Below are 144,179 nucleotides of genomic sequence, written 5' to 3'. Positions count from 1 at the left end.
CGACTCTTATAAATGCCAGCTGGTTTCTGTACAAATTGTAAACAGCCTTTCACTCCTTGTATTTGACCCCCGCCACATTCAGAATTTGAAAGAGAGTATTCCAGTCAACATAGTCAAAAGCTTTCGCGAAGCCTACAAATGCTATAAACGTAGGTTTGCCTTTCCTTAATCGATCTTCTAAGATAAGTCGTAGGGTCAGTATTGCCTTCTACGGAATACAAACTGTTCTTCCCCGAGGTCGGCTTCTATCAGTTTGTCCACTAGTCAGTAAAGAATTCGTGTTAGTGTTTTGCAGCCGTGACTTATTAAACTGATAGTTCGGTAATTTTCACACCTGTCAACACCTCCTTTCTTTGGAATTGGAATTATTATATTCCCCTTGAAGTCTGAGGGTATTTAGCCTGTCTCATCCATCTTGCTCACGAGATGGTAGAGTTTTGTCAGGACTGGCTCTCCCAAGGCTATCAATGGTCCTAATGCAATGGTGTCTACTCTCGGGGCTTTGTTTCGACTTAGGTCTTTCAGTGCTCTGTCAAATTCTTCACACAGTACCGTATCTCCCATTTCATATTCATCTACGTCCTCTTCCCCTTCCATAAGATTGCCGTCAAGTACATCTCCCCTGTGTAGACCATCTATATACTCCTGCCACCTTTCTACATTACCGAGTGAGGTGGCGCAGTGGTTAGCACACTGGACTCGCATTCGGGAGGACGACGGTTCAATCCCTCGTCTGGCCATCCTGATTTAGGTTTCCCGAGATTTCCCTAAATCTCTTCAGGCAAATGCCGGGAAGGTTCCCTTGAAAGGGCACGGCCGACTTGCTTCCCCATCCTTCCATAATCCAATGACACCGATGACCTCGCTGTCTGGTCTCCTCTCCAAAACAACCCAATCCTTTCTACTTTCCCTCATTTGCTTGGAACTGGTTTTCCATCTGAGCTCTTGATATTCATACAAGTGGTTCCCTTTTCTCCAAAGGTCTCTTTAATTTTCCTGTAGACGGTATCTACCTTAACCCTAGTGATATATGCCTCTATATCTTTATATTCGTCCTCTAGTCATCCCTGTGTAGCCACATGCGCTTCCTGTCGATCTCATTTTTGAGGCGTTTGTATTCCTTTTTGCTTGCTTCATTTACTGAATTTTTATGTTTTCTCCTTTCATCTTTTCTGTTACACAAGGATTTCTACTAGCCCTCGTCTTTTTATCTACTTGATCCCCTGCTGCCTTCACTATTTCATCTCCCAAAGCTACCCATTCTTCTTCTACTGTATTTCTTTCCCCCGTTCTTGTCATTTGTTCCCTAGTGCTATCTATGAAACTCTCTACTACCTCTGGTTGTTTCAGTTTATCCAGGTACCATCTCCTTATATTCCCAACCTTTTTGCAGTCTTTTTTTTCAGTTTTAGTCTACCGTTCATGATCACTTTATTGTGGTCAGAGTCCACATCAGCCCATGGAAACGTCTTACAGTTTCAAACCTGGTTCCTAAATCTCTGTCTTACCTTCCTGTGTCTCCATGCCTCTTCCACTTAAACCATCTTTTTCATGATTCTTAAACCAAGTGTTACCTATGATTAAGTTATGCTCTGTGCAAAATTCTACCAGGCGCTTCCTCTTTCATTCCTTACCCCCATTCCATATTCACCTACTACTTTGTTTCTCTTCCTTTTCCTGCTATCGAATTCCAGTTACCCAAGACTATTAAATTTTCGTTCCCCATCCCTATCTGAATAATTTGTTTTATCTCATCACACATTTCTTCAATATCTTCGTCATCTGCGGAGCTATTTGGTACACAAACTTGTACTACTGTGGTAGGCATAGGCTCCAAGTTTATCCGGTCTATAATTTTGCGTTCACTATGCTGTTCGCAGTAGCGTACCCACGCTCCTATTTTTTTTATTCATTATTAAACCTACTTCTACAATACTGCTATCTGATATTGTATTTATAATCCTGTATTCACCTGACCAGAAGTCTTGCTTCTCCTGCCACCACCGAGCGAGGTATCGCAGTAGTTAGCACACCGGACTTGCATTCGGAAGGACGACGGTTCAATCCCGCGTCCGGCCATCTTGATTTATATTTTCTGCGATTTCTTTAAATCTCTTCAGGCAAATGCCGGGATGGTTCCTTTGAAAGGGCACGGCCGATTACCTTTCCCGTCCTTCCTTAATCCAATGAAACCGATGACCTCGCAGTTTGGTCTCCTCCCCCAAATCAACCCAACCCTCCTGCCACCGAACTTCACTAATTCCCACTATATCAAACTTTAAGTTATCAATTTCCCTTTTTTTATCTACTAACCTACCTACCCGATTAAGGGATCTGACATTCCACGCTCCTATCCCTAGAATGACGTTTTTTTTTTCTCCCGATAACGACGTCCTCCTGAGTAGCCCCCGCCCGGAGATCCAAATGGGGGAGTATTTTACCTCCGGAGTATTTTACCCAAGAGGACAGCATAATCATTTAACCATACAGTAAAGCTGCATGCCCTCGGGAAAATTACGGCTGTATTTCCCCCTAGCCATTTGCAGTACCAGCACAGCAATGTCGTTTTGCTTAATGTTACAAGGCCAGATCGGTCAATCATCCAGATTGTTGCCCCTACAACTACTGAAAAAGCTGCTGCCCCTCTTCAGGAACTACACCTTTGTCTGGCCTCCCAACCTACGATACGGTTTATCTTTATCTAATTACAATTCCTTTTTTATCTTCTTGCACTGAATTTGGTTTCGTTATGTAGCCCTGCCATGTATTCCTTTCACCTCTTTAGCTTCCAGTCTTTTCTGAGTTCGTGGGTTATCGTCTGATCTATTTATATTGATAATGGTACATCTCTTGTCTTCAAATATCTCTTTAATTGTCCGTTGAACTACATATATCTTTCCTACTGATACAAGAGTTGCAGATTGAAGCGACCTGTCTTGATGTTGCCGTCATTACGGGAAAAGCGTAGTCTTCTGTTATACAAATCATCATCTGCCTAGGTACTCTGCATGCCACTACATGCTGTATGGTGGAGGGTAGCTTCTACCACTTCTAATCATTTCCTTTCCTATTCCACTTGCAAATGGAGCGATGGTGAAACAACTGTGTATATGTCACAGTACGAGCCCTAATTACTCCTACGTTGTCTCCGCGGTTCTTAGGGGAAACATACGTTGGCGGCAGGAGATCCGTTCTGCTGGAAAACGACGTTGTCTTTCTTAGAGGTACTCTCATTTGAGCTCACGGAGTATTTCCGTTATACTCCCTTGTTGACAGAATCTACTGGTAACAAACCCAACAGCATGCCTTTGAATTGCCTCTTTGTCCTTCCTTTGTTCGAGATGGCGGGGATCTCAATCACTTAAGAACTGGGCGCGCTACTGGTCTGTACGTGGTCTCCTTTATACATGGTGTGTCTCCTAAGAGTCGTTGGTTTTATTTTCTCTGGTGTTACGGCAGATATTTGAAATTTCTTTTCCGCTCTCTGTAGCTGGAGTGAGCCCAGACAAATAGTGCTCATCAAGTCTTTCATCCGAGACTCAGTGTCGACGAAAAGCGTGTGTTTGTTTTACGTTACCAGCGCAATGGTTTTTAAAGCGGAATTTTACGTGTGCTTCAATATAAAGGGTCCCAGGTTAGTCTAGTGCACCACTTGTATTATCGGTATATTTATTAATGTTGACATCAAAACTCAAAGAATAGCCTGTACTCCAGCTGCGAGAGCACTGCCGCGGCCCGCGCTGGCTGCTACGTCAAACAAGCAATGCGACTGACTCGCTGATGGATTGCTCTTTACTCCTCGTATTTTCTGTCCCCGTTAATACATATCGATAAAACGATTACACTGGTCAACAGTCATTTTGTTGACAATTAATTGAAGGTGAATTTAGGGTAACTTTATGGCTCTGAATTCGAATACGTCACTCGTTTTGCTAGATTGACTCTATTTACTGTGGTAACGTACAATATGTAGATAAACAAACCAAAATTCAAAATATTAATTGAGATACATTATGTAAACAGTCAAATGAAAATCATAAAAACATCTGAAGAGAATCACAAAAATGCAATTTTGATGTTGATTCAGCATGTAATAGGAGAAGAAAGGAAAAAAACAGATAGTGTCTTAAAAAATGATTCAAATGGCTCTGAGCACTATTGGACTTAACTTCTGAGGTCATCAGTCCCCTAGAACTTAAAACCTAACTAACCTAAGGACATCACACACATCCATTCCCGAGGCAGGACTGTAGCGCCTAGAACCGCTTGGCCACCACGGCCGGCAGACAGTGCTTTAAAAACATTACAATTAGCATATGAAAAAACTCCGCCCGTGTGATTTTCTCTTGTGCTGATCCTTAGGACGGTCGCGCTGAAGATTCCAGCAGTAGTCTGTCATCAAGTGCTTTTCCGAACTACCTTGATATCGTTCTTTCATCACTTGAAAATCTTGATGGAATCTTTCACCTTGTTCCTCGCTGTAGTCGCCAAGATTGTCCGGAAATCTATCAAGATGGCTGTGGAGGTAGTGAATCTTATTGCTCATATTAGCCTCCAGGCCTTGAAGTTTCTGAGCATGTTTTGCACCAGTTCCTCATAATTATGTGCCTTCTGGTTACCCAAGAAATTCTTGACAACGGTGATAAAACTGCTCAATACAGATGCTTCAACACAATTCATAACTTTGATGAATTTCAAATCACATATAAGCTTCTGAATTGGGGGACCATCAAATGTACCAGCTTTTGATTTTTCATTATTGAGTCCAGGGAATGATTTGCACATACATTTGAAACAGCCACTATTTTTTTCCAATGATTTCGCAAATTTATATGAAGTGGTGGAAGAATGATTTTGTCCCTATCAAGTAATGGTTCCTGTAGAATTTTAGCTGCTCCTACAGTAAAGCTATCTCTTAATGGCCGTGAAACTTTTTCCCAGTGATCATGCATCACTCCGCTTACCCACATTGAAATAAAGGAAAGGAATTTTGTGTATGCACTCTGCTGTCCAAGCAGAAAGTTAAAGATTTTTAAATCAACACAGATAGACCATCCGTGTTGACTATAACGATGTTTCTGGAGAATCACCTTGATATTTTCGTATTGCTCATGAAGTTCCTTGCAGTGGGCAATTGGAACGAATGTATAGCTGTTACCATTATGCAGCAACACACATTTGAGGCTTCTGGTTGAGCAATCGATAAAAGACCTTCAGTCTTGAGGTTGACATTTTGGTAGTTCCCATTTTAGTACAAACCAGGGATGTCACTGTAGTAAACAAGTGCATCATCTTAACTGACGTATGCAAATAGATCTTCTTCTCTTGTCTGGTAAGCTGTGATTTTAGTTCCTGGCTGTAGACAATTTTTCTTGTTTAGTCTAGATGTCAAGAGTTCAAAAGACTATTTAGAAAGACAGAGATCTCTTAAGATCTTGCTGACTGAAGAGCTGATGTTTTGTGGAAGTTCTCTCGTATTCAGATTCACTACTACTAGCGTTCAAGCCCTGCAAATCATCATCATCTGAAGGAAATAGTTTTGGGAGAATGGTGAACACTGATACAAAATGTCATCGCTATGTGCTACAGGGCGCCTTGCTGATTCGAAATGGGGATATTCCCACTTATGCTTCTTGTAGCGACTGAAACCTTTTACATTGACATTGCAAAAATAACAATCATTATGGTGGTTTTTGGCACTCGCCACACCATTGGCATTCCCAAGTTTAAACTCCTCCGTTTACCATTAGTCCACAGTCGTAAAGACTCGACACACCTTCTGCAAACTTTATGAGGCGCCCAATGTTTAACCTGGTCTCCCAGTTTAATCCCAAAATACGCAAGATAGACCTGTTTCACAGAGTCACTGATGTTCTTCCGTTGTTCCTGCAGAGCGTATTCTCCACAAATATAGCAGAACACATTAGAACAGTTGAAACAATCTCTACACGAAGAACTCATGTTTATCTATGAAAAGAATAAAATAAAAATGATATTTGCAAAAATATATTAATATAAATGTGGTAAGGTGGAATTAATAAGACCATTTATATTACAGTGTGATCTGTAGCTTACATTTAAATAACAGTGATGTAATAAATAATCATAACATACTTTTTTCTTGATGCAGTGAACGAGAAATTCTTCACTAACAAGAACTTTTAACAGCTGTTACAAAAATCGCGTCCTCTCAATCGCTCGTTCCTCGCTCGACTGCACTCTGAGCACAAACAAGGGGGAGGAGGCGCCGACCTTCAATGCAGCACTGTGACCAACTGAGTCTACCTGAAATTGTGAGATACAAGAGGGTGTCTCAAATTACTGAGAGGTCTCATAATCTCACCTTCTCCTCTATAACGTGTAACATATAAGATATTACGTTTGTACATGCACAAGCACAAAATATAAAATGAACAGGCATACCGATTTACTGATAATTTAACGATTGAACGCTACACGTGACAGATAGACTGTATATAGGAAACTAGAGCCAATTGGGGAAATAGCTTTTGAGGTTCATATTCAGCATACCAAATACACCCAGTACACGTTCAAATATACCCGGTAACAATTTTTTTTCTTTGTAGATCAGTGTTATCGGACTAGACTATTGTGGAAGATCTCCATCGAATGGGCCCGTAAATCCAGATTTAAAAATCATTTTGTTTCTAGTAGCAAACGAACCGACGCTTTGTGTTGTCACTGGGCGTAGCGTGAAAGACGTGACGTGCAGGAATTGTTTGGGCTAACTCCAGCTACACAGTGCGAAAACGAAATCACAAATATCTGGCGAAACACCGGAGCAAATGCGCCTGACGATGCTTAGAAGAGACACTCGATACATGAGCTGCACTTCTGCAAAACTTTCCTGATCGCAAGTCGACCATTCGGCTGTCTTATAACGACCTTAAGAGTTTGCTCTTTTGTTATGAAACGTTAAGCCCAGATATTTAACCGATGTGATGGTGTCAAGCACATTCCAACATTACAGGATTGTTTTTCCTCCTTATCTGCAATACGTTACATTTCTTTAATTTTAGACCGAGCTGCAATTCATACAACTAGTAGGAATTCTGCCTACGTCAGCCTTTTCCTCTGGCAGTCGACCAACGACGACACTTTCCCGCACACTTCTATGTTATCAGCAAACAGTCGCAGATTGCTACTCACCCGGTTCGTTAGATCAGGTATGTATACAGATAACAAGAGCAGTCCTGTCACACTCTCGTGGGCCAACCCTGTCTCTTATGAACATTAGCCGTCGAGAACAACATATTGGATTCTCTTACTTAAGAATTCTTCGAGTCATTCACATGTCTCGGGAGCCGGCCCGTACTCTCGGACCTTAGTTAACCGTCTGGGATGGGGCATAGTGTCAACCGCTCTCAGGAAGCCTTGGAATATGTAGTCCGTCTACTGCCCTTCATCCATACTTCACCAAATATCTTGTGAGAAAACAGTAAGCTGAGTTTTGCACGCGCGGTACTTTCTAAATTCGTGATGATCTGTGAACAAAAGCTTTTCTGTCTCGAGGAAACTTGCTGTATTGAAACTAGAACATGCTCAAGAATTCTGTATCAAACCGATGTTAAGGATACTCGTATGTTATTTTGCGGATTGTTTCTTTTATAGAGATATGAGATGTCGTTACTCCAGCTAACATTCTGTGGTTACACTGAAACGCTAATCGCATGCTATCCAAGCGTCTGGTATAATTCATGCCAGTTTAATTTTGTTGCATGCCGCCCTCGTGGTGTTGCAGCTGTAATGGTGAGCAGTCTGGTGTGCCGTCACTGTCTATCGGAAGCAGCCCCTCCAGCGCCTCTTGCAACACGACGTCGAGCAGCTGCGGCTCGGCGCGGCGACGCCGGATTAGCCCTTCGTCTGGTCGGACGGTGGCGGTGAGGAGATGCGACGCGGCGGCTGGCGTCCCGGCGTCTCCCTCGCGCGACTTCATCAGGCATTAGCAGGGAGCGCGCCCGCCGGCAGCTAAGCGGTCGCGACAGCGCCCATCGAGGGCAATCGCTGGTCTCTCACAGGCGCTGGCGTCCACCCACCGCATCTGCCGCGCCTTGCTGCCTCGCGCTATCCAGTTCCTTCAGCTCTTGCAAGATGGCAGCATATTTGTATCAGCGGTATGTCACAGGAACGAAATTGGCGGTAGGAAAACACCAAATATCCTCTACTCTTCTTAATCTGTACGAGGAGCGCTCAATAAGTAACGCAACACATTTTTTTCCTCGGCCAATCTAGCTGAAATATTGCAGAATTTGTATTGGAACATCGTGGAACGCTCCTACTTCCGCCACAATAGTTTCATGAAATTCAGATAGGTCGTGGAGCCATCAAAATGGCTTCTGTATCGGAGCTGCGTTCCTAACAGAGAGCTGCCATAGAATTTCTTTCGGCGGGGAAACAGAGCATCGCAGATATTCATATGCGCTTTTAGAGTGTCTACGGAGATCCAGCACGGCAGTGAACAAAAGCACGAAGAGTCGTTGGGCGAGGTGTCTGTCGTCATCGCAACAAGGCCACGCAAACGTGTCCAGTCTCCCGCCTGCCAGCAGGCCGCACACTGTTGCAACTCCTGCGCTATTTGAAGTGATCAACGGATCACAATCAAACACGTTGTTGCAAAACCGGACGCCTCTGTTGGTAGCAGTGGCACATTGGGACACGAGTTGGGGTACTCAAAGCCCTGTGCCCGCTGGGTTGGTCACCGCCTAACAGAAGCCCGTAAAAAGCAACGAAGGGCCATACTTGCTAAATTCGTTGTGCGTTACGAGGCTAATCGTGATAACTCTTGTCGGAAATCGTCACCAGCGATGGAACATGGGTTTATCACAAAGTGGTAGTTCATGGAGTGGCGCCGCACCTTCAGCCGGTAAACGCATGGGGACGGTCTTCTGGGGCTCTAAAAGGGTTACTGTATTTGATGTCCTCCCTCTTGGTGCAACGATCAACATTGAAGTGTACTGTGAGACCCTCAGCAGATTGAAGAACGTCGGCGTGTTCGTCTCCACAGAAGCGCAACAATCTTCTTCTTCCTCACGACAACGCAAGGTCCCACGCAAGTCTGCGCACCCGAGAGAGTTCACAGATCTTCATTGGACTGCTCTTCCTCATCTACCCTACAGCCCGGATCTCACACCTTCCGACTTCCGTCTGTTTGGCCCAATGAATCATGCACTCGGTGGAAAGCAGTACCAGGATGAAAATGAGGTTACTGATGCGCGAGACGTTGGCTCCGACGTCGACCAGTGGAGTGGTACGGTGGGTCCATGCAGGCCCTCCCAGTAACGTGGTGTAAGGCCGTCGCATTGAACGGAGATTATGTGGAGAAACTTGATTTTGTAGTCAAAAGCGTGTGGAATAATACGGTGTACTGGAATCCTGAATATGAACAATGAAATATTGTCTCAAGAAATAGTAGAAAACGCAAAGAGATTCTGGTCGTATTTAAAGTACACCAGTGGCAAAAAACAGTCAATACCGTCACTGCGCGATAGCGATGGAAATGTTACCGATGATGGTGCCACTAAAGCGAAGTTACTAAATACAGTTTTCCGTAATTCCTTCACGAAAGAAGACGAAGTAAATATTCCAGAATTCGAAACCAGAACAGCTGTTAGCATGAGTGACATAAAATTAGGTATCTTAGGTGTTGCGAAACAACTCAGATCACTTAAGAAAGGCAAGTTTTCCGGTCCAGATGGTATACCAATCGGGTTCCTTTCAGACTATGCAGATACAATAGCGCCTTTCTTAGCAATCATATGCAACCGCTCACTTGACGAAATGTGTGTTCCTAAAGAATGGAAACTAGCACAGGTCACACCAATATTCAAGAAAGCAAATAGGAGTAACCCGCTGAATTACAGCCCCATATCACTGACCTCAATTTGCTGTAGGATTTTGGTGTACATACTGTACACGAACATTATGAAACACCTTGAAGAAAATGACTTATTGATACATAACCAAAACGGATTCAGAAAATATCGTTCTTGTGCAACACAGATAGCTCTTCATTCCCATGAAGTAATGAGTGCTGTCGACAAGGGATCTCAGATCGATTTCATATTCCTAGATTTCCAGAAGGCTTTTGATACCGTTCTTGATAAGCGACTATTAATCAAATTGCGCGCATATGGAGTATCGTCTCAGTTGTGTGACTGGATTCGTGATTTCCTCTCATAGAGGTCACAGTTCGTAGTGACAGACGGTACATCATCGAGTAGAACAGAAGTGATATCTGGCGTTCCGCAAGGTAGTGTCATAGGCTCTCTGCTGTTCCTGATTTATATAAATGATCTAGATGATAACCTGAGCAGCCCCTTAGGTTGTTTCCAGATGACGCTGTAATTTACCGTCCAGTAATATCATCAGACGATCAATTCCAATTACAAAATAATCTAAAGAGAATTTCTGTATGGTGCGAAAAGTGGCAATTAGCACTAAACAAAGAAAAGTGCGAGGTCATCCACATGGGTACTAAAAGAAATCCGGTAAATTCTGGGTATACGATAAATCGCACAAATTTAAGGGTCGTCAATTTGACTAAATACCTAGGAATTACAATTACTACCGACTTAAATTGGAAAGACCATATAGATAATATTGTGGTGAAGGCGAAACCAAGACTGCGCTTTGTTGGCAGACCACTTAGAAGATGTGACAAACCCTCTAAAGAGACCGCGTACATTTCACTTGTCCGTCCTCAGCTGGAATATTGCTGCGCGGTATGGGATCCTTACCAGGTAGGATTGACGGAGGACATCGAAAACGTGCAAAGAAGGACAGCTCGTTTCGTGTTATCGCGTAATAGGGGTAAGAGTGTCACTGATATGATACGCGAGTTGGGATGGTAGTCGCTGAAACAAAGGCGGTTTTCTTTGCGGCGAGATCTATTTACGAAATTTCAATCACCAACTTTCTCTTCTGAATGCGTAAATATTTTGTTGAAATTCACCTACGTAGGGAGAAAAGATCATCATAATAAAATAAGAGAAATCAGAGCTCGAACGGAAAGATTTAGATGTTCGTTTTTTCCACGTGCCATTCGAGAGTGGAATGGTAGAGAAGTAGTATGAAAATGGTTCGATGAACCCTTTGCCAGGCACTTAAGTGTGAATTGCAGAGTTACCATGTAGATGTGTATGTAGATGTAGAAAATGAACCTGTTTTCACAAAAAAAGTGTTGCACTACTTCTTGAACGCCCCTCATATATACTATTTAGAAGTCAATCTGAGTAGCCTTCTGAAGTTTATTTTACGCAAGCTACTTTCTGGCCAGAATCGACTAGTCGTGGGTGCACGACAAGCGTGCGCGTAAATCAGATGCCAACCACATCGTGACTGGATCAGTGATGGCAATTATCAATTAACTGTGACAAGTGTAGACTTCTAAAATCTTCAGTAGGTTGCAAACTATGAATGCACAGAAACAAGAGACCTTGTCTCACGTCCCGGATTAAAGAAAAATTTCGATAATTAATTTTCATGTAAATCTGTTAAACGTCTTCGGAAAAATGCACGGACGAAAAAGGATCGCAGCACCAAAACATAATTAATGGGGAGTAATAAAATTTCGGGAATACATTTGTGTAGCTAATACAGTTAAGTGATTAACATTGTAAGACCACATGTTAATGTATGCTCTAGATAAGTCATTGCAAATGTGAACTGTTGGTACTTTAGTAACCGGTGTACCCGGCAGAATGTTGGATGCAAGCATGCAAACGTTGATGCATTGTATTGTATAAGGACTGGTTGTCAGCTAGTGGGATGGAGTACTATACCTGTTGCAATTAGTCGGTCAGTAAAGGGACGGTTAACGCTGGTTGTGGATAACGCTCGAATTGTCGTTCGATGATGTCCCGCATGTGCTTGATTGGAGACAGATATGGTGATCGAGCAGTCCAAGACAACAACTCGACACTCTGTAGAGCTTATTGCGTCAGAACAACTGTATATGAGCGAGTGTTATCCTGATGGAAAACACCGGCTGGAGTGCTGTACAAGAATGGCAGTACAATAGATCGAATCAACAGATTGACGTAACGACGAGAGAGCTCCTATTGTCATACGAAATCACGTAATTCCAAGTGTAGGTCCAGTGTGTCAAACACGTAGACCGGTTGATTCCACACCCTCAACTGGCGCCCTTCTAACCAACACATTACCATCACTAGCACGAAGGCAGAACCAATTTCCATTAGCCTGCCGTTGTGGCCGAGCGGTTCTAAGCGCTTCAGTCCGGAACCGCGCTTCTGCTAGGGTCGCAGGTTAGAATCCTGCCTCGGGCATGGATGTATGTGATGTCCTTAGGTTAGTTAGGTTTAAGTACTTCCAAGACTAGGGGACTGATGACCTCGGATGTTGAGTCCCATAGTACTCAGAGCCATTTGAACCACTTGAACCAATTTCCTTTACAAAACAACAGATCTCCACCCTGCCCTCCAATGGCCTCGCACTTGACCCCACGGAAGTCCCAAATGGCGGTCGCTTTGTGGTCAGAAGAATACACGCTACAGGGCCGCTGCCTCGAAGCTGTCCTTGAAGTAACCGATTTGTAACAGTTCGTGGTGTGACGGTGGTGTCAACTGTTCCTCAAACTGATGCTGCAGACGCAGTACGATGCGCCAGACGCATACGCCGAAAACGACATACTTCCCTCTCACAAGGGAACCTCACCATCGCACCCCCCTCAGATTTAGTTATAAGTTGGCACAGTGGATAGGTCTTGAAAAACTGAACACAGATCAATTGAGAAAACAGGAAGAAGTTGTGTGGTACTGTGAAAAAATAAGCAAAATATACAAACTGAGTAGTTCATGGGAAGATATGCAACATCAAGGACACTGGGACCGCAGGAGCGCCGTGGTCTCGTGGTAATGTGAGCAGCTGCGGAACGAAATGTCCTTGGTTCATATCTTCCATCGAGTAAAAACTTTAATTTTTTATTTTCAGTTTATGTGACAAACTCTTATGTTTTCATCACTTTTTTGGGAGTGATTATCACATCCACAAGAAAACCTAAATCGGGCAAGGTAGAAGAATCTTTTTACCGATTCGCAAAGTGTACAAGTTAGGTGGGTCGACAACATATTCCTGTCATGTGACGCCCATGCCGTCACCAGTGTCGTATAGAATATATCAGATGTGTTTTCCTGTGGAGAAATCGGTTGACCTATGACCCTGCGATCAAATGTTTTCGGTTCCGATTGGAGAGGCACGTCCTTTCGTCTACTAATCGCACGGTTTTGCGATGCGGTCGCAAAACACAGTACTAAACTTATTACAGTGAACAGAGACGTCAATGAACGGACGGACAGATAATAACTACGCAAAAATAAAGAAAGTAAAATTTTCACTCGTGGGAAAACTTGAACCAAGAACCTCTCCATCTGCAGCTGCTCACGCTACCACGGGACCACGGCGCTCCTGAGCTCACGTTCTCCTTGATATTGCCTATATAGCACATGGACTACTCAGTTTGTATATTTTGCTTATTTTTTCACAGTTCCACACAACTTCTTCCTGTTTTCTCAATTGTCTGTGTTCAGTTTATCAAGGCCTATCCACTGTGCCAACTTATAACTAAATTTGAGGGGGGTGCGTTGGGGAGGTTCCCTTGTCAGCAGCGGTGGCCGGCCGGGACCTGGTCTTCTTGCGACCGTACATTCTCATCACCACCGCTGCCAGCAGTCATGTACAGTGGTTACATTCCTGCCAAGTCTGTCTGCGGTATCGCAGAGGGAACATCCAGCACCTCGTAACTCTATTACACGACTTCGTTCAAACGCTGAGAGGTGCTGATAATGGCGTCTTTGTCGCTTTAGAGGCGTTTTTGACGGACGTCAGCTAGCGCCACTCTTACACGAATGGCTAGAAATTTGAATGGACTTTACCTGTCAGATGTATAGAAGCGTTATCTACTTTGGTTTATATGGCACAACTCCTTGGGGGTTATGACTGATTTTCTGTCAGTATCTTAAACATTCTATAGTCAATATCAGGTGAGTCAGTTGCAAATATATTTAAAGCTGTTCAGTTTACTTTAAAGTTATAAATAATTGAAGATAGTACAGTGTTGTAGGCACGTTTACGATTCCAACAATGCAGTCTGCGAGTGATAAAAACACCAAGCTCTATATGTTGCCGGTTCATTCTCGCAGATCCATAATGCATTGGATCGCGAGGTACCACAGCTTAATCAGTTACACTTGAACAGAAAGATATTATTTAGCAGTGAAATAAGTATACTGCTTGTTACAAGTGAATAACTCAAAAATTGAGCTTCACCACTCCCTCTAAATAGACTTTTGAATTTGGCATATTCGCTTTGGCCATATACAAGTTACAATACGAAATAAGTCAGAACTGCGTGATACAGTCTAATTCTAAGGACTGACAACATAAGAAGAACAATTGTTCTGTAAGAGTTCTAATGTTCTGCACTAGACAAAAGGTGCATAAAAGTGATTCATCGAGTTTAACTCTCTAATTATATTTCAGAAAACTACCGTTCTGTTTAAAGATTGTCATTGATAGTTACATAAAGTATAATTTGAGTTTTGACATCACGTGTGACGTCCTCTGCTAACATCAGAAGTTAATCTATTCTCGGGGGTTACTTATTTTATCGATTGCGCTGTCGTGTCTTAATTTTTATTCTGTTGTTTGCCTTGTTTTCGTGACGCCTTGAAAAGGTTTTTCGACGTCCTGTTAATGTTTCCTCCTGGATGTCTCCTACAAGGGAGGCGGGATATCTGAACTCGAAAAGATATTTACGTTTTATAATACCCGGAAAGTAAAAGGCTACACTATCTATAAATAAGAATGTAAATAAGACCACGATTTAATTAAAATTATTTCAACAATAAGAAGACCTGAATAAGTTGACGAGAAAAATAATTTTCAATGTCTTTGGCCCTTAGCAAGAAAACAAGATACGGAGTATTAAATAAAAAGACGCTATTTACTGCTTTCTAAATATTGTTTGATGTGCAATAGGGAAATGTGGTTCTCCCTTGAGCATACACATTTTTTCTTGTTTTACTACCCACAAATGTTCATTGTGCATAAAACCTTTGTACAGTGTTCAGCCAATAATAAATAAAAGCTACTGAAGATGGAGAAATGTCTTTGTTACATACTAGGAAGCAAACGGGGGTAAGGAAAGAGCTTCTACCACAAAATGATTTTTTTATGTGTTTGCAAGAATATATTTCCTCGAGCAAAGAAATGCATAAGTTCTGAAATGTTTGGGCGACGCTTTTCCTAGTATTTCAGGTCTCAGGAGTGTAGAGAACTTACCATACTACCTTCGAAAAGAATATGCCAACCAGTTTTGCTTTGGTCGACAGCAGACTATATTATCATTGCTTGTTCCTACATTTTGTTACTATATTTCGATTTTTTCGCAAAATGCGTTGTCCTTTATAACCTTAGATTAACGATTCAGGTGCCAAACTGTAAATACGTTCATAAACTGAAAACACGAACTAACTTGACATCTGTTACTATACTATGGGCGTTCAATAAGTAATCCAACACATTTTTCCGACATTAGGCTGGTTTTATTCAGGATTCCAATACACAGCATTATTCCTCGCTTTTTTGGCTAGAGAACCCTATTTTTCAACATAATCTCCGCTCAACGATACGGCCTTATGCCACCGATCTGGGAGTATCTGTTTGCCCGCATGGTCGCACTCGAATGGTTGACGTCGGAGCCAACGTCTTGCTGCATCAATATCCTCGCCATCCTCGTACTGCTTCCCGCGGACTGCATCCTTCATTGAGGCAAACAGGTGGAAGCTGGAGGGTGCGAGATCCAGGCTGTAGCGTGGGTAAGGAAGAACAGTCCAGCGAAGTTACGTGAGTGCCTCTCGGGTGCTCGGACTAGTGTGAGGTCTTACGTTTTCGTGGAGAAACAACCTACTGATTGATGGGCTCTGTAATCTATAAATCACATCACAGTCGCTGAGTGCACCCACCTTCCCAATGGAAGGTAACCTGACGAAGGAGAAGTTCGTTTGCATTTTTGTGGCGACGAACACGCTGAAGTTGTTTCCTCAGTTTCCTTATTGTGGCACATACACTTCAGAGTTGATCGTTGCATCATGAGGGAGGACACCAGACAGAATTACCCTTCGAGTGCCAAAGGCCGGTCGCCATAAGCGTACTGGCTGATGGTGCAGTTTTGAACGTTTTCTTCGGAGGAGAGGTTGTGTGGCGGCACTCCATGGATTGCAGTTTTGTTTCCGCATCGAAGTAATCGACTGACGTAGCATCGCCTGTGACGCTGTTCGACAAAATATGGTCACGATCAGCCTCGCAACGCGCAAGCAGTTCCGCACAGTTGGTCCTTCGTTCCTCTTTATGGTCTTCAGTCAGGTGGCGAGGAACCCAGCGGACACATACCTCTGAGTACCCCAACTGGTGGACGAATGTGTCAGCACTACCAACAGGGACGTCCACTCGAGCAGCGGGGTGTTTGATTGTGATCCGTCGTTTACCAGAAATGAGAGAATCCGCACGCTCCCTGCACTGCAAGAGTCACAGCTGTGTGCGGGCGGTCTGTACGTGGGCGGTCGGCTAGACTTCAGCGACCTTGTTGCGATGATGAGAGACGCTTCGCCCAACGACACACCGTGCTTTTGTTCACTTCCAGATCTCCGTAGAAATTCTGCAAGCGCCCATGAATATCTGCGATGCGCTGGTTTTCCGCCAAAAGAAACTCAGTGAGAGCTCTCTGCTTGGAATACACCTCCGCTACAGACGCCATTTTGAAAGGTACACATAGCGCCGCCATCTATCGGAACTTCATGAAACTATAGAGGATGAAGCCGGAATATTACACCATGTCGTACAAGAAATTTCGCAATATTTCAGTCCGAACTGGCAGAGAAAGAAACTGTGTTGCATTACTTATAGAACGCCCCTCGTACTAAGAGGTTTAATGAAAACGCTGACCAATATGACAAACTGTCAGCTCTGACTGCAAAACATGGCTGTGTAAGAGCCTGTTACAAGCCGATGTATTCAATGGCATCGTTAGTGTTCCACCCTGGGTGACATTGCCCGGAGCTGCGGAACTTACCCTGCCTTTAGTGCCGTAGCGGCAATCCTTCCCAGTCCACTTCCTGCCGCTATCGGCCCTAGGGGTCACCGACTCACATCCATTCTGACAGGTAGCATCTACAGAGCTGCGAACATGCCCTCTTACATTCAGTTCGTATGCGATACGACACAACATGAGAATATAAAAAAGATCCATTAAATTTCTGTTACACAGTAAGCCGCACCAATATATTGATGGTAAAAGAAATAACAAGAGATTGAAATTACGAACAACTTCAAGTGAAACCATTAAACAGAAAACGTCGTGCAGAAGATGAATCAGAGCTGAGATTTATCGATAGAACATTTAGAAGATGCTGCAAATCTATTAAAATGACTGCCTACATTACACTTGTCCATCCTATCCTTGGGGGTACTGCTGTTTGGGTGTGGTGTCCGTATGAGATGGGAGTGACCAAGGACAACGGAAACGTTCAGAGAAAGGCAGCTTGTCTTGTATTATCGCTGAACAGGGAAGTGTCTTGAATATGATAACCAAATTGGGGCGGTATTTAATTACCAATTTTATCCTCCGATTACCAAACATTTTGTTGACTCCCACTTACATAAGAAGAAATGACTACCGTAATAAAATGAAAGAAACCTGAGCTCGCGCTGCCACATTTATGTGTTCACTTTTCGGAAGCGTCATTAGAGAGTAGTTCGGAAAAGCAACGCCCTGAGAGTGGTTCTATGAACCTACTGCCTAGAACTGCCAAATGAAAACTGCCAAGCTGAAAAGTAATGAAACAGCTGTGGAATACTGAACCAAGCAGTAAGTAGAAACCTGCGACCACACTCAGATAAGAAGGAACATAGTGCAGAAGTTGGTGTTGCTTTGAGAGGAATTATTCCTCAGTAATGTTTAATGACACTTTGACATTCCGATTTGTATGGAAAACCAAATTACATACTGAGGGTGCTAAAAGGAATCGAAAAGTTCTGCTCTATTTTTCACCCACACGAAAATTTACTGATCTATCGATACTTGTTCGTAGCCAACAAACAAGTCATAAGAATCTGAAACTAATTCGTAGGTAAAATGATCACGTGATCGTGGAGCTGATTCGTTCTAACGAGCACGTCTGCCGCAAAATGCGTGTAAAGTTTCAGTTCAGTAGTCTCTTAACGTGAGCCCTGTCGTTCGGTGTCCGATACTTTTCATGATATGACACATTTATTTTATTTTAATTTTGTGGCCCGATGCCCTGTCTTTCGCCCCAGTCGCCAGTTAAGACAGTAAGTCGTGTGTGCAATCTTGTTAACTTTCATGTATAATATAGGGAAGTGTCAAGGGTATGAAGAACCAGCTGGGTAGTTTCTGGTGCGGAGGTTGGGGACCAGTACAACATTTGCCTGAACAAACATGGAAAATCGCCTAAACTGACGCTCATCCAGGCTCGTGTACTAGACCACCAATATCTGTGAGTGGTCTAGCTCACTTCAAGGTAGCGTGCCGTGTGTTGAACTATAGAAAGAAATGTAAAGAGCAGGTTTCAGGTGTGAAAGAAACAAAAAAAAGAGAGTCGTAATTTTAAAAATACAGTACTTCCATCTGGTTGGGCGCTCTGCTTGAGTACTGACGTCTAGCGAATATGACACAGTTTTCCTCGCACATTTCCGCCATGTATTGTCAATACGAACAAATTTTCACATCAGTGCACACTCCATTGCAGACTGAAAAGTGATAATCCCGCAAAGTATGTGGGTGAACTTGGGTGGCGTTTGTATGATACGAAATGAGATACTGGCGGGAATAGAGCTGTGAGGGCGGGTCGTTAGTTATCTTTGGCTACCTCAGTAGGTATAAAACTTCTTAAAATTTATACTTTTAGAAGGTAGGTTTTTGTGCCAAAATGTTTCGCTAACGTTGTGAAAGCAAGTACTTTTAAATTCCGATTACAGTGTCTGATCCAGGAACGCCTTTGCTCCCCTACTTTTGAGCATGGGCATATTTATGTTAATTACTTCCTATGTATGTGATTTTAATTAATCTGAAACGTGTCTGACTGTCTATAAATGAAACTGAAAATGAAGGATAGTTATCAATAGCACTCAGAATGGCTTTGTCACAAAACAATCCCACACATAGGCTAACTGTTGCATAGCGATAATACGCCCTTTTAGAAAAATGCATCAATTGAGTTTACATGGCATTTTGGTAATGCAAGCTCATCACAGTTTTCTCTCAAAGGTTCGCTTAGGCCCTGCAACAGATTCTTACCATGCAATGAATACTCGGCTGCATTAAAAAAAATCATGAATTGGATGATGGGAACTAATAAATCACTGCCAGCAATTTGCCTTCACATATTGTTAATTAAGCTTCTGTAGCAAATGACTTATTTGTCCTCTTTCAAAAATACTCATCACTTTTCACATGGTAGTGCAAGGCCTGAAGGTGGGACTTTTTAACAAATACATTTTTCATTTGAAAAGCGACGAAATATTTATAAATGAACACGAAAATATTCCGAAATTATTTTCACCCTTTTAATGACTCAAAACAAAATTCCAACTAACATGAACAATTATTCTTTCTCAACTTTGTCCTCCTCAGCATCGTCATATACCACAAATTTTGCTTCTACGCAATATTTAGATTATGTAAGATTTACTCCTTACATTCCTCAAAAAATACCTTTTAACTACTCATGGTGAGAGAAAGCTAATTCGAATACTGAACATACAGATGATAATTTTCGCTGTATACCAAAACGTAGATATTGTTAAACAAAATGAAATCTTTATTCTGCAGTAATTATTCAACCAGCGCTTGTAGCAAAATAAACTCAATGCAAATTAGCTTTTTTCTCAAATGAGTCGTCTCTCTATACAACCGTATCAAATCAAAACTGTCAAATGTACAAAAAAAAAACAGGACGTTTTTCATGATATACGCATCTCCCATAACCATTTCCCCTAATATTTAACCTTTCGTAACTATTTTTCCTAATAAGTACCCTTCATACCTTTTCTCCTACTATGTACACCTTTCAGGTAACGCACTTGCCTGTGAACTGATAAGGTCCCAATGTCGATTCCCGGAGCAGAACACAGTTTTACTCTACCAGGAAGTTTCATGAACCAAGAAAACTCTAGAATGACTGTTATTTATGGTATCCTCACTTGGATGTTCCGGCATAGGAAGTTTCTGAAGGCTTCTGAGATGACCAAAAATCTGTGTTAATTATGGGCTAACCGCCTTCTGGGGAAAATAAGTATAACAGGAATTTCTTCTTATCAGTCGTCCGTTCTTTCTGCAGGTGAAGTTTCCATATTTGTCCAAATACCACTCTTTATTAGACTATGAATATATATTTCTGCGTGTCCGATTTTGATAGATTTAATGCAAGTCACGTTTTTGTTATTGTTCTTTCATAATGAGTTTCAGGATGCGTCTCAAGTCCTCACGTCCTTAAACGTCGCGCTGGAGCCATTAACTTCTTCAAACTTTATTTATTGCTCCAGTGAGATGAAGCTATTAATAAAGTAGCTGAATACTGTTAGTCATAAAGTTTACTTTCTGTCTTTTAAATTTCCTTCCGCAGTCATCTCAATGCCTCCAAGCGCAAACCTTCTATACATACTATTCCAGATATCCAAGCGAGGAGATTCCATAGCTACGTAACTGTTCACTCAGAAGAAAGATTCATGGAACTTCAGACAGACTGGATACCTCTCCCGTAATCGTTACTTGCATTCCGGTTTCAGGAACGGTCCTCCATTCCAAAGGAAATTACCGACTTTCTCAATGTGAAGATTAGCTTCCTTTCCGACAAGTCTCGACGCGGAATTTTGCAAAGCGAGAGTAACAAAATTTTCAGCTTAGCACAGAGCTGTGCTGATTTCAATGAAACTTTAGGTTGACAGTTGCATGTTGTAATGTGCAGTTCATTCCATGGACTAGTTTGTTCATAGGATTTTTTAAATCAATCATTTGTGCTTTCTTAAAATAAATAAACGCAATACCAGGCTACCATAAAGTGATTTGTGCTCTATGGTTGTGTAAAGTTGCTGTGCTCCTTCAGTCGCAGTAAGTTGCGAAGTGTTATGTGGGTCAATCTTCACTGAAGAGTATGTGAGGGAAAGGGGTTCAAAGCTACAACCACAAATGAAATCATAGGTAAAGTGAGCGATATTCCGTTGTACAATCAGTGAATGAAGATGAAAGAAATAGTTTGTATCGTAGGCATATCAGAAGGGAGAGTGTGCTACAATTTGCTTGAGGACTCAATTAAAGGAACGCAGTATAAGCATGGCGTCGCTTTTGTTGTGTTTAAACACACACAGAAGCCTAAATGCATTTTTCAGCTATGTTTTGGTAAGATGTAATGGTACTCTTGCGATTTTTTGAGTGCATTTGTTACTGAGGGCGAGATGTCACTTCACGTTAAAGAGGAACCAGGAATCAAAAAAGGGGGTTATTGACTATGCACTAACAGGAACAATGTCTAGTTCATTTGCTCACAGATCTAGGGTCAGTGGTTTCTTTAGGGAAAGACATTATTCTTCCTGATTAAAAAAATAGCTTTTGGGCCTGCTTATCCTTTATGTATTTTTCACTGACTGCTGAATGAAGACTATTTCTGTATTCGATAGACCTGACTGGTTGTGGTTATTTGTATTTTCAATTCACATGTTTTCATTGTTAGAGCATTGAGGAATTAGAACTAAGAATATTTGGAAAATGTCCTGTTTTATTAAATTGGCGTTTCGGACTTATTCCCACAGGCAATTTGTACAGGAAAGCACTTTGAACTCACTGAAGAAATTATGTTAATGTAAACTGTATTTTGAGGTCTCGTTCCAGTCAAACAATTTCGCTCTGAATTGGACGTTTGAAGTGCACGATATAATTGTGTCAGTTCCTCTGGTTCCAGTACAGTGTGTGACTATCAGAGTTGGAATATACGATAATTTACAGCAAAAAGTAATGCTTCTGTAAGATCCGCCGGTAGTGAATACATTTTTATTGAAAAGCTGCAGTCATCGCGGGATGTTATGGTAGATCGCGAGCAGCAACATTACAAATACCATCTACAGTACTTAGACTGGGGCGGTAGGGAAATCAGAGCGTTAAAAATATTTGCGGTAGAATGTTGAGTTCTCATAATATGAAATCACGAACTATTATAATGACAAGATGATGAATCCGCTGCAGATCTGCCCAGTCACAGTTCTTGGAGGATTGTGCTTCCGCATAACAATTGTTCACACGGGGGTACTAATGTGCAATGGATAATAACACGAACAACTTCTCGCCAGGCCAGTACGTGATTGCTGATAATATTTGAGGTTAACCTGAGCATTATCTGTGAACAAGAAGATCCTTTATTAATTTGCAGTCAGAGGAAATTATGGCAATATGACTGCAAACATATCTGCTGCGATAACAAGTGGTCGGCAACGCGTATGTGGCTGGTTCCAGAATGAGATTTTCACCTGCAGTGAAGTGTACTCTGTTATTAAACTTCCTGGCAGATTAAAACTGTGTGCCAGACCGAGATTCCATCTCGGAGTCTTTTTCTTTCGCTGGCAAGTGCTCTTTTTGAGAAGAGCGTTGAAGGTAGCAGACGACATACTGGCGGAAGTAAATCTGTGAGGAAGGGCCGTGAGTTGTGTTTGGGTAGCTCGGTTGGTGGAGCACTTTCCTGCGAAAGACAAATGTCCTGCTTTTGAGTTTCGGTCCGGCACACAGTTTTAATCTTCCAGGAAAGTTTCATGTGGATGGTTGCTTCGCATACACGTAACGGTCATTAATCTTCTAACTAGTTCGATACGACCCAACTAAACTTCTTCTTCTGTGTTAACCAGTTCATCTCGGAGTATCATTTACATCCAATTTCCTCAGTTATCTGTTGCATATATTCGAATCTCTGTTTTGCCAAGAGTTTCTGCCCTCGGTATCTCTCCAACACCATGACATTTATTCCCTGAAATCATAACACGTGTACTCTCAACCTCTTCCTTCAGCTGGTTTCTACATATTCCTTTCCTCGCTGATTCTGTAGAGGGCCTTTTCATTTCTTATAATGTCAAAGCATTTAATTACTGACATTCTTCTGTAACACCAAATCTCAACACTTCGATTCTCTTCTCCCGATTTCCCACAGTCCATTATTCACTTCTATACATTGCTGTGTCCAAACATACATTCTTAGAAATTTTTTCCACAAATTAAGTCCTACCTCTGACGCAAGTAGTCTTCTCTTAGGAATGCCCTATTTTCCTCCTCTATTCTGCTTCTTATATCCTCCTAACCTCTTCCTTCCAAGATAACAACCCATTCTCTTCTTCTGCCATATGGTCCCAAATATTGATGTTAAATTAGTTGCTAATCTTATTTCTGCTACACTTCGTTACTTTCGTCTTTCTGTGGTTTCCTCGCAGTCCATATTCTGTGTTCATCAGACTGCTCATTCCATGAATCAGGTCTTGTTATTGCCGGCCGGTGTGGCAGAGCGGTTCTAGGCGCTACAGCCCGGAAACGCGCGACCGCTACGGTCGCAGGTTCGAATCCTGCCTCGGGCATGGATGTGTGTGATGTCCTTAGGTTAGTTAGATTTAAGTAGTTCTAAGTTCTAGGGGACTTATGACCTCAGCTGTTAAGTCCCATAGTCCTCAGAGCCATTTGAACCAGGTCTTGTTATTCTTTCTCACTTTCACCGAGGACAGCAATGTCATAATCGAATCTTATCATCGATATCTTTTCATCTTTAGTTTTAAGCCTGTTACTAAACCTTTATTTTATTTTCGCCATTGCTTCTTCGACCTACAAGCTGAATCGAAGGAAAGGACGACTGCAGCCTCATCTTACGCCTCTTTTAATCAGGAAACATCTCTCTTGATCTTACATTATTACTATTCTCAATTGGTTCTTGTACATATTGTATATTACCTTCTTTCTCTGTATTTTACACTTACGCTAACTGAAAAGGAAACTGTCACACTATGTACATCTTGACCGAACGCAACCAGATACTATAACAGTGTTTATGCCTGTGTGGTATGTTAGTAAGAATTTCATCTTTATACAAGCTTATTTTCAGTATTTTCATGAGACGAAACACCTATTCCTATAGATGAAGAACAGCATGTGTCGATGATGGCTGTAATGTGTCTAACGTCACTGAAAATTCTCAAGAGGAGATCGCAACACACCCCCAGTCGACGTGAACCAGAGCTTATAGCCATATTTCGGGCACTGATTAAGGTCGAATGATTGGCATAAGTTACACGGAAGTACCATTGACGACAGAATACGCAGACAGTTCACTGTTGTGGAATGACAACACAACGACTGTTTTGTCTCCAGAATAGTAGGCACGGATCGTTACAGAATGTCTGCATCACGGTTAGATATATTAGGATACTATGCTACGTTGCCTCTGTTGTTAACAAGAACAATGCTATGTGCTTTACGGTGGATACGGTCGGTATCAAATATGTTAACACATGAAATGTATTCACAGTTGCCAATACAAAGAACCATCAGCTGCATAAGGGATCGACGGAACCGAAATTTTGTGCCAGACCGGAACTCGAACTAGGATTCACAGCTTTACGCTGGAAGCCGCCTCAACCGCTTTGGCTATCCGTGCACGACTCACATCCAGACCCAGACTTCCGTACGTCGTCGTTCCTACGTCACAACCAGTACTCGTACACACATTATGTAACTCCCGTCTGGGGGAGGACACTTTTAATTGAAAGTCGCTGCCTTGTAAGGGTGGATAAATTATATGCACGCATGCCCGAAGCAGCATTGCATCGATTTCTTAACAACAAAAGCACCGCTATATCGAAGTTATCTGCCTATGCTAGGCAGTCACTTTCAATTAAAAGTATCCTTCCCCGTAGGGGAATTATATGTGTCTACGTGTAGAGATTGTGATGCAGGACTGACGACGTATGGAAGTCGGGCTGTGGCTGGGATTCATGCTCGGATAGCCACGGCGATTAAGGCCACCGCTCCCGTTAAGGGGCTCCGGAAAGGCTGAAAATCATGAAAAGTTCAATTTTTACTTTTTTGCGTTTTCTGAATCTGCAGACTATTACCTTTTAATAGATATATAATTTATTCAATTCCGAAGACTACAACTATTTTTAAATTTTTTTTGAAATGTGTTCTACATGGGCATGATCCACTGTGGCGCTGTTAAACTGCTGTCAAATGGTGTTATTATTAACGTCCGTGTTCATCAGGTACATTTTAGTGATGTGAGATAAAGTATGTGTTGTGGCTAACCTGTGATGGTTCAATATATATCGCTGGTGTGATTGTCGATTGTTTCATGTTTATTCACTCTGTCGTTATCTCGAAAATATTCGTAATTGATTCTGTTTCTTGAGTCTCTGTTTTGTTGAAGTATAATAATGAGTAAAAGTAAAGTTATTAGAAATCCTCTGAAGGCTTTTAAGAAAAGGAGAAATGTTGGAAAGCCAAAGGTATGTGTTATTACTGTAAACAATAAAGACGATAACCAAGTGAGTGAACCTAACCTCTCAAGTACACCTGCCCATAGCAGTCAAAGTGGGAAAGAAAATACTTCACAGAAGAAGCTTGGTTCAATGAGTGAAAACTATGAATGTTTTATGGGCGAATCGGATGTGAATGAAATATTTGATATGTCGGTTCTCAAAGGAATTTTTTTCAAACTGTGTAAGATGTATTCATTGTAGTGAAGTTGGTCTGGAACTCTCCATAATAAAGCACGTAGGACTTGCTAGCGAAATACAACTGAAATGTGATAAGTGTTCATACATGACCACCTTTTGGAACAGTTTTGCAGTAACTGCAACTGAAGAAAATGGTAGCAAAATCTACGAACACAACAACGAGCGATGCTTGCTTTAGACAAGGAACACCTTCGGGCTGCAGACAGGGCTGTAAAGAGTCTAGAAATACAAGCAAGAGTAAACAGGAGGAGGAACAAGAGGAAGCTGGAGGAGGAATTTGCAGAGGATGAAGATAATCCATCCTATGGCCCTGGAATGCACTAAAAAGTTAATCCAATCTTTGTCGCTCGATTACCAAAACTTTTATTTTCTCATACTAATTATATGTTTTCTAAGGATCTTCCAAACATTTTTTTTTCTAACTTTCAGTAAATGTTACACAGTACCTTCTGCATAATTTAACACAGCCTTTTTCCAAAAAAACTGTATATTTTTGAATATATAAATAAAAAATTGCAAAAAAATGTTGTGAATTTTCATTACAATTGAAAAAAAAATCATCTTTAATAACTGTACTAAAATTTTGTAAAATCCCTGTGTTAAGTTGTAGCCCATATTCCAATAAATAATCTGTAAAAAGTTCAACTTCCTACCTCAAATACTTTGTGAGGAAAGATGTAATTTATAAGCGTTATTTTAACATTGCAAGTATAGGGCGTTCCGGAGCCCCTTAAGCGGGAAATACGAGCTCGAGTCCCGCTCCGTCAAAGATTTTCACTGTCGTCATCCCTTTAGACAGCTGACAGTTGTTAGTTTTCGCAACTGCGAATACATTTCGCGTGGATTGTGGGATTGTGCGCGTCGCTCTGACGTTTACACGAATGACAACAGCAGGAATCTGGACAGAGGTTATAGGCAAAGTATCACCACAAACCGCCGGGAAGTCATTTTTAGAGTCTGGATAGAGCTCTGAAGTTGCAGTGTGTCTCTAACCACTGATACAATACTACAGGCAACAACAGACATCGCGATCTCACGGCAGGTTGGACTGGGACATTGAATAGAATTCTGTGATGCTGGGCGATGAGTCTCTCTTTTGTTCCAGGATGTGATGCAGCCGTGTAAATTTCACTTCTCCTTCTTCTCATATTTCGGCTGTGTACCGTGCAGCTATCTCTCTCGTTAGCCGGGTGACTGACGCTTCAACACTTATTCCGCCCTTTTAAACCGGCGGACCGCGCCAGAGCGCATGCGGCTACAGATACACAAGACTACAGAGACGTTGACCAGCAAACAAGGAGTAACAACATATGCATGAAATAAGATCTATGGCTGCCCGGTCGATCCACATGGTGAAATCAATGTAGCACTGCGTGGTGCTTTGTTGCGACGTCTTTGTGAGTTTATTACAGGAAGTGCCGGATTCCATAATTTGTCAAGCTAGACCCACCATCTATTGGACAAATCACGGGAAGCGGCACTTTCTAGTATAAACTAACAAAGACGTTGTAACGGTGCAGCCCGGGTGGTACATCGATTTCAGCCTTTGTATCGACCGTGCAGCCCTACATCTAATTTCATGCTTATGTTGCAGCTCTCTACCTCCTATCGACGTCTATGGCGCCATGTGCATCCGTGGCCGCAAGCATAGTTGCGCGTTCCGCGGGTGCTGGTGCGTTAGTCACTCGCCTTACTCTGAAGATGGCTGGACGATATACAGCCGAAAGATCGGGAGAAGTGAAATTTATGCGCCTGCACGCCGTAAATTTCATGGAATAATCACTGCGTCGCGAAAACATGAAGATGCACAGTCCCTCTTTTGACTGTAGCGGTCAGATCTGCGCCGAAGTGTCTATAAACGTGCTGGTGAAAAGACATGAAAGAGCAATTCTCGCGTCCCATATGTCTTTAAGTCCTCAAAGGCGCCCATACCACAGTTTGTAGGACGGGAGGAAGAGGGGAGAATTGGGAGTTTGGAGTATTTTTAATATTTTGGAAGACGAATGCTGACTTGTAAGTGGCCATGAAAATATTCCAATTCCGACCCCGTTAAAAACCTACGTAATACCGATTTGAAACCATTTCCTTGAAAGGAAAATTACCCGTCATCATAAGAGCGGAAGGGGGGGGGGGGGGGGGGGAGAGAGAATTGCACTGCCCCTCCTTGCCCTCGGGTATGGGCAGTAGTAATCACTGAAGCAACCGGTTCTCATTTATATCAGTTTTTTTTTCCCACGGCTCTTTAAAATGAGAAAGCCGTTCAAAATCAGCGGTTTCTGAAATAAGCGATTTTCTTTTTCTTATGCCTATTATTTCTAGTAATAAACGTAGAAATGGAGCACAGACTGTAAAATTTTCGCTCACTCAAATTTCAAGACGTTTAGAATCAAAATATTAAATTAAATAGCCAAATAAAAGAAAAGTTATTCCGTCCAGTGTTCGCTGTTTTGTCGAAAAGTCGTAACTGCTCGAATACTTCAAAAAGTCACCAGTATTCCCCTACTGATCTCAACTTTTTGAAACTATGCTCAAAAATCTTGTAGCAGTCGGGGATCATACCAGTATTTGGGCACTCCGAATAATCAGTGTCAAAGGGTTAATACTGAAGACTATTTTTCGCGTTATTTTGTCCGTTTTCAGGAGCTACAATCAGACAAAGCCACATTTTGTAGGCACAGAAGCAGGTCAGATACTTGCTACTTTTATTGTATACTATGAATTTCCTCTTTTACTACTTCATAGAAATGTCAGACAAATCTTTAATCTTTCAAAGCAAATGAAGCATTGTTCTTCACTGCTACGTCACTTCCAGGCTGGGGTTTGTGCCATTCTACAATACAACGGATGCCCGACGACTACAAAGAGAAACTACCGTGTACACCAGGTGGGGGCAAGTCTTGCACACTGTACGTACACGTGCACGTGCTCCTTAAGCCACGACACACGACAGCACGGGCATTACTGTCGCAACAATGCTGTACCAATTCTTACGTCATGCGTTTGTTGCCCGTTTCTGTCAGCATTGTTATTCAAATAGCACGGATCACTTTTCCCATGTACTACATAATGCAGTATTTTAAACCAATGCAAATTTTACATATAAAAATTATTTAAAAAAAGGTTATTTGCAAACGAAAAATTTTAGTAGCACTTCAATGTCAAATTGATATTTCGCTTTTTTACTCGTTTATTAGCGAAAATAAAAAACGCTCCCTATGACCGAGACCAAACAAATGCCGAAAAATACCGTTTATTTAGAATTAAAATACCGGTGTCGGTTTTAACTGGTCAGTCATTGGGTGGAGAGTTACTGTGTACGACAAAAGAAACGATTTGGGAATTTATTGGTGGGAGGTTGAATGCATTCAAGAACTTGGCAACAATGCTAAACCCTGACGGTACATCCTTTATTTATTCTATTGTTATTTACACGTGCAGATAACATTTTGCATTCAACAACATCAGTGGTAACGGAACGCTTAACCCTAACACTTATCTCAAAAGTACATTTGTATGGGCATGGCGTCCGCACGAACCCGTGCAATTTCGTACAGCGTTTGCTAGCCAAGACTATGGTTCTGATTGTTCCCTAGGTTTGATTCCCACGTGTCAGTGTTTAAATCAAGATTTTGCTTCTTCAGTTGCAACTGGCAAGTTGCTATCTGAAATGAGTATCTGCAAAGATTTCTTAGCCAAATTGCACCCTGCTCAGTGACGGGTGTTCTGAACTGGAAATTAAATATCGAAAAATGGAGAAATAAGGTGCTTATGTTTCACCAGATCCAAATTCCTGAGGTTCAGTTTACCCATCGGTGGATGTTTGTAACAAAAGTCGATTGCCAGACAGCAAATTTTTGTGTAATAGAGCAGTGACACATAGATAATACACCACCGCATTTACTGATACCAAAACGCTTACAATATAAATTTTGTTTCTGCCTTGGTCCACAGCCTCGAAATATTTTACAAATGAAAACATTGTCCTTTCTAGGTTGTTTGCTAATGTCTTTTATTAATTTGTGCGATTAGTTAATTTCTACTCTGAGTCGTTTTCAAACATCTGAAATTGAAATATACCAACATGGAAGAGAATAACATTGTATGCTGTGCAGATATAAAACATTAGACATATTGCATTAACGTAACCACAATATAATGTGATAGCTGTACTTACATCAACTTATGCATATCACTTTCTACATCATGTAACTATCGGATTTATCTTACACGTATCTAGCCACAAGCCATAAATCATCAATACTTGCGTACAGAATACAGATCATGATACTACACCATCACATGCCACACAATATTAGTTGTAACTGTGAGTAATGTAACCTGAAAACTACAAACAGCTTTTATGATATTATCAAAGATACACTTATAGCTAAAATCGCAAATATTGTATCTATTCCTGCATATTTGGTTCTCGAGACAAACAATCAAACAATTCGTATTAATTAGTTTTGTTAGAATAAGACAAATACAAATACTTAACTTTGATCCGAGAATTCTTCTAGTCTTTTATGCATGAGCATCCACAAGTGGAATTACACAGATGTGCCGCAAGCAAAGGGCGACGTACAAAATAATCAGTCTTCTTCAGAATAAACAAATACAAGTAACACTTCTGGTCCTAGCGACAGCTACTAACAAATGTCTGTCAACTGAACTGTAGTGACTGCTGATCTCTAACTGCCGCGCGGGATTAGCCGAGTGGTCTAGGGCGCTGCAGTCATGGACTGTGCGGCTGGTCCCGGCGGAGGTTCGTGTCCTCCCTCGCGCATGGGTGTGTGTGTTTGTCCTTAGGATAATTTAGGTTAAGTGGGGTGAAAGCCTAGGGACTGATGACCTTATCAGTTAAGTCCCATAAGATTTCACACACATTGGAACATTTTTTGATCTCTAACTGAGCTACGTAGAGATTTCTAATGGAGAGGCAATGATGCGTCGGCTAACAATGTGGCTAATGTTGAAGCTGCTATCGAAGAGGCTGCAGCCAGTCGGACGTGGCGTTTATGTCATCATCTACGGGCTGCTGCTGTCGCGTTGTCATCCTGGAAGCCGCGCGAGGGTAGCTGCGCCGTCTAGGGCGTCTTGTCACGGTCCGCGCGGCTCCCCCGTCGGAGGTTCGAGTCCTCGGGCATGGGCGTGTGTGTCGTCCTTGGTGTAAGTTAGTTTAAGACAGATTAAGTAGTGTGTAAGCTTACGGATTGATGACTTCAGCAGTTTGGTGCCATAAGACCTTAACACAAATTTCCAAATTTCATCCTGGAGGGAGGTCCGTCAGCATGCGATTCACTGACTTCTTCCCACAGCCTTCTCTTCTCTGTCGTTCCTGACTGGTATGCCGGCGATGACTTTATGCCGTAACAACAAAATTGTCGATAGCAATGTGGAAGATGTACATTACATTATTTGCTGATGTACCAGATTTATGTCATGTACTGTACACTTCTACATCTACATCGATACTCTGCAAATCACACTTAAGTGTGAACCACATTCACAATTATTCTCCATTATCCCAATCTCGAACAGCGAGTGGAAAAAACGGACAGCTATATCTTTCCGTGCGAGCTCTGATTTCCCTTATTTTTCTAATAACGATCGTTTCTCCCTATGCATGTCGGCGTCAATAAAATGTTTTCGCATACGGAGAAGAAAGCTGGTGACATAAATTTCGTGAGAAGATTCCGCAGCAACGAAAAACGCCTTTGTTTTAATAATTTCCACCCCAAATCCTGTGTCATGCCAGTAACACTCTTTCCCCTATTTCTCTATAATACAGAACGTGCTGCTCTTCTTTGAACTTTCTCGATGTACTTCGTTAATCATAACAGGCAACGATCCCACACCGTGTCGCAGTACTCCAAAAGAGGACAAGCGTAATGTAGACAGCCTTTTTAATAGATCTGTAGGATCATGTAACTACTCTGCCAGTTAAACACAGTCTTTGATTCGCCTTCCCCAAAACATTTTCTATGTGTTCTTTCCGATTTAAGTTGTCTGTATTTTAATTCCTAGGTAATTAATTGAATTTATGGCCTTTAGATTTGACTGATCTATTGTGTAACCGAAGTTTAACGGATTCCTTTTAGCACTCATGTGGATGGCCTCACACCTTTCATTATTTAGGATCAATTGCCAATTTTCGTACCATACAGATATCTTTTCTAAACCATTTTGCAATTTGTTTTGATCTTCCGATGACTTTCCTACACGATAAATGACAGCATCATCTCGAAGCAGCCTAAGACGGCTGCTCAGATTGCCTCCTAAATCATTTATATAGGCAAGGAATAGTAGAGGGTCTACAACACTACCTTAGGGAATGTCAGAGATCACTTCTGTTTTACTCGGAGTGTTTCCGTCAATTACTACGAACAGTGACCTCTCTGACAAGAAACCACAAATCCAGTCACATAACTAGTACGATATTCCATAATCCTGGAATATGAACACAAGCTTCTTGTGACGTACAGTGTCAAAAGCCTTCTGGAAATCTAGAAATACGGAATCAATTTGAAATCTCTTGTCAGTAGCACTCATCACAGCGTGTCATTAAAGAGATAGTTGTGTTGCACGGGTACGATGTCTTCTGGATCCGTGTTGGCTGCATGTCAGTGACCCATTCTCTTCGAGGTAACTCATAATGTCCGAACACAATATATGCTCCCAAAATCTTGCTGCATATCGACTTAAATGACATGGGCCTGTAATTTATTGAATTATCCCTACTGCCTTTCTTACTAAGTAATCAGTAACGAAAGGACATATAAACAAACGTTTTAAAACTTTTGTTTAGTACATTGGAAGTAATTTATAAAGTAACTTAAAATTTCATTCAAAGAGATACATTCCATTATTTAGTGGCTCACCGGACTTTATATATATATTGAATTTCGTGAAGTATTTTAAGGTTAAAAAACCTATACATTATAATTCATGTCAGCATGATCCAACATATTTGTTAGTTATTAGTTACAATAAAAGTATGTGCACCACATTTTATTTAAAAAACAAGTTTGTTATATATTGAAACATATGATAATTTCACAATGATTCCAAGCCTGAAATTATAATAAATCTAAAATTATATTATCCACGCAGAATAAGCAATATTTTCTTACAGAAGACATTCTATAACAAAAAAATATGCGCTATATGTTTCCCTTGTATTTCTCCAAAAAATGTTCAACTGAGATTGTAAGTACCAAATTATGTGAAACAGAAGGATAGAAAGAAAGAGAATGTCTGCAACTATACATAATCAATAGCCATTGCAGATTACGCTATTGAACACACAAAGATGCCACAACGTTCCTCTCAAGTCATGTAGTGCAAGTTACATGGTAACGCAGAATCTTACTTGAAGGAACAACGAATGGTAACCAAGTAGAATAGTTAGGAAACCGCTTGTAAAAATTAATCCATAACAAGCATTGAGTGGAAGTATGAGCTAATACACACAACTTGAGGGAAACAAGACGTCAATTAAGGCAACATCCAACAACTATTTATTTAAAACAGAAGGTATCAAAAAACAAACATTGTTTCTTTAAAGTATATGGCTACAATATTCTGTAAAACATTTTTCATCTGTCAGACGATATAAAACATAAAGCAGACAGCAAACAAAGGGCGCCAGCAATAAGAAGTGTGGGAAAACAATACTGGTTCCACCATGTACTTCATGACACAAATGTATACTATGTTGTCATAATATAATACATCCTTGTAAAACATTAGGGGTCCTTCCAGTTTAAGTCTAAAATACCGAGAAAAGATGGCGTTGAAAAATAAAACTGAATATCAGTAACAATGAAAGGCTTGAACCAAAGTCTACAAGGCTGCACGAATTTAAAAAAATCCCGAAATGTAAAATATACAAAACAATATTTTAAAATTCTGAACGCAAGTTTCGTTTTTCATATCCGTTTATCATGAGTCAGAAGAAGATCTTAATTTCAGAAGATTGAAAATAACGCAAAATCTAAATTAGCTAATCACATACATTAAATAAGGAACATTAATATGTAGCCTACAATGGAACATGTTTTCATTTGTATCATAACCTTAAAAAAAAGGAAATTCACAGTTTTTTAAATTAGAGTTACGCTGATAATAACTTCTTTTTTGTGTGCTACACAGTAAAGTTAATTTTTGTTTTTAATCTGTGCGAGGAGGAAAGAGTCCAAAGACCGCAAAGACGATAGGATATGAGGTAGAGAGAGGTATATGTCGTGCTACACATCATCGTGTTTGTCTTTCTTCAGCTATTAATTTGTTGCTTTATTGATTTAGATAACAACAGAAAGACATATGAAAGTGTGAATAGTGGTACGCAGTACACTCTTTTCTCCAGATACTGTTTCGCGCTGCTTGAGTTTGCGTTATCGGCAGTAGCAGGAAGCGTGTGTTGGGTCGGGAAACCGTGGCGGAAGTGGATGCGCGTATGTCAGCCATGATATTCTTTGTCTACAACTGGCTGTTTACCAGAATGATGAGACAAACGGCTGTTTTTAATATCTCCCATCCCTCCCTCAACCACCCACTAAACCTTCCCAGACGGTTAGACTTTTCTCAGTAGCAAAGCGGATTGAAGTGAATCGTTTACTGAGGTTCTTATTTAATATCTCCTGGTGCCAAAACTCGACGTGGAATAAATTTTACCAGTGTCGTAGAGAACGTTCATCCATATTACCTGTGTTCTTAAATTAACGGATACTGGTGGTGGAAAACTTCGATTACGGATGTACCAGTTTGAAATATCTTGAGGATGTTCAGCTGGGTCAGTTTCTATCGTTCTAGAGAGAGAAATTCTGTCACACAGTTACGCACAGTGTCTGCCACACGGCACGAACATTTCTCAAACTGAGAAGTGTCGTATTTGATAGGATATAGGAAGTTCTTTAAGGGATCCTTCTAATCATCTAGCATCCGAACAAAAAGTGAAAAGTGAAGACCTACAAGCAGAGTCGAATTTGCGACGACCTTGGATGTGGATTTCCTGACACCCACTATCGGATGGAAAAGTGTAGATATCCCCACAATAGATCAGGCGTGCAGTACGGAGAGACAGCTACTTCGATACAGAGTAGGTGTGGCGTGCACATGTCCCTGTTTTCTTTTTTAGAGGATACCCTCCAAGGCCACGAGGGTGAGTTGGGTGCTACAGCAGCGAGAGCAGAGCAGTCACTTTAATGACAAAATAGTTTCCTTGCAGATCAGAAAAAAATGGTAATATGGTGTTAGTTAACTCCGGCAGCAACCGTGGAAAGGACCCAGAATTTGACTCACTTGCCAAAGGAAATTATGCTTACCGTGAGAATAAAAGAGAACACAAAAGTCGCTGAAGCACCAAGATATAATTATGAAATTCCTATGCAACACGAGATCGGCCTGCAAATTAAATAATATTAGGGCCGTCAATGCATCGACGGCAGCAACACTAAACAGTCAGATGAAAGAGTGAATTCACAGCACGAGAGGCCTTGGAAGTAAAGGATAGTTCTAAGAATATGAATCCAGATTGGTGTGAAAAATATGTTGAGGAACTGATGAAAGAGAAGAAACAACTTCCGCGCGGGGTAGCCGTGCGATCTGAGGTGAGCCGACTTGCCACGTTTCGGTCGGCTGCACCCCGTCGGAGGTTCGAGTCCTACCTCGGGCATGGGCGTGTGTGTCGTCTTTAGCGTAAGTTAGTTTACGTGTGTAAGCCTAAGTGTGTAAGCCTAAGGACTGATGACCTCAGCAGTTTGGTTCCATAGGAACTTTCTACAATTTTTTTTTAAAAAAAGGAACAACTGTACTACAACTGGTTAAGACAGGACGACGGGGATGGAAAATGCTATGCAAGCTGAAACAGGGAGGTTAAAAAACAAACTTTATGAGCAAAGCAGGCGATGTGGGGAAAAATGTGAGGAAATCAATTGTTATATGGAAGGTACTAAAGTAAGAGATGTCTGGAAAGCTACAAAACGCCTAAGATCAGACAGACGATAAAAAGCTAATATCGCAATAACTAGTGTTCAGAAGTGGGAGGAGGATTACAAGAAGCTCTTGAGTGAGAATAGAAATGAGTACAAATAGGTAGTACATCATCTGAAAAATGCAGATAATTTGAAATTGGAAACAATTACTCAAAATTAAGTAAAAAAGACTTTCAATTAGATGAAACATAACAAATCGTCTGGACCCGCAGACATTCTTATTGGTTTAGTGAAGTATATACAGAGCAATTCGTGCGAAGTGTTGGCATGTTTCTTTAATAAACTGATAATGAATGGTGAAGAGTTACCAGAGAATTTTAATATATTTGTCATGCGTTTCATTTACAAAACAGAAAATTGGCACGACTGTAACAATTACAGTGTCATCAGTGTAACTAGCACGATAGGAAGGCTATATAGTCGGATTCTGAGAAAGGGAGCCGAAGCAGAAATTGTAGACATCGGAAGGCAGAGTGAGTTCAGAGCAGGCAGATCATGTAATAAAGATCTATTCTCCCAAAGACAGTTGATAGAAAAAATATCTGAAAGAAATTTGGAAACACATTTAGCGTTCATCGACCTCGAGAAAGCGTATGACAACGTCCAACTACCCATGCTATTTGAAGCACTGGAACTATATGCCATTGACCCGTTATACCAACAAATGTATATGTGGTGTCACCGCCAGACACCACACTTGCTAGGTGATAGCTTTAAATCGGCCGCGGTCCGTTAGTATACGTCGGCCCCGCGTGTCGCCACTGTCAGTGATCGCAGACCGAGCGCCACCACACGGCAGGTCTAGAGAGACGTACTAGCACTCGCCCCAGTTGTACAGCCGACTTTGCTAGCGAAGCTACAGTGACCGATACGCTCTCATTTGCCGAGACGATAGTTAGCATAGCCTTCAGCTAAGTCATTGGCTACGACCTAGCAAGGCGCCATAGCATTGATAATTAATATTGTGAAGCATGTATCATCAAGAGCGATCTACAAATGTGGATTAAAGTTAAGTATTACAGCAACTGCGTCCATTTTCTAAGTTCTCATTTGCTTTTAACTGTTCCAGACCTCACGCCAATCTGCGTGAGCTTAACGCGTGCCTTTCGGCTTCCTCTCGTTGTGACTTGGCTGTCGTGCTAAGTCACAACAGTATATAACATAAATAAATCCGTGCATGGAAGAATAAGGGTAGGATCTCTCATCTATAAATCCTGGGCGAGGGATTCGTGTGAAATTATTCTAAACGTCTTCTATGGAACCGGAGTAAGTAGATAGTCAGCTGTGAGTACCACGTCTTACATTCACTAATAATTATCAGACCAAAACGATACAATACCTATAGGAATGGGAATCATTAATCACAAGATCATTGTAGCACCAATGATTGCAGGTGTTATAAACAGTGAAGAAAAACGCAGGAAAATAAATTTGCTTGTCACGTACGACAGAAAACATATAATAGATATCAAGATCAATTAACACCGAACATTTATTTCTGAGGGCGGAAGATGGTGAGTATCACTTCACAGTGTTAGTAGTATTGTTCATTACGTGACAGACATATATCTACGGAGTAAGGTTTCCAGGGGTGAGAAAGACACGTCGCTCTTAACGGGACAAAATAGAGAGACGTGGTAGTAATTTTGGAAGGGCCTCGATGGACGACCGTTACTCTTTCCAGTATACGCGTACTTTAAAATTTAAGACTGTAATACCTTTAAAACTATACTAGATATTAACAAATAGTGTTCAATATGTGGTAAGATAACTCATGAAGTTTGCTTACCTCATTCATATACGTCAATTTATGCACCCTTAATGTCTCGGATAACGTCTAGTCGGAATTCAATTTGTCTCCGAGTACGATTCAAAATGCGACCCGGTCATATGCAACGCGAACCCATACCTTCAAATCCTGTGGGTCTCCAACCTTGGTTCGGTACACCAGATCCTTTACAAAACCCCACAGGAAGAAGAATAGTGGAATGATGTCAGAGGATCGTGCTGGCCATTGAATTGGACCATCTCGTCCAATAAATCTATCCGGACACTTAGGGACCAGCAGGTTAGTGCCCCATAGTGTTGGAATACGACATAGGGTTGCAGGTGTTTCAATTGTGATACAGCAAACCCCTGTAGAATGTCTAGGTAAACATCAACGTTGACGACAGACTCGATGAAAAAGAATGGACGAATGATGCAACTATGCGTCAGACAGCACCAAACATTGACCTTGGGCTGTCTATATCCATTTCATGTGTAACATGACGATGCTGCGAACTCCATATACGAACGTCATGACGACTCCCTTTGCTGAGTACATGAAACGTTGCGTCATCGGAGAAACAAATCTTTTCCAAAAAGATGTTGTTTGCGTCAGTCTTGCCTAGTACACCCACTGTAAACCGTTCGCTTCGAAGTTCGTCAGTAGGCTTTAAGGGGGTAGGACGTCAAAGGGGCCGACTTGGAGCAGGAGAGGCACCACAGGACATTTTAATTTCCACTGTCTATACTTTTACAAATAAATTCACAAAACTTTAACAGCATGACCAGGAAGGATTCAGGTTTCATACTCATAGCAGTGAAAGCTCAAAAACGTAACAAAACACTTTTTTTTACATGTGAAATTTCAACATTTCTTCACTTACTACTGGCTGCATTTGTTGCTATAGGTACACTTTTCTTCCGAAGTAAGAGATTCTTCGATGACTTTTGCACAGCATACAAACCATAGTTACAGGTGTATGAAACTCTAGAAGTTATTTAATTTATGAAAAAATGAATGAACTGTTACATTTTAAACTTCATGTTTAGAAAAAATTCAAGTTTTATAGTTAATTATCTCAATTTTTCCACTGTTTTTTAATAGATTAGGAAAATTATAGAGCATCATACACCTGTAACTACTGTTTGTATGCTATGAAAACTTCGTCGAAGACTCTCTCGTACGTAGGAAGAAAAGTGTACCTATAGCAACAAATTCAGCCAGTAATAAGTGAAAAAACGATGAAATTTCACATGTAAAAAAAGGTATATTGCTACGTTTTTGAACTTCCACTGCGATAAGTGTGAGTCCTCAATCCTTCCTGGTCAGAGTGACAAAGTTTTATGAATTTATTTGTAAAAGTATAGACAGTAGAAATTAAAATGTCCTGTGGTGACTCCCCTGCTCCAAGTCGGCCCGTCTGACGTCCTACCCCCCTTAACGCCTGAAGCAGCTGCACCTTGTAGAGATATATAACCGTAACTTCTTAGGGCATTGTGCACTGTTGATCGTTTCATTTCCAACTCTCTGGCCACCGAAAGCACTGATTTTGTCAGACTCCTTGTAAACGCCTCCCGTATCTTGTCCACGTTGACGTCTGAAACAAATCTTTCTATAAAAGACGTATGTCAAGTCCGAATAGTTGGTTGGGATGGGGTTGCCGTTCATACCGTGTTCGAAAGTTTCGTTACACCTGGGTATCGGACGTCGTTTGTATGAACCGGGTTAAGCGCTGAGCTTTTTTCTGTAGAGTCCACATTTTATCAGATTTTCAAGCTCAGTTCTGTGTCAAAACTGCGTCACCTGGAAGTAATTATGAGTAATTTCATCACATGTTGAAAACAATTTGTTAGTATACAGTACAATTTTAAAGTTATTTAAGTCTTTAGCCTTAGAGGTAATGTGTGGACATCCTGTTCATAATCTATATATCATCTAATCTATCTAACAGATAATATCAAAAGATCCGTGGGGCTGTTTCTGGAAGATGCTGTTGTCTACATTATGGAGCTCTGCTGAGTTTCTGCGGAGATTATCTATGCAAGGAAAGGTCGGTGAAGTTGACGAGACGTCTAAGATGAATTTTGAATTGCTCCGACAACTTTAAATGACATTACTTCCTTAGCGTACTCTGCAGGCACGTCTGTTGAATTAGACTCGCTTGATCATTTTGTTTTATTGAGAACAGAGGCTTGGAACCGGTCGCCGTTTCTATAACAATATTTGTAGCGGTTTAAGTAAGTTTCATGTAAGTAATACTTTTATGGTAGTTCATTTCTGTTAACTCTCATAGATTTAATGACGATTTAATAATGGTTTAATGAAATTACCCTGTAAGACTTTTTGCATGTTTAAGTCTGCAGCCGGCCGCTGTGGCCGAGCGGTTCTAGGCGCTTCATTAAGGAACCGCGCTGCTGCTACGGTCGCAGGTTCGAATCCTGCCTCGAGCATGGATGTGTCTGCTGTCCTTAGGTTAGTTAGGTTTACGTAGTTCTAAGTTCTAGGGGACTGATGACCTCGGAAGTTAAGTCCCATAGTGCTCAGAGCCATTTTTGACAACTCAAGACCAGTCCTATCGTATAACATTTGAAGTGCCTTCTTTTATCAGCATTTCAACCTCAGTGAGCGTAAATTTCTTGCTGTTTTTGCCACATTACTTTTCACCTACACCCATATACCCTCAGTCGGATTTAAATGAGCATGATACGGAGGAATCCTGATTAAACTATGCCCTTTACCGTTAGCCATTTCGTCGACGTGGTAGCGTGGAGTTTTGTCAACGACCTTGCCGCAGTGGTAGCACCGGTTCACGTCAGATCACAGGGGCTGTCGGGCTGGGCTAGCACTTGGATGGGTGACCATCCGGTCTGCCGAGCGCTGTTGGCAAGCGGGTCGCACTCACCCTGAGGAGCTGCTTGATTGAGAAGTAGCGGCTCCGGCCTCGGAAACTGACATACGACCGGGAGAGCGGTGTGCTGACCAAATGGGCCTCCAAATCCGCATACAGTGACGACACTTTTATTACAAATCTCGTAGTCAAATGTACCGCACTATTGTTGTTAATGCAACGTCAACACATAACACTTGTTCACAATACTGGTAACTACATAACATTTCAACGTCAGAAAAAACAACTTCATAAAGATAGCTGACAAACCTTAATGCATCTAATGCGTGTCACCACATGGTACTTACTCATGGTGTGGCAGCAGGGGCGCTTTACCAGCCGACCGCTGGCGGCGTGTAGAGATAGCCGACTCATCATCGGTGTTGCCTGGGCAATGGCGTCTCGTCCCCTTCCATCAAAAGTCACAACTAACTTTAAAAGCACTATGAGACGTCGAATTCATCCTCTGACCCTCCTCGCTCTGTTACCATGCTCCTAATTCCTTTGTTATTGTATAGTCGTGCCAATTTGATTTTAGTCTACGTAATTAACATTGGAAAAGTGTATACGATGAAGACAGATCGACAGAAATGGAGCAGGGAATCAGGGAAAGAGGCACTGCAGCAAGTAAAAAATGGAAATCCTGTCAAATACTGCAAAACTATCAAGAAGAAATCCAATCCTTTTGTTTGCGGATAATCACGGTTCACATCTCGGTTTGGAAGCCGTTAATTTCTGCAGAAACAACTTCACAACTCTTCTGGGTTTCCCCGCGCCACACAAGCCACAGGTTGCAACATTCGGGTGTGCCATTTTACGGACTTCTGAAGACTGCCTGTAGCAAAGCTTGTACTGACTATCTTGCTAATCATCCAGGCCAAGCGATAACAAAACAAGTCATTACAAGATCGTACAACATTGCCTTTAAAAAGTTGCATCTTTAAATAATACGATCAAGGGTTTTATAGACATAATAGTTGGCCTATTAAATTAACAAATATTTAGTGATGAAGACTTCATGCCACCACCAAGAATGCACAACGCCATCAACGAAATTCCGTCCATTCTACCTGTAAAATCAGCAGACACAAGTGCACAATTTGATGCACTACCAGTGCCCTCATCTAACTCAACAATATCTCTGTTCGACCTCCGTTACCCCAAGAAGAACCTCTACTAGGGCCTTCATCTAGCCCTACACGTACTTCTATTTTATTCCGATTACCCAACAGAACTTGGTGCATTATCAGTGGCCTCACCTACCTCTAAATTCACAGCTACTTCTGCTTCACGTGTATTACCTCAAGCTGCAACTTAAGGAGGTCAAAGAAGACGAAGAAATAAGATGTCATCTCCACAACTAACCAGCACACCCGTGAAAATAGCTCAAGAATAAAAAGAGGACAATGGGAAGTAGAGACAAGAATGAAAAATGAAGACAGATCAAAAAAATTAAAAGGAAATGCGAACGCAAAGGCAAAACCTGACCAAAGTCCCTAAATGTAAACTTGCCTTCGGCGGGGGTTTCGGAAAACGAAGAAAGAATCCTAGATCAGACTTCTGCAACTCATCTTCAAACTCATCCATCGAATGTGAGTAAGGCGACAGTTATTCTGCTGATTTCGGTGAAAGAGACTGCATACTTTGTGGTGGAGTTGGAAAGACCGAAATGCGGTGGTATCAGTGAAACTTCTTGGCAGTTTAAAGCTGAATGCCGGACCGAGACTCGAGCCAGGAGCTTTTCCCTTTCGCCAGCCAGTGCTCTACCAACTGAGGTAGCCAAGAACTACCTCGTCTCCTACTTACCAAAATTCACAGAATCGGTGTTCTCGATGCCAAGGGTGGACGCATGCTCAGTGTACGGGCTTAAATTACAGAAAAGCAAAGGAGAAATTACATATGTGACTTTTGTGATAAACAGATAAAATTCAAATAAAATGTCTTTGTTTTTTAAATAAAACTTGTATTCCAGTATCTTACTCATACAGCAAAGTCATCCTACCCTCACTGTAGAGTAAGTTGACGAGTGATACTATCTCTGAGAAAAAAAAGGTCTTCCTAAAGAAACCTTGAATCTAAAGGAGATAAATGAGGTAATAATATTTCCGTAAATGAACTGATTTCAAATTAAGGACCAAAAAAATCGTTGTACAACTGAATCGCGTCAGCTTACCCGACGTTTTCCTATATATCATGAATGGGCCTTCAAAATCAGCAAATTTATTAACAAAGAGCAGATGACTATCTTTAGCGCACCTCACGTTTCTTGTGCAAAACAACATCGCTTCTCGTAGACTTTGTGGTCACAAATTCTTAGTAAATCAGTTCGATGGGATGTTCATAGTAGTTACCTGCTTCAATCATACATCGTTTGAAATCGTTGAGTTCTATGGATTGAGTTATTGTGACAGAAAAGATACCTGTGAATTACAGCGTACGCGATGGCTGCACACCGTTGGGATGCCTTCCTGTACATATTTCGCACGAGACTATACGGAAAGGAAGTGAAACTGATTTATTTCCCTTACGAACTATGTCTCTGCTTTGGCCAAATTCACTGTTATTCTAGATAATACAGAAATCTAACGAATACACAAAGTTTAATACACTAAATCTGGCAGACTTTATGTAATTATGCCGTCTTTACTTCCTTCAATTTATATCTAAAGTATAATAGACTCCATTTTTAGAGATTCATGAAATGTCGAAAGGACTTAAACAACTTCCTGCTTCTACTGAGTAAATCAAGGGTAACACGACATTTACAGTGTCCATTCTTCTAATTTCCTGTGTTTCAATGCACAAAATTGTCTTCTTGACTTCTCGTTCGTAAACGACTTTCCAGCCGAGTTCCGCAAGTCAAATCACATATGTACCTTACTATACGAGTTCGATAGGATGATACCTAATTATTCTTCAATTGCATTAACTTCATCGATCGTCCAGGTTTACAGTATCTCTGGGTTGCATGGATAGAATGTGGGCCAAACGAGGAGTTTTGATTTTCTGTCCTGTTCGACACCTGAATTACCCATTAAAATCACAACAAAAGCTTTCAGAAGCACCATAATTAATGGCTACGCTTGTTTCAGCATCTGAGCCAAAGGAACCACGTTCTGCTACGCAGTTCTCGGCAAGCTATTTCAAGAACAGTACATTTCTCCCAGATTAACTTTATCAGGACTGAATGCTGTTATCGCTCAGTCATCCGGGAAAGAACTCTGGGGTTTTCAGTCCCAGTCTTGTGTGGTTCCCTTTTCCTTGTAACAGTAAACAGAATTTTCATTGTACCAAAAAAGGGTGTAAGAAAACTTTATACCACTGTATTTCCAATAAACGGAAATACTCTCACAAGTGAGTGACAGGAGCTGAAATATTAATCTCTTTTTCCCTCTTGTGTGTCTACACTGCAGGTTTAATTTACGTTGTAGACACTAATATGTACAATACAGTACTGCTTTTGAACGGGGCACGTATTTTATTTGTTCTGTGTTTGGGAATAACTGCACCGAATTAGAAAACTGATTCTCAGAAAAAAATCGTTATACTCTGCTTGATTATGACTTTATAAAATAAAATAAAAGTAAAAAGAAAAAATATTGATAAATGAAATATCCTCTTACAGATGAAGATCATACCGATGTTGGAATCAAAAGAACATAAACTGTAGTTCAAACGACGAAAATTGTGTACGTATCTGACCAGGACTCGAACTGCTTTTTGCATGCAGTGCGCAACGAACTGCGCTATCTGAGCTTAGCTGGTGCACTTACTCAATACAATTGGCAACTACTTCGTCTCTACATCTTATTGATTCCACAGATAGTCTTTACCCAAAGAAGAGCCAAAGCAACTGGTACGCCTGCGTAATATCGTGTAAGGCAACCGAGAGCACCCAGAAGTGCCGCTACACGACGTGACATCGACTCGACTAATGTCTGAAGTAGTGCTGGAGAGAGCTGACACCATAAATTCTGCAGGGCTACCCATAAATCCGGAAGAGTACGAGGGGGTGGAGGTATCTTCAGGATAGCACGTCGCAAGGCATCCCAGATATACTCAGTAATGTTCATGTCTGGGGACGTTGGTGGCCAGTTCAAGTGTAGCAAAGAAGAGTCTTTCTGGAACCACTCTGTAGCAATTCTGGACGTGTGGGGTGTCGCACTGTGAAGTCCGTCGGAATGCACAATGAACATGAATGGATGCAGTAGATCAGACAGGATGCTTACGTACGTGTCACCTGTGAAAGTCATATCTAGACGTATCAGCGGTCCCATATCACTCCAACTGCACACGCGCCTCACTATTACTGAGGCTCCCCTAGCTTGAACAGTCCCCTGCTGGCATGCAGGATCCATGGGTTGATGAGATTCTTCCCATATCGTACAAGTCCATCCAATCGATGAAATTTGAAACGAGACTCGACCGACCAGGCAACATGTTTCCTGTCATCAACAGTCCAATGTCGGTATTGATGGGCCCAGGAGAGGCGCAAAGCTTTGTGGAGTGCAGTCATCAAGAGCACACGAGTGGGCCTTCGGCACCGAAAGTCCTTATCGATGATGTTTCGTTAAATGGTTTTCACGCTGACACTTGTTGATGAACCAGAATTAAAATCTGCATAAATTTGCAGAAGGTTTGCACTTCCGTCACGTTTAACGATTATCTTCAGTCGTCGTTGGTCCAGTTCTTGCAGGATCTTTTACAGGCAGCAGTGATGTCGGAGATTTGATGTTTTATTGTATTCTTGATATTCACAGAACACTCGTTGGTTGGTCGGTCGGGAAAATTCCCATTTCATCGCTACCTCGTAGATGCTGTGTACCATCGCTCGTGCGACGATTATAACACGGCGTTCAAGCTCTCTTAAATCTTGATAACTTGCAATTGTAGCAATAGTAACCGATGTAGCAACTGCTTCAGACACTTGTTGTCTTATACAGGCGTTGCCGACCGCAGTGCCGTATTCTACCTGTTTACATATCTTTCTATTTGAATAGGCATGCCTATACCACTTTCTTTGGCGCTTGAGTTAATGTGTCAATGTAGGTCTCTAGAGTTATGCATAAAATAATTTATTATCTTTGTGGATAGCGATAGAGCTTACCACAACGGGGAAGAATCATGAGATGGACGTATCGAATGACGCCTGGGGGCAACACAGAACATAACATAGAGATGCAAAGAACGATTAAAATTCCACAATCGATCACTTCGAAACTACATCTCGTAGTCACTTTAGCGATCAAAATTTCTTCTGGTTGGGACAAATTGGGCTATCCCTAAAAAAGTAAAATGAACTCGACGTTCAACGTAGGTTGACGTATGATAGACAAGTAGGCTGAAAGAGCATTAGGAACATTTTAAAAAAATGTTATAACGTTCATCAACTTAATGGTGATTTGATTTCTAAGTTTTTTCTTTGGATGACTGCTTAACAGTAAGTTTTCGACTTTCAGCCGAATTGGCGATTCTGTTTTTCGTAGCGACAGAAGAAGACGACTAGGTCAGTCGCCCGAATATTAGATGAAAAGTGGAACTATGAGATACATTCAAAACAGAAAATCATGCCATAAAGTGATTTCGTATGCCAGGTCCTTGGCTACTGCCGAAACGAAAACCTATTCAACTTACAGCTTAACAGAAACCTGCAATTTATCGAACCAGATTATGTTTTTACGAAAGAAAAATATTTCAAACGCATCTGCACACATTGTAGGCTATTTCGTTTGTCGATGGTGAGGTCTTAGACTGCAGTAGTGGGAGATCGAATCTAGATGTGTTCTACATATTAAACAAAAACAGCAAAAATATGAATGGTAAATGGAAAATTTGAAAATGGGCACCATGTACTATCTGTACAATAGTATTCCTACTTTTGCATTTTACATTTCTTAGTTACAGCTTAATCGTCAATGATTAAACTGTGTTGTAAATGCTGTCACTTGATGTTAACACACAATACACACAAGGAACTTCTGCCTGTGCAGCTATAACGCGCAGTTTGCGTAATTGTTGTGGACCATATGTAGAATTATAGAATAAAACATGAAAATTTTTGTTAAAAGTTATAGTGTACCAGCCACTTTCGCTTTTTTTCTATATGACATGACTGTGATGAAACTTCTACATGTTGTTTACACTATTGTATTAACACAGGCAGTTTTCAAAGATGGGACTATAAGTTTCAAAGAAGTACATGTAAGTGCCAATGCTTAACAATAACTAGACAGAGAAATAAATTTTAGTTGATACGACTGTGGATTCTTGATGAGACATCAAACATTTTAGTAACTAAACGAATTACTTTTTTAGCCTTGGTGCACAACCCTCATTATTACTATACGGCTTGAGTTTCCTATTGTAAGTCCATTTTCTAGTACATAACTCGTCACAAAATTGAGAACCAGGCAAAGATAAACATGTCAACTTTTTAATCTATCGACTATTTGCTTAGAATCTAAAATTTATCTAAGTTGACAAAATTACACGTGGATTTACAAAATTCAGTCGGACGGAATTTACAGTAACCATGACTATGACACTGGACTAGAACTATTCGTTAGTAATGGAATTTTTTTCCTTTTTTATGTGAATGAGGGCTCCAAGGTTCTAGTTTTATGAAGGGGTTGTAATAAACTAGGGAACTCACACATTTGTTTCTTAATTTCTGACTAAGTGAACTCTATGTGTAGGACTTCTACATCTATTGCGTATTTGTGGTTTTCATGCACCCTAAGTTCAGCAGAGGATGAATCTGGCTTCCTTTATCTCCAATTTCTATGGTATTCTCTGAACCCAAAGCAGATTGACCTCCAAGTCAGTCCAATATAGCAAGACTGACTCTCTTGACAGATGACCTTATAAACACCACTTTTGATAATGACTTGATGTTTATCTTTTGAATTGAAGAGGCATAGCATAGAAAAGCACAGAGAAACCTATTAATATTTTGCTTAGCCTGTTCGAAGTTTAACCTGTAAAAGTAAACGGTACCATTTCCTTTTTGGCTTACGTTGTTTACTGAGTACACCAGGGACCTGTTTGCCTCTTCAGTTTTTATTGAGAATTTTGTGAACATTGTTGCAATCAAATTGACTGTTTGTGTCTATTGTTTTTATATTACTGAGTTCCAGGTCATTATCTTCGTGTCACAAGGGGGCTGACAGAAGATGATGGATCATGTGGTAGATGCTGCATGTTTGGAGGCTATACGATATCGAGAGGAAGATGAGATGAATTTATCATGATGTATCACCCTGGCCGGCTTCCATCAGGGGTAATGTTTATATGTTCACAGTTATACACGCAAAATTAATTGTTGTTTTTGGGGTTGGAGTTCCCTCCCTCAGCAACAGTAGCTGTTCTAACTTCTTGTTTTGACAGAAAAACGTATTATTAATGATACCTGCAACTGTTTCTCTAACTATATCGGCCAAACACATGAATTCACATGGGTGTAACATGTGAATAAGCTGCACATGTACTAATGTCAAATGCATACTCACATTATCACATAATCAATACAAACTCGACATTCCCTGTTTTGTCCACAGTTTTCCTCCTAGGTCCTTCACATGTACTGCGGAAGCTAGGTTCTGTTTGATCTTGATGTTAATGTATTTTACTGTTGTTTCGTATTCTAGGCACTTCTTATTACACCAAATATGCTGACATGCTTTCGCCTCCATGATTAGAAATCGCCTATAACGCACAGTTGTTATGCTTGGCTTGCATTCTTAATCATTTTAATTTGTTTGGTTTAGTTTAGTTATGACATGTTCCGTAGATCATTTTCACGATTATTTTATCGATATGACGTGTAACAAGTCAGATTACAAGATATATATACACACACATGAATTGTGATAATATTAATATTAATGAAAGTTTTAGTTCCACACATGCAACTACATTTAGAGGTAATAGATTAAACTGTTGTTTCTGGGTGTAACATCGGTATTTTATTAACTGAAAGATTTCTTCAACGTTTTTTTCACAACATTCTTTGTTACTACATGATCTTGGGTCCGGGATATAAGGACTTTTCTAGTACCTACATGATCCACAAAATTAGAAAGAAGCAACGATAAATATGTCAGCTCTTTAATTTTTCGGTTCTTAAATTAAACTGTAAAAGTTATCTCTGTTTGCTGTTTTCAGGAAATTATTAACTATTAATTAGGACAGCATTTACAATAATCATGACTAGCTATACACACGAGTAGAACTACGCGCAGGAACGGATGTTTTTCCTACCCAGCCATCATGTAAACTGGGGTTTGTAAGATCATCTGCCGAGAGAGTTAGTCTTGCTGTATTGGACAGACTTGGAGGTCAATCTGTACCGGGCTCAGAGAACACCATAGCAGTGCGAGATAAAGGAAACCATATTCATTCTTTGCTGAGTATCGCGTAAATGGAAACCACAAATACATAACAGATGTAGAAGTCTTACACATAGAGAGAAAGGGTGCAAAGTTCAATCAGTTAGAAATTGTAGTAATTAATAAACAGATGTGTGTGTCCCCACATTCATTTTTGAATTAACAAATTACTTCAATTATTCCACTCCTTTTAGAACCTTGGTGTTTTGACTCAGACAAAAATGATTTTTAATTGTTTTATTTTGATCATAGGAAGATTGTCTTACTAGCTAAATACGGATTCACTTAAGAAACAGTTTCTTTTGCGTTGAAATAAAGTATACCATGTGTTGTTTTCAGTATTTCTAATGTGTAATAATGCAGAGACGTATAGAATTTCCATGTATAGTTCAATCGGGAAAATTATTTAGAATTATACACTCCTGGAAATTGAAATAAGAACACCGTGAATTCATTGTCCCAGGAAGGGGAAACTTTATTGACACATTCCTGAGGTCAGATACATCACATGATCACACTGACAGAACCACAGGCACATAGACACAGGCAACAGAGCATGCACAATGTCGGCACTAGTACAGTGTATATCCACCTTTCGCAGCAATGCAGGCTGCTATTCTCCCATGGAGACGATCTTAGAGGTGCTGGATGTAGTCCTGTGGAATGGCTTGCCATGCCATTTCCACCTGGCGCCTCAGTTGGACCAGCGTTCGTGCTGGACGTGTAGACCGCGTGAGACGACGCTTCATCCAGTCCCAAACATGCTCAATGGGGGACAGATCCGGAGATCTTGCTGGCCAGGGTAGTTGACTTACACCTTCTAGAGCACGTTGGGTGGCACGGGATACATGCGGACGTGCATTGTCCTGTTGGAACAGCAAGTTCACTTGCCGGTCTAGGAATGGTAGAACGATGGGTTCGATGACGGTTTGGATGTACCGTGCACTATTCAGTGTCCCCTCGACGATCACCAGTGGTGTACGGCCAGTGTAGGAGATCGCTCCCCACACCATGATGCCGGGTGTTGGCCCTGTGTGCCTCGGTCGTATGCAGTCCTGATTGTGGCGCTCACCTGCACGGCGCCAAACACGCATACGACCATCATTGGCACCAAGGCAGAAGCGACTCTCATCGCTGAAGACGACACGTCTCCATTCGTCCCTCCATTCACGCCTGTCGCGACACCACTGGAGGCGGGCTGCACGATGTTGGGGCGTGAGCGGAAGACGGCCTAACGGTGTGCGGGACCGTAGCCCAGCTTCATGGAGACGGTTGCGAATGGTCCTCGTCGATACCCCAGGAGCAACAGTGTCCCTAATTTGCTGGGAAGTGCCGGTGCGGTCCCCTACGGCACTGCGTAGGATCCTACGGTCTTGGCGTGCATCCGTGCGTCGCTGCGGTCCGGTCCCAGGTCGACGGGCACGTGCACCTTCCGCCGACCACTGGCGACAACATCGATGTACTGTGGAGACCTCACGCCCCTCGTGTTGAGCAATTCGGCGGTACGTCCACTCGGCCTCCCGCATGCCCACAATACGCCCTCGCTCAAAGTCCGTCAACTGCACATACGGTTCACGTCCACGCTGTCGCGGCATGCTACCAGTGTTAAAGACTGCGATGGAGCTCCGTATTCCACGGCAAACTGGCTGACACTGACGGCGGCGGTGCACAAATGCTGCGCAGCTAGCGCCATTCGACGGCCAACACCGCGGTTCCTGGTGTGTCCGCTGTGCCGTGCGTGTGATCATTGCTTGTACAGCCCTCTCGCAGTGTCCGGAGCAAGTATGGTGGGTCTGACACACCGGTGTCAATGTGTTCTTTTTTCCATTTCCAGGAGTGTATTTCACTTTAAGTTTTTTACGTATTTCAAGTTCTGACTGAAGTGGAAGCAAATAGGCTGGATAATTGTTTAATATAGTCTTTGCTATTTGTGAAGGATAAGAGGAAGATGAGAAGGACGGTTAGTTGTGAGGGACGAAGAGTGGAAGACGTATTGGAGAGTTTAGAATGGAGCGTACTTGGGTGGAATCATCTATGCAAGAGGGGGAGGGTACCCACTCAGCGCAGTTGCCCTGGGGCCATCACGACTGTGATTACACCACTGGTGAATATGCAGGTTTTCGAACAGCCTGTCTCCCATCTGTATGTCTGCTATTGTACAGGGTGAGGCAAAGGTCTGGGTACACAGCTATCAAAGTCGAACGCTGTGAGGAACGTAATGGCGTCGGGTATGAGGTGTCTGCCGGTGGAGGTGCAAGTTGCAAGAGCTATGGTGACAGCGGCCGCCAACTTGAAATCCATCATCTTGGATTAATGTTACATGTTTCAGATAGGAAGGGGGTCAAGTGGCACATCGGTTAGAACACCTTCTTCCTCAAGAATACACATGTGAAATCTATCTTAAGATATCTATACTTCTGCAGGAGTTAAGACCTGTTAAAGTTTGAAATTGTAAGGTTGTGATCAATTCTGTTAATCGTAGCAGGCGATCCACAATGGTACTTACATAGCAAGAACGCACTAAAATTGTGTTAAAGAGTGATGGACGAAGTGCCAGACTAATTGCTGCTGACTTCATTGCCAAGCATCCTTAGAGAAATAACGTTTCGCATATACCATTATCCAGGTTACTAGACAAATTTCGTGCAACAGTTTCTGTAGTGGACAAGCCAGGCAGCGGACTTCCAAGAACAGCCTCCGACTAGCATACTCTAACAAAAATTGTGTCAACGTTTGTGGGAAGTCCACATCGCAATACACACCGGTTATCAGCAGTACCCGGTGTCAGTCAGCGTACAATCCTGCGTGTGTTGCACACACACCAGTGACACCCGTAGAAGTTATAGTTGCAACATCATCTCTCGGAGTATGACCCTGATTGGTGGGTGTAGTTTGCAGAATGGTTTCTGTGGTGTCACCGCCAGACACCACACTTGCTAGGTGGTAGTTTTAAATCGGCCGCGGTCCATTAGTACATGTCGGACCCGCGTGTCGCCACTGTGTGATCGCAGACCGAGCGCCACCACAAGGCAGGTGTCGAGATACGGACTAGCACTCGCCCCAGTTGTACGGACGACTTTGCTAGCGACTACATGGACGAAGTATTGCTCATTAGCCGAGCCAATAGTTAGAATAGCCTTCAGCTAAGTCAATGGCTACGACCTAGCAAGGTGCCATTAGTAACATTGCATGTATCTAAAGAGTCTCACTTGTATTGCCACAATCTCCAAATGTACCAAAAGGATGGATTAAAGTTCCAGAAGATACGTACTTTTATTTATAGCATTCATTACGTATCCTGTTTCAGACCTCACGCCATCCTGCTTTAAATTAGCGCGTGCCTTTCGGCTTCCTCTCATTGTGTCTAGGCTGTCTTGTCTAGACACAACAGATTCTGGATCAGTGTAACAGTAATCCAGACTTCATACAGCAGCTGTTGTTCACTGACGAAGCTAATTTTTATGTGCAAGGAGAAGTAACCAAACACAATCATCGTTACTGATGAGATGCAGATCCCTCGTGGGTGATCTCCGTAAAGTGATGGTTTGGTGTGGGATTTGAGACACAAGAATCGTGGGTCCGGTGTTCATTTTAGAACTTTGAATGGAGAGATGTGTCTTATCATGCTCCTTGATTATATGTTTCCAAAGCTGTTGAATCCGTGGGGTGATTTCCCAACCTTCTTCTGAAAAAGTGGTGCACCTCCCCACTATGCTACCAATGTCAGACAGTTACTGGATGAACAACTTTGAGGTCATTGGATAGGTAGGAGGGGTCCTCGTCACCATGATCCCTTGAACTTACACCTCTTGTATTTTATCTGTGGGGACATTTGAAATCAATTGCTTGTGAGATCAGAATCAACAATGTAGCCAACCTTTCCCGGCGTACTGAGGAGGCGCGTGCGTCTGTTGACTCACGGATCCTGAGATGCTTCCAGTAGGACTGGCAAAAAAGACTTCGATTGTGTGTCCAAGCAATGGAGATCATATTGAGCCTGTGCTGGAAAGCCAACTCTGACAAGTTTCCTAAACTTTTAACGGGTCATGACTCCTACACAAATAATGAAGTCTTATAACAGATTTCACATGTGTATTCCTGAGAAAGAGGCAGTTCAGAATGATGTGCCTTAAGACCTCTTTCATATTTGAAATATGTAACTCAAATCCAAGACCGTGGATTTCAAGACAGCCGCCGCTGTCGCTATAGGTCCTTTAAGTAGCAGCCCCACCTACAGGCTCCCCATACCACACGACATTATGGTTCCTCACACCGTTCGACTTTTATGGAGGCGTATCAAGACTTTTGCTTCACCCTGTAGTTACCAGCCCTGCATCTCGAACAAACCGATTAACTTGAGCAGGAACCCAGCCGCCAATAAAATAGACGATTCTTCTTATTATCGTAGCAAACGTAGCAAAGGAGCCGACAAACATGTGCGATGGTCTCTAGAAGCAGAGAGTGACATTTAGAGGGTTAAATACGGAATTTTCTATGAACTGTTGGCAATGAGAACAAAATCCATTGTTTCTGACGGCCGTATACAAATCACGCACCATTGTGTATGCACATCATGAGTTAGTAATCTTAGTGCTCGTTATTATGTTTCTTAAACCTGTCTCAGGGAAGAAGATATGTAATATTCTTTTTGAAACATGCTTACAAATCTAGTTGGCGATTTTGATAAGAAACAGATCCGCATGCGATGTGTCATAACTGTTGAAATACTTCGTGAGTGAACTTACGAAACCAGAAGTGTACGTTCTTTGCCGCTGTCGTGGATAAATGAAAATGTCTGATTATGCTACGTCATTGTTAAACCCGTCGCCAAAAACAAGGTATCCCACCTTCTATAAATTCTACACTACAACAGATCCAGTACTGCAATAGTTTGGCCTTTCCAGGGGATGATAGAATTTAGCCTTCTGAGGAGGACTGTGAGTTTCGTGAGAAGTTCTATAGTAAATGTGAATGTAATTCCAAGACACCACACTGGACAGTATGATGAGCTGAAACCCGAAGTTTGTCCAAGTATTTTGGATATAGCCGAATGAAACAATAAAACTTATGGTACACACACAGTTTATATTAATTTGCGAACCGTCTAAAATCTCCAGTGTGTTTCGGTGCATAGGAAAAAAATAAACTGCAGATGGAAACCCGTGACCGCAACCGTCACCCACCAAGGCAACAGAGCATGGCATTCATAGAAGACAAGGCCTGCCTACGCAGCAGCTAGCCCCATCGTCTCCATTGGTGACTACGGGAATCAGTCAGCGTCACTGAATAACAGATAATATTGGGGGACGTTCCACCTACGGTCCGTCAGTGTACAAAGTCACGTTTCCTGTCTGATGGGTGACCTAGTGGCAGGCACAGGATATAACTTAGACACTCTACAGAGTCTTTGGATGATGTTTTCGCACACTGGTTTCTATCTTTGATTTTTTCCTCAAGTGACCCTCTATAGCCCCTCTAAGTTTGTCGCAACGTTTCTTGGACATCCTGTATATACAAGGTATGAGAGATTTAAGTGCAGGTGTTGTGATCATTGGTACCTTAATACGTACCCACTTTAGTGTGTTAATGTTTTTTTTTTCTCTTTGTCTCACAGTCTTCCCGAAAATACGTCACATAATTTACTACATCATGTTTTCTGCGTGGTCGAAACTGCACCACTAAGTGGACTACACCTTTCAGTGTAGACTATTCGTTTTGCGCTCACGTGTCTACAATTCGGCACTGCCCAGGGGAAAACAAGCATTAACACTTGCTTTTGGCACATGTACTTGGAGATAATAAACAACATAAAGCAAAGTACTCCTAATATCAATAATGATAAGTCTTCAAATGAAGTACTGCCGATGTAAGGTTGTTCAGCGCACTGTCCTCAGTCACCAATAAAAACAGCTGCACTTATACCCGTAACACACAGTATATATATCCGTCGCTATTGTATCTTGTAACTAGCAGCTTCATGTGAACACTATCTGGGGTGTCAGGAATATCTGGAGTAACTTGTTGGGTCAGTAGATACCAGGGCGAGGTCTCAAGCGAGGCTCTTAGGATACGTTCACCTTATCAGACACTTTTCTCTGAGATTTTAGCCATGGCAGTTAAACTTCGGCACTTTTACTTCTACCTCTATCTTGCGTCTTGTGAATCGGGCTGAAGACATCTGCCAATCGGAGTGCTGTCTGTATTCACGTTGTTCTCGCTGCTTTTTGCTTAAGGAAAACATTGCAGTCACAATTATCTGTTTTCATTTTGGACGAGCTTATTATTATTCCTGATGTCACGGTTGATTAAAGTAAATCACTTCATTTTTCCTTTTAGATTCTAACTGAATCTGGAACTTTAACTTTGTGAATGTTGTGCCCACGTGGACTGTGGTGTCTACACTTGTCCATGCTACAGGTAAATTTCCCCTATCAGCTGGTAGCAAGTCACTTTCCCTGTTACAAAATATTAGTTTAAATCTTGTCTCAAAGTAGGTACTTTCGTTTGTAACACGTATTGTGTACATGTAATTGCTTTTTCGAGACTTCTTTTGCTTCTCTTTTAATGTCACGTACGGAATTTGGATGGAGAGATAATTCCATCTGCTTAGGCAAGATCACGCCCTACAGCAGGCGATGTTTTGTTACCTTTGCCTGTTCACCTGTGCCAGTCACCTCAAATATTTCGCAGATCATCATCACTGTTGGTAACGTATTTATATTGTATATCTCCGAATATAAGAATAGTTATATTCTCGAAATTTCATGCCCAGAAGTAGGCATTCACGGAATATGATGCTGATTGTTTCTTTTCTTTACCGGATTAGAGCCTCGAGCTGCCATTTAGCTGTAACTCTACACTCTGCCATGGTTACCGCTTTAATGCTGAACGTATGTGCTGAACGTATGTGCTTTGAGTACTGTTGTACAATGACAGGAAGAGTTTGTTGCGGCAATTTCTTTTTTTATCAGCTGTTGTTTTATTTTGAAGGTTCCACTTTTAAACTGCTAAGTATGCAGTGGATCGTGGTGTGTAACAACGTGGTTCAGCATCGAATTTTTCGACAGGGTGCAGGCGTTACTTTGACGCAAATTTTAAAATCGTGGTTTGCAGCTTACAGAAGCAGCAAACAACTGTGCGGCTTCGAGGAAATATGGAGTCACGGAAGAAGCCAATGTTCGGAGGTGGTGAAAGGGCAAAGGATGACTGAAAAGGGCGAAGTTGACTAGGAAAGTTTTCAGTGGCCCACAGAGTAGACGTTTCGAAAATACTGAAATGGAGGTAATGACATTTGTGAGCGAGAAACGTGAAGAAGGAATGACAGTTTTCCGCGATGTCATACGAAATACAGCATTTGAAATGGCGCGGGAACGCGGTATCCAATGTAAAACCAACTCTTGGTGGCATACAAGGAAGATGCGACGCAATGGACTTGTGCTGTGACATCGAACATTCCTTGGTCAGTCTCTTCCAGCATGTTATGTCGAGAAGTAGGTTGAGTATCAAAGATACGTTATACGGTTGAGAAAGGCATGTGCCTACGTCTTAGAGCAAGCCAGAAAACGCTGACGAGACTCCTGTTTACTACGACATGCCATCGAGTACAACAGCTGAAGAGAAAGGAACCCCAGAGTATAGTGGTTCGCACTACATGCAATGAGAGATTGCGAATCAGCGTGATTTGTGTGTGATTGCCGATGAAACAAAGAAACTATTCTATGTCAACCTCCATCGTGAAAATATGCCAGAGGAAATGTTGTCACCTTGTGTCGTATTCCGTTGTAGTGGAAACGCTTGGATGACCAATGAGTTGGTTATAGATTGGCTCAGTACAGTTTGGAGCAGGAGGCCTGTTGGTCTCCTAAAGAAACGTGGAATGTTGATCCTTGACGTTTTCAAGAGGCATCTGACACCAACAGTGAAGCCAGAAATCCTGAAATCAAACACAGATGTCAGTATTCCAGTAGGCATGGTTTCGCTGCTGCAAGTGTTAGATGTGGTGGTGAATAATTTAAACATCATCTGAAGCATTTGGACAGCAAACGGTTACTTCAAAGTGGTCGAGCAGTCACCCATACCGAGAAGTTGATGAAGCCCTCAGTATCTCTAATTGCTGACGATGGAGACTGCTTGGGCACACATATCCAGTGCATCAATTATGATCGGCTTTAAGACGTGTCACGTAACAAATGCATTATATGGGAGTGCCGGCGATCTACTGTGCGAATAACTGAAAGGTATACATGACAAAGACAGTGGTACTGCAGATTCTGTGGACCCTTCCAGTGAGGAAGACTGAGAGGCATCTGTGTCTAAGAGAGGTCTCTTATCTGATTCCCTTTCCTGTGCACCGGTACTATTATTGTCTTCTGTAATAAGGTAAGTTGTAAAATTGAGGCTATTATGTGCACACATGTTTTTCTGTAAACCCTTGTTGAACAGTGGGAAGGTGGTGGTGGGGAAGGGGGGGGGGGATGGCGTCGTTCATTCAGAGTCGTCTTTGATTTGGATTCGGAGATATAGTTACAGGTACGACATCGAACTGGATACTGATGGTAGTCGAACAGAACAGCCAGCACTATCTGCAGATCATCTCTTAGCTGATGTTCAGTTAAAAGATCTATGTTTGTACTCCAGGAGACATTTATGATGTGCTTAAGGCCTGCACCCAAATGTGCACCGCACAGACGATACCTGTAAGGAAGACTCCATTTATCCTAAAAATTCTTAGCTGCACTTTGTATACGTCGTTTCCTGGGCTATATAATCATTTTTATAAGCAAGAAATTTTTCTGATGCTTAATAAACTGTTTTATGTTGTGTTTATATTGAGAAAGTTAACTGTTGTCGTCACATAGTATAGTCAGTTGCAAAGTTTAATGGGCCTGCTGGAAAAAGAACAACTAGCAAATTAAAAGTATTGATACTTTTAATTGAATGTATAGTTAACAGTTGGCTTCTAACAGCTTTGGATGCCGCAGGCCTTCACGAAGCGCGTACATTGAACAGGCTGCATCATTAGGTGCATGAATGGTAAAATATTGCCGCTTAGGCGATTGAAAAATTACCTCCATGTAATTTGCTACGAAGGATGTTACGCGGAGAGTTGAAGTTTAAATTAATTCAGAAAAGAAAAGAAGTTTCTGACACACACTACACAGAAGAGCCAAAAAAATTGGTACAACTGCCTAATATCATGTAGGGAACCAACTAGCACACAGAAGTACTCCAACACGACGTGGCATGGTCTCGACTAATGTCTGAAGTAGTGCTGGAGGGAAATGACACCATGAATACTGCAGGGCTGTCCATAAATCCTCAAAAGTACGAGGGGGAGGAGATCTCTTCTGAACAGCATGTTGCAAGGCATCCCAGATATGCTCAATAATGTTCATGTCTCGTGAGTTTGGTGGCCAGTGGAAGTGTTTAAAATCAGAAGAGCGTTCCCGGAGTCACTCAGTAGCAATTCTTGACGTGTGGTGAGTCGCATTGTCCATCTGGAACTGCCCAAGTCCTCCGGAATGCACACTGGACGTGAATGGATGCAGGTGATCAGACTGGATGCTTACGTACGTGTCAATTGTCAGAGTCGTATCTAGATGTATCAGAGGTCCCATATCAACCCAACTGCTCCCGCCCCACACCATTACAGAGCATCCACCAGCTTGAACAGTCCCCTGCTGACATGCGGGTTTCATGGATTAATGAGGTTGTCTCCTTATCAGTACAGGTATATCCGATCGATATAATTTGAAACGAGGCTGGCCCGACCAGTCAACATGATTTCAGTCTTCAACAATCCAATGTCGGGGCTGATAGGCCCAGGCGAGGCGTAAAGCTTTGTGTCGTGCAGTGAACAAGGGTACACGAGTGGGCCTTTGGCTCCGAAAGCCCATATCGATGATGTTCCGTTGAATGGTTCGCACGCTGATACTTGTTGATGGCCCAGTGTTGAAATATGTAGCAATCTGCGGAAGGATTGCATTTCCGTCACTCTGAACGATTCTCTTTAGTCGTCGTTGGTCCCATTCTTGCAGGATCTTTTTCCGGGCGTAGCTATGTCGGAGATATGATGTTTTACTAGATTCATGATATTCATGGTACACTCGTGAAATGGTCGTACGGGAAAATCCCCACTTCGTTGCTACCCCGGAGATTCTGTGTCCCATCGCTCTTGCGCCGATTATAACACCACGTCCACACTCACTTAAATCTTGACAACCTTCCACTGAAGCAGCAGTAACCGATCTGCCAACTACGCCAGAGACTTGCTGCCATACATAGGGGTTACCAACCGCAGCGCTGTATTCTAGTGTTTACATATCTCTTAATACACATTTCTATACCAGTTTCTTTGGCACTTCATTGTAGCTGTGTAAGATGTGCGGTTCATTTCCCACAAATTTTATGCGACTGATTCTCTTGGTGAGAGTTAGGTCAGTATTTGGTGTGCATTCTATGGAAGTGCGGCTGGGGAAGTGCGTGGACGTTGGCTGTGGCCGCAGCGACGGAAGTTCGCCGCTCCCACGGGCGTTTATCTGGTACGTCGCGAGGCCTCGATACCGCGTCACTGAGATAACGCTCTCAGTTCTCGGCCAGATTCCTCGGGAAACGGACGGCCCGTCACGTCACATCACAACGTACCATATGTTCACAGTAAGCAACAGTTGTATTTAAACATTGTTTTCCTTAGAACTGCAATCCTTGTGTTCTTTGTAGTCATTTGAAGCAGCTACTCAGCTCCGGCCTGTGTTCAGCCATTTGTTGGTAGACTTATACTACTTGCGATGTTTTATATATTTGTGAGGACGTAGTTTTTATTTGCGTTACAACGTAACGATGGGTTTGTCATCTGTTTACTAGTGTTTCCCACATACGTATTTGTGTTGCACATAGTTTTTATTTGTCCACGAACATAACCTTCGAAATTACATCTGTTTCTAATCTTCAAAACACGTGGGAAGGCGTTTGTTGTAACTCCTAACTTACGATAAAACGCTCAGTACACTCACACAGTAAAAAAAAAAAAAAAATTATCTTGCCTGTTTTTCTCACTTACTGATAGGTGTTTAAAGGACAATGACGTTAATTTCTAAGTGAATTCGAAGGACATGAAATTTACGCTTTGGTACGTGCTTGACATCACGTACGAAATTCCGATGTAGAGATAATTCCATAATCGTCACTCGTCACATCACGTTCCTGCAGATGACAAGACAGCGCAGTACTGCCGAAGTGAAAATTTTGTAACTGCAACTTCAGTTGACGTACACCAGATTTCAACAACATGCCGTAGTATCTGTCGATATATCTGGTCGAACAAAGCATACTCTTCTCCGAGCCAAATCGATCTCCTCTGCTGACGTAACAAGATAGTGGTGTGGAGAAACAGAACGATTTCATTAAATACGGTATCGCAAATGTCTGAATACGAACCTTACAGTAGGGAGCGGACCGCCGTACAGCACCACTTGTTTCGTAACACAACTACGTAGTGATGGTTCCAAAGAAGCCCACGTCAGCGGAAGTGTGAGGTTAGCGCACGCGGGAATCACGACCTTGATAGCTGATTTCTGAATAACCGCCAGTTAGTCCACAGAAAAAGCAATGTACTAGAAACAAAATCGACAAACCGAGTCTTCGTTATCGGGGATATAGTGACTGTTAATAATTAACGTGCAGTTAAGCCGCCATAGGTCATTTATTATTTTATCTATTACTAGTTTCACTAATCGGTCACGAGCGTCTTTAGACGTTCATTGCTCTGATGGCAATATGTTAGCTGATATACAACATAACACAGGCGACTCACTACGTTTTGAGTAGAGGATTGCGCCGTATGGTGCTTTAAACATTCAACGAGTTGTATTCAGGGCAATGAAAGTCTGAAGATACTCGCAGCCGATGACCGAAACTAGTAACAGAACAAATAATAAGCAACATTTGGCCGCTTCTCTGTTGATTAAGAAACAAAATATTTTGTAATATCATAGTTTGAACTAACAGCGTTCCACAACGTTTCACTTCTGTATTTGGCTAAAAAAGATCATTAAAACCCGACAATGCAGGACCGAGGAAAGTTCAACATAAACATTTCTAGAATAGTGTGTATCTGGACTAGCACGTGACTATGAACAAATACCAAAAAAAATGGTTCAAATGGCTCTGAGCTCTATGCGACTTAACTTCTGAGGTCATCAGTCACCTAGAACTTAGAACTAATTAAACCTAACTAACCTAAGGACATCACACACATCCATGCCCGAGGCAAGATTCGAACCTGCGACCGCAGCGGTCGCTCGGTTCCAGACTGTAGCGCCTAGAACCGCACGGTCACTCCGGCCGGCAACAAATACCACCTTGAAAAATTACAGATATTGGAAAATTTCTAGTAACGCAGAAAATATGATTGTTAAAATTTTGTGCAATTCCTTAGGTACTGGTACTGTTAATTTTATTGGTAAAAATATTACTATTCAGTATGAGTCTTCTTATTTATAAAGAACTCCCTGTGAACAATGAATGAAATATTTGCAAGGAAACTAAGCAAATCAAGGTTCGAGACCGTATTTCTGAAGATACTTCGTAATTGATGAAATGTTCTCGGGCTACCAGCCAAGTCGGGGTGTCGTGTTTTGGCAACGGCGTGTATGAACTTGTAATCTTGAAGATGACGTACAGGAAATTTATCTAAACGTTGCGACAACACTATGCCACGGCTCAACTTACAACACGAGAATCTTCAATTCTAAAATTTTCCGAGAAAACCTTCATTCCCATACTTTGTAACTACTATTTATTACGACTAAAAGATATCGAAAAGACATCGACGGCCATTTTGGAGATAGCTGAGTTAGTTTCAACAGAACTGATACGTTTTCTTGAATCTCGAATGTCCTCTCACGTCCATTCTAACCTATACGTACATGTCACAGTCTTCTTTTGTCAGGCTAGTAATTTGTTAATAATTTTATAGCGTATTGCACTGTTTTATTCTCTTGTTTATATTAGTTTTGTGTATTTTTCTGATTTCTTCATCAATTCATAAACGAAGTACTGCAAAAAAAAATGATTATTTATTTCTTCGGGTGGAAAGCAGCATCTGGTAGCACGTTCAGTGTTTCTTATTTCACTATTCGCTAGATACAATGCCCAGTAAATTTCAAGGTAGATTCTAAAACAGTGTAGCGTTTCAAGATATGATGCGAACTACTACAGTGAAATGAACTCACAAACAATACGACAGGGCAAAATTTCTTCTGTTGTGGTTCACCATCTACGGAAAGCAGAGCCCAGGGAGAGCCAGCAGACATAAAATAACGGTACAGAATCGGTCTGTGAGATATCCACTGAGGAAATTCGGGACATAACAGTGACAAGGTACTGTAAATGGATATTCCACAAAGTGAAAATGAATACAAATGCCGGAGTAGAACACATCACTGACAAAACATCTGCATTAAGTTAATTCTTCGCTTAAAAGTAAGGTTTATCCACAGCCTTCAGATTACAGCGTTCACCGTATTCCAGTGTAATCTGACACTGTTGTTGCTTTATCTCGTTTTTTGAGAGGGTGCTACTGTGCTGTTGTGTGTATATGACATTATCGATAGTTCATGAATTTTTGGAATCATCTCTCCTAACTACCAGAATTCTCAGCACTATTTTGTATAGTCGATTAGCTGTCATAAGCCTAGCACGTCTGCTTCAAGACTTCAGTGAAATCATGTACAATACCAATTCAGGTCTTCATATGTGTACTCTAATTCTACCACATTTTTAATGTTTTAACAAGTGGAGTGGTGTTAAAAACATTCAGCGGCACCACACACGTATGAACCTAACCATCTGCTTAATAGATTGTTGCCTCATTACTGCAACACAATGCAGCTCCGATTCTGAGTAGCATGTATTCGACAAGTCGTTGGTAGGCTTCCGGAGGTAAGTGCCACCAGATGTAAGCACACAAGCACGTAGTCTTCATAAATTACGGGCCGGTGGTATGTGGCAGCGGATCTGACACCCGATAGCGTCCCGGATATTTTCCACCGCGTACAGATCAAGTGAATTCGATGGACAAAACAAAAATTTGATTTCACTATAATGCACCTCAAAACACTGCAGCACTCTTCTCATCTTATTATACAGGCTGTTATCGTGTTGGAAGATGCCATTGCCATCGGGGAACACTTCAAGCATGAAGGCATGCAAATCGTCTGCAATTACATTCACAGCTGTCAGTGTATTTTTGATTGTTAATGAAGGTCCCATGGAAGTCCAATTGGCTTTCCCCCCATACTATGTTACCGCCCCCAACAGCCTGCGTACATTATAGTGCGGTGCATGTTCCAAGTAGCCAATAACCAGGATGAAAGCGTGTCAGAATACAACCATCTACCTGTTGTAAGGGGAAACGTGATTCATCACACATTTCCATTTGTCCGCGGTCCAACGTCGATGGTCCCGTACACACTGCAGTCGTCGTTGACTATATCGTCAGGATGCCATGCAAAGAAGTAAGAGTCGCCTGCTTGCGAGCCTCATATTTAACCGTGCTCCCCAAAATACTTTTGATTGCACCAGCGTTGTACGCCATCATCAGGGATGGCACATATCGCCGCCTATCCTGCTTTATAGAGTGGGCAAGCCTCAGACTTCCAAGTTCTCTGATGAGGCATGGATGTTCAACAACTTTTCTACAGGAATGAGATGTTCACTCTGCAGCTGATTGTGCACTGATATGAAACTTCCTGGTAGTTTGTGTGCCGGACCGAGACGCGAACTCTGGATCTTTGCCTTTCGCAGGCAAGTGCTCTACTGACTGAGCTACCCCAAGCACGAGTCGCTACATGTCCTCACAGCTTCAATTCTGCCAGTACCTCGTCTCATACCTTCCAAACCTCACAGAAGCTTTTCTGCGAGCCTTGCAGAACTAGCACTGGAAGAAAGAATATTGCGGAGACATGGCTTAGCCACAGCCTGGGAGATGTTTCCAGAATAACAGCACTTGCCTGCGAAAGGCAAAGGTCTCGATTTCGAGTCTCGGTCCGGCACGCAGTTTTAATCTTCCCGGAAGTTTCTACTTTTCTACTACTCTTGGTTACACGACCCTTAAACCATTTTCCATGGATACTCATGATAGTATCACGCGAACAGCAGACCAGCTTCGCCATCTGTGGGATACTCGTCTGGGCCATAACAATCTGCACTTCATCAAAATCGCGCACTTAAGAGTATGTGAATCTATCCCCATATGTTTCTGCAGATCATATGCCCATTATCACACTAGATATCATTCTGTCTCTCTGAGGACAGTTGTCATAATGCTTTATCACATTGGTGTATGTGGCAGAAAAAACGTAAGTACCTGTGCAGTTGTTACTACCGCTAACTTTGTGTAGAAATATAATTTACACACATAACTTCAAATTCAAAAGATACATTTTTCTGAATATTACTGTAAAAGAGAAAGAGGAGAAAATTTATTGGATTCCTTTTAGATTTACAAGCATCATTAGATGCGAAATTTATCATAATTCTACTACAGACTTCACTAAATTTCCATCTCTGTTTGCAATAATGCAAGTACTTGTTCCATGATTTATTTGTCTTCATTTTATAATAGGAAATATTATAAGATCTGATATACAGACACATATTTTATAAGTCCCTGATATATAGGCTGCCCATTGTGTGGAAACAGCTGCAACCTTCCTTATCGACTATATTTGCAAGGTAGCCTACATGTCAGAGGTAAGAAACAGTTATCCAGTGCTTTACGTGTAGGCTGCCCAACAAAACAGGTGTGTTGTGCTGTTGCAGTAGTACTGGCCTGCTTTGCATCACAGCCTGTACATTATGGGAAATTTTTTTTTCAAACCATTGACGCACAGGCAGTGCTGCACAAGAGGCATTTTGTGAGAGTAATACCAGCAGACATTAACGACCTCTTTTGCAGGCACTACATGGGCAGATGGGAATGCATGGGGAAAAGTTGAGATGGAGAGATGAAGAGATGGAGAGAGAGAGAGAGGCAGGGGGCAGGGTAGCGAGAGAGTGGGAGAGAGGCATACACAGAGAGGGAGGTGGGATGAGATGGACAGAGAGAGAGTAGTGGAGGAGAGAGACAGAGAGAGGGGAGGCCAGAGGGAGGGGAAGAGGAGGAGGAGGAGAAGGAAGAGGTGTGGTTGGAGGAGGAGGAGATGTGCAGATATGGAGATAAGGAGGTGATGAGCAGAGAGGAGGTAGGAGATGGATGAAGACATGTATTATAATGTGACATATTTCTACACACGCAACGCTTTGTGGACAAGGAAAGTCTTTATTAAAAGGAAATTTCTTCCAGTTTTTCTCTTAGTTCGATTTATGGTTGTCTGCCTATAAACCCAGTGTAAGGCACCCAATAAGAAACAAATTCATGACATGGGTTGTGGATCACCATGTCCAAAATATTGTACAGAGAGAAGAGATAGAGAAGTCTCTTGGCAAGGAGAGGGTTTTTGACAGGCGGCATATGCAAGCTACACATTTTTTCACTGCTATCACTACCTGCTATCACTAATATCGAAATTAATCTATAATTAGTCATGTGCTCATTGTTGAGTTTTGTGGGTAACTCTTGACTCCCTTATTAATTTTTAAAGTCTTGTTGCGGGTAGTTGCGGCGTCTTTTTCTATTTTTCGGACTTGTTGTGAGGAATCATCTGTCTGCAAGCGATTTTTTTCCCTTGAAGGAGCACATTTTTAAAGGAGGCAACAAAGAACAGGAGCCGAGACGTATTGCTGTTTTCGATTATTATCAGGAAAGCTGGTCCAGTTTACTGTCTCCATCTAAAGGATGAATCACAAGGCAGACAACAATGTCACACATAACTTCACTGTAAGTGTCTGTCCTTTATAAGTTACGAAGTAGTTATGACAATGATGTGGGAAAAGTTATGGTACACCTCGTAATATTACGCCTCGTAATATCGTATCAGTCCTCCTTTTGCCCGGAGTACTGTAGCAGTTCGACGTGGCACAACCAAGTCATTGGAACTCCCATGCAGAAATATTGATCCATACTGCCTCTTCCGCCTTCCATAATTGCCAAAGTGTAGCCAGTGCAGGATGTTTTGCACGAACTGACCTCTCGATTATGTCCCATAAATGTTACTTGGGAGTCATGTGGGGCGATCTGGGTGGCCAAACGATACGCTCAAATTGTCCAGAATGCTCTTTAGACCAATCGCGAACAACAGCTGTTGCCCCGTGACATGACATTGTTGTCTGAGAGCATGAAGTTCATGAACGGCTGCATATGGTCTGCAGGTAGCCAAACATACCAACACAACTGAATGACAAGTTCAGGTTGACCGAGGAACCCAGTCTATTGCATGGAAACACGGCCCAGACCATTATGAAGTCACCACCAGCTAGCACAGTGCCTTGTTGACAACTTGGGCCTGTAGGTCCCTGGGGTCTGCGCCACACTCTAACCCTACCATCAGGTCTTACCGAATGAATCGGGACTCATCTAACCAAGCCATGGTCCCCAGTCGTCTAAGATCCAAACGATAAGGTCGCAAGCCTAGGAGAGGAGATGCAAGCGATGTCGTGCTGTTAGCAAAGGCACTCGTGTCGGTCGTCTGCTTCCACAGCGCAATATTACTATATTTTGACGCGCTGTCCTAACGGATACGTTCGTCGTGCGTCCCACACTGATTTCTGAGATTATTTCGCGCAGTGCTGCCTGTGTGTTAGCACTGACAACTCTAAGCAAACGCCACTGCTCTCGGTCGTTAAGTGAAGGTCGTCAGGCATTGGATTGTTCGTGACGAGAGGTAATGCCTGAAATTTGATATTCTCGGCACACCCTTGAGACTGTGGATCTCGGGGAACTGAATTCCCTAACGGTTTCCGAAATGGAAAAGCCCACGCGTCTAGCTCCAGCTACCATTCCCTGTTCAAAGTCTATTAATTCCCGTAATCACCCGAGTATAAACGGTGGCTCCGCCAATGCATTACCCTTTTATACCTTGTGTACGCGATGCTACCGCCATCTGTACGTGTGCATATTGCTATACGATGGTTTGTCACCTCAGTGGGTATCGGATTCGGATTAGTGATAGTATCAAAGGTCAGACACGGTCAGGCCAGTAAGATTCTGGTTTTTCGTGGTTTCTCTAAAACTCCTCAGATTAACGAGGACGGCATCGCTTCTCCTTCCAGTTTTAGCGTAATTTAGCTATTTGTCTGTCCCCCATGATTCTGATGTCTAAAGGAGGTTTAGTTATAGCTGCTACCTATTTTGATTCCTTGAGACACTGAAAATGATTGGGAATGACTCTAGAAGAAAGACTCTGGAAGTGATGTTCAGAAACTGGATGACAGCACATCTAGCCGTCGAAATATTTCTGAAGCAACGTTTTGCACAAGAGGGATTCCAAGCGCTGACAAACTAGTACTCTTCCTATGGACTGATAGTTTTTGACAATTGCTCATACGAATGAACTAATGATGCAAACTTAATTCATCTGTAGGCAGCTCTCCTGTCAAACAAGCCTTTACTTGAAAGAAACTCGAAACGAGTTGTCCATTTAAAGAGACTCTTCAGTGTAAAACTGAAACCATCCTAGCGATTGTGAAACGATCACGGATCGTCCGCAGTATAAATCGACGGCAAATGTCTGCCACCTTATAGCTTCATGAAACGGCGCGCTACAGTTGCATCGTCCGCATTATTCCAGAATAAGAAAAAAAAGTTTTCCCCATTCGGGTCATTAACAAGTAGTTAATTCCGTCAGTTCGCCTTTCATTAGATGTTTTTGATAATTTGAGCTTTTACCGTTTCCCTACTTACACCTGTTCTAATGTAATCTCTGAGACTAACGGTGAGAAAATTGTGCGGTTTCAGCGCAGCATGATGGACGAAAGTAAACTAGTGCTCTGCCAGATACGGAAATTAATTACCATGGAGACGTCCTGTGATCTTATTTGGGAAACACTTAAAGAAATAAGATGTTCTCCTCGACTTGAGGTAGTGAGAAAAATTTGAAGCCTGGACTGAGAGATAGACTCTTGCTTCCAACTAATATCATTCGAGTAAGGCTGATAAGAAAGATAAGAGAGAGTAGAAGGCCTGTTAAGGCTCTCGAACTGTGCTTTCTCTTCGGCAGTTCGTGAATGGAACGGGAAATAGCGAGGTTCGTACTAATTATTAACTACACGCAGTCCATGAATTGTCTCCAATATGCCTTTTGACTCCGCACTTCACAATACTGTGAAACTACGGAGCACATAACTTATGAACTCCGTGTATTCATTCGTAACTATGAAATTAGTAACTGCCCATCCCGCTTTATTTTCTTATCCTCAGTATGTTAGCTTGAGAGACTACAACTTCAATTAAACATTTGTATTCAGGTTACGTGATGTAAAGCAGTTCTGTTCTTACCTGTTAGCCACACGCCATTTCGTATTCGCTATAAAAGCTAATCATTATTTACTTCAATTCATTGAAGTATCCAACTATAGATTTTGTGATCTGTAATGGGCACTTTCCCAAATCGTAATGTTGTGACCAATTTGATCGATGTTCTTGGAATATACTGAAATACTGAAAACGGATCCTTATTCCTTTCTCCAAGTAACAACTGTTTTTTAAATAGGGACAGACTAATTTAGATGTTAGTGGAACGTATTCCGCCACCAATGTTTCTGATACATTTACTGTTCATTTCACCTCAGAGGTATCGTCGACCCTAAACTGCATCAACAATTATGTTTCACTCAAAATTTTTATCATTACTTTCCTGAACTTATGGAAGAACCCCTGAACGTTTTATGTAATGTCTGGGCACTTTTTCAAACTGCAGTTAATTACGATTGCCTCAAAAGTTCTATTTTTGTTATTTGTAGCGGTAAAGAAATACGGAAACTGAAAGCCTTTCTTTTCAGTTGATACATGAAGTATGACAGTTACTGAACTATATTAAATAAGTAGCTTAGTTACAAACTACGGCTTGCACACCCTTAATTCAACATGTAAATGTCACTACAGATATTTGGATTTAGGTTATGACATGTTCGATATGACTGCCATCATTGTCTATGAACTGGCGGAGACGAACATCGAAATTCTGCATGACCCACTGAAGTGTCGGAACATGACTACTGTCGATGACCTCCTGAATGGCTATTTTCAGCTCAGCAATGATTTTGGGGGTACTGCTGTGCACCTTGTTTTTAATATAGACCCACGAAAAGAAGTCGCATGTGTTCAGATCCGGAGAATGTGGTTGCCAATCGAGGCCATGCCATTGGCCTCTGGATACCCCAGAGCCAGAATGCGTTCCCCAAAGTGCTTCTCCAGGGCGTCAAAAACACTCCTGATTCGACTGGGTCGAGCTCCGTCTTGGATAAATGCGGATTCTCAGTGCCCCAAATGCGCCCATTTTGCTTATTGACGACCCACCGAAATGAAAGTGGGCTTCGTCGCTAAACGAAACCTTATTTCTTTCAAAGTCCTGCTCGTTATTTCTGTGGACAATAGTGTTGGCGAAAGACAGCCGCTGTTCCAGGGTCCTGGAGCTTAATGGCTGATGGGTCTGAATTCTGTATGGGAAGAGGTGGAAGTCTTCAACAACAATTTGTCGCAGTCTCCCAGTTGATTTCCACCTGTTGGGCAGCTCGTCTGACCAATTTCCTGGGGCTGTTTTGAAACACAGTGCGTGTCTTCTCGATGTTTTCGGGCATTTTCACTCTTTCTGGATGGCCGACATTGCCGGCATCACGAACACTACCCGTTCTCTCAAATTTGCGAATCAAATTCTTGATTGTTACCACACTTGGACCGGCTGTCTTCGGTTTGAACTCGGTTGCAAACTTCCTTTGAGCCGCAGTTCAGCTGTTATTGCTCGCATAATAGGCCTTCAGTTTCGTTACACGCTCAGGCACGCTACACCGTGACATTTTCACGTGCAAATGGCCGACAACAACAAGGCGCGTGCGCATACCAATTTCCATCAGGGCCTGCGGCCAACCGTGCAGTTTGAACGTCCCAAGGCAACCTTTTAGGAGTTACGACGACTTTTTATTATATAATTCAATAATTGTCACCCTGTATCTGGAAACATATGCAATGGTTACACATTACATTGCATGCACATTTAACAAGTAACGCGAGTATGAAACTTGCTTGTCATTGACACCTGTGAGATAGGAATATATATTAAGTCTTATCTTATGAACCTAAAGAATCTGATATCTACAAGCATTATCTTCTCTCATCGTCCGCAAGAATACCTGCTTTGTGATTTGTAGACTACCACTGTACTAACATTTTATTATGTATGAATAATAGACCTCTGATGCAAGTAATATTGGTATTAACTTGTGAGAAAAACAAGTTCTTGTATTTGAAAGGCTATTAGCACCTACACCTATATAGATACTCCGCAAGCCACCATAAGATGTATGGCGGAAGGCACAGTCTTCCACCACTAGTAGTTCCCTTTCCTGTTCCACTCGAAAATGTAACGAGGGAAAACGACTGTCCATACGTCTCCGTACGCGCCTTAATTTCTTCGTGATGCTTACCTACGTTGGCTGCAGGTGAATCGTTCTGCACTCAGCCGCTATTGGCGGTTCTACAAATTTTCTCACTAGCGTTTCGCGAAAAGAATGTCGTCTTCCCTCCATGGATTCCAATCTTCATAATAAAACATAAAACTACAACAGTATTTATTAATCGCCGTTACACGATATTATAACGTCTAATTTTCAAATTAAATGTGCTTCTTTTGCTCAGTGGTAAAATCTGGGGCTTTTGTTACTGAAGATAGTAAGTTCCGAAAACGCGTTAATGAAGAAATGTATGGGTAAACTTAAAGTTTATTTTGAGACTTCCAGTGAGCTAGAAAAATTCAGTTCCACAACATGGGCTACGGGGACTGCGGTCTGAGTTACCATTCTGAAATGTATTCCTCAGGAAAGAAGATTAACGGTTGACGTCCTGTCGGTGACGAGTTTCAGGCGGTGCAACACTGTCAGGAAGATTGAGTTTCCTGTCTAGTTAAGGTATTTGGAAACTGGCTGTTACATTACTCAACTGCCGAAAAAGTAACTCGAAAGGTGTGATTTACTGGCGGTTGGTAGAATGCTTTTCTTTCTAAATTAACCCAAAGACATGAGTCTCTATACCTAATACGTCACCAAAGTAACAGTGTTTGTGCGCCGAAAAACCGTTTTACGTACAGAAAGACTTGCTAGTTTCAGTGTTCTCCTGGGACTTCTGTGAATGATACGTCAGTGTAGGAACACTACACTGTGGATAATTAAAGGCAGCTAGGGGGCAATATATGGTGTTACGAGATAGAATTTTTCACTTGAATAGCACTAATTCTTGATAATCTTTATACCCTCAGTGATACTTTCAGCAAAAGGAGGCCACATCTTGCCACACACAGTCTCGTCAATTAGTTTCAGTTTCTCCCTTCCTTCACTGTCAATTGATGAGAACTGAATGTTATTTCACCTCTACCACTGGAGCCAGGTTGCGATATGTCGTTTCGACAGCGAATTTCAGAAATATACACTACTGGCCATTGAAATTGCTACACCACGAAGATGACGTGCTACAGACGCGAAATTAAACCGACAGGAAGAAGATGCTGTGATATACAAATGATTAGCTGTTCAGAGCATTCACACGAGGTTGGCGCCGGTGGAGACACCTACAACGTACTGATATGATGAATGTTTCCAACCGATTTCTCATACAAAAAAAGCAGTTGACCGGCGTTGCCTGGTGAAACGTTGTTGTGATGCCTCGTGTAAGGAGGAGAAATGCGTACCGTCACATTTCCGACTTTGATAAAGGTGGGATTGTAGCCTATCGCGATTACGGTTTATCGTATCGCAACATTGCTGCTCGCGTTGGTCGAGATCCAATGACTGTTAGCAGAATATGGAATCGGTGGGTTGAGGAGGGTAATACGGAACACCGTGCTGGATCCCAACGGCCTCGTATCACTAGTAGTCGAGATGACAGGCATCCGCATGGCTGTAACGGATCGTGCAGCCACGTCTCGATCCCTGAGTCAATAGGTGGGGACGTTTGCAAGACAACAACCATCTGCACAAACAGTTCGACGACGTTTGCAGCAGCATGGACTATCAGCTCGGAGACCATGGCTGCGGTTACCCTTGACGCTGAATCACAGACAGGAGCGCCTGCGATGGTGTACTCAACGACGAACCTGGGTGCACGAATAGCAAAACGTCATTTTTTCGGATGAACACAAGTTCTGTTTACAGCATCATGGTGGTCGCATCCGTGTTTGGTGACATCGCGGTGAACGCACATGGGAAGCGTGTATTCGTCATCGCTATACTGGCGTATCACCCGGCGTTACGGTATGGGGACCATTGGTTACACGTCTAGGTCACCTCTTGTTCGCATTGACGGCACTTTGAACAGTGGACGTTACATTTCAGATGTGTTACGACCCGTGGCTCTACCCTTCATTCGATCCCTGCAAAGCCCTACATAATGCACGACCGCATGTTGCAAGTCCTGTAAGGGCCTTTCTGGACACAGAACATGTTCGACTACTGCCCTGGTCAGCAAATTCTCCAGATCTCTTACCAGTTGAAAACGTCTGGTCAATGGTTGCCGAGCAACTGGCTTGACACAATACGCCAGTCACTACTCTTGGTGAACTGTGGTATCGTGTTGAAGCTGCATGGGCAGCTGTACTTGTACACGCCATCCAAGCTCTATTTGACTCAATGCCTAGGCGTATCAAGGCCGTTATTACGGCCAGAGGTGGTTGTTCTGGGTACTGATTTCTCGGGATCTATGCACCCAAATTGCGTGAAAATGAATTTACCTGTCAGTTCTAGTATAATATATTTGTCCAATCAATACCCGTTTATCATCTGCATTTCTTCTTGGTGTAGCAATTTTAAAGGCCAGTAGTGTATATCAATATCTTCGTCACAATAATGGGCTGCCCACAACTCAAAGAGAAATCAGGCACGGAAAATACGCATCAAAAAGCTAGAGGATGACCTGGAAAAGCTGAAAGGGAAAGGAAGAAAGACAAGGGGCGAATGAAACCTCCCTGTACCATGTTCGTTACGCCAATGGTTCTGTGTTGTCTGCCCTTAGTGTAACAACAACTAGACGAAATTAATAGAGAAATTATGCCTGAAAATCACTTACAACACTAAAACAAGGTAAAATTAACACTTCGAAAGCAATTGCAGATATTTATAACGATAACAGCAACTGAATTCACCGTAGGTGCTAAAAAATACGCACGACAAAAAAAAAAAAAAAAAAAAAAAAAATTTCTTTTCGCTTAGTTGGATATACGTTAAGAATGAATAATGAAGTTACAGTACGAGTTGATGGACTTTTGTATTTAGAGCTGTTGAAGACAGCCACCGTATGATCAGTAAAAGCAATAAACAAAACTATAGAAAACAACCTGGAATGCATTTGGTAAACCACACAGAGAGTTCTTAACCAAACTCGCTGTGTGTCGGTAACAGCTACATCTACACCTCGCAAGCCACCTTCGTTCGGTATGTGGCCGCCGGTTACTTTGCGTACTGCAACACTTACCCCACTGCCGGCCGAAGTGGCCCTGCGGTTCTAGGCGCTGCAGTCTTGAACCGCGGGACCGCTACGGCCGCGGGTTCCAATCCTGCCTCGGTCATGGATGTGTGTGATGTCCTTAGGTTAGTTAGGTTTAAGTAGTTCTAAGTTCTAGGGGACTAATGACCTGAGAAATTAACTCCCATAGTGCTCAGAGCCATTTTGAACTTACCCCACTTCTTATTACAGTCGCGAAGGAATTGCGGGAGAAACGGTATTAGTAATCTCTCCCTGTCAGTTGGAATCCCTATAACTTTGCCTCCGTGGTCTTTTGGTGTGATATATGTTGGAGGAAGCAAAATTTTGATTCACTGTTCTAGGAATGTACGCTGTTCGAACTTATGCTGTAAGCCCCCCCGTGATTCGCAACATCTGTATTGCAGCGTTCACCAGTCGAGTTGATGAGCATCTTCGTGGCGCTTTCGCACTAACTAAACGATACTGTGATGAAAGCTGCTGCCGTTACGTGTTGATTTCCTATTCCTCTATCGCCCTGTCTGGCAAAGGATACAAGCGTGAAGAGTAATTCTCAATTGTCGGTAGGTGGAGGGTTTCGCAACACACCTCCTTCGTGAGAGGTCTACACCGCCCGAGAATTCTTTCCATGTATCTCGGTCTAGCACTACTTGTACTGCTATTAATTTCATGTGGTGTGGTGAGCCCACGTGAAACTATTCCGTATGCGTTTCCAAGATGTTTAATGAGAGTGTTTATTTCAGTTATTGTTCGTAAACTATGTAATCAAACAATAACGGATCCTTAAATTTACCCTGTTAGTCAAATCTTTAATGCTTCCTCTGACATCAAAATGGGGCCAGTCCTGAAGTGGGTGAGCTCTTCCTGATAACTATGTCCGTAAGTGGTTAGAAGGACACGATTATACCATACCAAGTCAACCCCGCTCCCAAATTTGGCGGATAGTTTTTTGTTTTTAAATGGACTTGTAGTCCGGGGTGATATGTTACAATACAGCGTCACCGGTCTATTGCGGTCTAACTGTGTTGGTGAGGCAGTGAATTTCCACAGGGCAGTGACTCCGCCACTGCAATTCGCTTTGGAGGTGTGGCGGTGGGACTTGTAGTCCCGTACCACCCTCTGACGGTGATGGTGCAACATGAGACAGGCAGAAAAGTTTTGCCTAACATGGGCGGGTGAGGGTGTGGCGGTGGGGCTTGTAGTCTCGTGCGCCAGGGCAGGGGTGGGATGGGCGGATAATAAACGCTACTCAGTATTGTTTGGGCGTCCGCCACCATTCACCTGCGAGTAAGTGAAACCAGTCGTGCGCGCTTGTGTGTGTGTGTGTGTGTGTGTGTGTGTGTTTGTTTGTTCACATTTCTAGGTTCCGTCCTCTTCTCTTCTTTTGTTATAGCCTCTGTAGGACTACTGGTATCTCCTTCATATTATCATCTTCTCGACCCCCAACATCTTCGCGCTTTCCCTTTTTCCCTTCCACTCTTCTTATGAGCTCTTTCAAACGCTTTTCTCCTCTCTGTTACACTGTTCAAATGGTTCAAATGGCTCTGAGCACTATGCGACTTAACTTCTGAAGTCATCAGTCGCCTAGAACTTAGAACTAATTAAACCTAACCAACCTAAGGACATCACACACATCCATGCCCGAGGCAGGATTCGAACATGCGACCGTAGCGGTCACGCGGTTCCAGACTGAAGCGCCTAGAACCGCACGGCCACACCGGCCGGCTGTTACACTGGTGGCTCTCCATAGTTTTGCTGTATTGAGTACCTGCTTTTCAAGTATTCCCTTCCTTCCAGTTAAATCCCACCTCCGAACAACCCATCCACTGGACTTGCATTCGGGAGGACGACGGTTCAATCCCGCGTCCGGTCATCCTGATTTAGGTTTTCCATGATTTCCCTAAATCGCTCCAGGCAAATGCCGGGATGGTTCCTTTCAAAGGGCGCGGCCGACTTCCTTCCCCGTCCTTCCCTGATCCGATGAGACCGATGACCTCGCTGTGTGGTATCCTTCCCCAAATACAACCAACCAACCATCCTGTGATCAACAACTCGCCCAAGGAAATGGCACTAATAGAGGCTACCAAGACGATGCATAGTGAAGACGTAAACAATCTTGAAATTTTAACAGCACAAAGATTATAAATAGACTCGAAATAGTGGATAGCCAACGTTGCCATACATTTTAGCAGTCTGTAAATGTGGCAAACATTTCGGTTTTTCTTTATATGTATGTGTAGTAGATGTTATAATGTAGATGTTATAATGTAAATAGATGTTGTAATGTAGTGTGTTAAACACCCCACTGCACTGAAGAATACGGTTTAAGAAATTTCCATTATCACTGTGATAGCCCGTGTTATGAAAATTAATTCTGAAATGTATAACTTAGAACTTTCTAGATCCTATCTTACCAAAAGGTTTACAGTTCTGACGTTATAACAATTACAGTAAATGCACTAGCGAAAGTTTTATTGCTCTGACGTCCTAATTATAATTAAGGATATTTTGGACAAACACGGGACTTAACATTGTCACATACAGACAGGAAGTAAAACTTAGCTTTTTCAATAAGATTATCAAATGTACAAAAAATGTTCAAATGTGTGTCAAATCTTATGGAACTTAACTGCTAAGGTCATCAGTCCCTAAACTTACACACTACTTAACCTAAATTATCCTAAGGACAAACACACACACCCATGCCCGAGGGAGGACTCGAACCTACGTCGGGACCAGCCGCACAGTCCATGACTACAGCGCCTAAGATTATCCTTTACAGTGATAACCATAATGGCTTTATTCACTTAAGATAAATTAAAGTTAATTTAAGAAATGTCAGGTTTTATAATGTTTCAGTAACAGCACGACTGCCAAAGTAATGACTGTATTAGGTTTATCTTTCAAGTTCAGTTTATTCGAGAGAGAGTTCCACAAGAATTATTTTAAAATGGGGTTATTGGACTTGCAATGAGATTATATCACTTAGTACTTACGAGGCAATTAAAACTGTAAATGAGAGCACTCAGGATTTAAGGACTAATGTATAGCAAGAAGGCAGTATGCACAACTCCATATACAGTAAGTTCTCGCTAAAAATAAGAATTGCAAGAGGCACAGAAAGCTTAAGCAATAAATAACAATCTACTGCAAATTAAGGTCTAGACTCCAATAATATAAATGTAGAAAATTTCAAGATTACTAGATAAAGTAATATAATACATTAACGCACTGAAGAGCAAAGGAAGCTAGTACACCTGCCTAATTTCGTATAGGGGCCCCGCGAGCATGGAGAAGTGCCGTAACTCGACGTGACATGGACTCGAAAAATGTCTGAAACAGTGCTGAGAGAACTGACACAATAAATCCTGCAGGGCTCCCTCCATAAATCCACAAGAATACGACGGGTTGGAGATCCCTTCTGAACAGCAAGCTGCAAGGCATCCCAGATAAACTCAATAATGTTCATCTCTCTGGAGTGTGGCGGTAAGCGAAAGTGTTTAAACTCAGAAGAGCGTTTCTGGAGCCGCATTGCACCAATCCTGGGTGTGTGGTGAGTCGCATTGTCCTGCTGGAATTGCCGAAGTCCGTCGCAATGCACAATGGACATGAATGGATTCAGGTGATCAGACAGGATGCTTACGTACGTGTCACCTTTCATAGTCGTATCTAGACGTATCGGGGGTCCCATAGCAATCCATCTGCACACTCCCCACACAATTGCAGAGCCTCCACCACCTTGAACAGTCCCTGCTGGCTTGCAGGGTCCATGGATTCATGAGGTTGTCTCCATACCCGTACACCTCCATCCGCTGGATACTATTTGAAATGAGAGTCGTCCTATCAGGCAACATGTTTCCAGTCATCAACAGTCCAATGTCGGTGTTGACGGGGCAAGGTGAGGCTTAAGGCTTTGTGTCGTGCAGTCATCAAGAGTACACGGGTGGGCCTTCGGCTTCGGAAGCCCATATCGATGATGTTTCGTTGAATGGTTCGGACGCTAACACTTGTTCATGGCCCAGCATTGATATCTGTACCAATTTGCGCAAGGGTTGCAATTCTGTCACGTTGAAAGATTCACTTCAGTTGTCATTGGTGCCGTTCTTGCAGGTTCTTTTTCTAGCCGGAGCGGTGTCAGAGATTTGATGTTTTACAGGATTTCCGATATTCATGGTACACTCGTGAAATGGTCGTACCGAAAAATCACCCATCATCGTTACTTCGCACATGTTGTGTCCATCGCTAGTGCGCCGACTATAACATCACGTTCAAACTCACTTAAATCTTGATAACCCGCCATTGTAGTAGCAGTAACCGATATAACAACTGCGCCATACACATCTACATTTACATCTACATTTATACTGTGCAATCCACCCAACAGTGTGTGGCGAAGGGCACTTTACGTGCCACTGTCATTGCCTCTCTTTCCTCCTCCAGTCGCTTATGGTTCGAGGGAAGAACGACAGCCGGAAAGCCTCCGTGCGCGCTCGAATCTCTCTAATTTTACATTCGTGATCTCCTCGGGAGTTATAAGTAGGGGGAAGCAATATATTTGATACCTCATTCAGAAACGCACCCTCTCGAAACCTGGACAGCAAGCTACACCGCGACGCAGAGTGCCTCTCTTGCAGAGTCTGCCACTTGAGTTTGCTAAACATCTCCGTAACGCTATCAGCTTCGCAAATAACCCTGTGACGAAACGCGCCGCTCTTCTTCGGATCTTCTTGTCTCTTCTGTCAACCCGACCTGGTACTGATCCACACTGATGAGCAATACTCAAGTATAGGTCGAACGAGTGTCTTGTAAGCCACCTCCTTTGTTGATGGACTACATTTTCTAAGGACTCTCCCAATGAATCTCAACCTGGCACCCGCCTTACCAACAACTAATTTTATATGATCATTCCACTTCAAATCGTTCCGTACGCATACTCCCAGGTATTTTACAGAAGTAACTGCTACCAGTGTTTGTTCCGCTATCATATAATCATACAATAAAGGATCCTTCTTTCTGTGTATTCGCAATACATTACATTTGTCTATGTTAAGGGTCAGTTGCCACTCCTTGCACTAAGTGCCTATCCGTTGCAGATCTTCCTGCATTTTGCTGCAATTTTCTAATGTTGCAGCTTCTCTGTATACTACAGCATCATCCGCAAAAAGCCGCATGGAACTTCCGACAGTATCTACTACGTCATTTATATACCGTGTGATCAAGAAGTCAGTATAAATTTGAAAACTGAATAAATCACGGAATAATGTAGATAGAGAGGTACAAATTGACACGCATGCTTGGAATGACATGGGGTTTTATTAGAACCAAAAAAAGTTCAAAAAATGTCCGACAGATGGCGCTTCATCTGATCAGAATAGCAATAATTAGCATAACAAAGTAAGACAAAGCAAGGGTGACGTTCTTTACAGGAAATGCTCAATATGTCCATCATCATTCCTCAACAATAGCTGTAGTCGAGGAATAAAGTTGTGAACAGCACTATAAAACATGTCCGGAGTTATGGTGAGGCATTGACGTCGGATGTTGTCTTTCAGCATCCGTAGAGATGTCGGTTGATCACGATACACTTGCGACGTCAGGTAACCCCAAAGCCAATAATCGCACTGACTGAGGTCTGGGAGCCAGCCGAAGTAGCCGTGCGGTTTCAAGGCGCTGCAGTCTGGAACCGCGAGACCGCTAAGGTCGCAAGTTCGAATCCTGCCTCGGGCATGGATGTGTGTGATGTCCTTAGGTTAGTTAGGTTTAACTAGTTCTAAGTTTTAGGGGACTAATGACCTCAGAAGTTGAGTCCCATAGTGCTCAGAACGATTTGAACCATTTTTGAGGTCTGGGAGGCCAAGCATGACGAAAGAGGCGACTGAGTACACGATCATCACCAAACGACGCGCGCAAGAGGTCTTTCACGCGTCTAGCAATATGGGGTGGTTATAATAAAACCCCATGTCGTTCCAAGCATGTGTGTCAATTTTTACCTCTCTGTCTACATTATTCCGTGGTTTATTAAGTTTTCAAATTTATACTGACTTTTTTATCACCCGGTATATTGTGAAAAGCAATGGTCCCGTAACACGTGTTCTATGTAGGCGTTGCCGACGGAAGCGCCTTATTCTGCCTGTTTACATATCTCTGTATTTGAATACGCATGCATATACCAGTTTGTTCTCGCTTTAGTGTATATCACTTAACATAACCATGCTTAAGGGAAGAAAACACAATTTTTTTCAACTTAATTTTATCAGTAATTTCTCTAACTGTAAGAAATGTACATTATAATTTGTATGTTATATCTGTATATATTTATTTGTAAATAAGTAAGTAAAACTGCAAAATACTATTCAGAAAAGAGGGCACAGTGGTCCACCTCCACGTTGCCCGGACCCCGGGCAACGTCACTAAAAGTAACAGCAGCAGCAGTGGGGGAAAAAGAAAATAAGAAATGAATAAAAGAACCTCGGTTACAGTCTTACATCTTTCAAAATCCCTTATTTGAAATGTTTTACTTCTCCAGACATGTCACACACCAACCCACCAGTCTCTCTTCATGACGATGGTGACCGATGAACGTGAGTCACCGATTAGCAACGGATGGTGACACTCGGCGATTTTCGCGGCGGCGAGGGGAAATGTTTCCCCTGGTGACGGCCGTGCTGGTGGCGCTGGCGGCTTCGGCGGCCGGCGCTGCGGGCGGCCACGTGCACCCCGTCAACTGCCTGTGCAGGCCCCGGCCCTCCACCCCGCAGACGGCCTTCTGCAGCCACGGCGGCCTCTCCAGGGTCCCGCGCTGCGTCGCCTCCGACGTCGCCGACCTGCACCTCGCCTACCCGCTGGTGCACTCCGTGCTGCCGGACGTGTTCGTCGGCAACGAATTCTACAAGCTTCAAGTATGTCGACTTCTTTCCTTGTAGCGTTCCTTCGTCCCGAGGCATCGAGTTAGTCTTATCCACTCTTGCGACGAGAAGCCATGAGCGGCTCGTGAGGCAAAATAGACCCCCACCGAACCTTTGACAATTTCGGAAACGTTTGTTTGGGGCGGTTCCTTGTTCCTAAGACTTTTAGTGTTCTCATATTTAAATAACTTGCATTTACCAATCCAGTCCCTTCCCCACGAACATTGTCCGCAGCTCGTGGTCGTGCGGTAGCGTTCTCGCTTCCCACGCTCGGGTTCCCGGGTTCGATTCCCGGCGGGGTCAGGGATTTTCTCTGCCTCGTGATGACTGGGTGTTGTGTGGTGTCCTTAGGTTAGTTAGGTTTAAGTAGTTCTAAGTTCTAGGGGACTGATGACCATAGATGTTACGTCCCATAGTGCTCAGAGCCATTTGAACCCACGAACATTGCATTGCTCACTGACAACATCACACCATTCAAACACTACTCACACTCAAACCTCCAGATATCAGCCACTCAATCGGTACCAAACTTTGTATGTCGAAAGAGTCAACCAAAACACCGATTTAGATCGTGTTATGTGCTGTCGTCCAGTAGAACATTGCAAACGTTAATTTAAAAAAAAGTAACAATAAAACTACTGAGCACAGGAATAGCGATCAGTGTGCAGTTCCTTTGTAGATGTCACGTGGTTGGGTTAGTAGAGCGTCAGGTAGCGAATCAAAGGTCCCGCGTTCAAACCCCACTGATGACAATTATTTTTAAATGTTTTGGCGTGAAACTGTTACATGGGAGAACACTTCCTTGACATGTAAAAGGACTTTTCGGATTTTGTAGCAATATTCTTTTGACAGTCTGCTTTCGCTCCGGTAGTTGAAAGTAGCATCCATATGCGCGAAAGAATGCCACACCTATCTGCAGAAATGTACTCTATAGATTTACTGCTTTCGACTAACGAAGCGAAAGCAGACTGCCAAAAGAATATTGCTACAAACTTCGAAAAGAGCTTTTGCATGTCAGGAAAACGTTCTTCCGTGTAACAGTTTCACGCGTAAATAGTTAAAAAGAATTGTAATCAGAGGTTTGTATGCGGGACCTTTGATACCTCATCATGCACTACCAACTCAATTACGTGAGATATATAAAAAAACTACTCACAGATACGCTTTTCCTGTGCTCCGTGGTTCTGGTGCTACTTTTAACTAGCATTTTCGCATATTTTACTGGACAACAGCAGACAGCACGAACTAAATCAGTGTTTTTGTTGATAATCTATCGAAGTCAAACGTTTGCTACCGATCTGAGTGTCTGACATATGTACGTCTAAGTGTCTGCCACTATTTATAGGAACATGTTTCACATATAAATTCAGGTAATAACTGGAAGTTAGTATTCACAGTGAAGTTACAGGGGTTGAAAAACAATATGGAAACACCGCGAGAAACGGACGGTTGAACATAGATGCAGATGCTAACCAAAGCTGCACGGTGCGCTGTTGTATTTGACCACGTACGGCGTTAGTGTTGAAAAATGTGTTCAAATGTGTGTGAAATCTTACGGAACTTAGCTGCTAAGGTCATCAGTCCCTACGCTTACACACTACTTAACCTAAATTATCCTAAGGACAAACACACACACCCGTGCCCTAGGGAGGACTCGAACCTCCGCCGGGACCAGCCGCACAGGGCGTTAGTGTCCTCAGCACGTAGCAAGTTTACGTCGTGGCCAGTACAGTGTTCCGTATAGCTGTGAGTGTGTTATATCGGAGCTAAGTGGCTCTGAATGAGGGCAAATTGTTGGTGCTCACATGTTGGGTGCTTCCGTAACAAAGGTAGCCAAAGTGTTTGGTATTTCAAGAGGCAACATATAGAATACTATTACCGCATACAGGGTAAGTGTAAAAACACCATCCTCTACGTCACAAGCTGCGCACTGCATGGCGGGTTGGAATTCCGAAACATCAGTGGCGCAAATGACCGTAACAGGAAAACGCGGTGCTGAAGCCACAAAACGTGGACTATGAAGCAATGGAAGAAAGTCATTTGGTTGGGTGAATCTTGATGCAGACTGTTTCCAACTCCCGGCCCGTCCGAAGAGTGAAACAGGAAGTGCACGCGGATGAGTTGTGCCTTCTCCCCTGGACACCACAGAAACCAGATCTATATTTAATTGAGCCTTTGTGACCTACTTTGGAGAGAAGGGTACGTGATCGCTATCCACCTTCACCATCTTCACCTGAAGCCGTCTCCAATGACAAGGAAGAGTAGAATAATATTCTCCTGAAAACCATGTAGAACCTGTATTTATCCATTCCGAGAAGACTGGATGGTGGTTTGGGTGTCAATGGGTTTCCTACACCGCATTAGGCATGGTGATGTCCGTTTTTGGTGTTCCCATATTTTTCGCCAGCCCCTGCCTTGTCATATAAGATTGCTGGAGGGGAAACGCTGGGAAGATAAAGCCTTTCTATATAATACAGAGCGAGCTGCACTTGTGATGCGGGAAGTGGCTTTTCCCGGAAGAACACTGCAGCTGCCCCACATGATGACTAAAAGTCAATGTTCCGTGTAGCAGCGCAGATTGTTCGAGTAATGACTGATGCAAGTGCCAGGGACTTCACAGTCAATTAACAGGCGAGCTGCTAGTGGGGCAAAGGGAGTCCCAATTGGGACTAATTGGGAGGGTATTTTTAGTCCCCTCAACTTCCTTACAACGAAGAGAAGCTTCCAGAAAACCTTTATTTTAGACGAGGATGGGGAACTATTTTTTTATTCTGTTCTGGGATGAAATGTCCTTGACAGACTTCGAATTCAGACAACTGTGTTAATAAACGTCGCCAATGTTACTTGGAACTGCGGGATAGGGTTAAGATCGTCACTATCCCAGTAGCATCGGTTTACGATATTTAACTTTCTAACTGCTTTCAGAATTATTTCTAGATCAGGCCACTGGACTAGAAAATGTACATTGTTAAAAATCAATACAGTGCTTGCCGTTGTTCCTAGTAGCTTTAGCCAGTAGTCTCCACAAAGATGAAAGCAGAATAAGAGCTCACAATATCTAACCAGAACAGTTCTATTCCACGAAAACAAACTCGCTTTGTTGGATTAATATCACCTACAGCGCAATGGAGCGAGGTTGTGATTATTGATAATTTGATAGAGTAATTCGTATCAGCTACATTAATAATATTCGTCATTTTAGAACTAGTTCAGTTTAAAACAGGAGTGCTTCCGAAGAACTGGCTTACATATTGAAACACACACCATCAGTTTATTATTTTTTACTGAAAGCTTGTGCTTTCATTCGTTGAGATATTCTGATTGTTATGAAGGATGTAACGATTCAGTCCTCTTTTGAGCTACTAAATAACATTGTAGAAGCTAGGCACTTGGATGCTATGCAATGGATAACCTGCGTTGGGCAGGACGGATGCTGTGAGCAGTTAGTGATGTCACTTGCAGATCGGTAATATAGCAGATTTTCTTAAATGACCTCCCATAAGGCCACGAATAGCAAAATGCTGCGCTCCAAACACTGTCCTAGCAAATTACAGAACAGAGATCACTGAAGCAATTCAACAACAATGAAAAGTAACGTTTAGAAGAGAGAAGTAGTCCCTGAAGACAGACGCAAGTCTGACTGAGACAATGTGACCAGAATCTAATGCACGTAAAGGAACAGCAAAATTAGACATTGTGGGGGAAGGTGATCCTTTGACTGGCGCTCCTTGAGAAATTCTGCTCTAGCAGAAAGTGCCATTTGAATAGCATTCTGTCTCACTTCCCAGGGAAAGGGGCAAAGTTTACTTCTAGCGGATATCTGTTGGCCTTGGCTTCTCATGCAGGCCTGGTGGACAGAATAAGGGGGAGTGGTAAGCCGTCTTGGTATAGTTTAGCACTGTTGAAACTCATTTCCGGCAGCTAAATCTTAACACATTTATGTTTTGTTCTATTAGTGATATTTTTGTGGACAGAATTACTGCGAGTCACGTGCAAAGAGAGTCTAGTAGAGTATTAGAAGTACTGACCATAGCAATGGTATGCTAATGATTTTGTAATGGCTTTAGTAAGGTGGATGTCATAAATCTACGTAGTTACATGTTTTACTGGAAGGTTCAACCTCTTTGTGAATTGATTGTAATACGAATTTTAATGTAATTTTCATATTTCCAGCTAACTTTGTGTCACTGCTTGTGGGCCTTTGCCAACCAACACGTTTATGTACGAAATCTTTCTCACCTAAGACATGTACGTTTGTCAGGAGTGTCTCTGAAGGTAGGAGCTTTTGCTTCAACATTATTAATGCGGTTGGGCCTCATTATTGTCCAAAATTTTCTATTCAACACCATATCCATCTCGTTCATGACTCAACAGCCTCACACAGGTTACTTTCTTCCAACTATCCATTCTAAACCGCGCACTGAATGCAAAAATCGAAAAACGAATAATCGAAATTTGGCACCTGTGCAGCGTAATCCCTCTTCCATACGTAAAAGGTGAAATGCTTCGTGGATAATGGTCGATCACAAACTTCCTAATTCAGAAATCAGTAATACAATCGACACACAGTTTTCACTCCAGAGAAACCACGACCCTTCCACTCACAATGATTGCCGACAAAGGGTTTTAAATACACACTTCAAAAAAATGTTTTTAATCACCTCGGTTCCGAGAGTTCCGGAACCTGTACAGAAAACTGGAACAGAGATCAACATAAACATCATTTCCGACCATTTTATTGCTCATGAAAACCACACATTGCACGCTGTACCAATATACAGCGAGACCTTCAGAGATGGAGGTCCAGACAGTTGTACACACCGGTACCTCTAATACCCAGTAGCACGTCCTCTTGCATTGATGCATGTCTGTATTCGTCGTGGTGTACAATCCACAAGTTCATCAAGGCATTATTGGTCCAGATTGTCCCATTCCTCAACGGCGATTAGGCGTAGATCCCTCAAAGTGGTTGATGGGTCACAGTGTCCATGAACAGCCCTTTTCAGTCTATACGAGGCATGTTCGAATGGCTTCATGTCTGTAGAACATGCTGACCACTCCAGTCGAGCGATGACGTTATCCTGAAGGAACTCATTCACAAGATGCACACTATGGGGGCGCGAATTGTCGTCCATGAAGACGAATGCCTCGCCAATACGCTGCCGATATGGTTACAAGATCGGTCGGGGTATGGCATTCACGTATCGTACAGCCGTTACGGCTCCTTCCATGACCACAAGCGGCGTACGTCGGCCCCATATAATCCCACCATAAAACAGCAGGGAACCTCCAACTTGCTGCACTCGCTGCACAGTGTGTCTAAGGCGTTCAGCCTGGCCAGGGTGCCTCCAAAAACATCTCTGACGATTGTTTGATTGAAGGCATATGTGACACTCATCGGTGAAGAAAACTTTATGCCAGTTCTGAGCAGTCTATTCGGCATGTTGTTGGGCCCATCTGTACCGCGCTGCATGATGTCATGTTTGCAAAGACGGACCTCACCATGGACGCCGGGAGTGAAGTTGCGCATCGTGCAGCCTATTGCGCACAGTTTGAGTTGTAACACGACGTCCTGTGGTTGCACGTAAAGCATTATTCAACGTGGTAGCGTTGCTGTCGCGGTTCCTCCGAGCCATAATCCGTAGGTAGCGGTCATCCACTGTAGTAGTAGCCACTGGGCGCCCTGAGCGAATCATATCATCGACAGTTCCTGTCTCTCTGTATCTCCTCCATGTCCAAACAACATCGCTTTGGTTCACTCCGAGACGCTTGGACACTTCCCTTGTTGAGAGCCCTTCCTGGTACAATGTGGACGCGATCGAACCGCGGTATTGACCGTCTAGGCATGGATGAACTACAGACAACCTCCTTATTGGTGGAATGACTGGAACTGATCGGCTGTCGGACCCCCTCCGTCTAATAGGCACTGCTCGTACATTGTTGTTTACATCTTTGGGCGGGTTTAGTGACATCTCTGAACTGTCGAAGGGACTGTGTCTGTGGTACAACATCCACAGTCAACGTCTATTTTCAGGAGCTCTGGGAACCAGGGTGACCCAAAACTTTTTTTTTATGTGTATACTTCGACCTTTCAGCCAGTCTGCCTCAGCAGCAGAACGCAGGCATTCTCTTTGGTCATTTTATTTACAATAACACTCCTTAGGAATTGCTGCATTCTGTTAGAACTTACCACAAGATGATTGTAGCAGGCACGGGGAACCAACTGCCTTTATGGGTGACCTCTCATCTAACTCAGTATGTTCCCACCACAACCGTGTAAGACACTATAGGGAAACACAAACTCATCAGCTCCAGGCTGGATGAAAGCCAAATCCACTGGGTGCCAGAAGCCGGCGTTTGCATCTCTAACGGGCAGCCTGAAGACTATACAGCGTGGTCGGGACTAATATATTACGTAGTCTGTGCTATAGCAAAGTGAACAATAATGTTCTGTCATCGTGGCGTCTTGGGGCTAATTAAAGTTGGAGTCTGGCTCAACTGCACTAGGAAATCGGCGATGGCCCAAATCTAAGTATTCATATTGTCATTATTATAATATTATTACGATTTTAGATCAGTATAGTTATTGTTACGAATACTGCTACGGTTACTACTGCTAATAATAATAATAACAATAAGTGTTAAAATTTTTCTTCCATACTCCAGAAAAATACTCTAAGTTTCGTTTGATCGAGCACTAGAGCTTCAGTGTTCACAGAATAATGTTAGGTAAAAACCATTAGTATATGATTAGCCTACAATGAATAAGCTGCCTTAGGCAAAAATTAACATATCAAGACAATAAGTCGCATTTAGTGGCTGGATCAGTCCTGCACATAAACATTTCTTCTTCATTTACTTGTCTATTTATTTCTTGTTTAACTAGTTCAAGAGGCAGGGATAGAACTCTTCCTCCCATACCGCATAGATAGTAAGAAGCGAAAGCGAGAAACGGAGAGAAAATACTGATTCAGAGAAACGAAGTAAAAGTGTATTATGAAGGAGAGATCGCGAATAGTCACTTGATTTACTTGTTTTACATGAGTAGCATCAAAACTATACAGCTTTAACAAATGCAATCACTTGTTAATTAGTTCTGGGAATGTTTGTTTGAACCTGTGCGTTTTCTATAGTTAGCATGTTGTTGCTACTGCTCCTTCACTGAGTTTAGAGATGCATGGTTGTTGGTTGCGTTGCCTTCACAAGTGCAATCGACATACATTGACATAAAGAAAATCCCAACACAAAAAATTAATATAGAGTAATGAAATTTTGGAAATTCAATTGTCTAGGTAACATATTTCAGTGAAAGAAATTACAAGATCACAGGTGAAATGCTGGTGCACTGAAAACAGGTATAACCGGCAGAGAGTTGAATGCAAGCATGCAAACGCGGATGCATTGTGCTGTACAGTTGTTGGATGTCAGTTTCTGGGCTGCAGTTCCACGTCTGTTGCACTTAGTCGATCAATACAGTGACCGTTAACACTGTTTGTGGATGACACTGAAGCTTTCGTCCAGTGATGTCCCAGATGTCCTCGATTGGAGGCGGATTTGGTGACTGAACAGGCCAAGGCAGCATGTCGACACTCTGTAGAGCGCGTTGTGTTCAACAGCGGTATCCTGTTGATCTTGTCGGAATCCACTCCCCCCCCCCTCCCCATGAGAGTACTCCTGCTATCTTACGAAATCGCATCCCAGACCGTAACTGTGTCCATGCTCCAGGGCGTCTGGTTCGGAGCTGTCCTTGAAGTAACCGGTTTGTAACGGTTCGTTGTGTCACTGCGGTGCCAACTGCTGCTCATATAGTTGCTGCAGATGCAGTACGATGCGCCAGAGCCATTCGCTAAACACGGTGGTCTTTCCTCTCGGTAGTGCCACGAGCCCGTCTGGAGCCTGTTCTTCTTTCGACCGTACGTTCTTGTGATCACCGCTGCCAACAGTCATGTAAATTGTCCACATTCCTGCAAGTCTTTCTGCAGTATCGCAGAAGGAACATTCAGTTACTCGTAGCTTTACTTCACGACCTCGTTCAAACTCCGTGAGGTGCTGATAACGGCGTCTTTATTGCTTTAAAGGCAACCTTGATTGGCATCAACTCGCCACGCTGCTGGAGCCACGCTTATGCGACTGGCGAGAAATCTGAACAGACAACATTTTTCAGGTATAGAAACACGCCTACCAACTTTCGTTTATGTCGAACAGTTCCTTTTAGTGTTGTGATTTTTGCCGTCAGTGTATTTAAAATTTCCATTTTAATTTAGAAACGTGAATTTATTGGAGCACGTCACATTTTATCGCGGGACATTAAATTCTTAGTCAGATGATAAGAAATGTGAAATGTAAAGCGGCTGCACTTTGGATGCGTACTGAAAATGCTTTCTGTCAAACAGGTGGTTCTTCTCGATCACAACCGGGTGCGTTTTCTGCTCGGTGACGAATTCAGAGACACGCCCAGTTTGTCCACCGTGGACCTGTCGCACAACATACTGGAGGGTCCGCTGCCTGGTGACCTCTTCACGAAGAACAGCGTCATGCGCCACCTGGACTTGAGCCACAACCTGGGACTGGGGATAGTCCCTGACAACACCACCAGCGCTGCATTAGTGACCAGCGCCACGCTCCGGACCCTGGATCTCAGCCACTGTGGACTCGTCGACCTGTCCACTAACACTCCAGCCCTCCAGCGGCTCACCGCCTCCTGGAACTCTATTGGAGAACTTCTACCGGAAACTTTCACCTCCATGCCACAACTCGTTGCAATAGATCTGTCTCACAACGTACTTCGCTCGCTGGCCAATGGGACATTTAAGGATTTGACAGGGTTGTCGGATCTCAACTTGTCGTACAATCTGCTGGAAGGCCAACTGCCGGGAGATCTTCTAACGTCTTGCACCGAGGTGCGTCACCTCGATCTAAGCCACAACACCCGTTGGGGCGCGAGTATTGAGGACGACGAGTTGCCACTCGTGTCCAGCAGCAGCCTCCTGTCGGTGGCCGTCACCCACTGCGGCCTGGTCCGGCTCTCCCTCGACACACCCGCCATCCAACGTCTGAACGCCTCCTTCAATTCTATCAGTGAAGTGCACGAAGTGACGTTTCGCGCAATGCGCAACCTGTCAGTACTGGACCTGTCGTACAATAAACTAAAGACCTTCAGTCTATCGCTCCCGAGTATCCGCGTCTTGAACCTGTCCAATAACGCTATCGAAAACTTGGACCAAGACACCTTCGGAGAAATGCCACAGCTCTCAGTGTTGGACTTATCTTCCAACAAGATAACAGCTATCAGTTCCATAATCCTGCCCGAAATTTACTTTTTAAATATGTCTGGCAATGCTCTGACGTTTTTTACCGACTCCGTGATAAGTGAAAATGCTTCTAAAATGATTCTGGATCTGAGTTACAATAAGTTAACAGAGGTTGCGGTATCTTTAGATTATGAAGAACTACTATTAGGTGAAAATCCGTTCATTTGTTCATGCAAAATGCTAAAAGAAATAGGGAAGTGGCTCCGACGGACAGCCGACAACAAAAGTAGAAGATGCTGGGAACCGAAGGCGTTGAGAGGACTTCTTTGGACACATTTTCTTACTAATCAGTATTGTATGTATCTCGAAAGACATATTCCAGAAACTGCTACTTCGTCCAGTGAATACACCAATTCCTCTACCGTTAACGTTACAACTGCAGCCGACACAACGCCTTCGTCTCTTACCAGCGAAGTAGTTCATCAGGAGGAGATGAAGGTATGTACGTCACATAGTTTACCTGTTGAGAAAAGTGGATTTGATTAACGTGATGTGACCGTTAACACCACTTCCTTCCTCTTCTTCATCTTTAATCTTCTCACTAATCAGGGCAAATACTTTTAATTATGAAGTATTCCTTGAGAATCTATTTTTTTGGTACACGCCATAAATGAGATCGGGTCTGTGTAGGAACTGTCCACAGCTCATTACTTCTCGCATCGAGTGCCAGTTGAGCTACTCATTCTTCTCTAATAATGTCGATCTCGATCTTTCTTCAAATTAAAGTTCTGATGACACACGGTAAATTCACTTATTTGGTCTTCACGGCTTGTAAAATGTACACAGTACTATGTTCCACATTCCTCAAACAAAATTTCCGTTCAAAAAAACCTGGTTCCTCCATCATCGTCAAATAAAAGTCTAGAAAGCAAATGTTCGCAGGCGTCTCTTAAATTAATCAGACTGTTTTACGCAACAGATACTTATTACATTGTCTCCCTTTGCTCACAAATTTAGCAGAGAAATATATGGTTATAATACAGCGTGAAACAATAATCAACATCATTATTGTGCTAATTTACGTAAAGAAGTTAATGAAACATACGTACATTATAAGCAGTGTCTTTCGCGCAAAAAACAGTAAGTCATCATGAAAACAACTACATTTCCATGCAATAGATTTGTTTTTAATTTAATTCAAACTACTTGAGAACAGTCCATGAATTATTAGTTGCGTAAAGTAGTACTCTGCGTTTTATAATTTTGTGCGTTTCGGCGCAATAGTAGGCAGATGTAACATGTACAAAAACCCATTTCTACATTGTACCGAGTTTTTGGATTTTTATTACATTAAATAGAAACTTGATATGTAAAACATGTAGTATAGATATGTGAACTGACATCCAAGAGATATTACTCTCATTTAAACAATGCAGAATTCGCCTCTAGAGACCTTCCTGCCCACGCAAAGCAAACAATTCAATTCTCCTTCATCCCTTAATTATGCTTATTCCATCACCAATTGAACTGTGTGATAGTTGTGATATATCTGTCTTTTCTTCCTCGTCGAAGAAACCTTTTTTTCCTTGGTTGGTATTATTTATACTTCCCTGAATTGGAACGTACTGAATGAATGACTCATTCAGCTCTTTCTATAATACTCCAGGCGACCTCCCAATCTGCATTTCTCTCCTTATTTTCACTTTTAATTTCCTGTATCGACTTGTGTAACGTTCTAATTCATTTCAAACAGTGGAAAATCCAGGACAGAATGTAACAATATTATGAAAATGATAGTTGCTAATCATCATATGGCGATGATTCTGAGCTGCAGATAGGCACAAAAAAAGAACTGTCACAAAATGAGTTTTCGGCCAACAAGGCCTTTGACGCAAAAATACAACAGGCATACATACACACATACGCACATGCGCGCGAGCGTGCGCGCGCGCGCGCACACACACACACACACACACACACACACACACAAACACACACACACATACTTACTAACGCAAACGCAGTTCACATACACGCCGCTACAGCACTGGCAACTGAAGCCATATTCATTTCAAAATAACTATTTTTGCTATCTGTAACCTTCTTAATATTTTCTTTCTTTGTAACATATATCATGAATGGTTGAAAAATGAGAGTAGTTATAGTTTTGTGAAACATCATGTTTCGATTATTACTCGTATTTTATTTCATAAACACCTATGTGTTTTCTCATAAATGTCAATAGTCTTCTATGTTCAGTTCGCCTTGGAAACACAACTGCGACATAGGACGTAGAACGAATTTACACTTTCCGTGCCTTTTCATGGTCCACCCCGAAAGCTGAGTGGTCAGCGCGGCGGTCTGTCTCGCCAAGAGGCCCGGGTTCGATTCCCGGCTGCGTCGGAGATCAGGGACTGGGTGTTGTGTTGCCCTCATTATCATTTCATAATAATCAGTTGAAAGCAACGGGAAACCACCACTGGAATCACTTCCTTAGACGCTCATGCGGTGGACCTCTCTGACGACGTTTCCCCTATGACCAGACCATCTGAGGCCGGCCGAAGTGGCCGTGCGGTTAAAGGCGCTGCAGTCTGGCACTGCAAGACCGCTACGGTCGCAGGTTCGAATCCTGCCTCGGGCATGGATGTTTGTGATGTCCTTAGGTTAGTTAGGTTTAACTAGTTCTAAGTTCTAGGGGACTAATGACCTCAGAAGTTGAGTCCCATAGTGCTCAGAGCCATTTGAACCAGACCATCTGAGCTACCCAACACGACACGCGCCCCATCCTCACAGCTTTACTTCCGCAAGTACCTCGTCTCCTACTTTCCAGAGTAGAGCACTTGCCCGCGAAAGGCAAAGGTCCCGAGTTCGAGTCTCGGTCCGACACACAGTTTTAATCTGCCAGGAAGTTTCACATCAGCACACACTCCGCTGCAGAGTGAAAATCTCATTCTGGAAACGTCCCCTAGGCTGTGGCTAAGCCATGTCTCCGCAATTCCTTTTTTCCAGGAGTGCTCGTTCTGCAAGGTTCGCCGGAGAGCTTCTGTGAAGTTTGGAAAGTAGGAGACGAGTTACTGGCGGAAGTAAAGCTGTGAGGACGGGGCGTGAGTCGTGCTTGGGTAGCTCAGATGGTAGAGCACTTGTCCGCGAAAGGCAAAGGTCCCGAGTTCGAGTCTCGGTCCGGCAAACAATTTTAATCAGTCAAGAAGTTTCATGTCAGCGCACATTCCGCTGCAGAGTGAAAATCTCATTCTGGAGTTATTATACATTCGATATTAGGTTCATTTTAAGTACAGCTGTTTTCATTCTGTATTCATATTTTTGAAACATCATAGGTAAAACAATTATACATAAATTTTGTACACCGAACATATATCTAATTTTGAATGACTTTCTTTCTAACAATGACCATCTCTGATCCTGTGTAGACGATTTTGAGAGCTTTTATTGAGTCTCAATGTAGACTGGCCTACTGTAGAATTATCTAGTATATTTCACTGGTAGCTTCCCATTACTTTATAAAGAAGAATGCAAGTTTCTCTCTGATATCCTAGACGAGTTTCGCATCTTTCCTAAGAGTGAAAGTGCTGTGAGTACATGATCTGTCTCGTGTAATCACTTTTACAACACAACCAATCTGTCTTGATATATTTTACATAGTACCTGGATTATTCATTTGGACTTTAATACATGTTTTGAACACCTTTTTTTAAAAAAATGGATCTACATACAATGGATTACACAATGTATTCTGTTTCAGTCACTATACACAATTAAATTAGGTAACGTAAGATTGCAATGTTATGCTATCAATAACAATTTAGTGTTTTCTAATTTCAATGCTGCATTTTTCAGAAATTTATTCAGCCTTTAATGTGACATTTTGCTTAAAGTGTTCAGGGACACTGAAATATGCCGCTTAAAACTAAAACGAAAATTTCTCCATCATCATTGAAATGTGCAGCAAGTTGATCTGAAACCGGTTCCTGGAGACCCAGGCTATTTGGAGATGGGTGACATTCAGAGTTAAGCGGGCACAGATTTGTCTCAGTTTTATACGACAGTAGTCCATCTTTCTGATGCGTTGGCTACAACTGTGTACATTAATTTTTTCTGTGGTTTAGGTGCTACAGAAATATTTTTTCCTCATGTACACATAAGTGAATGATTCATCATGCTCATGTCTTGCCACCTTTTGTCTGTCACTATAAAAAAAGGCAGCAAGTGAATGTAGCATCACGCAGTTTCTTGTGACCATCAGAATACATTGGAATTTTTGTTTAGTTATATTCCAGTGAATAACTGAATGTTACTATAGTTACTTTGCATGGTAGTTATTGAATGATCAGTTTATTTATTTCAACAGTGAATATACCAAAATTAATTATTTTTACTGCATAGAAAAGAAGCCATTTGTACAAAGTATATTTTGAAAACATTTACATATATTTGTATAAACCTTGATTCTAAAATAATTAAAAATTCTTCTAAGAGCATGAGACTATAAAAAACTTTCCTTCCTCTAGAAAAAAATGAGGTCTGAAAGGATTAACTTCTCTTCTTAGCCGTCCTGTCTTTGAGAACCACGCGCAGAATAAAGCGATACGTTTACCGTTCGCTGTAGCCGTTCCTTTTGAATGTTGTCTATAGATTGCTAAATTTAGCTCCCGGCTCTCTAGATCTGATATCATCCATCTTCTGTAAATAGTTTAAGGCATCTTCCCACTATGGAATATGTTTTCAGGTAGAGATATAGGCCTACAGGCCTACAGGTGTTCCAGGGTAGGGTAATTTTTCTCTCTCTCCAGAACTTCCAGGAACGTGGGATACATCCTATGGTCGTTTTTCATTGTACAGGGAACTATTCTGTTTCTGTGGCAACATAGGTGGTACATGAGGTACGTGTACAAATGGATGGAAAAAAAATTGGCAGAAGTTCTGAGCCAGCTGTCGGCGGGAGGGAGTTTATGCTGTATGTCATTCTATACTCGGCTATTTCAGTTAGCCATCACTAGAACTGGGTGACACAAGGTAACTCTGAGTATGTAGTATCTAATTAGAGTTGCTGATGTCTCTGCCATCTCAAAAGGACGTGAAAACAATTAGCCTTTCCTTATTCGACAGTCATTCCCGCTTCTACAGCATTTCTAGCTTGTACTTGAATAATAATAACTCAATGGAAATCACTGAAAATGTATTTGGACAGTTAATCTAATAGATTGAAACATGAAAATGCATTGCATAATTAGTCAAGGTTTCTCATAACAACTGCCGAGATATCAAACCCTACGCTCTCGCGACGTTTCATCTATTACTGCAGGACTGCTATGAGCAAATCAGAAAAAAAGTTTTCCCATCACGCACGTATTCTGAATAAATGAAGCTCTTTTTGTCGACGGTTATACCCACCCAAGAAACATAGTTTAATACCACCGCTGACAAAAAGTGCTAAAATTCTCGCTTTCTGCTACGTTATTGCCATGCTGAAGTTTCGCTTGGCAAGAAAAATCTACTATCTAAAGCTGCAGTGTAGAACTCGCCACTGTTACAGGTATCTATCTAAAGTACGAATCTACTATGGTGAAAACACAGAAGACTCAATGTTTTAAAATAATACATGGATCAGATTTATATGATCTGCTCGACTTTCGTGAAAAGTTCCCTCATTTTCAGCTTTTCTTTTTTCTTTTCAGAATGATACATTATTTGACAGTTTCAACTAGTTTTGTGACAAAATTTGGAACAACTTTTTATACTTACGTTTAAAATTTATTTTAGTGTTAGTATTAAGAATTGCATGATTAAGGCAAGTTACAGCTATGAACCTCAACATATTTCGAAAATTTTAGTGTCCAGTGATTTCCAATTAATTACAGGAAAAGTATGTACAGGACTGTCCTCGGATTTGCTAAACGTAGCTCCTAAAACTTTCTGAACAAGAAAATAAAATGAAGTGCAATTTTTCATACATCCAAAAACCACCAGAAAATATTGCACAATGTGTGAAGTTCTCCACGTTTGCTTCCTTACTTGAGAGATACTTTATTTAGACCCATTCAAGAACCGACCCGTTCTTCCGAGAGTTTCTCCCGCTTACACACACACTGACCAAAAGTATCCAGACACCCCAATGTAATGCAGAACCGATCACTAGATGTGACGAAAGGGAGAACCCTAAGAGTATTGTGTTGTCATTTGCAAACCAGCAAAAACAGAATGATTCGGTCAGGAGAGGTCAGTGACTGGACTGGTTGCTAGATATCACGTGCGTCGTACATCATGGCTATTTCACTCCTTCTGAAACTGCCCAAGTCGACAGTTCCGTGATGTGATTGTGAAGTGGAAACGCGAAAAAACAACCACTGCTAAACCAAGACGAGCCAGAACTCATGTACTGGCGGACAGTGACCGTCGATCGTTTCTGAGGCTGGATGTAACAAATCGCATGATATCAATGGAAACACTTAATAATAATCGGTTGATATCGTCGCTATTGGCCATCGAATTTGGCGCCTCCACGCATGCGCACTTCCTGCGTAAGACTGGCATAAATAGGCTGGTTCTGGTTCTGCCTTAGCAGTGTGTTGGTCGCACCTGAAGATGTCGGCCAGTTCAAAAAATGGTTCAAATGGCTCTGAGCACTATGGGACTTAACTTCTGAGGTCATCAGTCCCCTAGAACTTAGAACTACTTAAACCCAACTAACCCAAGGACATCATTCACATCCATGCCCGAGGCAGGATTCGAACCTGCGACCGTAGCGGTCACGCGGTTCCAAACTGAAGCGCTTAGAACCGCACGGCCACACCGGCCGGCTGTCGGCCAGTTGCGCTGATGAAATATAGTGGAGTTTTCACTATGACATCCGACGTCTCGCCCGAGAACCATATATACAACTTAATAATAAGTTCCCAAGTGCTACCACCAGACCGGCTAGGACAATTGCCATGCGTAGGGTGGTACACAGAGTTGGGTCCAATGGTCTTACGAGTTCTCATAAGCCACAATGAAACGTGATAACGCGTTAGATCAAATAAATGGATACCGTTTCAGTTACTTTATTTAACAATAATATCAAACATCAAGAACCATAAATTTCAACTCTCTTAATGTCCCAGGTGAACACTTAAAAAAAAAAGTTTACACCCTATACTTCTGGTAAATACTCAGTATAATAAGGATGCGAACAATAAAATATGTATAGCAATTGCTACCATTAGCCACCTTAAAAGACAACAAAATAAAGGTGCACTGTAGTTAACTATGCGCCTTCACAGCGACAAATGTGTTTAAAAACAATTTTGAAACAGTTATAGTTAGTAGCTCGCCTTATTCGGCAACCAATGAAGGCCAAATTTACAGACATAGCGTTTGGCAACTAACTGTAGCAGCATCCAGATTAAACAGCCAAAACAACGCACATCAGAATTTAATTATCCCCCTCCGGTGGGCAATTACTTTTAAAATCATTTACCAAAAGTTAGAGAACATCTCTTGAACAGAAACCTTTAGGAAAAAAGACCATCCACTGGGATATCTCTTGAGATTTTAAATTCCTTACAATACCAAAGGCCGGTAAACAGTAACAGGCTGCCTGAGACACACCCAAAGTCTTTAAGCTTTTAAGTACTACTCCGACAACTGCACAGAATTAAACCTGAATTTTAAATGCACAAAGCATTTTAAATACAGTTCAAACATTTTGCCTTCAGACGGTAAAACAAAAAATAAAGAATACATCAAGGAGCAGCCATCAAGCAGATACCAGTGTGAGAGGTCAAAACAATCGAAATATAAATAACAGTTAACGCCGATGTGCCACTGAACATATCGAAATCGAAGTAATAATAAAGGGGAACAGTACTTTTGTCAGGGTTACCAGTTTCACGCAATTTTATGTGCCATGTGAACATAAATAAAATAATATTAAACACTTCCCAATGGTCTCCAAAACTATTTATTTGGTCACGAACTAGCTTCCTGTTTCTCAGGCCATCTTCAGTTGACAAATGAATGTCGCGAAATCAGATAAACATGATGTGCGAGTTACATAGACATTATAGGTACATAAGACACAAAAATGACAGAGTGGTAAAGTAGGAAAACATTTTCTGTAACATAAAAATAATTACATTAACTAAAAAACGGGAGGGGTAAACGAAGTTTTTATGTGGAGGTACATTTGACAACAGATGAGAAATAAGATGAATTTGTAGTTTGAATCTAGTACTTGTAACGAAAACTTGATCATCGAATGGAAAAATGGAAATTGAGTATGGCCCTTTAATACTAAGCTTGCATTCTGTGTCATGCGTTTGATTTCCATTATTTTCAGTAAGGTCGCCGTCCCCCTTTTCTTAACGGAAAGATGATCTGTCTTACCCAGACTGCATAAATATGATGTTCTATTACACCCCGTGGTGTCATCCTTTCTTGCACCGTGTGACTTACTAGCGAAAGAGATAGATTATATCCTCACAAAGAAAACCTAAATTTGGTATCAAAAATTCTATGGCTGTTGTTCATAAAATTAAAGGTATGAATATCCCACCCATTCTAAACTTTTATCGTTCGATATCACTAGTTTATTTAAAAACGTTCCTGCTAATGGAAGTATAAAACTACTAACGAAACTTTACACAATTGTGAAGTAAATCCTACAAAATTATGTGACATAATCGATGCTACTCAAACGTATGTAAAACAGATATACTTTCAGCTTCACAACATGTTTAATAGTCAGCCTGATAGCCTAGCTAGCGAGTCAGTCTTATGGCCTAGCTAGTGGTTCACCTCCAAGCCCTATACTGTCTGACAACTTCGAACAAATTTTCCTACAGAAAGAGCCGTTCAACTACAATATTAAGTACTGGTTAAGACTTATCGTTTATCTGCTGTGGTTGTGGACCAGTACCACTAGTCAGTTAGATACATTACTACAGCATTTAAATTCACACCGTAAAAAAATTCAGTGGGAGGCTCTTCTTTAATTTTCTTGGACCTTAATATAGATATTAGTACAAGAAGTCACTGAAAAAAACACAGCTACTGATGCAGTAATCGTTGCAAATTCCCAGCATCCCCATAGCCAGAAACATGCAGCTTTCCATTCGATGGTGCATCGCATCATATCTCTACCATTATCTGAGTCAACCTAACAAAGAGAACTGCAGATCATTAAACATATTGCTTCCAGAAATGGCTATAGCTCTGCTCTGATTCACAATATGCTACCGAAAAACAAAATGCATAAAATTGCACTGTTCCTGTGCGATGTGCAACAGCAGTTGCTCAGCAGCTACAAAGCCTGGTGCAAAATCATATATATCAGCAACATTTCAGGCAACCTAGCAAAAAAGAGTTTCGCAACGACAGACACGGTTTCTATGATACCAGCTTCAGATCAAATTTTTCATTCAGTAATAAAGACAAATTGTAATGCTTGGCACAGACTGGTGTATATAAAATCACTTGTAAGCAGTGTGAAGAAGTGTGCATTGATCAGTCAGACAGAGGTGTGGTATTCAGACTACGTGAAGATGAGAGCAGCTGGAGATTAAAGAAGAAAGGTTCAACCTTTACTGATCATCTTTTAGTAGAAAACCATTCATATGATGCAGAAACGTTTTACATTCTGTTAAGAAAAGAAAAGCAGAACGATGACTCTTCTGGAAATCAACAAACACATGACACAGAATGCTGGCCTGATATTAAACGATCAGACTCAGTTTCCATTTTGCCTTTGTTAAATGACGTTTTCCTTACAAATCCTAGATTCAGACTAAAAATCGTCTTATTAAATGTACCTCCATATAAAAACATTGTTTACAGCTAATGTAATCATTTCTATGCGAGGAAAAGTTTTTTCCCATGTAAATATGCTATGATTTTCGCATCTTCTCCACATATAATATCTGTGTACGTCGCATATAGCGTTCATCATGTTTATCTGCTTTTGCGACAATCGGTTCTCACCTGAAGATGAGCTGAGAAGCCAACAGCCGGTGTTTGACCAAATCAATATAATTTTGCAGAACAGAAGTGTTTTCTTTAATAATATTAATATCATTTTCTGCCAAGCAGAGATGGAGAAATCCTTTCATGTTATAGATAAAACAGATTAAACACGGACAATGTCCGCTCGCCAGCTCACTGACTGACAAAGCAAAATGTGAGGCAGAACTTCATTTCAACTTAACAAGAAGTAACACACTTGCTTATTACAATCACAGAAGCAAAACCAGTGCACCCACACAGATCGCGACCACATGATATCAGAGGGACATATGTCACGATAACCAGGGTGGCGGAACCTTTAAGCAGAACAGAACGATTTTCCGAAAACTTCACTTCCAGACACCCAATGCCTGTAAAGCAGATGCTCACCGTAGTTTTCACGTCGTCCTGGATGATATTAAAACCACCACAAGCCGCCTGTGCACCAGGCAAGACAGCATATTCAGCGACTCGGAGTCCAACCTGCGACTCGCCGATGTCGAAGCAGGAAGCGAACTGTCAGTCCCAAAAGCGTGGCCGCCCCTTTAACGGTGAACGACCTCCCAGCAAAACGTCGCCCACAAGACGCAATACTTCAGTGGACGCTCAACCCTTGCCATAGCTCATGCACGAGACTTTATCCTCTCGAAGCACTACATCGCTGTTCCCTAGCAGGACTCCCGAGGCGCAGTTACCAGGCAACGGCCTTGAGGCGTAAGCTGGAGCGCCAACAATAAAGTGTTTCTCACGCCTCACACTTTTTTCTGAAGTCAATGCTAAGCGACGTTGGAGTAGGTCTGCAGAGTCTCCCACTGGATAGTGAATGAATGGAAGCGAGTCATGTGAGGAGATGAACTACCCTATACACTGTCACAATCCGATAAGTTTTGGTTTTCGCAAATGTCTGCAGAACCTTACCTGCCAGCATGTGTAACGCCAATCGTGAAGTACGAAAGAGGTTCTGTTACAGCACGGGAGTGTTTCTCGAGGTTATAGTGTCGTGCCCCTATTGTGATTGAGAAAATGCTAAACTCTATGTACTTTGTACGGTAGAAGATCAGCATTGGTGAGACAATGCTTTGTGGATAAAAACATTCCTGAATTGTGCTGCCCTGTCTGGAGTGCCGACCTGGGCCCAAGAGAACAACTTCGCGATGAGTTAGTGTGTCGACTTCACTCCAGACTGCCGTTCCAGCAGCACTACCTTCTCTGGTATCAGCTCTTGAGAAACAATGGGCTGCGGTTCCACCGTGGACATTTAGACGGCTTAACAGTGTGCGTCCAGGCGTTCTGCTGGGTCGTAGTTTCCAATTTGTGCACAATAATTCGACAACCGATCCAGGCGTCTTCAAGTGCTGCGATGTTTGCTGTTGTGTATTCGCGCTGCTTATTTGAAGTCTAGCACCTGAAGAAGACCGCTGCGTTGATCATCAAAATATTGCGCATTGAATAGAAACAATAACCCAGCAGAAAAACCGATAGAAAATTATCAATGAAAAGCGCCGAGAAAACCCGAGAGGTCAACTTTATACACTTCATTGTAAGTGCACCGAGAAGAGCTCAAGCCGCCATAAGCGGAAGAATGGACACACCACATTTTAATGCATGAAATATATTCGCAGTTGCGAATACGGACAACCAGGAGCTATACGATGGGATAAAGATAATGAAAATTTTGCCGAACCGGGACTCGAACCCGGATTTCTCGCTTATCGCGAGCATTCACTTTACCAGTAGGCTATCTGAGCACGCCTGATGGCCATGTCCAAACTTCCATATGTCGTGAAACACTTGTGTACAACAGTAGTCATACATCTGTTATGTGTAAACCCGTCAGGGGAGACATTTTAATTGCATTCTTGTCTGAAGGAATATTGCATCGTACTTGAGAATAACACATGCACTGCATTATTGTACATCTACGGCATCTACGGCTTTCAATTAAAATGTCTCTCCATTGTGGGAAAATACATAATGAACGTACAATTTGTAGGCAGGTGGCTCACTACATATGGAAATTTTGGCCCTGAGTCATGCTACAGCAGCCTAGTGGTAAGGTGACTGCCCGAGATAAGCGGGAAATTCTGGTTTCAGTCCCTGTACGACACAAATTATCATTGTCATCATTCCATCAAAAGTATCCGGACACCCCCAAAAACATACGTTTTTCATATTAGGTGCATTGTTCTGCCACCTACTGCTAGGTACTATCAGCGACCTCAGTAGTCATTAGACATCGTGGGAAAGCAGAATGGGGCGCTCCATTGAACTAACGGACTTCGAACGTGGTCAGGTGATTGGGTGTCACTTGTGTCATACGTTTGTAAGCGATATTTACACACTCCTAAACATCCCTAGGTCCACTATTTCCCATGTGATAGTGAAGTGGAAACGTGAAGGGACACGTACAGCCCAAAAGCATACAGACCGACGTCGTCTGTTGACTGACAGAGATCGCTAACAGTTGAAGAGGATCGTAATGTATAATAGGCAGACATCTACCCAGACCATCACACAGGAATTCCAAACTGTATCAGGATCCACTGCAAGTACTATGACGGGCTGGAGATGAGAAAACTTGGATTTCATGGTCGAGCGGCTGCTCATAAGCCACGCATCACGCCGGTAAATGCCAAATGACGCCTCGCTTTGTGTAAGGAGCGAAAACATGGGACGATTGAACAGTGGAAAAACGTTGTGTAGAGTGAAGAGTCTCGGTACACAACGTGGCAATCCGATGGCAGGGTGTGGGTATGGCGAATGCCCAGTGAACGTCATCTGCCAGCTTATGTAGTGCTAACAATAAAATTCGGAGGCGTTGGTTTTATGGTGTGGCCGTGTTTTCCATGGAGGGGGCTTGCACCCCTTGTTGTTTTGCGTGACACTATCACAGAACAGGCCTACATTGATGTTTTAAGCACATTCTTGAATCCCACTGTTGAAGAACAGTTCGGGGATGGCGATTGCATCTTTCAACGTGATCGAGCACCTGCTCATATTCCACGGCCTGCAGCGGAGTGGTTACACGACAATAACATCCCTGTAATGAACTGGCCTGCACAGAGTCCTGACCTCAATCCTGTAGAACACCTTTGGGATGTTTTGGAACGCCGACTTCGTGCCAGGCCTCACCGACTGACATTGGCACTTCTCCTCAGTGCAGCACTCCGTGAAGAATGGGCTGCCATTCCCTAAGGAACCTTCCAGCACCTGACTGAACGTATGCTTGAGAGAATGGAAGCTGTCATCAAGGCTAAGCGTGGGTGAACACCATAACGAGTTTCAGTGTTACCGATGAAGGGCGCTAAGAACTTGCAAGTCATTTTCAGCCATGTGTCCGGATACTTTTGATCAAATAGTGTAGCTGCTGGTTGTCCATATACGCAACTGTGAATATTTTTCGCGCATTTCTTGACTTCTGTATGGGCCACAGTGCCATTTGCTTCGAACGTGCATGCATCTCTGAAGGAATATTGCAATATACTGCAATATTGTCCCCATATTCATTTTCACTGGCCTGTGTGCTAATAGTATTGACTAGATATTGTATGCTGTTACTCTCTCACTGGACGAGGTTTCCAACCAATAGTTTCCTTTCAAGCCATATTCACTCCATATTTTATTTATTTCAGTTTATTATAATTTACGGATTCCCAAACAAAATATTTTATCGTATCACAGAAATCGCCCCTTGCAGTTTATCCGAAGAATATCCACCTGCTTGAACGAGCAGTCAACGCACATGAGAGTCGTGAAGACCAAGAGAAACGGTCTCTTAGAGTACTGTCGCTGGGAGAAGTATAGGAGGCAATGTGACGTCTGGTTCCTTATTACCAGATCATTCACCAATGTACACTGAAAGACATAAAAAAAAACCACTGCGAAGGAATAATCTGAATTAGTTGCAAATCGGTAGATCTGATGTAGATGTACAGGTAATCAAATGATCACAGTTTCACAAAAATTGGATGATTTATTCAAGAGAAAAGTTTCGTGAACTGAGCACGTCAATAACGCGTTGGTCCCTCTCTGGTCCTTATTCAAGCAGTTACTCGGCTTGGAATTCATTGACAGAGTTATTTGATGCCCTCCTGAGGGATTTGGTGCCAGATTCTGTACAATTGGCGCATTAGATCGTCGAAATATCCAGCTGGTAGCAGTTCGTCGTCAATAATGCTTCAAAAGTTGTCGGTTGCGGGCAGATCCGGTAACCTTACTGCCGACGTTAGGGTTTGGCAAGTACAGAGATAAGCAGTGCAAATTCTGGCCATTTGCAGGCGGGCATTATCTAGCAGGAATATAGGCCCAGGATGGCTTGCCACGTAGACAATGAAACAGGTCGTAGAACATCATGGACATACCGTTGTGATGTAAAGGTGCTTCGGATGACAACCAGATAGCACCACAGACCATTACTCCTTGTTGTCGGGCCGTATGGCGGGTGCCAATCAGGGGCGCCTTCAGACACATCTTTGCTGGTCATCGGGGCTCAGTTCGGAGGGACTCATCACTAAAGACAATTCTACACCAGTAAATAAGATTCCAGTCCGATGACATATCTGGTGACGCCACGGACAGCGGTGGGATACCGCCCTGACTGTCGCCCACGCCCTGACCACCAGGAGTGATAGTCTGGGGTGAAATTTCGTTTCAAAGCAGGACCCCTTTAGTTTGCATCCGCGGCACCCTTAGAGAACAGTGTAAAGTCGACGATATTGTACGTCCAGTTTTTCTGCCCTTCATGGCAAACCATCCAGGGCATACATTTCACCAAAAACGTGACTGGTACGTGTTAGTGACTGGTACCACTTTTGCACCATCTGCAGCGCTCCAAAGCAACCAGAGTGCTTTTTTATGGAGAAACTAATAATTTTTCCTGTATGCTTACACATAATGTAACAGGTAAAAGTGTAGATATTTGAATCGGTGATCGAGAAATCTGTAGTGAATAACATTACATCACTCATTAAGTCATTTGCAATCTAATAATTACAGCTATTACAAGTCGTATGTTTTTAGTTTGGTTAATACCTACAAGCAAGTGTGGCAAGAGCAAGCAAATATTGTTTATTCTACCCTGGGCGACAGATCAGGAGTTGAAGTGTGGGTATGGGGACGAAAAACGGTCCACTTAGTGGTGCAATTGCGACCATGCAGAAAACATCAAGTCATAAAGTTTGTGATGTATTTGTGGCAAGACAGTTCGACTCAGAGAAGAAACAACCAACACACTGATAAGTGTACATATTAGGGTACTACAAATAAAAGTATCTGCACTTATAACCAGTGCACCCTTGTATAATATGTTTGGGTGTAATTCACATCCGGCGTAGCACACGACGGATTTATAGCCGAAGATATGCTCAAAGTCTTTTGAAATAATGCTTTGCAAACCACCAGTTTTATAAGTAAAACTTCATTCCTCTCCCGGTTTCACTTCACAAAACCATCACACTGATGGCAAAGCTGGACATTGGTGCACTACACATACATACCTGTACAATGATACTTCACTGTGAATTTGGCTCTGTCTTGACTCGCAGAGTATTTGCTAGTCATTACAACAACTATTGTCAGAAGATCAAAAGATCATCTTCTCCTCAGTTGTTATAAGGATTAGCAAATATCGTGTACTTTTTGTGTGATCTGTTTATGCTATCTTGTAAGACTTAACTTGGCTGGCCGGTGTGGCCGCGCGGGTCTAGGCACTTCAGACTGGAACCGCGCGACCGCTACGGTCGCAGGTTCGAATCCTGCCTCGGACATGGATGTGTGTGATGTCCTTACGTTAGTTAGGTTTAAGTAGTTCTAAGTTCTAGGGGACTGATGACCTCAGATGTTGAGTCCCATAGTGCTCAGAGTCATTTGAACCATTTTAAGACTTGACTTGATGAATATGATCACCATATTTCAAGTTGTGATCCCGAGCTTCTAACATAAGGTGTAATAATTAGCATAAGAAGTGTGAGCCAAGAGATAGGCCAATTTATAATGAAATGCTATTGCACTGATCTGTATGTGTAAATCACCAATGCCCAGCTTCTCCAGTGATTATGGGTTTATTAACCGAAATCGGTAGAAGAATAAAATTGTGTTGTTGTAGCTGGTGCTTTGCAATGCATTTTTCAAATACTTGACCGCTGTATACTATTGTTTCAACAAAATTATGATATACCCAGATGTCTCGATCATTGGTACTACGGTTTGGTTACTCTCTGAGCCCATGAGTCACGAACACTCATTTAAAAGAGGAGGAGGAGGAAATTAGTGTATGACATTCGGTCGACAACGAGGTCATTATAGTCATATCACAAGCTCGGATTAGGGGAAAATGAAGAAGGAAAGCAGCTGTGGCCTTTCAAAGGATACATTCCTGCACTTGCCTTAAGCGATGTTAGGAAATCATGGACAAGCTAAATCTGGATGGTCGGAAGCTGGTTTGAACCGCTGACCTTCCGAATACGAGTCCAGTGTCACAGCCACTGTGATACCCCGCTCGGTCACACTCATTTACATGACACACTTCTCAGGTGTGGGGTTGATCTGTTATTCTGCGCAATGGATTAATCTGAGATGTACCCTTTGCCCTGTGGCACCTGCAAGATGCAATTTCCACACGACACTACTACAGAAGTCAGAGAGACGCTCCTAACGTTCGAAAGAGAAATGCCTGAAAAACTTTGAGCAATAAATATCTTCTGGAGTCGTCCGCTGTAAGGAAATGACACAAAAATTCACAAAATTTCTTACGTAACTAGTGGGACACTTGGGTTCTGGAGTAGTGGTCCTCTCAAGGATAGGATTCACTAATGAAATTTCTATACAAAGTTTAAGATGGTTGTTGACTTGGCAGAATGGCTGAGAGGCGCACCTACTTAACTTGAATAACTATACTTTAGAATGTTGCTAGGTACGATCGAGGCTGTCGCTGGTGAAATGCAGTGAAGTGTACTGTTGTGGAGGAAATATGGGGCTTGCAATAGCTGTAGTGCACAATACCGTATTCTGTGATGACTGCTGTCTGCGCCGCTCGCTGCTGACAAATAAGATACCTCTCATTGCATCTGGATTGACCTTCGCCAATCAAACTCTTCCTATGCCTTGATGAAGTCAAGGATTCCTATTCGCCCCTAGTCTAACTATTGGCGTGGTACATCGGTCAGGTAACCAGTCCACCATGATGACACTCAAAATTCGCTCGCAAGTGTTTAACTATAACTCTGCCTGTTCAGGCCGCACAATAAGTGTGTCAGCCAACACAGTGAACAATGCTTAATCCCAAGGACTCAATATAGAGTAGCACTTCGATTCGCTCTCGACAGAGGTGCTCTCCCAGTGAAGTACTGAGGAGAGACTTGTTCCTCACTCCAAGGGCGACAATGGAACGGCGCCTCTCTACGCCAGACGTTAAGGGGTATATCTTTCGGTCTCTTCCATTATTCCATCAGCTCAAGGCGTCAGAAATATTGTCTGCCAATCAGCATTGCTCTTCTAAAACGGGACAATGACGTTTCGTTTAAGGTGACCAATCTGGAAACCTGTAGCATTGGCGTTTGTCATTTGCTGTCTCCCTGTGAAAATCTCTGAAACTGCGTGCTATGTGTAAAGAATGCGTATGCTGGCCGCTTCCACACAATGTAGCGGAATTTGCTTTTAAGCCGAACACGGGGTTGTTCCCCCCTTTCACTCGGCCCCACGCTGTCCGCTACATGGGCGGTCACTGGCCGACAAAGGCTGGGTCGTCCTCTGAAGGGACTGGCATCCCATTGTGTGGTTTCTCTCCCATAGTAAAAGCTTCTGTGGCCGTCGTGTCTGGAATGTATGTGTGTACGCCAGCCTCGAGTATTTCAAGCCGGCCGAAGTGGCCGTGCGGTTAAAGGCGCTGCAGTCTGGAACCGCAAGACCGCTACGGTCGCAGGTTCGAATCCTGCCTCGGGCATGGATGTTTGTGATGTCCTTAGGTTAGTTAGGTTTAACTAGTTCTAAGTTCTAGGGGACTAATGACCTCAGCAGTTGAGTCCCATAGTGCTCAGAGCCATTTGAACCATTTTTAAAAAAATCGAGTATTTCAACCACGGTGCGCTTACTTGTTAATTGCATATCGTTTACATGAATTCATACAACATTGACTTTAACTTATCAAGTTTGGGTTAGAATGAAGCGTCTTCATGATCGGAATATGATTGTGAGCGCGGAATATGTAAGCAATGAAGGTCAGGAGACCATGACGTCCCACACACTATTTTATTGATTTCATCGCCATCTGTGTGCCAAACCGTAAACGTTGTCCCTGCCGCATTGGACAGCAGAATTTTTTCACAAAATTCAATTATTTCTGGTGCTAATTGCTCTATTTTGTCGACGCCCAGGCTTCGGAGGAAGAAGTTGAGGAGGGCATGAGCGCGTACAACGCGACGATGGTGGCGCTGGTGGTGTGGGGCCTGGTGGCGTACCCGTGCGTGGTGGCGCTGCGGCGCGCCTCGCGGTCGCTCTGCGACTACGTGAAGCGCCACCGCTCCAGCGTCGCCCCGTGCGTCGCCAGGTGCGACGAGGACGGCGGCGGCGGCGGCGGCGGGGGCGGCAGCGGCCCGTCGCCGCGGCCTGCACAGCCCTCGGGGCGGCGCACGCCGCTGCCCTCGCCGCCCTCGCGGCCCACCTCCCTCGCGCTGCCCCCGCAAGCTCCTCCCACGCTGCGGCGCCCGCCACCCCCGACGCCGCAGAGACCGACGCCGCCCTCGGGGTACGACGTGCTGCAGTTCGAGGCACCGCGCTTCCGCACGCCGCTGCCGCACTACCAGCAGGTCGTCACGCCGACGCCGACGCCGACGCCGACGCCCACGTCAGAAGACTGCTCCGAGACGCAGCCGCTGTGCTTCGAGCTCAGCGAGCGCGCGCCTCCCAACGTCTACGTGCAAGACCCAGTGCAGCCGCGTATCCCCGAAAGGACGGACGAGCCGGTCTACGCGGAGATTTACGATGTCGTGCGGCGCTGATGTTGCCCGAGGCTTCCGTGGCACTCCGAGTGTCTAATCTGCTGTCTCTGCCACTCTCTGTGAACTGACTGCCTTATTATACACATCTTCTGTATCCTCCATCTAAGTACCAAACCTATGCATTATTTAACTTTCATAAAGTATTACCCTAAAGGTAAGATATTGTTGCTCTAAACTCCATGAGACTTCCCAACCAAATGAAAATAAAAGAAGTCCTCGCCTCCCTAGGCAATACCATTACTATTCTCCTGCGTGTCATGGTGTGTCAAATGAGCAAATTCCTTTTCTTTCGCTCATTGTCTCCTTCGACTTTCTGCAGATAGCCGCGTGTGGTAGCCGCGCAGTCTAGGGCCCTTCTCAGGGTCCGCGCGGCTCCCCCCGTCGGAGGTTCGAGTTCTTCCAAGGACATGCGATTCTGTGTTGTCTTTAGCGTAAGTAAGTTTAAGTTAGATTAAGTAGTGCGTAAGCTTGGGGACCGATGACCTCAGCTGTTTGGTCCCATAAGTCCTTATCACAAACTTCCAAAATTCTTGCAGTAATTTCACATTCTGGTGTGAAAAAAGAATATGTGATATTTTGAGAGGTGGTAGTACAGACCGAAATAGGAAAAAAAACGTCCGGTAAACATGGCATCTAAAATGTATCCCTTAAGAGCTGCGAGCACTTGTTCATCTTCGCTACTACAATACACATCTCTTCTACTGGGTGCCGGCCGCGGTGGTCTCGCGGTTCTAGGCGCGCAGTCCGGAACCGTGCGACTGCTACGGTCGCAGGTTCGAATCCTGCCTCGGGCATGGATGTGTGTGATGTCCTTAGGTTAGTTAGGTTTAAGTAGTTCTAAGTTCTAGGGGACTGATGACCACAGCTGTTAAGTCCCATAGTGCTCAGAGCCATTTGAATCTTCTACCGGGTGATCAAAAAGTCAGTATAAATTTGGAAACTGAACAAATAACGTAATAATGCAGATAGAGAGGTACAAATTGACACACATGCTTGGAATGACATGGGGTTTTAACAGAACCAAAAAAAATACAAAAGTTCAAAAAATGTCCGACAGATGGCGCTTCATCTGACCAGAATAGCAATAATTAGCATAACAAAGTAAGACAAAGCAAAGATGATGTTCTTTACAAGAAATGCTCAATATGTCCACCATCATTCCTCAACAATAGCTGTAGTCGCGGAATAATGTCGTCAACAGCACTGTAAAGCGTGTCCGGAATTATGGTGAGACATTGGCGTCGGATGTTGTCCTTCAGCATCCCTAGAGATGTCGGTCGATCACGATACACTTGCGACTTCAGGTAACCCTAAAGCCAATAATCGCACGGACTGCGGTCTGGGGAACTGGGAGGCCAAGCATGACGAAAGTGGCGGCTGAGTACATTATCATCACCAAACGACGCGTGCAAGAGATCTTTCATCAGTCTAGCAATATGGGGTGGTTCTAATAAAACTACATGTCATTGCAAGCATGTGTGTCAATTTTTACCTCTCTATCTACATTATTCCATGGTTTATTAAGTTTTCAAATTTATACTGACTTTTTGATCATCCGGTGTTACGAGTTCTTTGCTATTAGGAACCACCTACAGAATTCAGTAAACAAATTATTGCACATTCCTCCGTTCTTAGCCATGGATACAGCTTTCAGTAAAAATCTGTAGCAGTACACTGTATTCACAATTATAGGTAACTGGAGCGCATACATTAGTTCAAGTGGAGTCAGATTTTGTTTTGATCTGTATGTGAAATACTTTTACAAGATTTTTTTTGATCTGTATGTGAAATACTTTTCCATCTGCACATATTAGCATAGTGTTTTTTTATTTTTTTATTTTTTTTATGTATCCATGGAATATTTCCTCATTTATTTGCTGTATTCTATAGATCGTTTGGAATATAAAGAGCTTACAGCAGACGAGACGTTTTTCAGCAGCGGATTAAACAAGTGCTCACAGTTCTTAAGCAAAAGATTTAAGAGCCTATGTTTACTACACATTTTGTTCTTGTTTTGGTTTTAATACCATGAATAGTTTATTCATTTCTTCTCAGCACTACTAAGCCCTCATACCATATGACGATATCGAATACTATTTTCAAGTCTGTGAATGAAAGACAGATTCGCTGGTTCTCCTTCATTTTCCCTTCTAAGGGCGAAGTCACCATATTTGCTCTGTCCGAACTAATAATCTAACGCTACCTTTTCGTATATTACTCCGATCTTCGGTAAATTATTCTACTCACTAGTTTGAAAATGTGAGATGTCAGGTTAATATCGTATCTGTTCCTCTTCAATAGAGCAGTGATGAAGCCTCGCTCACAAACTTTGGCCATTAGTGCAGTTGAAACGAACTCCATGATGAGAGACTGAAGGCCACGGTTGCTCTGACACGCTGATCTGTCAGCCTCTGCTAACAGAGCTTACTGTGTGCCGTATGGAAGGGGCTGCAGCCACTCAACACTAGGCCAGTCATTGTTAGCTTTCCTGTCATGGAACCGTTACTTTCAAATTCAATTAGCTGAACATATGGCCTCACGAGGCTGAATCATCCAGTTCAGTCCTTCCATCAAGCAAAAATTCCTGTCAGTACCCAGTTATGGGAGTGCATCCAAATCAGATCACAGTTGGTCTTTACTCCCCCCACCGATAGTACCAACACCTTATTAACTCTAGCTAACTTGTTAGAGCTTCTTCTGTTGTCAATATCTGGCTAAATTATTTCATTTAACTTCCATTCCCTTCCCTTAACCTAGCGGAAGGAAGTCGTGTGCGCCACCCCCATGTGAATCGGGGAAACTGTGTTTTCGTATATTAGCTGTGTGTTTATCACATCTTCTGAAGCGGAAATTGAGATTTTACCTAAACTAGCGTGGAAAACCGCCTAAAATCACATCAGGCTGACCCACGTACCAGAGTTTGTGACAGTTGCACGGAGTGTCACTTGTGTGCAAATGGAACAAAACGAAGTTTCTGGGGAGCCCAAGACACTTCAAATACTTCTTGCTTCCACATTCGTTGCCTTCTCCAACTCACAACCGAACAGTGACATTTCAACCTAACCTAGACCTAGGGCTGAGCTACAGATCAGTCCGTCACGACCCAGGTTATTTTGCTTTCCGATTAGTTACTTCTGCCAACTCACAAAAGGGGATTACATGGGAAAAACCGCTTATCTCAGCAAAAGCCCCAGGCACCGCAGAAGTGAAACTCCGCGGAAGTGTTCCAAACTTGTACCAGACCGACGGCTATTTGATTATTTTTCCTTCATGTGGAGTCACTGTCATATACAAAACTTACGGAACGGCCTTTTATTAGCCGCGTTGATTGTATCCGGGGCACGCTCATCTCCCTGTAATTTGATTTCGATATTCACCCGTGAAAATACACACATGCACATGTTCTTCACAAGTACTTTATTCCATGGACTTATTAGCGCAGTCTGTGTGGAGCTAAATCGTACTCTCTGCGCTACAAGCACCGACTGACTCTCACATTTTTTTCAGTGCCTTGCACTTAACATCATTTCGTAGTAGCATAATGATGTATGTTTAAAGAATTACGGTTGTAGAGAGGTAATGGCAGGTAAGCATTTCCTCACTTTTCTTACTGCGATGAGGCAATATTCCGCCTACCACGCACGGGTACAATGCAACCAGCACCCTCGAAGTCATCAATTCTGCAGAAAAGGTTCATTTTCTGTGAACAATTACAGTGTGAGTGTACAAAGTAGCTTGGTTTAAATACGCTCTGTCTCTAGTACTGAATGCCACTCTGAATAGAACTTGAGACACAATTATTGGCACCGCGTCTAAATACAGGATTTTATTAGAGATCCTTGTCTAATCTCTTCGTAAAAGGTATGAAAACTGTAATTACCTGGTGTATCGCAGAAAGAACCGTCCGCTGCGAATAAAATGTTTCCTTTGTCAACAGCTATCGACAGTACCAGTACACTATCAAAAATTGTTTGTTTTAGTTCATATATTTGCACACCTAAAATGAGTGTTTCTCAAAGAAACCAGACTGCTTTATTAGACTTATCTAGTGTTTGATATCTATTTTACTGTTTGCACTCCAGTATAAAATAAGATGGAGGATTGTCTGTACAGTGCATCACTGTTTTATGTATTTATAACTGCAATAAATTTTTCGTATTTATATCACCAAGTTCTGTCGATTAACTTCTTTATCCATAAAACACAGCTAACAAGTTTGTACATTATATTTACTTTACAAGCTATCGCATGAAAGTACAGGTACTTTTCCACGTATAACACGACGGGTGTAGCATCGCCTCTGTTCTTATTTTATTTCTCAGTTATTCAATAGTTATTTAAGAACAGTGGAATATATTTCGTCATTTGTTGGGTAGCATTATCAGGTATGTTATTAAAAGTTATATGGTTCTCTATCCATCGCCATTTAGAAATCGAAACCTGCTTGTAATTGAATCGTCGTTTATGGAACGTCAAACCCTAATTTTCTTACAGTTTCTTGAAATAATGATGTGAAAAATAGTCTGAAGCGTAGTACTATTAGACATTAATATACGGCGTACTTTTCTACTGATTAGTTTGCAAATGTGAAGTATGAGATCAATCGTGCAACAGATATTGCACTTTTCCCTCTTCGGCAGAACAATAATGAAGTCTCCCTGTGAAACTTGTAAGTCTATTTTTCATAGGCTTTGGACACCAGATCAGATACAATTAACCCATTGATCACAGCTGAAGACTGCGACTTCTTATCGACCGCCGCACGGTGGAACAACTCGCTTCCGATCCTGGAATCCCTGTGACAAACGTAAGTGAAAACGCCACTCGTAGAATTGCGGCTAGGATGGGGGCGGGGGGGGGGGGGAGGATATAACACTACCATCCGTTACTTTATACTATAGCCTCAAAGCTGGAGGCAGTTCGTATAGTGAAATTATTTTTATTAAAGCAATTACAGTATAAAGAAGCAGAGCAGTGCTACCCTCTGAAAGGAACTTCGTTGTGTTGACCGTCATGTACCTAACGGAGGTGGCTTAATCGGAAGTGGAAGTCAGAACTACGTAAATATTGAAACTGTAACAAACAATATTTTACCTGTTCACACTCTTCAAAGAATAAAGAAAACGGTCGCCAGCCTAATTAGGCATGAGAATGATTAACATTCTTGTTCTAGAAAATAGATATGAGTAACTTTAATGGACAGACACAGCCTATACTTCGTCACACGAGAGTGCAATGAACTCTGTCACTAGCTGAGGTAGACGTTAAAGAAAGTTCTAACAGTTATAGAAGAACAAAGCTATTTTCATAAGAACAACAGATAATGACATACACTTTTGCCTTCAAGGCTTGGTCAGACTGAAAGGTTTCAGTAGTATGACTATTAAAATGCACTTCAGAATCATAAATTGGTCATGGATTTAGTATCACTTTTCAAACACTTTCCTATCTAACAAGAGGTGTGAATAAAGTTCACTACAAAATTATAAATTGGGAATAGGTTTAGTCTTTCTTTTACCAATTGCTTTTCTAAGTGACATGCGAGTAAAAAAAAGTTCACCAACAAACTATTTCTCGCTGTCCTCTGAATAAAAGAAGTTACTGTTTTCATAGATAGTGGTCTTTCTATTAATTGTTATCTATCATGCGCATAAAGGACAAACTGTGGATCTTGTTACACTATTAATATGGACTTTCAATACACAACAGAAACAAGTACTTAGCAAGCATGAGTATATAATTTTCCACAATTGCATTTTTCAACTTTTAGTGCAGTGAGACACAAAATTGACATATTTGTAAGATACTGACTCACCTTTTGCGATTTACAACATGCAGAAATATGATCATTTACTAAGCAAAACTTCATAAGCCTCACTTTTAAGAACATTTAATTTTGAAGTTGACAGCGAACTGTTACGATACCTCTTTGTACTACTTTCTTACTTTAAATTCTGTTTTTGACTTTAGTTTTTAGCAAGCCCACAAACTTTTAATAAGCAGTTTTAGTTGCAAAATTACTTTCAGCAGACATTATTTACTTTAGCTCACTCTTTTGCCCCATTAACTTTAAATTTCTTTTTACTATGTTCAAGAAGCATTAATAAGTAAAACACTGGGCTTTAATGTTCTTTCAGTAAGGACACTCGGTAATCACTTTAGCATGGGAAGGATCCTAAGTGGAAACGTGACAGAGGATAAATCGAGGTAAGTTTTCATAAATAGTCGTTTGGTTTACCTTATAATTGAAAACAAATAAATCATCCACATGAGGTGATCTTTCACTGTACGTTTCTACAATTCCTTGGTTCCTTTTCAGTGACCGCGCAACGTGGTGGTGAGTGCATGTTGGTGGGTGGATTTGCAGGCGGAAATGCTGAACTCTGTCATTTCTTGGTGAAGAAGTATACAGTTTTGTGTAATCGATTCAAACCAACCACATTTACAGAAACTCAACGATATAATACGGAAAAAAACATAAAACAAAACAAGCCTTGCAAAGAAAGAACATCCATTAAATTTGCGCAGATATGCGCACGCAAATAAATTTGAACTCATAACTACACTACTGAGGTAGTGTAACAGCCATTTACAAAAGTGGAGCCTCGCAGAGGAAATTTTGTAGCCAACGGTTTCGGATAATATTAGTTGGTATTGTATCGGCTTGTGGCTAGAGTGCCACCAAAGCGTTAGACAAGTATACGCTAGTAGTCTACACAAGATTTCGCGCTAATAAAGTAGGAACGTGAACCATTCTCTGTTTCTGTTCTGTCCAGGTTTCGAAGGGCGTTGGCCCACAGTGTGCTGTGTCGACCTCTGCAGCGATCAAGTTGGTGCACTGAAGAGGCTCTAGACTCGTATTCGGTAGGGCAGCGATTCAAACCCCCGTCCAGCTATCCACATTAGATTTACCGTGGTTTACCTAAATCGCGTAAGGCGAAAGCGAGTACGATTCCTTTGAAAGAGCATAACCGATATTTTTCCCAAGGCTTTCCCAATGGAAGCTTGTGCTTCTGCTTTAATGACCTCATTGTCGACAAGGCCATAAAAGGTACCTTTCATCGTACCTTCATCGTATGCTATATGGGAAGGCCAGTGGTCACGTCACAGATCACCTATCTACTGTCAGCTTTCACCGAGCAAGGGGTCGTAGTGGTTAGTCCACTAGACTCCCATTCGGGAGGACGACGGTTCAAACCAGCGTCCGGCCAATCTGATTTTGGTTTTTCGTGATTTCCCTAAATTACTTCAGGAAAAAGCCGGCATGGTTCCTTTAAAAGGACACGACCAACATCTTTCCCCGTCCTTCCCAAATCCTATGGGATCGGTGACCTCGCTGTTTGGTCCCATCCCCCACATCGACAATCGAGCTTCGTAAGCTTTCAAGCCTTGGAGGCGCACTGCTAATTCAGTTATGAACAAGTATAGTCCTTAGGGTTTCATTTAATGTCCCGGTAACCCGTTCTAGGTTTTCATTTCTTCTTTTTCTTCCTCATTTCACAAAAAAAAAAAAAAATCACGTTGTACATGCTCCATAGTAATTGGCTACTGTTTCAATAGGCGCAGACGGATTTCGAAATACTGGAAGTTCACTGCCGCAGCGTACATCAAAACAAATTCGCAATGTTTGCTCACTGTCATATAGATACACAAACAGCTTGGTGAGTGACTGCTAATAACGGAGCAAACAATCGTTCGTGATAGAGGTTGAACATTTGACCCTAGCAACTACACAAAGTTAGTTTAGAATGTACTCGTCATATACAATGACAAGCTCTATATTTCCTAATTCCATATGTATCAGTAAATCGTGGGTGTGTGACGGCGAATTTATCGACGGTGGTACGCCCAGCTCCATATGACGGCTCAGCCTGCCGCAATGCGCAGCGACCCATTTTTATCACAGCGGGTGCTAGTCCCGTGCTCAATACTTGGTATCTCATCGTAGATACACCTTATCTTATCGGAAACATAGCCGGGATAACATGTGCGACGGCACCGCTTCGCCTGACAGCGAAATAATCACACTGAACGGACGGTGTTCACTGGCGGCAAGTGGTCGTTACAGACCGCCGTATGGTTGTTATACTGTGCTGCATTCGAAAGCTACGTACTTGCTGATGAAAGTAAATTCATAGCACAGAAATCCAGTGATGTGTAGAACACTGCATAGTACAATATAAAGCAAAAAAATCGATGTGATGTCACTGTGGGTAGAAACCTCTGGCAATATTTGAAAATTTTCACGATTCCTTGTGTGAGACAAGCTATCTTACCTACAAAGAAACCTTTGCCTGTTCAAATTAAGTGCTCAACAGATGAATGTGGCTGTCTGTAAAATATACGAAAATAACCACAAAATTAAGTAGGCTGTTTAGGTTTTTATGTTGGTAACGCCACGTAGCACTCTGTGTGAAAATCACTGACAGTGCTGAGTGCTGTGGCTAATTTGCATTGTTGGAATATTGGCTATTGTAGCGTTGGGCAGTTGGATGTGAACAGCGCGTAGCTTTGCGCAGTTGGAGATGAGCCGCAAGCAGTGGTGGATGTGGGGAGAGAGATGGCAGTTTTGAGAGCGGACGATCTGGACGTGTGTCCGTCAGAAAAAGGAAATTTGTAAAGATGGAGGTCATGAATTGATTATATATATATATATATATATATATATATATATATATATATATATATATAACTTTTGAACACTATTAAGGTAAATACATTGTTTGTTCTCTATCAAAATCTTTCATTTGCTAACAATGCTTATCAGCAGTCAGTGCCTTCAGTAGTTTGAATCTTTTATTTAGCTGGCAGTATTGGCGCTCGCTGTATTGCAGTAGTTCGAATAATGAAGATTTTTGTGAGGTAAGTGATTCATGAAAGGTATAGCTTATTGTTAGTCAGGGCCATTTTTTTGTAGGGATTATTGAAAGTCAGATTGCGTTGCGCTAATATATATATATATATATATATATATATATATATATATATATATATGTGTGTGTGTGTGTGTCAGTTTACTGTTGATCAAAATAAGTAAAGGGAGAAATGTCTGAGCACGTTCAGTTCTGCTCAGCTGTTTGAAAATCAAATAACGTTAGAGGTATACCAGCACTATCATTCTTAATTTTTCTAAGGGGATGTTTCAGCTTTACATTTTTCTTTTTCTGCACTCTTGTCCATCACAGTACCAAAATATCCCGTTTGGCTGGGCTACTCTTAAGCAGTGTGAAAATATTCTTTGATATTCGATCTGAAGTTTTCCCGGCGTATTCCCAATTTGAACAGTTCTCTGGTATCCGACCGGGTAGCGTCGTAATTTCTCCACAATATTTCGGCAGACGTACACGCTGCCATCTTCAGGTGGTTACTGACGAATGCTGTGCCGTTCCTCTCGGCGCCATATATATATATATATATATATATATATATATACTAGCCGTTACCCCCCTCCACCGTTCCTCTCCTGGTGTCTTCGGTGCTACCGGTGCGGCGGCTACTGGAGGTGGTGGGGGAAGCGGCGCCTGGGTCTGAACTGAGGTCTGCAGTTTCAATGATGCCGCCGTCTCCATGAAAAAGTTATAGCCAACAACTTTTTTATGGAGAATTTCGAGGAGAAGGCACTAAAACAAGCCAAACAAAACCCTACTTGTTTCTTCCGCTACGTGGATGACACTTTCGTTTTTGGCCACATGGACGGGACAGCTTAAATGAATTTCTCGAACACCTCAACTGTATGCACCCCAACATACAGTTCACAGTGGAGGTGGAGCAGGATGGTGCTCTACCGCTTATTGGCGTCCTGGTGAAACGGAAACCTGACAGCAAGCTGGGACACAGTGTATACAGAAAACCTACACACACCGATTTGTACCAAAATGCCTTCAGTTGCCACCACAACTCCCAGCGTGACGGCGTTTTGCGCGCACTTTTTCACAGGGCACAATCGATCTGCGATCAGGAGAGCCTTCCAGCAAAACTGCAGCACCTCGAGACAAAAAAAATGGGTACAACCAGAAGCAAATAAGACACACACTCAGACAGACTGCGCCAAGAGAACAAGAAGAAGAAACAGAAGAACACAAGTCATTGGTGTGTATTCCGTTTGTCGGAAACACCTCAAGAAAAATCGGTAGAATCCTGGGGAATCACAATGTGAAATGTGTATTCTGACCCCCTGCAAAAACCTTGACTCTACTTGGTTCAGTGAAAGATGACCTAGGGCTTCGAAAACCAGGCGTTAATCAAATTCTCTGTCGGTGCGGAAAATCATACATTGAGGAGACAGTCCGCACTGTAGAAGAGAGGTGCCGCGAACACAAGCGCCATACCGAATTACGGCAGGCTACTAAATCAGCCGTGTCTGACCATTGTATAAAGACTGGCCATACTATTGACTATGAGAAAACAAAAATAGTCTGTTAATCCTCCTACTTCTGGGACTGCGTTACTAAAGAAGCCATCGAAATCCAACTACAGGACGATGTAATTAATAAAGACAGCGGCCTTCAACTTAGTCAGGCTTGGAACCCTCCACAGCCTGGAGAGAAAGATGCGGTCCCAGAGATCGAGGACCGCCCACGACGGCGGCAGCAGGGAGACTGCAGATCCCAGTTCAGACCCAGGCGCCGCTTCCCCCACCACCTCCAGTAGCCGCCGCGCCGGCCGCACCGAAGACACCAGGAGAGGAACGGTGGAGGGGGTAACGGCTAGTATATATATGAAATTCGTTACACCGACGAGGTCATAGATCAAATCAATTTAAGGGATTTGTACACACAATGTAACTGTGTAATTTGTTAGATGCAATTTGTTAGATCACAGTGCACACTGCATAGAATGAACCCCAGTAACATGCTTCCCACGTTATAGATATGGACATTATGATAGCCAGTGTGGTGATTGCACATGGCTCATGATTTGGTGGAAGGACTTAGAAATATTACGGTAGTGTTAGCCATACTTCTGTTAAACCCATTTAGTTTCTCCTGTTGCTCCCTTGCACATTGGATAAAGTCTCCAAAATGACTGAGTCAAAAACGAAGGGTGCTACTATTCAGTAAGCATTAATTCTTTAGTAGACCAGGTAGCTCAGTTCACTGCAGATAATAGAGAATTGCATAGGGAGTTACCTGCTGTGAGAAGGAACAGCTTCTCGTCAGGTTTGGCTGTTCCCACTCTAGAATCACCTGCCATCAGCCTAGTTAATCAATTTTCAGGCAAGATTTGGGACCAAGTACAGCGTTTATAGATAACCTAGTCACAGCTGCAAATCTGGGAATTTGGACAGAAGAACGGTTGTAGGAGATGAGCAAGCTACGCTTGACAGGAGACGCAAAAACTTATGTTAGATGACTGAATAGCGAACTAACACTCAGTACGTGTTGGGCAGCCCTCGTGATCACGTGTCTTCTCCATGCAACTTTGAGAAGATTCAATATGGACGTGTGTTGACGCTGGACCATTATTTCCTCCCAGGAAAATTGTCCTCTCAACTGATTCTGCACATTTCCCATCTTTATTTGGTTGAGAGGAAATTGATTGTGGTGTGTGTGAAAGACAGGTGGAAGACACATTTGCTTGTTCTCCAGACATGAGAAACACATTAGAAGTCTTTGTAAATTATAAGGATGATTTGTAATCTTTTATATCACCGGCATCAGTATTCGCAAGTGGAAATATCAGTTTCCTCTATTTTTTTTCGAGTTGTTAAGTAAAGGTCTTGGCAGACGAGATATGTTTCTAGTGAAACGTCCCCTTTTGATCATTTATACATGACTGTGCTTAACCTGACACACAATATTTTTTAGCGCAACGCAATCTGACTTTCAAAATTCCCTACAAAAGAATGGCCCTGACTAACATTAAACTATACCTTTCACAAATCACTTACCTCACAAAAATCTTCGCTGCTCAAGCTACTGCAATAGAGCGAGCGCCACTACTGCCAGCTAAATAAAAGATTCAAACTACGGAAGGCACTAACTACTGATAGGGATAGTTAGCAAATGAAAGATATTAATAGAGAACAAACAATGTATTTACCTTGATATCATCATATATAAATATAGCAGTTCATGACAAATTTCAAAACTCCGCCATCTCTCTCCCCACATCCACCACTGCTGGCGGCTCACCTCCAACTGCGCAACGCTACGCGCTGTTCACATCCAGCTGCCGCTGCCCAACACAACAATGGCAGACAACAATGCAAACTACCCACAGACTGCACACAGCACAGCCAGTGATTTTTCATACAGAGGTGGCGTTACCAATAAAACAAACCTAAACAGCCTACTTACACTAGTTACTCAATGGTTTACAACACGCTCCACCTCGCTAAAGTTTCGGATTTGTAGAGAAATAATTTCCTATCTATATCTTCGGAATTATAGCGTGCAAGCGATCGGTAGCATTCTGCTGAGTGCTTGATAACGAGAAGTAGCGCGAAAGTAGTATGATATTCTGGCCACCCATGTGAAAATACGTATGTTCTTGTTATCCCAGATTCTGGAGATGGGTGTAGAAAGTAAGCAAGTAAGCAGGGAGGGGCCAGAAACAGTAATGCCTTTGTGCTGAGTGGAACCAACCCAGCCTTTCTACAATAGTTTGGAGAGTTACTTCGGTCTTCTGAGGGCGCTCTGGTTACGCACTGGGACAGTGTGTGTGTGTTGGGGGGGGGGGGGGGGGGGGGGGGTGTCAGCTGCGGTGGAAGACCACCCAGTCTAGCAGGAAATATCTAGTGCAGCGAGAAGTATAGACAGTGCAGGTGCTTATGCTGTCTGTCTTCGAAGTGTATGTACGAATGTCTGGTGGACGATAGCTAAATGCAGGATGCAGAAGTAGGGATTTTGTATGGTACAGGATCCGAATTGTGTGTTTACTACATCGATATGGTATGTGGAGATCCGTTTCACGCTGAAATATTCAAGCTTCTGTCGTCAGTGGCAGAACAGCGTAATTGAGGAAGTGTCTTTTCATATTTGACGATCTGTAGACTACTTTTGCAGGCTTTAACTGTCAGTGCAACATGGCGATCTGTACAAAGTAGTTTTGCTGCTGAAAGACTTGTCTGCAGAAAAAAATGACAGACAGTTCTCCCACACCGGCACCAGCAGCAGTTTGGAAGATAAATTAAGTAAGAGCCAATCAGAATGCTTTATTCATTCACAAGCCATCTTTTGTGCTGGGACATAAGAGCCTCTACAGTCTGGTTGGAACAACATGGGGACGAGGTATCTACAGAAAGTTCTGAGAGTAAGGTGATGTATTCTTTGATTAAGTGTTGAGAGACAAGTTGAAGCAGACAATCCACCTCTGGCATGATGATGTCCCTCATCCGCCCTTGTTGTATTAGGACATCTCCAGAGCAGTAGCTGTAGGACACCAAAAATTCCAGCCACGCCACACAAACATGTTGCGTCTACGCATCAGCCACACTGGACAGGTAAACACAGGCATGCAGTCTGACGCACCTCGCATGTGGCACACATGTCCTGTTAGGATCGGCAGGAACAATACATCCGGTGCTATTGTGGGAAGCATTGCAAAAGATTTCTAAAGCGTTGTTTACATAGATATCAGTATATTGCTGACAATCTTTCAGCTGCACTTGCGATAGTGAGGCGCTAGGCAAACACCTCTCACTCAGTGCTGGACCTGCAGCTATGTGTCAGCAATGGTGAATACGTGCACACCCAGACATGTCTTGCATGTGGGACCTGCTTGATCGCACCACCTTGGGGGCTCTGTAGGGAACAGTTCGCTGATGGGCTCTGTAGGGAACAGTTCGCTGATGTGCTGCGGTAGAATTTCTTAACGACAGTTTGAAAGTGTTTCTATGTGCAGTGACTGTTTGTGCAGTACATAATTTTTGGCTGTACAAGCGTTGTGAGCGTGTTCGCAGAGCCTTATACACGCATTATTATGCTAGTTTTACGTGTAGCGAACGTGTCTATTGCATTACTTTGCGAATAGGTCAGTATGCTGTGCAGTGCACTATTTCGACAGTTTACAGTCAGTGAGCGTGTTTTCAGAGCCTTTTACAAGCATTATTTTGAAAATTTAGGAGATGTTTGCGCGTCTGTACATCAATGTACTGTATTATTTCGATATTTTATAAGTAGTCTGTTGGTCTGCAGGCTGTGAATTGCATTTTTTTGACAGTTTACAATTAGTGAGTTTGTTTGCAGAGCGCTATACATGCATTATTTTGATAATTTACGAGTTGTTTGCGTGTCTGTACAATAGTGTACTGCATTATTTCGGTAATTTGCGTATAGTTTGCAGGTCTGTAGGCTATTTATTGTGACCCCAAGCATGCCAGGGCTAGTGTTTTGTATCAACATAATAAATATACTACATGAAATCAATCCCTATAAATTGATCCTCTCTCCAGCAGCTAGACACAGACTGAGTCTTCTCTCCGCCATTTTTCCCCAGAACGCCTTGGGAAGACCGGGCTCTCTGGTGACAGTACTGTGTACTAGGTCACTAGGACGCTGTACCTCATGGTGAACACGCTGGATGGAGCTACTGTCTATGACAGCTCAAATTGTTTAAATAAACACAGGCTCAGTCCTTTTCCTGCCAGTTCCATGGAATAGGTGGTGGATGGATGACTTAGGTTAGTGGAGATAGCCCAAGCGAGCTATTTTCCCACCACTTTCTTAGGTTAGCGGAGGTGGCCCAATTACCTTTTTTCCCACTAAAATTAGAACTTCCCGCCATTTTCTGCGGGAGAGGGGGGAAGGGGGAGGAGGGAGGGGGAGGGGAGGGAGTAAGGTTAGTGCAGATAGCTCAATTGACCTATTTTTCCAGCCAAAATTGAAACTTCCCGCCATGATATCATTGTGAGCTTCCCACTTCTATTGGTTCCATCTTGGATCCGCCATCTTGAATAAATTCGTCAACAATGTAACTTGGGATGGTTTTGGCTTTGCCCTACTACTAACATCAACCACTCACGCTCAGTGAGGTCGAGCATTACGTCCATCAGTAATAAATCTGAATGCACAGCATCCCACAACGACCGTTCATGATATCCCAAAACCGCATCACGATACTTGACAGCAGTTAAATCTTTCCGATCCTTCTGTACAAGTTCATGAAGAGATATTTGAGAAACCAATATAACCCCTGCCCATACCTTTAGCGATTCTCCTTGATATCGGTCTCTCTCCACAATATTTTGGTCCTGAAATCGTATTCCACGCTGCCTTCAGATGCGAATCCATCGAAAATCACCCTCCAGCCCAAATCGGGATTCATTTGTGAGAAGAACATTGGACAACCGTTCTACTATCCAGGTGGCATGTTGATGACTCCTCTATTGACGTTTCCTTCTGTGAATATGCGCCAGAGGTACATATACAGCAAGGCACTGAAACAAAGGATTCTGTACAGTGTTTGCCTCGATACAACACGTCCAGTGGATATTGCTAGGTCAGATGCCAGATGCCGCGCTGTACTAAGGCGGTACCGTTGTACTCTTACCGCCCAATAACATTTTTTTTCTGCCGTTACACGTGGTCGGCCTCCCCTAGTCTTTAGGATACAGTTTCGGTCTCTATAAAATGTCGCCAAGATCTGAGAAACAACAGAACTATTCTCTTTAAGCCATCAGGCCACATCAGATTGCAACTGTTCTGCTTCCATTCTTTCTACGCCTCCCCAATGAGTCTGGTAGGCGTCTTCCCTGTGCCATACTGCACCGTCTGTGACTATGTACTCAGCGATTGTGGATGTGGGACTACCCGAGAAATACCACCCCGTTTGATGGGTGCCCTGACGTCATCGCTGGTGTGGTTGTCCGTTGATCGAAATGCTATTTTACGTGCAGGACGCGATCTTATGGACATCTGTTGACAGTTTGTATGATTACGTCGTGAATTAGACACGGGAAGGGAAAATAGCGGTTTGTTGCTTTAATTTTGGACACCAATGTATTTGCGATCAGTCAAACTACTACACTGAAGGTGAATTCTAAACTTAAGAAAAAGCACAGAAGGCAACTGGTTGCACAACAGAAGTCAGTGTCTGAAGGCACGGAATGGGTGGTGACAGAAGTGGCGGTCGCCAGCAGCACGTTAAGTACAAGCATGTGAGCATCACTCCAAGTGACAAAAACAGGTATGTCGGAGCTTACCGAGGCTGACCACGAGTGACGCGGAGTCGGTGCCCGAGCAATCTGACTGAGAACTATCCCTGAATACATAAGCACGAGTTTCTAAAGAATCTTGGAGGCACACCGTTTCTCCCTTCCTGCAGTTGAGCCACCAATCCACCGGCACTTACCAAGCCTCGGCCAGTCTGGCGAGTCGCTCTGCAATTCCAGGGCGCCCCTGACTAACCACATTTAGATTCCACCCCTACTCCTACTTGGTAGGTAGGGGTGCTTCTGGATTTTACATTAACGGACTCCAAGCTTGGCAGGAAAACCGTTCAGTTGAAAGCGAAAAGTCACTGCCACTCCTATTACGGTCACCGACAACAGTGTTTTACATCACTTGGTGCCGCCCTCCGTCCTTCTGTCGGTGGGGACTGCTGTAGTAGCACTGTAAACTGTGTACACCCACTGATGTTGCAGTTCTCAGGAGCAGGTGTTAAGCTTAATACCTCTGCCAAGACATGCGTTTCCGTGGCCATCTTCGACACTGACGTCTTACAATAGCGTGTAGGCGGTGGATAGAGATATCAGTTAATTCTTTGAAGTGAAACTTCTCCCCTAGAACAGCTGCTCAGAGCGTCTGCAGTTTGCAGGGCTCCAGTGTTACTAGTGATCTCTGGTAACCCAAACGCTACCACTTTTGCCTGCTCTCTGCATTGTGTCTCTGATTTCCAACCTTGGGGTGCCCTTGATGGCTCCCAACAGCCTATAGCATAACAACGTGCAGGTCTTTATGTCGTCGGAATATTACAGGATGCCAATGGGACGTCCTGGCATTGCAACCCTATTTTCAGAAAATGGGTCACGGTAGATGTAGTCCATCTATGATCAAGTAGCGGTTATTGCGAATTGTTATGAGTAGGGACGGCCTAAGGGTATGGCTTGCCTACAGCTCCGTTGGTGCAACATACTGATAAGCGGCACAACTTCACGACAGTTCTAGGATTAGGGTTATACAAAGCAATAAAATGGAAGCCATGATGCTTATTCGAAAACTTGTTCACTAAGCGTGAAAGATGAAAAAGGTAAAGTAGAAGTTATGCTAAGTTTTCCTGTTATGTTGCAAGGTAATATGACACAGTGAGAGTAAGGAAAAAGGTATATGGATAATTGTCTTGTGGTGTTAATGTGTTGAGACATCTGAAACGAATCCACTGTGCTTTATTTCTCACAGTTGAGGGCAGTGGCTAAGTGACGTAAAATTTGCTCGCCATTCGTTGTGAAGCTCTCATTTTAGGCTCGCAAAGGGCGATACTTGACAGTCGTGGTTTGACTTTGATAAATGAATCTCAAGTGTTTTAATGGTCCTCAGCAATATTTAACTCATGTTTCTGTTAGCACGAGTTAACTCCCTCGCACTCGTAGAAGGCAACGGCGCACCACTCTCAATTTATTAAAATATTTAACTTTAAACTTGGCTCTCGTCGTATCGTATCGTGTTCCAGTGTTAAGACCACTGAACGGAAGAGACAAGATGGGAAGGTACACAAAATGCTGGCATCGGAGACTGGATGGTACTTTACATCAAGAGTCTGTAAAGAGCGAATCGACTTAATTCTCTAATGAAAAGAAAACGGTATGAAAACTTCTCGCTGCAATTCTCTCAAATACTAACAGTTTGAAACTGAACTGCTCAAAATTAGTTTCCCACTGGCTTTCATATCTCCGAACGTGTCTGGGTTCTCATACAAGGGGATCAGGGAATGAAAGAATCAACTCTATACTCATATATGTAAAGGGGTAACCATCAATGCTTCGCTAAGGAAAGAGTGAAAAACCAGGTAAAATATTACTTATTTTTATCTAAAAAATAGTGCTTGGAAATAGCAGATGAATCAGCAACATTGATTTATTTTTTAATATCTCTGTATTACCATTATTAGTACAGCTTAAGGAGGTGCTGCTCACAAAGTTTTGTTACGTAAATGCGATGAAAACCCCTTTTTTTTCAAAAATGATAGAGCCTTTTCTTATATCCTGGAAACACATGGTGGTATTACGATGGTACCAGAAGTACATAATGCTCTTGTTTCAGGTTTTACATAAATTATATATTGTAGCCCTCAATGATCTCGTCACCTTTCTCAGCTAGATCGTTTAGAATTTGAGTTATAAATATACGGAGAGAGATGATACCTTCACCTTTATTCCACTGTGAAAGAATTGTGTTAATTAACTGGACATACGAATCAGCTTTGGAATAAACACTCTTTTTTTCTTAAAAATAAACTGGTCTGTCCCATTATTGATAATATCTAGGATTTGACTGATTCATATTTTAATCATTACAGTATTTTGGTGTAATGGTCGTCCAACATAAGTAAACGCATTGAATATCCCCCCCCCCCCCTTTTTTTAACCAGGACAGGAATTAGGATAAAAGGTGGCTAAGGCGCCAGTACAGGTAACAGGTACCAAAAATAACTGTTTAGTTTTCCTAAAGCCTCACGAATGACATTTAAATCGACAACCTGATAGTAATAGAGCTCAGAAAGAATTCTGAAACTGAAAGACGGTGTGTTTGTTTCATAAGAGGCGCAGATTCACCCTTCGAGATACACAATGCTTAGGAAAATACAAATATGACGAACTGCATTCTCTTGTATTTTCAACCGGTAAATATGTTTCACCATTCACTTCGTAAACTGGTTAGTCCCTAGAATATGGTAAATACTTGTAGAGTTGGCTCTTCGAAAAGAAACACCGTAATTAATTCTAATATTCTATATAATCCTCTATTAGTTACTGTTCTTTCAAATACAATCGAGGATTCGAGACACAATGACGCGATACAAGCGTTCCTTCACATTTCCGTGCTGAATTAGCCTGTTCAACATCGATTGTAGAGCTAGCGTTTAGAAATTTTTGTAAGGTTAGCCTTGTCTAGTCTGTGTTTCTACAGTTTATTATGTACCTGAAACCGTTTCTGAGGATTATTTCATATATCTATCGCCTGAAAAGTAAATACAGTAGGTCTGTAGGCGAACAGTCAGTATCCAGGGAGTTCACAGACAACGTTTGCTTCTTCTTTTCCAGGGCGTTCATAGACAACGTTTGCTTCTTCTTTTCGATAGTAAGCTAAAAAGCCGTAATATTAATAAAACTACCAGAAATGAATAATTAGAGATGGATTTTTCTTTCTTTGATTCTAATAAATTTATACGTAAAATTTCTAAGTGCCAGTATGCAATATTTTTGTCTCCATGACTCCTTCTCGCTTAGCGGCTCTGTTGCTCATACAATTGATGATACATAGACCTACCATGCATTAATGGTGGCTATTCTTTTAACAGCTAGTCGATCAAAAGCTCTCTGTCTTCTGCAAAAATAACGACATTAAAAGCGTTAGTATATGCTACCTTTTAGGGAAAAATAACGTACTTATTTTCACTTGTGAACGTATGATTATCTGCCGGCACGTTTTTTGTCGTTGCTTTTGTTGCTGATACAAAACTTCTAATTTTGGTAAGCAGTTTCCCTGCTCCACCATCGAAATTCGTCCTTGATCCCAATAAATCCCCACTTCCTGCACACATAGTGTGGCATCTTGACGGACACTTACTTGGTACATTAAGTTGTTGGAAATGTAAGTCATTAGCTCTTGCTTGACATGAGGGGGTTTGATTCCAAATATTTCGTCGAACCAATAAACGAGCCAATCAGTTAAAGTCCAGAAAGAAACCTACAAAGTTTTTATAAAATACTCTGACAAAACCCTCTCCTGCGTGACGCTTAACAAAAATTGAACTTCACGAAAACGATACGAGTTCCAGATTCAGATAAGTCAACAGTCATAGAGGTATTGGAGCATATAAAACAACTAAAAAACAACAGAGCCCCAGGAGATGGCGGGGTTATCGTGGGGACCTGGAAACTTAACGACAAAATCGTTACAAAGAAATTAGCACACACGTGTGGATTAGAGAGAAAACCCCACAGGGCTGGAAATGCGCGTTGATAAACCCAATGGACAAAGAAGGCGAGAAGACAGACTCTAAAAAGTGCAGTTGCATGCCATTACCAGTGATTTACAAACTTCTCTCCAAGGCTACGGTATATGTATAAATTTCACTTATGGACTGTCTGACAGCAACTGAATAAAACACAATTTTAGTGCCATACGCGTTTCGTCTTTATTTTCTGCAAGGCATCATCAGTGGCCTGGAATATGTACATATGTTAGCTATTTTATTTACATTTTTGTCACTGTGCCTATAGGTTATAAACAGTTCTGGTGGTTGGTATTTCCTATTAAGTAGTAATGTTTTGAACTGTACTTACAGGTTGCGTAGAGAGTTTCTTACATATTACGCTCCTGCTGCATTTTTGGTGTTGTTCTTCTTCCTATGAGCGCCAATTTGCAGTTTTTCCACATTCCACAGCACTATGCACTGAACGCTTGTTTTTATGCAATGATTTGGTTTCTGTTGCCGACTGTCAAATGTTTTTGCCAAAGATCGAATATTACAGCCAAACTTATGAGTGTAACTATTGAAGTATGTGTGGTCTGTTCGTGTATGCATTTGTGTGTGCGTTTGTGTGTGTGTGTGTGTGTGTGTGTGTGTGTGTGTGTGTGTGTGTGAGTGTTTTTTGGTGTGGTATTAATTTAATTTAATTTTACTTTATTGTATTTATTTATTTATTTTTGTTTTTGTCCTGTGTATGTGTGTGTGTGTGTGTGTTTTGGTGTGATATATATTTTTTGTGCTCTGTGTGTGTGTGTCTGTCTGTATTTTGGTGTTATGTAATTTTTTTTTTTTACAAGTGAATAACAACAAAATAATTGTGAAATAAACATAGGACTGACAAGAGAACTAGTAAAAAAAGAAATAAAAGGCATAATAAAACAAACACACCAGACACACTATAAGAACAACCAAACAGAAGCAGCTACTATGAAAAGGTTAAAACAAAAGTTAACAAGCAACAACATATTAATAACAAGAGCAGACAAGGGAAATGTAACAGTACTCATGTATAAAGAGCAATACATCACAAAAACCAAGGAATACATAAACACCAACGCAATACAAAAACTGAAGTCAGATCCAACTACACGATTCCAGGCAAATGTGAAACGAACACTGAAAAACATTGAACACACACTCACAGACAAACAGAAATACTACTTAACACAGAAAAACCCACAAGCACCAACACTCCGCAGTCAACCGAAAGTACATAAAGACGGAATGCCAATGAGACCTGTTATCAACTTCAAGAAAGCCCCAACATACCGCATAGCCAAACACCTCCAAAAATTAGTTACAAAACACTATAAAGTAGAAAAAAAACAGAACAGTGATAAACACAGGAAACCTAATAGAAAACATACAGAACATACAGGTACCACACACAGCATCACTGATTTCATTCGATATAGAAAATATGTATACCTCCATCCCTATCACAGAAACAATAGAAATCATAGAACAAAATCTCTCATCCCACAGCAACCTCACCACAGACGCAATAAAAGAAATAACAGATATGCTCAGACTGACAACTGAACAAAACTACTTTCAGTTTGAGGAAGAATATTATCTACAAACTGATGGACTGCCCATGGGATCCCCAATATCAGGAACACTAGCAAACATTTTCATCAGTCACCTTGAAAATCAGATATTTGATAAGATAACCACAAATGAAAGTTTCAAAATCATATATTGGTACAGATACGTGGATGACATTATTTGTCTGGTAGACGAACCAAGTGAAAAAATAGATGAACTCCATTCAGAATTAAACAAAGCTCATAAGAACATAAAATTCACACTTGAAAAAGAAAATCAAATAAATTTTCTTGACATTACAATTATAAAAGAAAATGGAAAACATACATTTAACATCTTTAGAAAACCAACAGCCACGGACACAATAATACATTCCACATCCAACCACCCCCAAAGCCAGAAACTTGCAGCACTAAGACACATGTTACATAGATTAAACAGAATCCCACTCAGCAAGAGAAACTATGAACAAGAAATGAACACGATCATACGAATAGCTAGGAACAACGGGTACGACACACATGTGGTACACAGGCTCAATCAAAAAATAAAAACACAAATAAAAACAAACACAACATTTCCACAATACAAAAGAACTGACAAGCTGAAAACTTACAAACACACTCAACAAACACACACAATGACAACATCACACAGAAAAGAACCAGATGGTACACCATGACCTACACACATTAACTAACACACAGAGTTGCAAACATCCTAAAGAGACAGGGCTTCAAAATAGCGTATAAGCCTGGGCAAACCCTTCAATCACACCTATGCCAGCCAGCTACAAAGAGGGACAAATTCCAACAATCAGGAATATATAAACTTGAATGTCAAAGTTGTGATGCAGTATACATAGGCATGACATGCAGGAATTTTGAAACAAGATACAAAGAACATATCAGATGTTGGAAGTATGAAACAAACCATTCCACATTTGCAGAGCATTTAAAACACTACAACCATCATCCTACAAACATGGAACAAGGAGTGAAAATAATGAGAATAAGCAACCATGACAAACATCTTATACAAATGCAAGAAACTTCCACATCCAGAAAGCCATAGCAGAAAACAAACATGTGATAAATGAACAAACACACATCAGCACAGGCTCCGTACTACACTTAATAAAGGAAATGATAACTTAAAATATATATATATATATATATATATATATATATATATATGTATATATGTATGTATGTATGTATTTTGGTGTTATATATATATATATATATATATATATATATATATATATATATATATATATATAAAACACCAAAATACAGACACACACACACACACACACACACACACACACACACACATACACAGACCCCGCCCCCCCCCCCCCAAAAAAATTACATAACACCAAAATACAGACAGACACACACACACAGCACAAAAAAAATATATATCACACCAAAACACACACACACACACATACACAGGACAAAAACAAAAATAAATAAATAAATACAATAAAATTAAATTAAATTAATAGCACACCAAAAAACACTCACACACACACACACACAAACGCACACACAAATGCATACACGAACAGACCACACATACTTCAATAGTTACACTCATAAGTTTGGCAGTAATATTCGATCTTTGGCAAAAACTTTTGACAGTCGGCAACAGAAACCAAATCATTGCATAAAAACAAGCGTTCAGTGCATAGTGCTGTGGAATGTGGAAAAACAGCAAATTGGCGCTCATAGGAAGAAGAACAACACCAAAAATGCAACAGGAGCGTAATATGTAAGAAACTCTCTACGCAACCTGTAAGTACAGTTCGAAACATTACTACTTAATAGGAAATACCAACCACCAGAACTGTTTATAACCTATAGGCACAGTGACAAAAATGTAAATAAAATAGCTAACATATGTACATATTCCAGGCCACTGATGATGCCTTGCAGAAAATAAAGGCGAAACGCGTATGGCACTAAAATTGTGTTTTATTCAGTTGCTGTCAGACGGTCCATAAGTGAAATTTATCAATATACCGTAGTATTACGCGCAACTGAGGAGGACAGGACCACAAAAGTTGAAGATGTTCTCTCCAAGGCATTTCTCAATAGACTTGAACCACAAGCTGATAGACAGGTGAATACCAGGGAGGACTCACAGATGGTAGATCATGTATTGAACAAATTTGAAACCTGCGAAATCTCCTCAAGGTCAGTCAGACGTACAACATTGTAGTCACATTTGCGAACTTCAAGACGGGCTACGACTCCATAGACAGACAAACTCTCTTCGATTCACTGGAAGAATCTGAAACGGACGTAAAAACTAGGGCACACATACAACAGACACTCACAGAGACCACATCCATAACAAAATGTATGGGAGGAACCTCAGACCCATTCGAGATACACACAGGCAGCAGATGGGCTCTCGCCGCTTTTCCTCAGAATGGTCTTGGACAAAATTATCAAACAAGGCTAAGAATAAGTAAATGAGATTCTAATACAAAGAGCTCGTGTACGCAAAACAACAGTGCTTGGCATCTGCGGATTACCTCGCAATACTCGCCACCATTACACAAAAAGTACAAGAAGCACTGGAGGGAAAACATGACGTCTGTGCCAAAATAGGTCTGCAGATATTGTATAAAAAAATTTTATACATGGAAGTACAAGCAGTGTGAACACAATACGAAAAGGTTAAGTGGAAAAATTCACGTATTTAGCGGAGTATATACGAACAAAAGGATCAAATAAGGCATCCAACATAGAAAGAATAGAAAAACTTCATAAAGTGTACAGACTCACATGGATACACTACAATAAAAGGAAAAAATCAGGACAGGACAGTTTCAGGCACTACAATACAGTTGTACGACCAGAAGAACTCTTCGTGCCAGAAACCACTACTATCGGAGCATCAGGTTTCACAGAGACTGAAAAAATAGAACGTAAAATCCCTAGAAAAATTTTAGAAGTAATACACAGAAATGAAACATGGATGAAAAGGACAACAAAGAATTATGCAAATATACAAGTACAAACATTATTACAGACGTGATCAGGAAATGCCAACTAACATTCTATGGACACACATATAGAATCAACAACAACAAACTCACAAGGAGGATTTTTAAAGCAGTAAGCAGATCAATGAAAACCACCAACCGGCTTCAAGAAACAGGAGACCTGAAACAAGCAGATCAGAAATAAAACTAGCGTCATGAAATTTGAAGGAAAAAATAGAAAAAAATGTGAAAATATGGACACAACAAAGGAAACACGAATATAGTCAAAGAATGGCGAGATTTCGGGAAGAGAAAAAGAAGATGGAAACAGAACGTAATAATCACATAATGCCTGTAAAGCATGAATGGCCAAGGAAACTGCACACGTTCAAGCTCTCACATGCATGCGGTTCTCTGCCACCTGCCTGCGTACTTCCATCACTACAACGCATCGCTGTCTGACCAGTAAGCGGAAAAAGTGTGAATTCGCCGTATTACGAGCAGACTGTGCATATAGTCACGCAAGGAACGTCGAATGGCTAACTTTTGGCTTGATTTTATATTTCATATATGTCAACAGCTTAGATCAGAAACAAAACAAATCATCAGTATATTTAATTAGTTTTAGTGCACTGAAGACATAAACGTTGTTTCTGGTACAAACTGTCGCCATAAGAACAGACGCACATATTTTCAAGGATTTTCATTACTAGGATTGTAACATGGTCGTGATCTATTTATTTCATAATCGAATAAAGCCTTTCACATGCATATGTTGATCAAAACATTGTATCACGTTTGCGACCTCATGAAGTAAGAAAATTTCTCTTGATGAAAACAACATAGACAGTTTTAACGTAGCAGAATTTGTCGTTTAAACGGTAACTACAATGCAAATATTTCCACTGAAATTGCATAGGTTCTCGGAAGCAGCTCAAAAAAGAATGGTAGTGTCCTCAAAAATTTAGAAAACTATTCTTGTTATCCTCTCAGTCACACAATACATTTTTCAAAATTCGTCTTTTCTCGTACACCAGTGATCTTGAGGAAATGGATAGTGTTTTTTGTCAGAAGTTGTCAATTCAAAAAAGATCAGAAATAATTTTTTTTAGATAGTGTGCAGTTAAGTTCACTTACAATGCGGTTTCTGTAATCCATTATCGATGTTCTCATTTTCGTTTCCGGTTTCCTTCTTCCTGCAGAAATGCAGCAACTTTGAGCCTTATATCCTTATATTCAATAATCTTTCCAAGCATGCCCCATAACATAACCAACATATTCTGCAGTAATATACGAGTATAACGTCACCAAACTCGTCATTCCTTTCATTCAAAAACTGACTAATAATGCATAATGGACTACAGAAAACTTACTGTACGTACCACCAATTATATCACAAACCCCAACGCTGAAAATTTAGCACAAAGTGCTTCTTGATATACAGAACAATGAATTCAGTGGAAATTGTCTGTCCATTTTTGCAAATTTTTTCCTTCCAGTAATTAAGTAAACCGTTCAATTTTTTTATGTATAGTGTTGAAATGCCGATCTGCAGAACAATTTTGGCACCTGTTGAATACGCGACTGAGTAATAGATAGGGAGAATTTTCATCCTTCTATTCTAAAACAGTGATTCCAATCCTTTTTTAAAAGTTTGTGACGATAGATCGCTAGAGTGCTTCTTTTTGCGCAAACTGTCACAGGACCCTTGGATTTACTTTGTGAAATGAGTAAATAGCGGAAGTTAAAAACTGCGATTCACCCGAACTGAAGGAAGTCTAATAATTTTTCGCCAAAATCTGTAGGAAACGGTTGTCGCTTCGCACCACTAAATTACATGTTGCTCTGTACCGAGTAGTTCCGAAAAGGAACGAGCAAAGCCGAGATGTACCGAGTAATGGCGAAAGTGGCCGGGCTTCGGACTGCACGTCCACGGCATATGGTGCGTGCGTGCAGCTTTGCACGCCGTGGCCGCCTCTGCTACAAACGAACTGAAGACGAATTCAAATGGAATGATTTTATGAACTGATCTACACTATCAACGTCTACAGTCCTTGACCGTAGTTGAGTGGTCACTGCAGCTCATTGAGGTGCCGGAGACGCAGTTTCGACTCCTGATTCAGCCAGGGATTTTTTCTTGGTGACTGGGCTGCTATGAGGTGCAATTACCTTCATGAGGTCAACTGATGGACTGATAAGTAGAGATTACAAGGTCAAGAGAACCGACAACGTCTGTGAGAGCGATACCCTGACTGCTTGTCCCTCCATACAGCATCCGATGTGGAGGATGACACGGCAGTCAGTGAGACCTGATTGGCATGTAAGAGTCAGGATGTGGAACCTTACCTTACCTATACCACGTCCTAAAATATTTACCATTTCTCTTGAAACAACATCTGTACAATTACTGTGACTTTTATATTCAGTCATTGTTTAGTATAGCATGCTATTGTTAAAAGCTGGAGGTTAGAATATCTCTCCTTCGAAGATTCACCCATTTGTTTCAGGGTATTTACGTCCTAGTTCACAAGTGAATTGTGTTTTGGTGATGGCTTAAGTGATTAATTTTAGGTTGGTGCATAAGTTCGCAGAATGTTTTCATCAATTTAATAAAAACACCACAGATACACATAACAGAGACTTTAGTTATCGATAATATATTCTCCTTCATTATTTACAACAGCCTGCCAAGGCTGGGGTACCTTTCCACTTCCCGGCTGAGGAAATCAAGTGGTTTTGAGACAAAGAACTCGATGAGCCATGTTCGGAGCGCATTTTCGTGTGGAAAGAAAGGTTCTTGAAGGTTGGTCGATAGAGAGTGGAAAAGATGAGAATGTGCTGGCGCAATATATACTATGAAAAAGGTGAGTGCGGAGTGACATCTCAAATCAACTATCTGTCAGTCCGGCAAAATGTGAGCGGGCGTTATTGTAGCGTAGCATCACTGACGCAGTCTTCCTGGTCGTTGTTCTTGGACTGCGTCTGCGATACGTCTCGGTTGGTGACAACAGGTATCAGCAGTGATAGGTTCACTTCAGGGAAGCAGCACCACCAGATACATGACATTATCTTTTGCGGATGCGCGCAGGTCTTTGTACAGGGATTTGCTGCTTTTTTTGGGCTCAACCATTGCTTTCTTTTCCTTATCTTTTCAGAAAGACATCATTTCTCGTCAGCACTAACGATAGAGGGTAGGCATTGTCGATGCTGTTGACAAGCCAACTGATGACGGGCAAGCATAGATGCACCTACAGCCACCCACTATTTTTGTGACTTTGACTTAGAGCATGTGGCACCTATACACATGATTTTTGAACCATCCCCATTGCATGCAAATGTCACACGATGGTAGAACGACCACAGCCGATCACATTTGTAGTTCTTGAGTACACTGTACTCTGCAGTGGATCATTGCGCATTAATGGGTTTAAACTATTTTCGTCTAACCCCAAAAGTCTCCTGAACGCGGAGAGTCACCAGTGTCAAAACGCTCCTCCTTAAAATTAAGGAAACCATTTTCTTGCCGTGCTCTGTCCAATGACATTATGCCCATATATGTCACAAATGTTTGTGGCTGCTTCCGCTGATGTCACCCCCCTATTGAACAGAAGAATATCTCAGAAATGTAGCGATTTCTGCAGTTAGCACCCCATTTTCTAGCGACCACAGCTCCACTCACTATATCCAGCTGACAAAACGACAATATGTAAACTCAGATAGCAACAGTGAGCTACAAATAAAAAATGACACTCAACAAATATGCACTACTGGCCATTAAAATTTCCACACCACGAAGATGACGTGCTGCAGACGCGAATTTTAACCGACAGGAAAAAGATGCTGTGATATGCAAATGATCAGCTTTTCAGAGCATTCATACAAGGTTGGCGCCGGTGGCGACACCTACAACGAGCTGACATGAGGAACGTTTCCAACCGATTTCTCATACACAAACAGCAGTTCGCCGGCGTTGCCTGGTGAAACATTGTTGTAATGCGTCGTGTAAGGAGGAGAAATGCATACCATCACTTTTCCGACTCTGATAAAGGTCGGATTGTAGCCTATCGTGATTGAGGTTTATCGTATCACGACATTGCTGCTCGCGTTATTCGAGATCCAATGAGTGCTAGCGGAATATGGAATCGGTGGGTTCAGGAGGGTAATACAGAACGCCGTGCTGGATCCCAACGGCATCGTATCACTAGTAGTCCAGATGACAGGCTTCTTATCCGTATGGCTCTAACGGATCTTGCAGCCACGTCTCGATCCCTGAGTCAACAGATGGGGACGTTTGCAAGACAACAACCATCTGCACGAACAGTTCGACGGCGTTCGCAGCAGCATGGACTACCAGCTCGGAGACCATGGCTGCGGTTACCCTTGACGCTGCATCACAGACAGGAGGGCCTGCGATGGTGTACTCAACGACGAACCTGGGTGCACGAATGACAAAACGTCATTTTTTCGGATGAATCCAGGTTCTGTTTACAGCATCATGATGGTCGCATCCGTGTTTGGCGACATCGCGGTGAACGCACATTGGAAGCGTGTATTCGTCATCACCATACTGGCGTATCACCCGGCGTAATGGTATAGGGTGCCATTGGTTACACGTCTCGGTCACCTCTTGTTCGCATTGGCGGCACTTTGAACAGTGGACGTTACATTTCAAATGTGTTACGACCCGTGCCTCTACCCTTCATTCGATCCTTGCGAAACCCTACATTTCAGCAGGGTAATGCATGACCGGATGTTGCAGGTCCTGTACGGGCCTTTCTGCATACAGAAAATGTTCGACTACTGCCTTTGCCAGCACATTCTCCACTCACTCACAGTCACAAATTGAAAACGTCTGGTCAATCGTGGCCGAGCAACTGGCTCGTCATAATACGCCAGTCACTACTCTTGAAGAAGTGTGGTATCGCGTTGAAGCTGTGTGGGCAGTTGTACCGGTACACCCCATCCAGGCTCTGTTTGATTCAATGCCCAGGCGTATCAAGGCCGTTATTACGGCCAGAGGTGGTTGTTCTGGGTACTGATTTCTCTGGATCTATGCACCCAAATTGCGTGAAAATGTAATCAAATGTCAGTTGTAGTATAATACATTTGTCCAATGAATACCCGTTTATCATCTGCATTTCTTCTTGGTGTAGCAATTTTATTGGCCATTAGTGTACCATAGCAACCGGAATACCAACACGCGAAAGGAAAACGCTACGATCTTAGGTACCAACGTGATAACTAGTGGTTCGGCAGGACCGTTGGCCGCGAGGAGCAAGCTCGGCTGCGCCGCACGTCACGTCGCGTGTAAGGCGGCAGGGAGGCGAGCTGCGTGGTGCGCGGAGCACGCACAGTGGCAAAGACTCTGCGGGCGGTCTGGAGGGGCTGTCAGCCCATCTCCGGCCCCTGCGGGACATTAATTGCGTCGCCTGGCGCGGACAGCAGCGCCATCGCCGGTGATTTATCGCGGGGCGGCGGCGGCGACCCCGGGCCGTCTGGCACCTCGCTCGCAGCCGCCGCACCGGGCCGCCGCCTCCTCCGCTCTCAACAGCTGTTCCCGCACCCCTCGCCGCATCGTGGGAACCTCCGCTTCTTCCGCATACCAGCATCGATCTGAAGGAGCGGTCTTTGTGACAGTAACCTCACACACAACGAAACACCTGCCCGGCTTGACGTTGTGCCAGGTTCGGTTCTTAAGAAAGATATGAGGTTGTTTTTGTGTATGAATTACAATATATATGGTTTCCGCCTGGTTCTTCCGAGTAAAGAATGTTGATGTTTTTGCCTTTTTTGTCCTTCAGCCTATTATTCCGCAGCGCAGCTATACGTCATCACATAAACCTGGAAACATAACTAACAATGATCACTCATCTCCGTATGATAATAATGTAACAATTTGTACATAGATTTTAGGACATATTATCTCCTCTTACACACACACACACACACACACACACACATACACACACACACACACATACGTAGACAGAGGACTAACACACGCTCACACTACCACCGAAACAAAACAAAAACGCAGAAAACGGAAAAGCAGAAAAGAAAATTCGCTCCCAGTTGGGGTTCCCACAAGCACAAAAACCAAAGAATATACTTTTGCACCTCGTAACATGGAAGACAAGTACATGAGAAATAACTGGACGTGATCTACAAAACATGAAAACGATAATATACTTCGTGTCATTGAACTACAATGTACAAAAATCGAGCACATACATCTACGAGGGTAAACCCAAAAGTAAGGTCTCCTTTTTTTTATAAGTACATAGACCTGTTTATTTCTACAATGGTTTACATCAGTTTACAGCTTGAACATTTAGCTATATTTCGACATAATCACCATTTCTGTCGATGCATTTTTGTAGACGCTGTGGCAGTTTCTGTATGCGCATGTCATACCAGCTCGCCACCACGCTGTTCAGAGGTTATGAATCTCTTCTTTCACTTCGTCGTCGGAGCTCAATCCCTTTCTGGCCAAATGTACTTTTAACTTAGGGAACAGGTGAGTCACTGGGCGCTATAGCGTGGGTGGGCGATTATGTTCCACTGAAACTGTTAGAGGAGAGCAACGATTTGAAGAGCGATGTGTGGGCGAGCGTTGTCATGGAGAGTGTGTAAGCCCCTGCTCAACATTCCTCTTCTCTGGCTCTGAATTGCCCGTTTGAGTTTTTTCAGAGTCTCGCAATACCTGTCAGCGTTAATTGTGGTCCCAGTGGGCATAAAGTCGACCAACAATACCCCTTCCGATCCCACAAACTGTTGTCATGACTTTACAGGCAGACTATGTTTGTCTGAATTTCCGCGGCTTTGGCGGAGAAAGATGCTTCCACTGGCGTGATTGTTGCTTGATCTCAGATGTAAAGTGATATGCCCAGGTTTCGTCACCCGTGACAATTGAGTCCAGAAAGTTGTCCTGTTCGGCTGCAAGGCGGTGTAGAAATGCGCGGGAAGCATCAAATCGTTGCTGCATGTGGTCCTCAGTCAACATGCGTGGCAACCATCTTGCGCACACCTTTCGGTAGTTGAATGTTTCCTTTAAAATTCTGTGAGCGGCACTTCGGGAAACCTCAGGAACCAACGTGCAGAGATCATCCAAGGTGATCCGCCGATCCTCACGCATGCTTTGCTCAACATTCAACACTGTCTCCTCAGAAACTGACGGTCTCTCGCTCCTTTGTTCGTCGTGAATTTTGGTCACACCAGCTGCAAACTCTCTACGCCACTTACGAACATTTTTGACAACCATGCACGACTCACCATACACTCCCGTCAATTGACGATGGATTTCAATCGGCGCAGTGCCCCTTTTGCGTTCAAAAACCGAATAACTCCCCGCAATTCGCACTCGGCGGTAACATCCAACCGGAGCTCCATTCTCAACGGCTGCCAAGGCAAGACAGCGCATCAGCGCGGCGTGAGCATGTTTACACACAGCGCGTGAAGCACACTCTTCATAACAGTGTGACCAACTGCCACACAGAGTTCTGTACTTAGGAAAAAATAGGAGATCTTACTTTTGGGATTACCCTCGTACAAGAACGACAGGATAAAGTAGGAGACAAAGAAATGGTGAGGAATAATATCGATTTAATACTGTTTAAATGCAGTAATTGAACACATGAGAACTGTTTACAATTTTGGCAAACATATTTATGTGAAAAGCCATATTCTTGCTGTGACCGCTGAAGATGCTTCAAAATAAAGCGAAATGTGTCCGATCTAAGTAAGAGTTTTTTACAGTAAAAACGTGGTAAATAACCTAAATTACTTGTTAATGTATTCATTTGAAGCTCTAATTCTGTTAGAAACAGTATACATTTCAATTAGAGTACCACGATTATAGAAGATACCTTCATACGTCGTTCTCCAGCTGATAGGTGCACTGTGAGAAAAATTACTCTTAGTATGGAGCTTTCAGACTATAATACACAGACAGAAGTTCCAAACAGAATCAAGACCAAGTCATATCCCAATGTGCTAAACAACCCGATAGACGAGAGGTGACATGGTCACTTAGAAGGTAAAAGTGATTCAGTGTTTGAGAATAAGTCGAAACCTAGTTGTCTATGGTCACAAATTTGTTTTATCAAGTGACCGGTTTCGTAGATTACGGTCGTTATCAGATTGATCTGTCTCCGTAAAGTTAATAAAAGAGGGAAATAAACTTTATAGTTATCACCACATATGGCAAAATGGTAATAAACACTAATGGCACGTGACGTAGGCCCTTCGTTAACATGCTGTGAGACAATTGTTAACGACAGCCTTGTACGACAGTGTGCTTCTTAAAATTTTATCGTTTTTTTTATATTATATAACAATGCCAGCCATGGGTATAAATTTTATTAACCTATTTCGTTAAGTTAAGGAGACAGATCAATCTAATAATGATCATAGCTATCGGAACTGGTCACTGAATAAAACGATTTTGTGCCCACAGACGGTTTTGGTTTACACATCTCATAACCTCTGGAGCTACAGGAGTTAGCCAAAAATAAAGAAATACCGCGAGAAAGGCACGATTGAACATAAATGGATGTGATAGCCAAGCCTGCAGATTGCGCTGTTGTATTCAACCAAAACGGCACCTGTGTAACGTCCTCAATACGTTGCAAGTGCGCAGTAGTGGTCAGGACAGAGTGCTGTGGGGTTCACTGCATTAGGTGAGAGCTAAGTGAACTTAAAAATGTGGACAAATAGTGGCGCTCGTATGATAGGTTTCCGTACTGATGTCTTTGGTCATCATATCGTTTACCACACACAAGAAAAGCAGAAAAGCGTCATCCGCTATGCCTCATCGCGGAGGAAGATGTGTGAATGTATGACAGACAGCCATTGGATAGGTTTGTGACGAAAAATGAGAAGGTGACAGCTGCAATAGCCACTGCAGAACTTAATGTCTTACTCGCGAGTATTGTTAGCATCATTATAACACAAACAGACCTCCATAAGTGGGTAAATCAAATGGCGAGCGGGAATTCCAAAATCACTAACTAGTAGTCCGCCCCCGGCAGCTGAGTGGCCAGCGCGGCAGAATGTCAATACTAAGGACTCGGGTTCGATTCCAGGCTGTGTCGGAGATTTTCTCCGCTCAGAGACTGGGTGTTGTGTTGTCTTAATCATCACCATTTCATCCCCATCGACGCGCAAGCCACCGAAGTGGCGACAAATCGAAAGACTTGCACCCAGCGAACGGTCTACCCGACGGGAGGCCCTAGTCACACGACATTTACATTTTACTCGCTAGTAATGCAAATGTCCGTAAAGGAAAACGTCCTGCCGAAGCCATGAAACCTGAAATATGGAGGATTGGAAAAAGTCATTTGGTCGGATGAGTCTTGTAGCCCACTATTTCCAACTTCTGGCGTAATTTAAGTTCGAAGAGTAAAATATTGTGGAGGCATCCATATGGCAGTATCCCATACTCTGAAGGGTCTCATTACTGCCAAGGTCATGTGAGCGTTATGGCTGATCAGGTCAATACTTTCCCCTATAATGTTAGCGTGCTGCAGGACGACAGGGCTCCTGTTCACACGCGTCGTCCAGAACTGGTTTTGTGAGTATGAAGATAAATTTTTTCACCTCTCACCTCCATTGCAGCCACTAGATCTCGGTATTATTAAGCCCTTGCAGTCTACTTTGGAGAGAAAGGTGAGCGATCGCTATTAACTCCCATCATCGTTCCATTAACTTGCCATTATTTTGCAGAAAGAATGGTCCAAGAGCCCTTGGAAACCAAAGCTGTTTCAAATGACACCTACATCGTAATAAACCTGGTAATTTGTTGTGTTTTCTGTGTCTCCACATTTTTGTCCACCCCTTTTATGAGTCTACTTACAATGCAGACATTTAACGCAAAGTCCGCAGCTCGTGGTCGTGCGGTAGCGTTCTCGCTTCCCGCGCCCGGGTTCCCGGGTTCGATTCCCGGCGGGGTCAGGGATTTTCTCTGCCTCGTGATGACTGGGTGTTATGTGATGTCCTTAGGTTAGTTAGGTTCAAGTAGGTCTAAGTTCTAGGGGACTGATGACCATAGATGTTAAGTGCCATAGTGCTCAGAGCCATTTAACGCAAATCTTACCTGGCAAGTAGTCTACAATATAGACGACTCGAAAGCTAAATACAGTGTTATCCAGAAAGAACGCCGCTTTTCAACCGTTTACAGTAACTTTACTAACAATACATGATTTACAATACAGGCGTGTCAGTTGGTCTTTGGAGTTTCATGGTGTACATAGATTCACTTCTTAAGGAGAGATGGTGGCAGAAATTACGAAAACAATCATCAGTTTTTTTTATTTGCCTGTTTGAAAGTAAATATAATTGAGATTATTATCCAAATTTTTTCTTTTAAATATGTACTACAAATGATATAAAGAACTGAAACTGTAAGCATTGTAAAGTGCAATGCTCACTTTTCAAGGTACCCAGTGGAGGAAAAACTTTCTTGCTCAATTTTGCCTGTGAACCTGGAAATTACAGGTTTCGAAGACTGTGATTTTTTGTATACAGCACAGCAGCGTTGTATAGAAAGCTGTGGAGCTATTTTGTGGTCCAAGCGGTGTGGTATAGAAGGCTGCGGAGGTTTGTAAAGAAGTTTTATGCTGGTTAGTGGAATTTGAGTGAGGTTGGATTTATTGTGTCATTCTCTGTACAAGGCTGAATAAAATGATTGTTTTTTTTTTTTTTGTTACAATGACTAGGCGTGGCTAAAAGAGCTGCAGACGATGATGAGGAAGAACTGGAATATGAATACGGGCAGTTTTAGCTAAGGTATGATTAAAAAGTTGTTAAGACAGTTCATCCAAACTTCAAAACGATTTTTCTGCAAATCAAGGTTTTCTTCTTTCAGAAACACATATTTCAGAA

At 42.3% G+C, this 144,179-nt stretch overlaps 1 protein-coding gene across 1 annotated transcript; it reads left to right on the top strand.

Moving 5' to 3' along the window:
- The first annotated feature begins 59,445 nt into the window (after window positions 1–59,445).
- LOC124613593 (insulin-like growth factor-binding protein complex acid labile subunit) lies at window positions 59,446–108,616 on the top strand. Its single transcript, XM_047142309.1, has 4 exons — window positions 59,446–59,505; window positions 79,998–80,370; window positions 88,770–90,125; window positions 107,993–108,616. The coding sequence occupies exons 2-4, from the start codon at window positions 80,047–80,049 to the stop codon at window positions 108,614–108,616; spliced, it is 2,304 nt and encodes a 767-aa protein (XP_046998265.1). The 5' UTR covers window positions 59,446–59,505; window positions 79,998–80,046.
- The last annotated feature ends 35,563 nt before the right edge of the window (window positions 108,617–144,179 follow it).

Source organism: Schistocerca americana, chromosome 4 (assembly GCF_021461395.2).
Source record: "Schistocerca americana isolate TAMUIC-IGC-003095 chromosome 4, iqSchAmer2.1, whole genome shotgun sequence".
Taxonomy (NCBI): domain Eukaryota; kingdom Metazoa; phylum Arthropoda; class Insecta; order Orthoptera; family Acrididae; genus Schistocerca; species Schistocerca americana.
Note: the sequence above shows the minus strand (reverse complement) of the source record. Positions and strands in the feature narration are given on the sequence as shown.

Excerpts from the sequence above, each read along its gene's own strand:
- LOC124613593 (XM_047142309.1), top strand. The coding sequence starts at position 80,047 with ATGAACGTGAGTCACCGATTAGCAACGGATGGTGACACTCGGCGATTT. Across the intron at positions 80,371-88,769 it reads ACGAATTCTACAAGCTTCAA|GTGGTTCTTCTCGATCACAA; the intron begins GTATGTCGACTT and ends TCTGTCAAACAG. Across the intron at positions 90,126-107,992 it reads TTCATCAGGAGGAGATGAAG|GCTTCGGAGGAAGAAGTTGA; the intron begins GTATGTACGTCA and ends GTCGACGCCCAG.